At 42.6% G+C, this 122,055-nt stretch overlaps 2 protein-coding genes across 8 annotated transcripts; one reads left to right on the top strand and one right to left on the bottom strand.

Annotated features, from left to right (window-relative positions):
* Positions 1 to 21,727: 21,727 nt before the first annotated feature.
* Positions 21,728 to 81,057, bottom strand: dyrk1aa (dual-specificity tyrosine-(Y)-phosphorylation regulated kinase 1A, a). 6 transcript variants are annotated; one of them, XM_014137264.2, is made up of 12 exons: positions 80,332 to 81,057; positions 52,354 to 52,423; positions 36,906 to 37,102; positions 36,040 to 36,159; positions 35,498 to 35,686; positions 34,887 to 35,034; positions 32,476 to 32,762; positions 28,127 to 28,273; positions 27,595 to 27,735; positions 26,014 to 26,317; positions 25,584 to 25,708; positions 21,728 to 25,360 (listed from the first exon to the last, which is right to left on the bottom strand). In XM_014137264.2, exons 2-12 carry the CDS (start codon positions 52,361 to 52,363, stop codon positions 24,758 to 24,760), a joined length of 2,271 nt encoding a protein of 756 aa, XP_013992739.1. In that variant the 5' UTR covers positions 52,364 to 52,423; positions 80,332 to 81,057; the 3' UTR covers positions 21,728 to 24,757. The 6 variants fall into 6 exon arrangements, 5 of the variants coding, with proteins under 5 accessions (XP_013992739.1, XP_013992742.1, XP_013992741.1 ...); XM_014137267.2 differs by having other exon boundaries at positions 36,040 to 36,132; XM_014137266.2 differs by lacking the exon at positions 80,332 to 81,057 and adding an exon at positions 52,652 to 52,764.
* A 25,035-nt stretch (positions 81,058 to 106,092) lies between these two features.
* vps26c (VPS26 endosomal protein sorting factor C) lies at positions 106,093 to 116,755 on the top strand. Of its 2 annotated transcripts, none has more exons than XM_014137204.2 (8): positions 106,093 to 106,237; positions 109,083 to 109,226; positions 109,412 to 109,561; positions 110,656 to 110,736; positions 111,039 to 111,113; positions 114,123 to 114,273; positions 115,902 to 116,054; positions 116,146 to 116,755. In XM_014137204.2, exons 2-8 carry the CDS (start codon positions 109,152 to 109,154, stop codon positions 116,226 to 116,228), a joined length of 768 nt encoding a protein of 255 aa, XP_013992679.1. In that variant the 5' UTR covers positions 106,093 to 106,237; positions 109,083 to 109,151; the 3' UTR covers positions 116,229 to 116,755.
* Positions 116,756 to 122,055: the final 5,300 nt, after the last annotated feature.

The following is a 122,055-nucleotide window of genomic DNA, read 5'->3' as shown; positions in this document are numbered from 1 at the left end:
AGAAATTAAAGCTGAAATAAATCATTCTCTCTACTATTATTCTGACATTTCACATTCTTATAATAAAGTGGTGATCCTAACTGATCTAAAACAGGGAATTTTTACTGGATTAAATGTCAGGAATTGTGAAAACTGAGTTTAAATGTATTTGGCTAAGGTGTATGTAAACTTCCGACTTCAGCTGTATATACTGTATTCTAGTCAAGGCTCATCTTATATAACTACTGCTGTACACACCTTTTCTATTAATATACAGTGCATTTGGAAGGTATTTAGACCCTTCCCTTTTTCCACATTTTGTTACATTACAGCCTTATTTTAAAATTGATTAAATAAAATGTTTTCCTCATCAATCTACACACAATACCCAATCATGACAGAGTGAAAACAGGTTTTTAGAATTTGTTGCAAATGTATTAAAAATAATAAACTGAAATTACCTTATTTACATAAGTATTCAGACCCTTTGGTATGAGACTCGAGGTGCATCCTGTTTCCATTGATCATCCTTGAGATGTTTCTTCAACTTGACTGGAGTCCACTTCAATTGATTGGACATTATTTGGAAAGGCACATGCCTGTCTAGTTGTATTTCTTATGGATCCCCATTAACTGCTGCCAAGGTAGAAGCTAATCTTCCAGGGGTCCAGAAAAATCAAGGCCGTTATACAATTTTAAAAACATTACAATACATCCATAACAGATTTCACAACACACTGTGTGCCCTCAAGCCCCTACTCCACTACCACATATCTACAACACAAAATCCATGTGTTCGTGTGTGTATAGTGCATTTGTTATCGTGTGTGTATGCATGTGTCTGCACCTATGTTTGTGTTGCTTCACAGTCTCCGCTGTTCCATAAGGTGTATTTTTATCTGTTTTTTAAATCTGATTCTACTGCTTGCATCAGTTACCTGATGTGGAATAAAGTGAAATGTAGTCATGGCTCTATGTAGTACTGTGCGCCTCCCATAGTCTGTTCTGGACTTAGGAACTGTGAAGAGACCTCTGATGGCATGTCTTGTGGGGTATGCATGGGTGTCCGAGCTGTATGCTAGTCGTTTAAACAGACAGCTCGGTGCTTTAAACATGCCAATACCTCTCACAAATCCTACTAGTGATGAAGTCAATCTCTCCTCCACTTTGAGCCAGGAAAGATTGACATGCATATTATTAATGTTTGCTCTCTGTGCACATCCAAGGGCCAGCCGTGCTGCCCTGTTCTGAGCCAATTGCAGTTTTCCTAAGTCCCTCTTTGTGGCACCTGACCACATGACTGAACAGTAGTCAAGGTGCGACAAAACTAGAGCCTCTAGGACCTGCCTTGTTGATAGTGCTGTTAAGAAGGTAGAGCATTGATTTATAATGGACAGACTTCTCCCCATCTTAGCTACTATCAATATGACAGTTTACAATCCAGGGTTACTCCAATTAGTTTAGTCACCTCAACTTGCTCAATTTCCAAATTATTTATTACAAGATTTTGTTGAGGTTTAGGGTTTAGTGAATGATTTGTCCAAACTACAATGCTTTTAGTTTTTTGAAATATTTAGGACTAATGTATTCCTTGCCTGCAGCTCTTTCTTAAGTGTTGCAATCATTTCAGTCGCTGTCGTAGCTGACGTGTATAGTGTTGAGTCATCTGCATACATAGACACACTGGTTTTACTCAAAGCCAGTGGCATGTCATTAGGAAAGATTGAAAAAAGTAAGGGGCCTAGACAGCTGCCCTGGGGAATTCCTGATTCTACCTGGATTATGTTGGAAAGGCTTCCATTAAATAACACCCTCTGTGTTCTGTTAGACAGGTAACTCTTTATCCACAGTAAAGCCATAACACATACATTTTTCCAGCAGCAGACTATAATTGATAATGTCAAACGACACACTGAAGTCTAACAAAACAGCCCCCACAATATTTTTGTCATCACTTTCTCTCAGCCAATCATCAGTCATTTGTGTAATTGCTGTCCTTGTTGAATGTCCTTTCCTATAATCGTGCTGAAAGTCTGTTGTCAATTTGTTTACTTTAAAATAACAATGTTATCCAAAACTTTACTAAGGGTTAGTAACAGGCTGATTGGTCGGCTATTTGAGCCAGTAAAGGAGGCTTTACTATTCTTAGGTAGCGGAGTGACTGTTGCTTCCCTCCAGGCCTGAGGGCACACACTTTCTAGTAGACTTAAATTGAAGATATGGCAAAATAGGAGTGGCAATATTGTCAGATATTATCGTCAGTAATTTTCAATCCAAGTTGTCAGACCCCAGTGGCTTGTCATTGTTGATAGACAACAATACTTTTTCCACCTCTTCCACACTCACTTTACATCATTCAAAAGTACAATTCCTGTCTTTCATAATTTGGTCAGATATACTTGGATGTGTAGTGTCAGCATTTCTTGCTGGCATGTCATGCCTAAATTTGCTAATCTTGCCAATGAAAAAATCATTAAATTGAAATAGCAGTCAGTTTTCTGATGAATGATGGAGCTGAGTTTGCCTTTTTCTTTATGTCATTTATCTTTGTTTCATAGTGTAGTTTCTTGCAGTATTTGCAGTACGTTTGCCAATCAGCTGTGCAGCCAGACTTATTTGCCATTCCTTTTGCCTCATCCTTCTCAACCATACAATTTTTCAAATCCTCATCAATCCACTGGGATTTAACAGTTTTACATTAATGGGTGCATGCTTATTAGTAACTGGGATAAGCAATTTCATAAATGTGTTTAGTGCAACGTCTGTTTGCTCCTCATTACACACCATGGACCAACAAATATTATTTACATCAACAACATAGGAATCAAAAAACTTTGTGTATGACTTCTTGTACACCATATTAGGCCCTTCAGAACTTTGGTTTTCCTAGATATGGCTACTATATTATCACTACAGCCAATGGATCTGGATACTGCTTTCAATAACATTTCTGCTGCATTAGTAAAGATGTGATTAATACATATTGATTATTTCATTCCTGTGCCGTTTGTAACTACCATGGTAGGTTGACTGACAACCAGGTTGCAGGCACTGGATACAGTTTGAAGCTTTTTCTTGAGTGTGCAGCTTGATGAAAGCCAGTCAATATTTAAATCACCCAGAAAATATACCTCTGTTGATATCACATACCTTATCAAGCTTTTCACACATGTTATCCAGATACTGAGTGTTAGCACTTTGTGGTCTATAGCAGCTTCCCACTAGAATGGGCTTTAGGTGAGGCAGATAACCTTGTATTGCTACAACTGTATCATCAAAGGTATTGTCTAAGTGAGTTTCAGAGATAGTCAGAATATGAATGTCATCTGTTACTAGCAAGTTATTCATTTCATGAACCCTGTTTCTTAAGTTACATATGTTAACGTGGTCTATTTTGATCACTTTTCTGGGATGCTTGCTTGTTTTCCTTGCTTTACTGGGAAGCTTATCAGAGGTAGATATTCTCAGGTTATTTATGTAAGTGCAGGGTGAGCTGCACACAATGGACTTCCTACTAGGGCACCGCCTCAGTGCTAACAGCATAAATCTGGTTCATAGGAACATGATTGCTGCATACAATAGCTGTAGGATCAGCAGAGGCATTCAGGGCAGTTAGAGGGACATAAATTAGGTTACTTACTGTACATTGTGTCTACCAATGCCCCTGGTATAATGTACATTTGCTAAAGCATTATTATGACTCAGCGACACAATGGTAGGGATTAACTGAGCTTGGCTTGGGTCATTGATAACTCATTATCTCAACGCAGCGTTATAATGCTGTGAAAGGATCCAGGAACCCAAATGATTTGGGTGGATCCCATCCTCCTTATAAAATGTGTTTTGTTTCCAAAGGGTATCGAAATTGTCAACAAAAGTTACACCCAATGAGCTGTAATAATCACATAGCCAGTAGTGAAGAGAAAAAATCCTGCTAAAGCGTATAATGCCTCGATTCAGAGAGGGTACAGGGCCAGATATGATGGGTCTTTTATTAGTTTCTACAAAAGAGTCAGTCAGTTCTTAGAAATCCAGATTCTGTCTATTTAAGGTTCCACAGTTGACAATGCATGTCAGAGCAAAAACCAAGCCATGAGGTCGCAGGAATTGTCTGTAAAGCTCAGAGACAGAATTGTGTCGAGGCACAGATCTGGGGAAGGATACCAAAAAATGTCTGCAGTATTGAAGGCACATGACAGCCCGCTTGGAGTTTGCCAAAAGGCACCTAAAGGACTCTCAGACCATAAGAAACAAGATTCTCTGGTCTGATGAAACCAAGACTGAACTCTTTGGCCTGAATACCAAGTGTCACGTCTTGAGGAAATCTGGCACCATCCCTATGGTGAAGCATGGTGATGGCATCATGCTGTGGGGATGTTTTTCAGTGGCAGGGACTGGGAGACCAGTCAGGATCGAGGGAAAGATGAACGGAGCAAAGTATAGAGAGATCCTCAATGAAAACCATCTCAGGACCTCAGACTGGGACGAAGGTTTCTAAAAACCTGTTTTTGCTTTGTCATTATGGATTATTGTGTATAGATTGACGAGGGGGAAAATAATGTAATTTAATTTTAGAATAAGGCTGTAACGTAACAAAATGTGGAAATAGTCAAGGGGTCTAAATACTTTCCGAATGCACTGTATTGTCCATAATGTCTGCACACACCATCATATACATATACAGTGCCTTCAGAAAGTATTAACACCCCTTGCATGCAATAATAGTGTTTAATATGATTTTGAATTACTACCTCATCAATTTAACCCACACATTCAACTATCTGTAAGGCCCCTCAGTCAAGCAGTGAATTTCAAACACAGATTCAACCACAAAGACTTGCTTCGCAAAGAAGGGCACCTATTGGTAGATGGGTAAAGTAAAATAAAAAAGCAGACATGGAATATCCCCTTGAGCATTTTCCATGTATTAATTACACTTTGGATGGTGTATCAATACACCCAGTCACTACAAAGATAAAGGCATCCTTCCTAAGTTGCCGGAGAAGAAGGAAACCACTCAGGAATTTCACCATGGGGCCAATGGTGACTTTAAAACAGTTACAGATGTTAATGTCTGTGATAGGAGAAAACTGAGGATGGATCAACAGCATTGTAGTTACTCCACAATACTAACCTAAATGAAAGAGTTAAAAGAAGGAAGCCTGTACAGAATAAAAACGTTACAAAACAATCATCCTGTTTGCAATAAGGCACTAAAGTAAAACTGCTAAAATGTGGCAAAGAAATTAACTTTATATTCTGAATTCAAAGTGTTATGTTTGGGGCAAATCCAACACAACACATCACTGAGTCCCATTCTTCAAAATGTTAAGCATGGTGGTGGCTGCATCATGTTATGAGTATGCTTGTCATCGGCAAGGACTAGGGAGTTTTTTGGGATAAAAAGAAACGCAATCGATCTAAACAGAGGCAATATCCTGGAGGAAAAATGTACATTCTTTAACCCTTGCCTTGTACCTATGTTTGTCCTCTGTAGCTGCTTGCCTTTCTTTAGTTTTTTTAAATACATACTTTTTAATAAAACTTGTCAATTACCTACCACCGACCGTTTCCTCGTATCGACTGACAGTAACTCAATGTAGTCTGAGGTGTATTACGCCCACAGTTGTCGTAACCCAACTCCACCAAGATGTACATATCGTGGAGTTGAGGAACCCAGATAAGAGTCCAGTTCAGATCTGAGAGTAGAAAGAGAGAAAGAAAGAAACCTCCAACTGGGCGCAGCCAGTGCCATCAATAAACGAGTGATATTGGTCAAATGATCCACAGTTACTTGTGCTTAAAAACTGACTATAACAAATTACAAAATAAATACTAATTGTGTTTCGATGTGTAGCATATTCAAAACTTTATAGCCTATTCTGCCCTACCAAGCAAAAAGGCAGTAACTGCTCATAACTTGGTTTCACAGTAACATGGTAACACACAATACAATAGAGGCAGGATACTTGTCCACATGATTAAGCATGTGTGTAATGTAGAAAAAATGACATTAACTCATTTTCAACCAAATTAGCAGTTTCTGCCTTTTTGCTTGGTAGGGCAGCTGTCGGAGATTTGAGCGCAAAATGCATCAGAGCATTGCACGCATATAGGTCTATGCGTTCACTGTATATTAATATATAAAATAGATATATAAAGGAAGAGAAGCTTAAGCGCCATCTTCCCGGCAGCAACATGCATTCCTATCCTTGTCGGATAGGCTACTACAGTCGTGGCCAAAAGTTTTGAGAATGACACAAATATTAATTTTCACAAAGTTTGCTGCCTCAGTTTGTATGATGGCAATGTGCATATACTCCAGAATGTTATGAAGAGTGATCAGATGAATTGCAATTAATTGCAAAGTCCCTCTTTGCCATACAAATGAACTGAATCCCCCAAAAAACATTTCCACTGCATTTCAGCCCTGCCACAAAAAGACCAGCTGATATCATGTCATTGATTCTCTCGTTAACACAGGTGTGAGTGTTGACGAGGACAAGGCTGGATGTCAAGGCTGTGGGTAACTGGTGAAAGGAGTCTGGTACAGGAGAGCTGAGATACGTGGACAAGGTATTTAATTCAAGAAAACACCAGTATAAACACAATACTATGGTGCTGGAAAAAATACAGGTACCACGAAATAAACGGGCGTAATAACAAAACCCGGTAACAAAACACCAATATATCAGATACAGCCTTACAATAAACCAAACGCACACAAACATTAGGGAAACCAGAGGGTTAAATAATGAACATGTAATGGGGGAATTGAAACGAGGTGTGTGAAAACCAAAGACAAAACAAATGGAAAATGAAAAGTGGATCGGCGATGGCTAGAAGGCCGGTGACGTCGACCGCCGAAAGCCGCTCGAACAAGGAGAGGGACCGACTCCGGCAGAAGTCGTGACAGCTACCCCCCTTGACGCGCAGCTCCAGCAGTGCGCCGACACCGGCCTCGGGGACAACCCGGAGGGCGAGGCGCAGTGCGATCCGGATGGAGACGGTTGAACTCCAGAAGTATCGAAGGGTCCAATACGTCCTCCACCGGCACCTCTCCTCCGGACCGTACCCCTCCCACTCCACAAGGTAGTGAAGGCCCTTGCCCGACGCATCGAGTCCAGTATGGATCGGACTGCATACGCCGGGGCCCCCTCGATGTCCAGAGGGGGCGGAGGAACCTCCCGCACCTCAGACTCCTGGAGTGGACCAGCTACCACCGGCCTGAGGAGAGACACATGGAACAAGGAGTTAATACAGTAATCTGGGGGAAGCTGTAAACTGTAACAAACCTCGTTCACTCTCCTCAGGACTTTGAATGGCCCCACAAACCGCGTACCCAGCTTCCGGCAGGGCAGTCGGAGGGGCAGGTTTCGGGTCGAGAGCCAGACCCGGTCCCTCGATGCAAACACCGGGGCCTCACTGCAGTGTGAACGCCGCCCACTCCCCAGGACGGTCCTGGCAATAAGACCGCAGAAACCTACCCACATCCTGGTTTACTCTCTCAACCTGCCCGTTACTCTCGGGGTGAAAACCTGAGGTAAGGCTGACCGAGACCCCCAGACGTTCCATGAACGCCCTCCAGACCCTTTACGTGAACTGGGGACCTCGATCAGATACTATGTCCTCAGGCACCCCGTAGTCCCGGAAGACGTGTGTGAACAGGGCCTCCGCAGTCTGTAGAGCCGTAGGGAGACCAGGCAAAGGGAGGAGACGGCAGGACTTAGAAAACCGATCCACAACAACCAGGATTGTGGTGTTACCCTATGAGGGAGGCAGATCCGTCAGGAAGTCCACCGACAGGTGCGACCACGGCTGTTGTGGAACGGGTAAGGTGTGTAACTTCCCTCTAGGCAGGTGCCTAGGGGCCTTGCACTGGGCGCACACCGAGCAGGAGGAAACATAAACCCTCACGTCCTTAGCTAAGGTGGACCACCAGTACTTCCCACTAAGACAGAGCACTGTCCGACCGATGCTCGGATGACCAGAGGAGGGTGACGTGTGGGCCCAATAGATGAAACGGTCGCGGACAGCAAACGGAACGTACAGACGCCCAGCTGGACACTGGGGGGGAGTGGGCTCTGTACGTAACGCCCGCTCGATGTCCGCGTCCAGCTCCCACACTACCGGTGCCACCAGGCAAGAGGCCGGGAGTATGGGAGTGGGATCCATGGACCGCTCCTCTGTGTCATACATCCGGGACAGTGTGTCTGCCTTCGCATTCTGGGAACCTGGTCTGTAGGACAGGGTGAAAACAAAACGGGGTAAAGAACATGGCCCACCTTGCCTGGCGAGGGTTCAGTCTCCTCGCCGCCCGGATGTACTCCAGATTGCGGTGGTCCATCCAGATGAGGAAAGGGTGCTTAGCCCCCTCATGCCTTCAAAGCCTTGACGACAGCCAACAACTCCCGGTCCCCCACGCCATAGTTTCGCTCCGCCGGGCTGAGCTTCTTCGAAAAGAAGGCACAGGGGCGGAGCTTTGGTGGCGTACCCGAGCGCTGAGAGAGCACGGCTCCTATCCCAGCCTCGGACGCGTCCACCTCCACTATGAACGCCAAAGAGGGATCCAGATGAGCCAGCATGGGAGCCGAGGTAAACAGAGCCCTCAGCTGACCAAAAGCCCTGTCCGCCTCAGCTGACCACTGCAAACACACCGGGCCCCCCTTCAGCAGTGAGGTAATGGGAGCCGCTACCTGACCAAAGCCCTGGATAAACCTCCGATAGTAGTTGGCAAACCCTAGAAACCGCTGCACTTCCTTTACCGTGGTGGGAGTTGGCCAATTACGCACGGCTGTAATGCGGTCACTCTCCATCTCCAACCCTGAGGTGGAAATGCGGTACCCTAGGAAGGATACGGATTGTTGGAAAAACAGGCATTTCTCAGCCTTGACGTACAGGTCATGCTCCAACAGTCGACCAAGCACCCTGCGCACCAGGGACACATGCTCGGTGCACGTAGCGGAGTATATCAGAATGTCGTCGATATACACCACTACACCCTGCCCGTGCAGGTCCCGGAAAATTTTGTCAACAAAGGCCTGGAAGACTGATGGAGCATTCATCAACCCGTACGGCATGACGAGGTACTCATAGTGTCCTGAGGTGGTACTAAATGCCGTCTTCCACTCATCCCACTCCCGGATACGCAGCAGGTTGTAAGCGCTCCTGAGATCAAATTTTGTGAAGAAGCGTGCCCTGTGCATTGACTCAATCGCACTGGCTATGAGAGGCAGCGGGTAACTGTACCTCACAATGATTTGGTTGATGCCTCGATAGTCAATACACGGGTGCAAACCTCCACCTCTTCTTCTTCACAAAAAAGAAACTCGAGGAGGCAGGTGAAGTGGAGGGCCGAATGTACCCCTGCCCCAGAGATTCGGAGACATATGTTTCCATAGCCGCCGTCTCCTCTTGCAACAGGGGATACATGTGATTCCTGGGAGGTGCTGCATCTACCCGGAGATTTATCGCACAATCCCCCCGTCGATGGGGTGGTAATTGAGTCGCCTTCTTTTTACAGAAGGCGAGAGCCAAATCGTCATATTCAGAGGGGATGCACACTGTGAAGACCTGGTCTGGACTTTCCACCGTAGTAGCACCGACAGAAACCCCTAAACACCTCCCGGAGCACTTTCGTGACCACCCTGTGAGAACCCTCTGTTGCCACGAAATAGTGGGGTCATGACAGGCCAACCAGGGTAGGCCCAGCACCACGGGAAATGCAGGAGAATCAATAAGGAATAGACTGATTCTCTCCTTGTGACCCTTTTGCGTAACCATGCCCAGTGGAGCGGTGGACTCCCTAATTAGCCCTGACCCTAATGGTTGACTATCTAGGGCGTGCACAGGGAAGGGCATATCCACAGGAACAATGGGGATCCCTAAACTATGGGCAAATGATCTGTCAATAAAATTCACAGCTGCGCCTGAATTTACGAGCGCCTTATGCTGGGAATGCAACAAAAACATGTGAGCAACAGGGGGCTCTGGGTGAGCCTGGTGCCGACTCACCTGGGGTGACATGAGAGTGCCCTGCCTGCTGCCTCGACTCCCAGAGGAACCTCCCCAGCACCGACCGGCAGTGTGCCCTCTGCGGCCACAGATGGTGCATGGAACGGCCCCTCCTCCAGTTGCCCTAAGTGCAGCACCTCCCAGCTCCATGGGCGTCGGAGCGGTGGTGCTGGGGGATGGAACCGACAGACCCCGATCTGGACGTCTGCGGGTAGCCAGCAGGTTATCCAGCCGGATGGACAGGTCCACCAGCTGGTCGAATGTGAGAGTGATGTCCCTGCAGGCCAACTCCCGACGGACGTCCTCGCGCAGACTGCACCAGTTGTGATTGATCAGGGCCCTGTTGTTCCATCCCACGCCGGCGGCCAGGGTCCGGAATTTCAACGCAAACTCCTGTGCGCTCCTCGTCCCCTGCCTCAGGTGGACGAGACGTTCATCCACCGCTCTACCCTCAGGCGGATGGTCAAAGACTGCCCGGAAGCGGCGGGCGAAATCCTCAAAGTGGTCCAACACCGCTTCTTCTTCCCTCCATACGGCGTTGGCCCACTCCTGGGCTTTCCCTGAGAGGCAGGAGAAGAGGGCGGCGACGCTCTCTCGGCCCGAAGGAGCCGGGTGGACGGTTGCCAGGTAGAGCTCTAGCCGGAGCAAGAACCCCTGACAACCCGCCGCCATTCCATCATACTCCTTCGGGAGGGTGAGCCGTATCCCACTGGGCCCGGGTGAAGGAGGGGTGAGTGATGGTGAGACTGGTGGTGCTGGTGGAGCTGGTGGAGACACTGGAGGGACTCCTCTTCTCTCCCAGTGCTCCATGGTTTGTAGCACGCGATCCATGGTGCTGCCGAGATGCTGCAGCATGGCAGCTTGCTGCTGGACTCGCTCATCAACCCCTACTGCTGGGGCACCTGCTCCTGCTGACTCCATTCCTTTTGGGGTGCGTGTTTCTGTCAAGGCTGTGGGTAACTGGTGAAAGGAGTCAGGTGCAGGAGAGCTGAGATGCGTGGACAAGGTATTTAATTCAAGAAAACACCAGCATAAACACAATACTATGGTGCTGGAAAAAATACCGGTACCACGAAATAAACGGGCGTAATAACAAAACCCGGGAACAATATATCAGCCGTCAGATACAGCCTTACAATAAAACAAACACACACACAAACATGGGGGAAAACAGAGGGTTAAATAATGAATATGTAATGGGGGAATTGAAAACAGGTGTGTAAAAACCAAAGACAAAACAAATGGAAAATTAAAAGCGGATCGGTGATGGCTAGAAGGCCGGTGACGTCGACCACCGAACGCCACTCGAACAGGGAGAGGGACCGACTCCGGCGGAAGTCGTGACACTGGAGATCACTCTGTCATGCTGATTGAGTTTGAATAACAGACTGGAAGCTTCAAAAGGAGGGTGGTGCTTGGAATCATTGTTCTTCCTCTGTCAATCATGGTTACCTGCAAGGAAACACGTGCCGTCATCATTGCTTTGCACAAAAAAGGCTTCACAGGCAAGGATATTGGTGCCAGTAAGATCGCACCTAAATCAACCATTTATCGCATCATCAAGAACATCAAAGAGAGCGGTTCAATTGTTGTGAAGAAGGCTTCAGGGTGCCGAAGAAAGTCCAGCAAGCACCAGGACCGTCTCCTAAAGTTGATTCAGCTGCGGGATCGGGGCACCACCAGTATAGAGCTTGCTCAGGAATGGCAGCAGGCAGGTGTGAGTGCATCTGCACGCACAGTGAGGCGAAGACTTTTGGAGGATGGCCTGGTGTCAAGAAGGGCAGCAAAGAAGCCACTTCTCTCCAGAAAAAAGATCAGGGACAGACTGATATTCTGCAAAAGGTACAGGGATTGGACTGCTGAGGACTAGGGTAAAGTCATTGTCTATGATGAATCCCCTTTCCGTTTGTTTGGGGCATCCGGAAAATAGCTTGTCCTGAGAAGACAAGGTGAGCGCTACCATCAGTCCTGTGTCATGCCAACAGTAAAGCATCCTGAGACCATTCATGTGTGGGGTTGCTTCTCAGCCAAGGGAGTGGGCTCACTCACAATTTTGCCTAAGAACACAGCCATGAATAAAGAATGGTACCAACACATCCTCCGAGAACAACTTCTCCCAACCATCCAGGAACAGTTTGGTGACGTATTTTGTGTCCATGGCCAGTATACTCCCCAGACCTTAATCCCATTGAGAACTTGTGGTCAATCCTCAAGAGGCAGGTGGAGAAACAAAAACCCACAAATTCTGACAAACTCCAAGCATTGATTATGCAAGAATGGACTGCCATCAGTCAGGATGTGGCCCAGAAGTTAATTGACAGCATGCCAGGGCAGATTGCAGAGGTCTTGAAAAAGAAGGGTCAACACTGCAAATATTGACTCTTTGCATCAACTTCATGTAATTGTCAATAAAAGCCTTTGACACTTATGAAATTCTTGTAATTATACTTCAGTATTCCATAGTAAGATCTGACAAAAATATCTTAAGACACTGAAGCAGCAAACTTTGTGGAAATTCATATTTGTGTCATTCTCAAAACTTTTGGCAACGACTGTACTGCTATGCAGATGTAGATGTACAGAAAGAGGATAATTAGTAAATTTTTTACCTGAATGTTTTTTATAAAGATAACCATTATATTGTTAGATTAAAAGAGTAAGAAGTTCAACTGTCGGTGTCAATTGGACCTCCGGTGTGAACTGCCTTCATAGGCATGCAGTAGCTAAGCCAAATAATAGCCATACCACACCAAACCTTCACAACGGTTTCTTAACTTTATTAGGGTAATATAAACATTAAGTCCAGTCATTGTTTATGGGGAAAATACAAACAGGTTATTATTATTATTATATATTGCGGCATTAAATTAAGATTAGCATCTCTTTGGTTTTTCCTTTCCATGGTTTGAGTGCAAGTAGCCCTATAGTAGGCCTACCGGTAATTCTATTATATTGCAGCAAACACAACATTACAGTTGTAAGTTAATTTGTCCGGAGATAATGGCTCAACAGAATGAAACAAACACTTGTTGCATATTTAATGATGCACTATGCAGAAATCACTCTGCCGTTTCCTGGTTTCTAAAATTCTAATAGTTCTAATAATTTCAGTTTATGAGACAAAACAAGCAAGTATAGTGTAGAGAATCATGGTACCATCTAACCTGCTGTGAAATATATTTTCCATGACCAAAAATATTGTATTTTCATCTATTTGAAGCTGTTGTACAAAACCAAAATTAAAAGTCGCAAAAAATAAACTTAAGAACGAGAAGCATAGAAATAGCGCACATACTATAGAACAGATTGTCCTTCTTAGACTTGCTTTCAATGAGAATGACAGATCTATAACATATATTTCTATGTGTATTTGGTCAGTCACCCAAAAAGTTACATATTGCAGCTTTAAAGAATCATTTTGTATTTCTCTCATTGACTTCTCAAAACGTTCCCGGAAGTCTCGTGATGTTGCGCCTTTGGGTTTAGAAACACTGTGATACTGGTCCTGTCAAGAATAAGAAAAAACTATCGTGGGAGGTTTCTCTTCTGCACTGTTCAACAAATCCAGGAAATGGAGATCTGTATATAATGAGGATATGATCATGTCTCTGCCCTAAAAATGGGTTGTCCCAAAGGCAGGAAGGCAGGCAACATGCTTAGGTCCAAAATAATCCTATAGAAACGTATTGGGTTTATTTTGCACATATTTTGGAGGACGTGAAACCTCTCTCTTCACCTCTTCCTCTCTGGTGTCACCTTATTAATTGGAAATTGTGTCACAGGCTCTCTTTCCATTTCACCTGAAAAGTGGAACATCTGGTTGGTGGGGACTCTGCAGATAGCATTCTTTACATTTAGCAGAAGCTCTTATCCAGAGCGACTTACAGTAGTGAATGGAAACATTTCATACATTTTTTTCCCCATACTGGTCCCCCATGGGAATCGAACCCACAACCCTGGCGTTGCAAACACCATGCTCTACCAACTGAGCCACACGGGACCTTTCCCAACACCTCCATGTAAAGATTTATGTTGCCTCACAATATGACTTCAATAGCTAGGTTTTCCATCCAATTGGCAACAGATTTTCATGCAAATATTCTAAAATCTGCATTAAAACAATGTGTGCCTTTTCCCATCCAATTGACTTGTTGCAGATAAAAGGCTGTGCATGATGACGTAGTGCACATAAAAATACCTTGTGCAGTTAAATTCCCATATACCGAATAAAGATACAAGCATTTTAAGGTCCACTAATGGTTTTCTCACAAAAAAAAGTGTTATATAACATGTGTGCCCACTGTGGTATTGGCACATGCGCTCTAGCCTACAGCATGCATATACCGTGCTGTAGGCTAGAGAGCATCAAATCATTTACATGATGAGATTATTATGGACAAAAGAGCAAGATTTTTTATTTGTCAAACGGCAGCCAAGCATCGATGATCATGTCAACAGAATAAGACCCTCAATGTTTATTGGAAAGGAATATCAAGCTCATTACTTTGCACTTTCACTACCCTGTAAAGTTCATTATACACTGAACAAAAATATAAACGCAACATGTAAAGTGTTGGTACCATGTTTCATAAGATGACATAAAAGATCCCAGAAATGTTCCATATGCGCAAAAAGCTTATTTATCTCAAATTCTGTGCACAAATTTGTTTACTTCCCTGTTAGTGAGCATTTCTACTGTGCCAAGACAATCCATCCACCTGACAGGTGTGTCCTATCAAGAATCTGATTTTGATCATTACACAGGTGCACCTTGTGCTGGGGACAATAAAAGGCCACTCTAAAATGTGCAGTTTTGTCACACAACACAATGCCACACGTCTCAAGTTTTGAGGGAGTGTGCAATTGGCATGCTGACTGCATGAATGTCCACCAGAGCTGTGGCCAGAAAATTCTATGTTAATTTCTCTACCAACGTAGTTTTAGAGAATTTGTCAGTACGTCCAACCAGCCTCACAACTACAGACCACGTGATTGGCATTGTGGGAGTGAGCGGTTTGCTGATGTCAACGTTGTGAACAGAGTGCCCCATGGAGGCGGTGGGGTTATGGTATGGGCAGTCATAAGCTACGGACAATAAACACAATTGCATTTTATCAATGGCAATTTCATTGCACAGAGCTCCCGTGACGAGATCCTGAGGCCCATTGTCGTGCAATTCATCTGCCACCATCACCTCATGTTTCAGCATGATAATGTATGGCCCCATGTCACAAGGATCTGTACACAATTCCTGGAAGCTGTCCCAGTTCTTCCATGGCCTGCATACACACTAGACATTTCACCTATTGAGCGTGTTTGGGCGTACGACAGCATGTTCTAGTTTCTGACAATATCCAGCAACTTTGCACAGCCATTGAAGAGGAGGGACAACATTCCACAGGCCACAATCCACAGCCACATGTGAAGGAGATGTGTCGTGCTGCATGAGGCAAATGGTGGTCACACCAGATACTGACTGGTTTTCTGATCCACGCCCCTACCTTTTTTGAAGTTATCTGTATTCGCAGTCATGTGAAATCCATAGATTAAGGCCTAATTAATTTATTTCAGTTGACTAATTTCCTTACATGAACTCAGTAAAATCTTTGAAATTGTTGCATGATGAGTTTATATTTTTGTTCAGTTTAACTTATTTCAACTGTAGCCTAAACGGAATGCTTTCCAGAGACGTAGTAGGAGGACCATACCTTACTTGGAGATGATGGTTATTATATCAGTATTTGATTTTCCAGCAACATTTATCGCATAATAAATTTTACCGACATGAAAAGATCCCCCCTTGTCGACCGTATTTTGTTTCATCGATATTTGGAAGGTTTACTGAAACATTTTCTGTTTCAGGCCTGTGATGAAATTTTTTTACCCGACGTACTTTACTCACATTAAAAAGTTGGATGGAAACCTGGTTTGAGCCTCAAGAATCACCACTGTAGAACCTCCCCCCTCAACCTTACATCAATATATGTAACTGTTTACTGGTGACTTTGGCACCAATGTCTTTTCAAAGAGTACCATTTCTCTCTCATTGTGAAATTCCTTCCACTGAATTATAAAGTCTCCATGTTGGTCTTTTCTTTGGTTTCACCCTACTTGTCTCTGTCACTGACCACTCCAATCTCTGCCGCCCACCCCAGGCCCATGCAGTTGTTCTTTTAGTGTGATAGTGCAGAGATAATTGATGGATGATAAGCATGGTGTCACGTCCTGACCAGCAGAGGGAATAGTTGTTTAGTATTTTGGTCAGGACGTGGCAGAGGGATGTTTGTTTTGTATGGTGTTTTTTTTGTGTGTGTTAGAGAGGGGTGTTTGATTTATGTGTTCCTGGGTTTTGGGTGTATGTTCTAGGTTAGTTGTTCTAGGTTGTATTTCTGCATGTTGTCTAGTTTAGGTTTTCTATGTTTAGGTTTGGGTGCTGGACTCTCAATTGGAGGCAGGTGTTTCTCGTTGCCTCTGATTGAGAGTCCTATATATGGGTAATTGTTTGGTTTAGTGTTTGTGGGAGATTGTTTCTTGTTTTGCCTGTGTGAGCCTTACAAGACTTTTGTTGTTCGTGCGTTCTTTGTTTTGTTGTTTTTGGTGTTCTCTTCATTTAAAATAACTAAGATGAGCATCCACATTCCTGCTGCGTTTTGGTCCTCCATTCCAGACGACATCTGTGACATGTTTTATATGAAAGCACAATAATTGTACAAAAACCTAAATGACGACATTACAATTTTTTTTTAATGAATTGATAAAGTATGTTTGAAATAAATATGTTTGCATTACCCCCAAAACAAGATTAAAGATAAAGTGAGTCAGAAATTATTCAGACCCTCCACTTTTTCCATATTTTGTTATGTTACAGCCATATTATAAAATGAATAAAATAGTTTTTTTCCCTCATCAATATACACACAACCCCATAATGACAAAGTAAAAAAAAGGTTCTTAGAAATTTTTGCAAATGTATTACAAATAAAAAACTGAAATATCACATTTACATAAGTATCCATACCCTTTACACAGTACTCTGCTGAAGCACCTTTGGCAGCGATTACAGCCTCGAGTCTTCTTGGGTATGAAGCTACAAGCTTGGCACACCTGTATTTGGGGAGTTTCTCCCATTCTTCTCTGCAGATCCTCTCAAGCTCTGTCAGGTTGGATGGGGAGCGTCGCTGCACTGGAGGTGTCTCTCCAGAGATGTTCGATTGGGTTCAAGTCCGGGCTCTGGCTGGCCCACACAAGGACATTCAGAGACTTGTCCCAAAGCCACTCCTGCGCTGTCTTGGCTGTGTGCTCTAAGTCGTTGTCCTGTTGGAAGGTCAACCTTCGCCCCCAGTCTGAGGTCCATAGCGCTGTGGAGCAGGTTTTCATCAAGGATCTCTCTGTACTTTGCTCTGTTCATCTTTCCCTCGATCCTGACTAGTCTCCCTGTCCCTGCTGCTGAAAAACATCTCCACAGCATCCTACAGACGTGATGCTTAGCATTCAGGCCAAAAAGTTCAATCAGTTTCATCAGACCAGAGAATGTGCCTTTTGACAAACTCCAAGTGAGCTGTCATGTGCCTTTTACTGAGGAGTGGCTTCCGTCTGGCCACTCTACGATAAAGGCCTGATTGGTGGACTGCTGCAGAGATAATTGTCCTTCTGGAAGGTTCTCCATCTCCACAGAGGAACTCTGCAGCTATGTCAGAGTGACCATCGGGATCTTGGTCACCTCCCTGACCAAGGCCCTTCTCCCCCGATTGCGCAGTTTGGCCGGGCGGCCAGCTCTAGGCAGACTTGGTGGTTCCAAACTTCTTCCATTTAAGAATGATAGAAGCCACTGTGTTTTGGGGGACCTTCAATGCTGCAGACATTTTTTGTACCCTTCCACAGATCTGTGCCTCGACACAATTCTGTCTCAGAGCTCTATGGACAATTCCTTAGACCTCATGGCTTGGTTTTTGCTCTGACATGCAGTGTCAACTGTTGGACCTTTTATAGACAGGTGTGTGCCTTTCCAAATCATGTACAATCAATTGAATTTACCACAGCTGGACTCCAAACAAGTTGTAGAAACATCTCAAGGATGATCAATGGATCAATTTCGAGCCTCATAGAATAAGGCTGTAATGTAACAAAATGTGAAAAAAGTTAAGGGATCTGAATACTTTCCGAAAGCACTGTATGTGATATGGATCAGCATACTTGTCATGGGGCTGTGGGTTAGATGTTGTTAGGGATTGAGAAGCCATGAGACATTTACAAGGAACATAAACATAGTTAATATCCATTAAACAAAAAACAAGCAAGGAAATATAATTGCTCAACTGCATATCCATTTTACTGGTGGTATGTTCTCCACATTTGTGTTAGAATACCCTCTTGTGACTAAAATATGTACTGCACTTTAAGGAATGGTTACAATACTACAGTCGATTGCAAATACTTTCAGGAGCATGATATAGTAGTGATCAATGTCATTAAGTTGAGAGGGAAGACTTTTAAATACATAGGCACAAGAGAACGTTGACAGTAACAGTTAAAGCTATGCAATTGGTGACAAAGTACATAGTTTAGCTACTGTAAATCAAATCAAATAAAATTTTATTGATCACATACACATATTTAGCAGATGTTATTGCGGATGTAGCGAAATGCTTGTGTTCCTAGCTCCGATAGTGCAGTAGTATCTAACAGTGCAGTGTTATCTAAAACAATACATACAAATCTAAAAGTAAAAGAATGGAATTAAGAAATATATAAATATTAGATCGAGCAATGTCGGAGTGGCATTCACTAAAATACAGTAGAATAGAATACAGTATGTACATATGATATGAGTAAAGCAGTATGTAAACATTATTTAAACATAATTAAAGTGACTAATGTTCCATTATTAAAGTGGCCAGTGATTCCAAGTCATGTATATAGGGCAGCAGCCTCTAACGTACATGCTTGCGTAACCGGGTGGAAGCCGGCTAGTGATGGCTATTTAACAGTCTGATGGCTTTGAAATAGAAGCTGTTTTTCAGTCTCTAAGTCCCAGCTTTGATGCACCTGATCTCGCCTTCTGGATGATAGTGGGGTGAACAGGCCGTGGCTCGGTGGTTGATGTCCTTGATGATCTTTTTGGCTTTCCTGTGACATCGGGTGTTGTAGATGTCCTGGAGGGCAGGTAGTTTGCCCCCAGTGATGCGTTGGGCAGACCACACCACCCTCTGGAGAGCCCTGCAGTTGCGGGTGGTGCAGTTGCCATACCAGGCGGTGATACAGCCCGACAGGATGCTCTCAATTGTGCATTTGTTAAAGTTTGTGAGGATCTTAGGGGCCAATCCAAATTTCTTCAGCCTCCTGAGGTTGATGAGGCACTGTTGCGCCTTCTTCACCACACTCTGTGTGGGTGACTATTTCAGATTGTCAGTGATGTATATGCCGAGGAACTTGAAGCTTTTCACCTTCGGTCCCGTCGATGTGGATGAGGGGGTGCTCCCTCTGCTGTTTCCTGAAGTCAACAATCAGCTCCTTTGTTTTGTTGAGTGAGAGGTTATTTTCCTGACACCACTCTCCCAGGGCCCTCACCTCCTCCCTGTAGCTTGTCTCGTCATTGTTGGTAATCAGGCCTACTACTGTTGTGTCGTCTGCAAACTTTATGATTGAGTTGGAGGCGTGCATGGTCACGCCATCATGGGTGAACAGGGAGTACAGGAGGGGGCTGAGCACGCACCCTTTTTATTTATTAAAGTCAGTTAAGAACAAATTCTTATTTACAATGATGGCCTACCCCGGCCAAACCCTCCCCTAACCCAGACGACGCTGGGTCCAATTGTGCGCCGCCCTATGGGACTCTTGATCACGGCCGGTTGTGATACAGCCCGGGATTGAACCAGGGTCTGTAGTGATGCATCTAACACTGAGATGCAGTGCCTTAGACCGCTGCGCCACTCGGGGGCTCGTGTTGGGGATCAGCGAAGTGGAGGTGTTGTTTCCTACCTTCACCACCTGAGGGCAGCCAGTCAGGAAGTCCAGGACCCAGTTGCACAGGGCGGGGTTCAGACCCAGGGCCCCGACCTTAATGACGAGCTTGGAGGGTACTATGGTGTTGAATTCTGAGCTATAGTCAATGAACAGCATTCTTACATAGGTATTCCTCTTATCCAGATTGTATAGGGCAGTGTGCAGTGTGATGGCGATTTTATTGTCTGTGGATCTATTGGGGCGGTAAGTAAATTGAAGAGGGTATAGGGTGTCAGGTAAGGTAGAGGTGAGATGATCCTTACTAGCCTCTCAAAGCACTTTATGATGACAGAAGTGGGTGCTACGGGGCGGTAGTAATTTAGTTCAGTTACCTTTGCTTTGTTGGGTACAGGAACAATGCTGGACATCTTGAAGCAAGTGGGGACAGCAGACTGGGATAGGGAGAGATTGAATATGTCCGTAAACTGTCCAGCCAGCTGGTCTGCACATGCTCTGAGGACGCGGCTAGGGTTGCTGTCTGGGCCGGCAGCCTTGCAAGGGTTAACACGCTTAAACGTTTTACGTCAGCCACGGAGAAGGAAAGCCCACAGTCCTTGGTAGCGGGCCACGTCAGTGGTAGTGTGTTATCCTAAAAGCGGGCTAAGAAGGGGTTTATCTTGTCTGGAACAGAGTTCAGGGGGTAGACCAAACAAGTCCCTCAGTCCAACACCTTGACCATTAGGCCAACACCAAGGTCTGAACCGGTTGATGAGATTTTTGGTGTTGATGAGATTTCTGATGCTACACAATCCCTTTCCTTCCCACACGTAACTATCTCAAGTCAATAACACCTGGGCACACCTCCGATGGCCTTACAGTAGCGCTATCCCACTTCTAACACCAGTACAATCCTGCTGTCTGCCACACCTTAATCATTACACCAAATACATTCATTCACAGGTGTCACACAAAAGAGGATGCCGCTCTACAGTATATCAAGCAGGAAGAAAACAGCAGCTGCAAAATGTATCAAATGTTCATTTCACCAGACATCATACAATAGTTTACCTGGCATGAAAGTCACACCAAGGAAGTATTAAAATGATTGCAAAGGTAAGGGGCTTGGGTCTTTCTGTCATTTTGTCCCACTTTCTGCAGTGTCTAAACATTCTGTTTTACTTGGTTCTTCAGTGCCATTGTGACTTTTCTACATTTTTAAGGATGGAAATCCCTTCATAACAATCAAAGGACCAAGTGGGGTGAAGGGTTAACACCAATGCTTTATATACACATCATTGGTTAACACGGTTAACACACGTTCAACGTGATTGTGTCAAAAGGGATAGCAATCCATGCTTTGGTTTAGTTTCTGTATTGTGGTATGTGTGGCAATGGCGGAATAACATTAAAAACTTGTTAACTATGATTGATAGTGATGGTCGTATTTGCTCGCTGTAACCAACTAAGTAATAGTTTTCCTGGCGCAGTTTCCACATGCTAATGTTTTAGCATTTGTGGCACATATCCCATGCAAGTCATGGGCCTGATATTAGCATCTTTCGCATATGTTCAAAATCATCTAAGTGAGCTTACATTTTTGATACTTTCAAATTTGGACATACCATACTTGGATTTGGGTCTTTTTAATATTGCATTCATTACTGAAGCATAAAATTGTCATGATGGGAACTAGACTAGTTAGAATGCTTGGGTTGGCATTCCAGACAGGTCTACTGTGATTGAATGTTAGTCCTGTTACCCAGTGAAAAGGAAACAAAAAGAACAGACTCAGTACAAGTTAATGAACTTTTTTATATCATACATAAGACCGCTTGAATATAATACAAAGGGCTTGTCCATTTTGTATCTTTTTGTAACATCATATACACAGCAAGTATTGACTAGATCTTACAATCTGTGGACACAGGTACTTTCCCCATGCCGTTTAATCTTAACAGTGCATGTCAGATGTCCTGTAACCAAACTATGTTGTCAATCACTCAAAACCAGACTGGGGGACAGAAAATAAAGGGTGGCAAGTAGGACAAAGCTTTTATTTGAATGAAACAGGGAGCAGAGCAGAAATTATACTGAACACTTGGGAGTAAACGTTGGATGTTTGTTGACTGGTTATATGGTGACGATCATAGCTTTCACACACGTGTCAGTAGCCTGACTTCAAATGGACCCACGGTTGAAGCTTATGCCAATTTTAATGCAACTTAAATTAGTTCCTGTAATACGTACATCATTTCTTATGTATTTGTTATATATTAAAACACAGCTGTCATTCAGGTTCGTAGACATACACCCACACACTATACCCTGTCTATAATATTTAAGGTATGCATATCTATTGTCCTGTTAAAATTTAAACCCTACAAGTTTTGCATTTGTACTGGCATTGTCAACTACTTTGGCCTGGAAGCACTGTTACCCATTGACTAATATCACAGAATAACTTCCACTGCATGGTCTCCACATTGACTTAAATGTACTCAAAATACCATTAGGAAAAAAGTAGTGAGTTCTAAACTTCCTTTATTAAAAAAATATAAATATATACATAAATTCTATTTCAACTATTAAAATGGGGTTGAAAAGTAAACACCTGAAGCCTGTGTTGTCATGGACACCTTTCCTCTAGCTGTTGCCGCCCCTTTCCATTTGCAACTGGTACAAAACGTTGGCCAGTTCTCTCGTATCCTCTGGCATCACACGAGGAGACTGGAGTATGACGCTCCAGCAGACAGGGCTCACTTCTCACTCCATCCATCCCTACTAGTTTCCTTTTGGATTTAACACCCATGGTGAGAGCTTCAGTCAAACACGTGAATTTGAGCTAATTTAGAGCAGTACCCCATCTCCAAAACCATCTAAACATGTGGATGTGTACAGTGCCTCTGCTAGCTAGGTCAAATAGGGTTGCTTCAAAATTGGGGGGGGGGGGGGGTACCATTTTAGCCACTGCCGTGAAGACTGCCAAAAGTCATTTTAAGGCAGCTTTACCCAGATAGATAGGCATGTTTGAAACAGCCTCTGAAACCCAGGTCACAAATTGAAGGATTAATGCACTGTTATTAACATTTTTTCCTCTCGACTCATGAATACGAGGACTTGCCCCGACTCATAGCCACCATACTGATACTCCGGAACCCGCAGAGTAGCAACCAGCGTTGGCATCTATTGTCCCTCAAGTCCTTGATAACGGGAAAAAAAGTTATACCAATGAGAGATTTGTTTTTGTGTTTTTGTCTTTTTTGAGAACCTTTACAACCAATTCTGTCGAGGATACAGCTAACAGTAAATGTATTGAGTTCAACAACAGTTCCAGTTTTGCTAAAGCAATAGATACAGCCATTTTTACTGACATTTAAAAAAGGTCTTGATACACCTTGTGTCAAAGTGCAGAACTGCTACATTATTTGTTACAGACATCTATGTGCTATAAAAAACAGCTTTGGTACAATAAATTATCAAAAGGGAAAATAAATCTTTGTAAAATTCACAGCATAATTGTGAGACAAAAAAAATCAGTCACATAAAATTCTGCATGTTTTCATTTTCAAGAAGAACCGAAGACATTTGTGCAGAAGCTCTGTTGGAGGAACCACATGCTGAAGAAACAAAGCAAAGAAAAGCAAGTAAAAAGCAGGAAGGGACACAGTCGTAGCTAATTCCATCCATCTTGCAAAAACACTACTGTGAACTTGCAAGGCCCTGCAATCACTGGGCCTCGCAAGTCATACATTTTAGTTAAAGGCCTCTTAAATTAGCATTCTCAAAAACACCTTTTCTTCCTATTTAAATTTTTTTGAGATTTTTTTTGTTTTTATCCATACTTCAAAAATACAGGAAAGCTATTTTCTCATTTAAACGATAATGTCCAGCTTCTTTCCCCCACCCTCACTTCAGAGTCAAAAAAAATCATAAGGCCAAAGGGTTATCTCAAAAAACTGCTACTGCCCAGACATCTGTACTTTAGTTTTGGGCAGGACCGGCCCTGGCTGCTGCTCCTCAGTAGATCTCTTCAGTGTGGACCTGGTCAGGGCCCACCTTCACTGCTCTGGGGCCTCCCAGCTCTCTGCTGCCCACGTGCTGACCTCGGCAAGAGCGCCGGCCCACAGTTCGCATCGGCACCAATCTCAAACAGAGAAAGAGTGACACAGACAAACCCAGCGAGACGGAACCTCCCTGCATAATGCTTCATTCCTCTGCAACTCTACAGGTCTCACAACTCACAGGTGGAATTGCACAACAGAACAGAGAAATTCAAATGAGAACAAAAAGTACAAAAGCGAAAATAATTCTTGCCGAAGACAGGGGAAAAAAGGCAAATGTGTGGATAGAAGTTGCTGGAAGTGTTATGGTACTGTAGCAATTTCTTTACTAAATAGCCGTTGGCAAAAGAGGGCCACGTAATTTTCTAACCACATACTTCTAAGCTCTCAGCTGACAATAACAAGGAATAATGCAAACCATGCAGTCAAGTGAGAGGTGAATGTGAAATGTATGGGTGTTTCAGTACTGTTGTGAAGTATGCTATGCGAGACAGTTTGTAGTAAAAATCTGTAATTCCCTGTGAACACTGAAAATGGTAGATCCAAAAATCCCATTTGAAAACCAAAGTGAATAGAGAAACCCAAGGGTGGCATGGGGAAGAGTAGCTGGAGAGATGGTGGGCTCTGCACTGTGGTAGCGGGTCAGTGATAATCGCCCCTCTAATTTTAAGCAGCTTTTTGATCTCTATGCACTTTTTTGTTGAAAAAACCACCACCTAAAAAAATACAAATAGAAAGAAAAAAAAACATTCTCAGTTTAGTCATGAACTGGCGACAGAACTCTGCTGTACACAGACTCCCGCCATGGGCGACTCCTCCCTGTCTATGCCCTGTCTCATGCCCATGGGGTAGGTGGGGTGGCCCGCCATTCCAGTCTCTTGTCTGGGGTTGGAGAAGGCACCCAGTCCCATGGTCATGCTCCCATTCCTACCAAAGTCCAAGGCTGCGTTGGTGGGGAGCGGGCGCAACTGGTAGGCCTGGTTGCCCTGGGCCCCGGTGGAGGAGGAAGATGTGGAGGAGGAGGAGGCGGAGGAAGACAGGGAGGTCATGGACAGGTGGCCGTGCACCACCTCCATGGAGTTCTCCGTGGAGGCGCTGTTGGTGGGGGAGCGGTAGAGGCGGGGCCGGGGCCGTGCTGGCAGGCCCTGCTGTCCATGAGGGTGATGGTGTCCATGGTGATGGTGTCCGTGGTGATGGTGGTGGTGGGTGGAGGAGATGTTGCCGGGGGCCAAAGGGTGGATGGCTTTGGGCGCCTGGGGAGGCACGTGGAAGGTGGTCTCCTGGACGGGATGGGTCTCCACCGTCACAGTCTGCACCCCTTCGCCACCAGCCCAGCCCACGGGGGGAGGGAACGGCTGCCTCGCCTAACGCACAACAGCAACACAGTCAGTTAGTTATTTAAACAACTGATAAGAGGTCATTTAACTCTGTCTGAATAAACACACATATATGTTTAGAGAACCCAAGACTTCCCCTGTGGCTATGGGGCTCATCTAGCTCAAATGGGAGTTGATGTAAAGGTTGTCAACCTGGGTTATAGACTAAGTTGGCCAGGAGCAATAGTGTGTGTGTGTTTGTGTGACTTGCCTGTGGGCAGAGATTTTCGCAGTCCATGACCTGCACGGAGGCGCTGAAGTGACCTCCGCTGTGCCGAAGCTGATGCGTGGGGTCCGAGCGCGCCCGCCCACTGGTGCTTGTGCCAGATGACCCTCCTGCAGGAAAGAGACAAACAGAAGCTGGTTGACATTCAATTTTAATGTTGAACTTTTGAGACAGTTCCATTCTGCCTGATGGCGTTGCACTACTGTACCTGAGCTGTTAGTTCATTGCTATCATTTCATCATGTCTGATCCAGGGTTTGAAATCCATTCCTGAGGGATTCCCAGTGTGCTGGGCTAGAACAAACAAAGTGAACACCCTGGGGTTCCCCCAGGATTGGACAGACACACAGGTCTAACATCATGCTAAAGCTTCAAAGTGAACACCCACAGCATCGCGGCTGCAGTGCTCTCCCTACCTGAGCTGGAGGAGGTGCTGGAGGTGGTTCCCGAGGACTGGGACTGCTCCAGCGCTGGGCTGGTGGACACACTGCTGCTCGTATTGGTCCCCTCATCCGCCGTCTTCTTGAAGAAGCTGTGCTGCAAAGCGTAGTAGGGCTGGATGCGGCTCTTGGGGTCGTAGTCCAGCATCCGCAGGATTAGGTCCTTGAACTTCAAGTAGTCGGCTACAGCGTGGCCAGACTCGCCTGCCCGCCGCCCCCCAGGACCCCCCGCCTCCACACCCAGGATGCTGTGCAGCTTCCGCGTACCCGGCGGCTTATACTGCGCACACACACACACACACACACACACACACACACACACACACACACACACACACACACACACACACACACACACACACACACACACACACACACACACACACACACACACACACACACACACACACACACACAGAGCAGAAACTTTAGGAGGATACATACTATTGCAAAGGAGAGTTATGACGTCACAACATCATTTGAGTTTATTTTTATTTTTACAGGGACAGTGCACATTAATCAACGTTTCAGTAAAAGTGCCGGTTTTAGCCAGCCGGCTAATTTTCATCCGCAGTCCCTGGGCAGGTTATTAAAAACAATTACAATATAGACAATCATTGAACAGTGAGCACACGCAGAGTAACATAGGACAAGCAAGACATAGCATACAGACAGAGCAACATAGAACAAGCAAGATGTAGCATACAGACAGAGCAACATAGAACAAGCAAGATGTAGCATACAGACAGAGCAACATAGAACAAGCAAGATGTAGCATACAGACAGAGCAACATAGAACAAGCAAGATGTAGCATACAGACAGAGCAACATAGAACAAGCAAGACATAGCATACAGACAGAGCAACATAGAACAAGCAAGATGTAGCATACAGACAGAGCAACATAGAACAAGCAAGACATAGCATACAGACAGAGCAACATAGAACAAGCAAGATGTAGCATACAGACAGAGTAACATAGAACAAGCAAGACATAGCATACAGACAGAGCAACATAGAACAAGCAAGATGTAGCATACAGACAGAGTAACATAGAACAAGCAAGACATAGCATACAGACAGAGTAACATAGGACAAGCAAGATGTAGCATACAGACAGAGTAACATAGAACAAGCAAGACATAGCATACAGACAGAGCAACATAGGACAAGCAAGACATAGCATACAGACAGAGCAACATAGAACAAGCAAGACATAGCATACAGACAGAGCAACATAGAACAAGCAAGACATAGCATACAGACAGAGCAACATAGAACAAGCAAGATGTAGCATACAGACAGAGCAACATAGAACAAGCAAGACATAGCATACAGACAGAGCAACATAGAACAAGCAAGACATAGCATACAGACAGAACAACATAGAACAAGCAAGACATAGCATACAGACAGAGCAACATAGAACAAGCAAGACATAGCATACAGACAGAGCAACATAGGACAAGCAAGACATAGCATACAGACAGAGTAACATAGAACAAAAAGAAACAAGACAAAATCCATAAAAATTGACAGAGTGATTTGTTGAACTCACCCTTTTGCCATCTTTGGTCTTCTTTGCACCCCACGTACTGTCAGACATCTTCTCGAAGAACTTCCTGGCCTTGGGGGCCTGGTCCAATATGTAATTGGGAGGGACGCCCAGCACTTCCACTATTTTGTTCATTTGATCAATCTGAAAAATCAGGAAGACATAATTGAGAACATCTTACCCTCTTTGGCACTGTAACGGAGTTTTAAATTGCCTGTTCCTCAGAGTTTAAAAACATGGATATTTTTTTAAATATACAAATATTGATAAAACATCGAAATAACATAACATTCATATAAAAAATAAAACAACTCAAATAGGTGAAAAGTTGAGTCATGTCTACTACTAAAAAGTTTAAAAGCACCACAGCTCCCTCTGTTGGTCATTATAAGGTTCTCACTCCCTATGCCTGCCATCTTCATGAAGGCAAAAACTGAAAATCTCGCATGAGCACAATAATGTTGTAGGACAGCATAATCTGACAAATTATATCATCCCAAATTATGACTGCATCATTTCATTCCATAAGTCCTACCTCATTGGCCCCACTAAAGAGGGGCTCTCCGGTGTGCATCTCCACCAGGATGCAGCCCAGGGACCACATGTCAATGGCCAGGTCGTAAGGCATGCCCAACAACACCTCTGGGGATCGGTAGAACCGACTCTGGATGTACTGGTAGATCTGAGTGGAAAGAAAGGGGTCACGGCTGTTAGGACATGGCATTTATGTCCTCCTTCTGTAGGTCAAGTAAAAAGAAGAAAGACGGCAGGTTTTCAGCAGAAATAAAGTTTGTTAGCTACAGTGGTTGTTCCCTCAAGGTTAGAAGAGGATAACGGGTTGCTACAATTTGGTACTTATGTCATCATTAGTGTAGGGTAGGCCATGTAATGTGCAACCTTTTCCACACAAATATGAATGAAAAAAATGTGTTTATTTTCTTTCCACACCATACTCTACCAATCCATCTATCCAATAATAAATGAATCCATTAAATACAGAATCCATAGTGGGTCACAACTAGTGATGCACCGATATTTTCCTTGACAAAAACCCCGATACGGATAGTAAAACATTTAGCGGCCTTTTAAGCATTCTAGTACAGTTCAATAGTTATCACACACACATGGACGCTGCGGTCTAAAGCACTTTTAAGCATTCTAGTACAGTTCAATAGTTATCACACACATGGACGCTGCGGTCTAAAGCACTTTTAAGCATTCTAGTACAGTTCAATAGTCATCACACACACATGGACGCTGCGGTCTAAAGCACTTTTAAGCATTCTAGTACAGTTCAATAGTTATCACACACACATGGACGCTGCGGTCTAAAGCACTTTTAAGCATGCTAGTACAGTTCAATAGTTATCACACACACATGGACGCTGCGGTCTAAAGCACTTTTAAGCATTCTAGTACAGTTCAATAGTTATCACACACACATGGACGCTGCGGTCTAAAGCACTTTTAAGCATTCTAGTACAGTTCAATAGTTATCACACACACATGGACGCTGCGGTCTAAAGCACTTTTAAGCATTCTAGTACAGTTCAATAGTTATCACACACACGGACGCTGCGGTCTAAAGCACTTTTAAGCATGCTAGTACAGTTCAATAGTTATCACACACACATGGACGCTGCGGTCTAAAGCACTTTTAAGCATGCTAGTACAGTTCAATAGTTATCACACACACATGGACGCTGCGGTCTAAAGCACTTTTAAGCATGCTAGTACAGTTCAATAGTTATCACACACACATGGACGCTGCGGTCTAAAGCACTTTTAAGCATTCTAGTACAGTTCAATAGTTATCACACACACATGGACGCTGCGGTCTAAAGCACTTTTAAGCATGCTAGTACAGTTCAATAGTTATCACACACACATGGACGCTGCGGTCTAAAGCACTTTTAAGCATTCTAGTACAGTTCAATAGTTAACACACACATGGACGCTGCGGTCTAAAGCACTTTTAAGCATGCTAGTACAGTTCAATAGTTATCACACACACATGGACGCTGCGGTCTAAAGCACTTTTAAGCATTCTAGTACAGTTCAATAGTTATCACACACATGGACGCTGCGGTCTAAAGCACTTTTAAGCATTCTAGTACAGTTCAATAGTTATCACACACACATGGACGCTGCGGTCTAAAGCACTTTTAAGCATTCTAGTACAGTTCAATAGTTATCACACACACATGGACGCTGCGGTCTAAAGCACTTTTAAGCATGCTAGTACAGTTCAATAGTTATCACACACACATGGACGCTGCGGTCTAAAGCACTTTTAAGCATGCTAGTACAGTTCAATAGTTATCACACACACATGGACGCTGCGGTCTAAAGCACTTTTAAGCATTCTAGTACAGTTCAATAGTTATCACACACACATGGACGCTGCGGTCTAAAGCACTTTTAAGCATTCTAGTACAGTTCAATAGTTATCACACACACATGGACGCTGCGGTCTAAAGCACTTTTAAGCATGCTAGTACAGTTCAATAGTTATCACACACACATGGACGCTGCGGTCTAAAGCACTTTTAAGCATGCTAGTACAGTTCAATAGTTAACACACACATGGACGCTGCGGTCTAAAGCACTTTTAAGCATTCTAGTACAGTTCAATAGTTATCACACACACATGGACGCTGCGGTCTAAAGCACTTTTAAGCATTCTAGTACAGTTCAATAGTTATCACACACACATGGACGCTGCGGTCTAAAGCACTGCATCTCAGTGCAAGAGGCGTCACTACAGGCCCTGGTTCGAATCCAGGCTGTATCACATCCGGCCGTGATTGGGAGTCCCATAGGGCGGCGCACAATTTGCCCCGCGTCGTCCGGGGTAGGCCGTCATTGTAAATAAGAATTTGTTCTTAGCTGACTTTCCTAGTTAAGTAAAGGTTACTCACACACACACACACACACACACACACACACACACACACACACACACACACACACACACACACACACACACACACACACACACACACACACACACACTAATCACTCATATTTCATATGTCACAACGATTCATCGATACGTATGCTATGATGCTGGTAAAGTTGTCTCGTGCACCTACAGTGCTGGTCATAAAAATAAGCTAGCTAGCTCATGGATGCAAACAATATTCTTCCCCAAAAACATAGCAAAACAACAACCTGTTTCAGTAGCTATAGTTAGCTAGCTAACTATATATCTAGGTTAGCCTTTTATTAAAATAAAAGTATGTCATTGACAGTAATGCAAATTAATACAAATAGTAGAATTATGCAATAATTGAATAGATCATGCTAAACGAGGTTGGAATGTTGTTATAAAAATAAAAAATAAATCAACAAAAGACAATAATTTGTTAATTTGACAAACATCTGTTGAAATCACACTGGATGTAATATACTTTAGAATTGCATTGGGGGCATTCTTATTTCACTGTACAGCCTTACCTATGGTTTGTGGATCAATGACATGGGGTATCAGTCTACTCAGTGACACCCAGAGAACATTAGCATCGTAGCTCTTATTGAGGGACTATGAAACAGCTGTGAATTGAGCCACTTTTATTGTCAACCTATGTGTATTGAACACTATTCCCGAGGAAAAACAATACTGAGTGGATGTTTTGGAGTCTGATAACTCTGAGGAGGATATTGGGAAAAAACATCTTGGGTATTGAGTAGACTGATACCCCATTTCATTGGTCCCCAATCCTTAGGTAAAGCTGTACAGTGCAATATGAATGTCAATACACACAATAGGCTGACTGGGGAGATGATTTCAGTCACGCGATAACATTTGCGTAAACTCTTCACAGTTGTGTTCTGTGGGTGTCACAGAGTAGACTGATACCCCATTTCATTGCTTCACATTCCAACCTTGTTTAACATTATCTAGACTAAATATGGCATGATTCCACCAATTGTAACCTTCTGCATCACTTTCAAAGAGGTAGTTTTATTTTGAAGGCAAACCACAAATTCCACTATTGTGCCTAATCCTTATTGTAGCTAGCTTCACAACACATAACCCAGTCCGGTAGAGACTCACTAGCCAGATGAAGCTAGCTGGCTGCTTATAACGTTAGCTTTGGGCAAAAGCTCCAGAAGTTGCGGTCGAACAAATAATGCTTTATTACCAACGCGGTATTGTAAACACATCATTCGTGGACGGTGTTTGCTTGTTTACAGACTTTTTTGACTTTACAGACTTTGACAGGGCTACTGATAGTAGTGGTGGCACTTGGCTTGCATCTGCAAATTCAGAACACACAACATTCTATAATAGAGCTGTTATTTGACTCGTCAAATAGTGTTATTTGACTCGTGGTCAAGTGTATCTTTTTTGGCACGCAAAGACACAAACGGTGTTCCATAGTATGCGTACTCCGGTAGGGCAACATGTGTACCGGTGCTCGACCAGTCGGCGAAAGCCAACATCACCCATGACAGAGAACGGTTGAATTCCATTATCTTGCCGTTAATGGATTTCGTCTGAGTTGTCTCGCTGAAATGTTCTTACTCTTTCAAATGACTTGTTGACTGCTCGATCTACCCAGCATACATTGTGGGCTAGGTTTGGAATGCTGTGTTGCACGTGTAGCGCAACATTTTACGTGGCGTCATTACATCATGTACCTACGTTATACAGGTATGCACGTCAGCTTTGACATCGTTTTTGCACATCAGGGTTAAACTAGACATCGGGCCGATACCCGATGTTGCCATTTTTAGCTAATATCAGACAATTCCGATATGTTCACCGATATATCGTGCATCCCTATTCACAACAGTTCGATGCAATACTTTTTCGGGCCTGTCAGATCTAAAATTCACCACATAAACCAAGAAAAAACAACATCCTCATTTACCCACCCTCTGTCCCAGCTGGCAGGAGCTGCCAAAGTCCACGATCTTGATGGCGCTCCTCTTGGGGTTGCACAATAGGATGTTCTCGGGCTTCAAGTCACAGTGGATGATGCTGAGCTCGGGGGTGGCCAGGAACAATAGAGCCGTGCACATCTGCTGGGCAAACTTGCGTGTGAGGTTGAGCGAGACGCCGCGGAAGTTGGTGTTCCGCAGCAGGTCGTACAGGTTGTAGGAGAGCATCTCAAACACCAAGCACAGGTGGCTCCGAAACATGAAGTGGCGCTTAAGGTGAACTGGAGGGAGAGGGGGAGAGAGAGAGGGAGAAGAGAGAGAGGAGATATGAGAAAGGAGAGAAAAAGAGAAAGAAAGAGAGAGCGAGAGAAGAGGAAAAAAATACTAATGTGCATGTGTTGGTGAGGTGGATTTGCACAAAATACTAGTGATGTTAAACATACACATGGCAATTGGATACTCTTGTCATTGACTAGCTAATGTGAATGGGCCTGTTTCCCAGACACAGATTAAGCCTCATCCTGGAGCAAAACACATTTTCAAATGGGGTTTCACCCCCGAAAAATGCCCCAATGTGTCTATCAAGTAGATGGCGCACTGACATCGAGATGCTTTGGGGTCTTTCTGGTATTTCTATGGTAAATACTCCATCACAAAGTTGAACAGAGGTCAAGTGTATGTACAGTGCATTCGTAAATTATTCAGACCCCTTGAGTTTTTCCATGTTTTATGTAATTCTTATTCTAAAATAGATTTAAGGATTTTTCCCCCTCGTCAATCTACACACAAACTCCATAATGAAAAAGCAAAAACAGGTTTAAAACATTTTCTAGCAAATTTATTACAAATAAAAAACAGAAATACCTAATTTACATAATTATTCAGACCCTTTGCTATTAGACTCTAAACTAATCTCAGGTGCATCCAGTTTCCATTGATCATCTTCGAGATGTTTCTACAACTTGGAGTCCACCTGTGGTAAATTCAATTGATGGGGACATGATTTGGAAAGGCACACACCTGTCTATATAAGGTCCCACAGTTGACAGTGCATGTCAGAGCAAAAACCAAGCCATGAGGTCTAGGGAATTGTCCGCAGAGCTCCGAGACAGGATTGTGTCAAGGCACAGATCTGGGGAAGGGTACCAAAACATTTCTGCAGCATTGAAGGTCCCTAAGAACACAGTGGCCTCTATCATTCGCAAATGGAAAAAGTTTGGAACCACTAAGACTCTTCCTAGAGCTGGCCACCCGGCCAAACTGAGCAATTGGGCCTCGGCAGGGAGGTGACCAAGAACCGGATGGTCATGCTGACAGAGCTCCAGAGTTCCACTGTGAAGATAGGAAAAACCTCCAGAAGGACAACCATCTCTGCAGCACTCCACCAAATCAGGCCTTTATGGTAGAGTGGCCAGACGGAAGCCGCTCCTCCGTAAAAGGCACATGGCAGCTCGCTTGGAGTTTGCCAAAGGCACCTAAAAGACTCTCAGACCATGAGAAACAAGATTCTCTGGACTGATGAAACCAAGATTGAACTCTTTGGCCTGAATGCCAAGCATCACGTCTGGAGGAAACCTGGCACCATCCCTACGGTGAAGCATGGTGGTGGCAGCATCATGCTGTCGGAATGTTTTTCAGCGCCAAGGACTGGGAGACTAGTCAAGCTCGAGGGAAAGATGAATGGAGCAAAGTACAGAGAGATCCTTGACGAAAACCTGCTCCAGAGCACTCAGGACCTCAGACTGGGGTGAAGGTTCACCTTCCAACAGGACAACGACCCTAAGCACACAGCCAAGACAACGCAGGAGTGGCTTCGGGACAAGTCTCTGAATGTCCTTGTGGCCCAGCCAGAGCCCTGACTTGAACCCGATCTAACATCTCTAGAGACCTGAAAATAGCTGTGCAGCGACGCTCCCCATCCAACCTGACAGAGCTTGAGAGGATCTGCAGGGAAGAATGTGAGAAACTCCCCAAATACAGGTGTGCCAAGCTTGTAGCATCATACCCAAGAAGACTCGACGCTGTAATCGCTGCCAAAGGTGTTTGAACTAAGTACTGAGTAAAGGGTCTGAATACTTAAGTAATGTGATATCAGGTTTTTTTAATCAATTTGCAAAAATGTATAAAAACCTGTTTTTGCTTTGCCTTCATTGATATTGTGTGTAGATTGATGAGGGGTAAAAAACATTCATCAATTTTAGAATAAGGCTGTTTACGTAACAAATGTGGAAAAAGTCAAGGGGTCTGAATACTTTGGTAGCATCAGTGGTACCAATGATTTTTATTTTTTATTTAGAGCCCTGACCACCTAATGAATATGATCTCTTAGCTGGAGGTAAATAATGCCTGAACGAGAGAAGAGGGAGAGAGAAAGGTGTATAGAAAGAAGGGGAATCCGGTCTCACCTATGTAGTACTTCATCTCCGTGTCATGTTTGTTCATGAGCTCGAGGAGCCGCACTTCAATCTGGGCTTGATTTAGAAAAGCCTTCTTGTTCTTGATGATCTTAATTGCCACCCACTCCTGCTCAACACGGTCATATGCTTTTACAACCTGGAGAGAGGGGGAAGCCAAACACAAATCATCGTAAACACAATGAGCCGGGCAGAAATGCGTGCACTGAACAAGGGGGGTGGGGTTCTGATTTATCAAAGCCTCTTCAGTCTCTCTCACACACAACACACACACACACACACACACACACACACACACACACACACACACACACACACACACATTTCTGCTGACTCAGCAGATAGGTTCACACAGTGTGGAGGTATGGTTAAACACTCATGTATCTTTTTTTAAATCAAACATACGATTAAGCATTTCACTGTTAGTCTACACCGGTTGTTTACAAAGCATGTGACAAATAAAATGTCATGTCAATCTTAATGACCATGTCTAGCCCATTAAAGACCTGGTGTGGTGGTGGGTGAAACAATACCAGGTGAGCTTCTGCAAAATGGAAACTGCTCCACTGGTGGTTGACAATACATTTCATCATGAGACTCACCTGTCCAAACGAGCCTTTGCCTATCAAGGAGTCGATCTCGTAGCGGTCCATCCATTTCTCCCCGTTCTTGACGATGTAGTCGTAGTTGTCGTCATCGTAGCCGTCATTGAAGACCTTCCTCTCCTTTTTGTGACTGGAGTCGTCGCCCTGGCCCTGTTGGTGTCTCCGCTTCTTTTTTGCATAGTATACCTGCCGACAAAAAAGTGTTCCTACTAGATTACCCATCAGGTAGGTGGCACACTGAGCCTGGGAGGTGGTTGCTAAAAAAGGTAGGCCCTAACCAACACTGTGCAGTATAAGTTGGAGATTGCATTGGATCTTGTAACTATTTCATTCAAATATTTAAGTGGCTCAGTGCAGGCCTGATTCTACCTTCTTCAGGCCTGCCAGTTGTGTTGTCTACGAAAATGTTATGAAATCACAACAATTCTGAGTAGTGATCCATCCTTTTGTGTGCCCCCACCCCCACCCCCCCGGCCTTGAGCGACCAGAGTTCCAGGTACAGGTGTAGTGTGTGGCGGAGGGAGAGTGGTGGAACTTACCTCATTGATGCATTTGTAGGTTTTGATCAGGTCAATAGAGAGCTTCCTCAGGGGAGCCGAGGACGGGTCGCGAAAGCACTGGGGCATGCGCCTCTGTAACATGACAACATCAGGGGTCACCTTAAAACACAGACGCACCAAACACAGAGAACATCACCTTTTCAGAAACACAGACACACTCACCTTGTCTATCTCATCAAAACGATTCATTAGATCACCCGTCTTCAGCTACCATCAAGTGCATCTGTTTTTATGTGGCAAATGTTCCTATTCATGATGTCATTTGTTCACCATACTGAAGAGGGAGGATTGACACACATGGGGGCAATATACAGTAAGACTACGTAGGGAACTCAGTGGTGTGGACCTACATTTGAGCTTTGATGAGGGACTGATAGAGACCCACACACGTGGGCAGCAGCCACTGTACACCGAGGTCATGGGCGTGCTTGACAGCCCCCCCGCAGCTTATTTTGGTAACTGTCGTCAGTAATAAAATCAAGTGGAAAATCACACTGTTTATTATTAGTCCACTGTCCTGGACACGCAGGCCGTGATGTTCCCTGTACAGTAAGAATAACCCCTCACGCAGGGTCGGAATACATTTTGAGAAGTGCCCTTTGCTAGGAACAGAAAGGCCGACCGCAAGCGGTGTTGTGTAAGGCAGGCACAGGCCACAGGGCTTGGGGTTAGCACCACTTTGTGGGCGAGAGGATGTTTTTGGTTTGTGTGTGTGTATTTATGTCAATGTGTGTGAGTATGAGTGCATGCTTATGTGTGTGTGTCAGTATAATTGTGTGCATCAGTGTGCGTGTAATTGTACGTGTGAATGACCGTGTGTTTGTGTCTAGTTGTAGCTAGTGTACCTGGCTGGCGATAGACTGCTGCGCCTGCTCGCTGTAGGGCAGAGCCGGCACAGACGGGTCAGTTGTCTGCTGGTGCCGCTCACTGTACTGCTGGTGCGAATGGGGCATGGGAGCAGCCATCTGAAGCCCAGCAGCGTGGAACGAAAACGAGGGGGCAAGCCGGACAGATGAAGGTTTGCATGCTGAAGTCTCTCCTCCTGAAAGAGAGGGACACCTTCTGATTGACACACATTTAATAGGTTCTCACAAGGCCCCATTCTCAGTAATCTCAGTGTGAACCCTTGCAACGGTGTTCCTTTAAATAAATAATGCAACTTAAGAAATTATGTAATTGTGTTTGGAATAATCAGTGTTTGTATACTAGAGCAAGTATTTTTCCATCATTCTTTTACCAGTGATTATTCCATTCACTACCATCAACAGACTTCCCATTTCTCAGAAAGTTGTAGCCATTTCGGAAGACAGCATCCTACACGACCCAAAATGTATACATGAAAACAAGCATCACCATAAACCTACCGACAAGAAGAAAAAAAACTACAAAAAGGACCATGGCAGGGAGATGATGTAATACCTGCACACTACTTCATCACATCCCTGCATGATGGCCAGAAAAAAGAAGGAAAAAAAAGCATGCTTTGTTCACCAGATATTAAGTGAATAATTGATTGGGGAAACTATTACAAAAGCCCCAAAGCTGATTAAAGAAATTCTGAAGCAAAATGCTCCAGGGCAAAAAAGTACAAAGTCCCAAATAGCTAGCTGACCATTGCCATTGCATTTAAAATGTCAATGAACTGTGAATGAATAATGGCACAGTTTAAGTTTTCTACGGCATCTTAAGTCTCATCTGGACTCATGGCATATGAGACCTTTGAAGGAAACTATATATTCCAGGAAATATTCTAAAGATAGCTTTTGAAATTAAATCCTAACATACCCAGACACCACACAAACTTCAAATCACAGTAAAGGGACCCGAGTTGCTTTGTAAAGATAAACTGTGACATTCTCTGTCCTGTTGCACAGAGAGTTGCTCCTTGGCCAGTGGCATGCAGGATGAAATCAGATCACAAAAAAGCAGCAGCACATGACGATGACGAGAGTCTAATGTGTCCTACAGCACTGCGCGACTCGCTGGAGTCTTTTCTCCATCGCCCTCAGATCAGGTTCCATCCCAAACAGGAGGGACCCAGAGGACACAGCCCACACAGCCATGCTTTTGTCACAAGGTTGCTCTCACTAACACTCCAGATGGTCTCTCAAATAGCTGGAGAGATTTGCCAGCAAAAAGTCAATGGAATGATTAGCAGTCAGTTACACAGCGAAATTAAACATAGCTAGGGCTCATGTGGAAAGGTTTGTATATTAAGCTTTTTTAGTCAGTTTTACCAGAGGAGGAGGGGGTAACCTTTGATCATGCTTGGTTAAATCAAAGAAGAGGGATGGGGGGGCTGTGGAGGCTCTCAGTGAGTGGACCCTCTCAGTCTGAGTCGTCTGCTGGCTAGTGACTCAGCATCAAGATGGGAGCATCAGCCGAACTCAGACCTGCCTGCCTTTTACCTACTCTTCCCCTCCACCACCTCATCACACTGAGGGCTGGGAAACCGCTGCGTCACCACACACAACTCATTCCCAAAAGCTGCTCTGGCAGCGTAGCCGAGAGAGAGAGAGAGAGAGAGAGAGAGAGAAGCAAAAAGCGAGCACAACGAGCTGCTGTCTGATGCTATAAACAGCAATCGGACATCACCTTTCCCCTTAAATCCCTGGGTAACGTCATCTTTCAACGCATCACTCTGGATTATATTTTTCTAATCCCTGCTGCTGCAATTACTGTTCAGTTTCCCTGTTGCTGTAGTCAAGGAATTTAAAAGAACTGCCAAAACACTCAAAATGAAAGATCGAGGCAGCGTTTCAAAAAGTGAAAGTAGATTTAAAAAAGGTCATGCTTTTATCAAGTAGGCAATATGCTTTGACTAATGACTACAAAATCAAATCACATCTCACGCAATTAAGTAGCTTTCCAACAGAATAGTGCTTGGTGTGAACATTGCTTCATATTACCCCAACCACATTAACTTTTTTGTGTGTAGAGGGACCTTAAAAATTATATAATTGAAGAGTACAATCAATGACTGTGTTAGGCGTGGCCTAAAAATGGCCAGCTAGCGTCCATGCTAATTGTTAGCATTACCGCTAGTTAGCATTTTTCTATTTGCTTACACACAAAAAAGTTAATGTGGTTGGGGTAATATGAAGCGATGTTCACACCAAGCACTATTCTGTTGGAAAGCTACTTGATTGCGTGAGGTGTAGTCATTACTCAGAAAGCATATTGCACAAATATTCATGATAAGGTTAAAATCATTATCAAACCATAGATCCATCACTGTAATATCCAGAAAATATTTCACTTTGATTGACATGAACGGGCACTAAACTGCTGTAACACTAAACCATTGTCTGCAAATCTACCATGAGAAGGTGGCGAGTCATGCAGATATTATGTAGCCAATGGTAGTGCGTACGGCCCAATACATCACTGGGCTAAGCTTCCTTCCATCCAGTACCTATTTTCTAGGCGGTGTTAGAGGAAGGCCCCCAAAAAATTGTCAAAAGACTCCAGTCACCCAAGCAATAGTTCTCTCTGCTACCGCACGGCAAGCGGTACCGGAGAGCCAAGTCTAGGTCCAAAAGGCTCCTTAACAGCTTCCACCCCCAAGCCATAAGACTCCTGAACAATTAATCAAACGGCCACCTGGACTATTTACATTGTCCCCCCCTTTGTTTTTACACTGCTGCTACTCTTTGTTTATTATTTATGCACAGTCACTTTACCCTTACCTTCATGTACAAATTACCTTGACTAACCTGTAACCGCGCACATTGACTCGGTACCAGTACCCCCTGTATATAGCCTCATTATTGTTAAGTAATTTTGTGTTCATTTTTAAAGTAGCTTATTTAGTAAATATTTTCTTAGATCTATTTCTTGAACTGCATTTTTGGTTAAGGGCTTGTAAGTAAGTATTTCACGGTTAGGTGTTGTATTCGGCGCATGTCACAAATAACATTTGATTTGAAGTGAGCTAAAATAAATCGATCTCTGCTTTTTTCGTTGAGAGCTCCAACTACTTTCTGCCTCAAATTTGTCCTTTTGGAAGTTTTTCTTGGTAAACCCGTCTCACGTTACAATTAATGCGTACTTCACATACAGGAAATGTGTGATTTTTCCAAGTAGTGTTATTTAGCAGTCATTGAAGGCACAATCTGGGATACTTTATTTTGTGTAATGGTCATTTAAATTAACAATACACCTATAGATTTCAAAAATGCTTACAACAATTGTGTCGATCTCTGGGACAGCGGGGCTCTGCTGCTGGGTTGACTAAGAAATATAGCTTTAAATACAGGCTTGAGTTACGAGTAGAATTACATTACACATATACACTGAGTATACAAAACATTAAGAACACAAGGTGTCAAAAGTGTTCCACAGGAATGGTGGCCCATGTTGACGCCAATGCTTCTCAAGTTAGCTGGATGTCCTTTGGGTGGTGGACCATTCTTGATAGACACGGGAAACTGTTGAGCGTGAAAAACCCCTTAGCGTTGCGGTTCTTGACACAAACCAGTGCGCCTGGCACCTACTACCATACCCCATTCAAAGGCACTTCAATCTTTTGTCTTGCCCATTCACCCTCTGAATGGCACACATACACCATCCATGTCTCAAGGCTTAAAAATCCTTCTTTAACCCATCTCCTCCCCTTCATCAACACTGATTAAAGTGGATTTAAGAAATTACATCAATAAGGGATCATAGCTTTCACCTGGGCAATCTCATGGAAAGAGCAGGCGTTCATAATGTTTTGTACACTCAGTGTATATCACAAGATTACATTTTTAATATGATCAAAGCCAGCTAAAAAGATGTAGCCTATTTTGTCATTAATTCACAGATTACTTTTAAGGACTTCTGAGGTTCGGCAAGTTCTCCCCAAAAATATTGGTGCTTTGACATTTTCCAAATGATGTCTACTGAAAGCATTCACACACAGTAAGATCTCATGTCTGATCACATGTAAAATATAATTATATGGCATGTACACATGTATTTGGCAATCAAAAATGTAATAGGAATAAGGTGAAAAATAAGTAGTTAAGACAGATATTAGCAGACATTCCAGTTGCATCAGTTGTTTTACTTGACTGATTCAACTCAGCAGTGAAAGCAAGCCTATAGCCCTGTAATCGAATCTTCTCAGTTCTATTTTGAAATCTCAGTCTGTCTGCAGTGAGTGGGTATTCTGCAGATCATTAAGTACTCATTTATCAACGTCTCTCACCAGGCAACACAATGCAGCAGAATCACAGAGAGTAACCAGCCTTCTGAACCCCAGCAACAGTACCTAATTAGCATAGCCTACCACCAAGAAGAAACTGTGTGATTGGCTTGTGCTTTCTCCGGCTTGCCCAATCAGAAGACAGTATGCAAATACCCTACTTTTGTTGCTAGGGCAGAGCTCCGATCTATTGTCCAATAGGAAAACAAGTAATAAACAAGAAATGGAAAAATCACTGTCAAATTTCCAAGCTTTTTTTTTAACACATTATTTGCTGGATGAAATTAATGTAGCAGTTTAGAACCTGGAGCCAGTGTCTCCAAGAACAGAGCTCTAGCAAACGTCCAACCTAAGATAAGGGAGTAGAGCCGAGTACCACAACCGTGATGGGAAAGAGTGACATATTCTGAATCTTTTTTGCCTGATATTATGAATTTGGTATTCAGAATGAAATTATATTTAGAAAACAAAATCTTGAGTTAAGTTTATAATCCCAGAACACAATGTATTTCCTTCTGACAACACATCATGAATAACAGCATTAAAACATTTAATAATAAAAAGAGACAGTCATGGTGAATACAGTTGAAATACTTTCCTATTAACTTTTAGTCTAGGCTATTGTTCCTTTTAATAGAGAATCAATATACACTACTGTATTTCTAGGGGAGCATTTTGGACAGCTTCAATACAATCTCAGCAAAATACATTAATGCACAATTTAAAGCTCGCTTGGTTGATTCTACTAGACAGCATGAGTATGCTGTTGGGAAATCCAACCGGGCTGAGGCAGCACATTTACGATTGCTTTTACAGTAAACTGGCATTCCAATTTTTTCTTGACAGGCAGGTGTAATCTAGCAAAAAAACACTCTGAAAAGCGGAAAAGGTGAGGCCATGTCTTCTTCTCCCTCAAAACTGGGCCGAAGTTCAGTGGCAACTAAAGTGGAGTTGAGCTATAGTCCACCAGAGGTCAATTGAAACTACAGCTACAGCAGTTTTAATTGATTCATCAATCACGGGAGGAGTTTCATAATTACACAAACTTAGCCTAAGAGTCAAACCTGGTGTCTGTTCATCAACGAATTTATGTATTTATTTATTTGTACATTATTTACGCATTTTTGCCTTCAATATGATAATACATTTTTATCCTTTTTTGTAGATACTTTTGTCCTTTAAGTGCCAGATCAATTCCCACTTTTTTACACCAGGCCTGATGTCATGGCTGGGATGATTGTGGAATTTTGGACAACGATGAATTGTTATGCAAATTGCACAGTTGTCATAATTGTAATTTTTACAAAAAAATAAAATAAAGTGTAATGCATCTTTGAAAATTTGCTACGACATACATAATGAATACAACACCGCTTTGGTGACACCCACGTCGCAAAAACGAATGGTTTTGACCGCTTGGAACTTTTGGAAATTAAGCTTTTCCTCCAAACTGTGCCGTTCTGCTCGTAAAATGATTACCAATTTTACCTACTTCATTTAAAACTAACTGCTATTGGGTAAACTGCTTGAATAAAAAGTTGAATTCTCCCTTCTCCTAAAATTAAGGTATTAAAGCGATGACAAATATTTTTGGGTTCACAATTATTGTGCATAATTCTTAGTTGCACGATTATCCAATAATTGTGCCAGCTCTACCCGGGGTTTGAAACAGCAACTTTTCCACTACTGGTCCACCTCTAACCTCTAGGCTACCTGCAGCCACCAAAATAATGATGAGCAGTGCTGTTCTGTCACACCATTAGCTAATCAATGTCAAGGAGTAGTAAGCCTACTCAAATATGTTTCATTTACTCTGGCAAGCCGGCTTTGCAGAGATCCTTATGTCGCTACAACTAACTAAAACAGTTAGACTTGAGGGCTCTATTTTTGGCTAACGTTAAGCCAGCGCTATTGTGAAACACACATTAGTTGGCAATTTCGGATTGTAATATCTGGCGCTTTGGCATTTTCCAACCATTGCAGCATGGTTGGCATTTACCTGTAACATCAGCTCAGTTGCGGTGAGGTGGGAATAGTGCCAATATCTAAGGTGTGTCCTTAAAAACAAAGACATTTCTAAGTGACCTCAAATATTAGTGTGAACTAAGCTAGAAGAGGAAATCAATCTCCTAAAAAAGAAAACATGAATGTCCTTGAGTGGCCCAGTCCTTCAGACAAGGAGGTGACTGAAAATGTTTGATGCAAGAAACCACTTTACAAAATAAAATGCTTTATTGTTCCCATACCATTATTACAGAGAATCAGACAAATTATGCTACCCTCTGCCTATTGGCTACTTAGTCTATTCAAGCATGTCTCAAAATACAACATTGCCCCTTTAAGAAAGAAAGAAAAAAAGCTCTTTGCCGGACTGGCTTTTCAAAGGTGTCTATAAAAGTAAACATTTTGTGGTCTTGTAGGAAGCAATCACTCCCATATGGCTGACTACAAATTATCTATAACTGGGCTAATAACTCATTAACTAGCAAAGGATATGAACACAATGTGCACACGTGGCTACATGCAGCTCTTTCTGTTGATCTCAAGACAAGCGTATCTACTTACGACCACAGCTGTAAACACAGTCCAGTTCATCCATATATGGCAATGGTCTATTGGAATATAGGCCTACTGCAGCTCTGATTGGTTATGCCCCACGGGTCTGTGTAGAGTACGGGCTGAGTCATGCACAATAGAATCTTACTCTGATACGTTCTGCCTACAACAATCTCTTGCATAGTTCATTTTGTTTCTGTATGTTGCATTGAAAGTGGCTAATATTGCATTGATTCGATCACAATTTCCACAGTAAAGGGAAATGTTGATAGTGTTAACTAACAGGGAAAACTGTAGAAAGTTGAGTGAAGTTCAATCTCATCCTTCTCTTTGTGGGCTGATATTTCTTCTGCGCTCTGCACGGCAGTCCCGTCTCTGGGCTACTGCACGCCCACGTGCAGCTTAGAGGGAACATTGGTCCTCTCCGCATACCCATAACATGATGCAGCCACCACTATGCTTGAAAATATGGAGAGTGATACTCAGAATACACTTTGTATTCAGGACAAAAAGTTAATTGCTTTGCCACATTTGTTTCTATATGACTTGACTGTGATTTTTGAAAGACTACCTCATCTCTGTACCCCACACATACAGATAGATATTTGTAAGGTCCCTCAGTTGAGCAGTGAATTTCAAATATATATTAAACTACAAAGACCAGCCAATGCCTCACAAAGAAGGGCACCTATTGGTAGATGGGTAAAAAAGGCAGACACTGAATTTCCCTTTGAGCATGGTGAAGTTATTAATAACACTTTAGATTGTGTACCAATACACCCAGTCACTACAAAGATACAGGTGTCCTTCCTAGGAAGGAAACCTGCTCAGGGATTTCTATATGAGGCAAATGGTGACTTTAAAACAGTTCGAGTTTAATGGCTGTGATAAGACAAAACTGAGGATGAAGCCTGTACAGAATAACAATACTCGAAAACATGCATCCTGTTTGCAATAAGGAACTAAAATAAATTTACTTTATCCTGAAAACAAAGCGGTATGTTTGAGGCAAATCAAACAACATCACCGAGTACCACAATTCATATTTTCAAGCATGGTGGTGGCTCCATCACGTATCATAGGCAAGGACTAAGGAGTTTTGGGGGGGTTTTTTATAAAAAGAAACTGAATAGAGTGAAGCACAGGTAAAATCTGGTTCAGTCTCCTTTCCAACAGACACAGGGATCCAAATTCATCTTTCAGCAGGACAATAACATAAAACACAAGGCTAAAAATACATTTTGTTCATTTACAACCTTATTCTAAAATTAATTAAATAGTTTTTCCCCCTCATCGATCTACACACAATAGCTAATAATGACAAAGCAAAAACAGGTTTTAAGAAATGTTTGCAAATGTATTTAAAAAAAAAAACTGAAATATTACATTTACATAAGTATTCAAACTAGAGGTCGATTATGATTTTTCAATGCCGATACCAAATCAAAATGAAATCAAATTTATTTATATAGCCCTTCTTACATCAGCTGATACCTCGAAGTGCTGTACAGAAACCCAGCCTAAAACCCCAAACAGCAAGCAATGCAGGTGTAGAAGCACGATTGTCCCCAATAATACCGATTATTGGAGGACCCCGAAAAGCCGATACCGATTAATGAGCCGATTTTTTTTGTGTGTGTGTGTGTGTGTGTGTGTGTGTGTGTGTGTGTGTGTGTGTGTGTGTGTGTGTGTGTGTGTATGTATATATATATATATATATATATATATATATATATATATATATATATATATATATATATATATATATATACACTGCTCAAAAAAATAAAAGGGAACACTTAAACAACACAATGTAACTCCAAGTCAATCACACTTCTGTGAAATCAAACTGTCCACTTAGGAAGCAACACTGATTGACAATACATTTCACATGCTGTTGTGCAAATGGAATAAACAACAGGTTGAAATTATAGGCAATAAGCAAGACACCCCCAATAAAGGAGTGGTTCTGCAGGTGGAGACCACAGACCACTTTTCAGTTCCTATGCTTCCTGGCTGATGTTTTGGTCACTTTTGAATGCTGGCGGTGCTTTCACTCTAGTGGTAGCATGACAACCCACACAAGTGGCTCAGGTAGTGCAGCTCATCCAGGATGGCACATCACTGCGAGCTGTGGCAAGAAGGTTTGCTGTGTCTGTCAGCGTAGTGTCCAGAGCATGGAGGCGCTACCAGGAGACAGGCCAGTACATCAGGAGATGTGGAGGAGGCCGTAGGAGGGCAACAACCCAGCAGCAGGACCGCTACCTCCCCCTTTGTGCAAGGAGGAGCAGGAGGAGCATAGCCAGAGCCCTGCAAAATGATCTCCAGCAGGCCACAAATGTGCATGTGTCTACTCAAACGGTCAGAAACAGACTCCATGAGGGTGGTATGAGGGCCCGACGTCCACAGGTGGGGGTTGTGCTTACAGCCCAACACCGTGCAGGACGTTTGGCATTTGCCAGAGAACACCAAGATTGGCAACTGGCGCCATGTGCTCTTCACAGATGAAAGCAGGTTCACACTGAGCACATGTGACAGACGTGACAGAGTCTGGAGACGCCGTGGAGAACGTTCTGCTGCCTGCAACATCCTCCAGCATGACCGGTTTGGCGGTGGGTGAGTCATGGTGTGGGGTAGCATTTCTTTGGGGTGCCGCACAGCCCTCCATGTGCTCGCCAGAGGTAGCCTGACTGCCATTAGGTACCGAGATGAGACCCTCAGACCCCTTGTGAGACCATATGCTGGTGCGGTTGGCCCTGGGTTCCTCCTAATGCAAGACAATGCTAGACCTCATGTGGCTGGAGTGTGTCAGCAGTTCCTGCAAGAGGAAGGCATTGATGCTATGGACTGGCCCGCCCGTTCCCCAGACCTGAATCCAATTGAGCACATCTGGGACATCATGTCTCGCTCCATCCACCAACGCCACGTTGCACCACAGACTGTCCAGGAGTTGGCGGATGCTTTAGTCCAGGTCTGGGAGGAGATCCCTCAGGAGACCATCCGCCACCTCATCAGGAGCATGCCCAGGTGTTGTAGGGAGGTCATACAGGCACGTGGAGGCAACACACATTACTGAGCCTCATTTTGACTTGTTTTAAGGACATTACATCAAAGTTGGATCAGCCTGTAGTGTGGTTTTCCACTTTAATTTTGAGTGTGACTCCAAATCCAGACCTCCATGGGTTGATAAATTGGATTTCCATTGATTATTTTTGTGTGATTTTGTTGTTAGCACATTCAACTATGTAAAGAAAAAAGTATTTAATAAGATTATTTCATTCATTCAGATTTAGGATGTGTTATTTTAGTGTTCCCTTTATTTTTTTGAGCAGTATATATTGTATAACGTTAGCCATGGAAAGGGCGGATACCTAGTCAGTTGCACAACTGAATGCCATCAACTGAAATGTGTCTTCCGCATTTAACCCAACCCCTCTGAATCAGAGAAGTGAGGGGGCTGCCTTAATCAACATCCACGTCTTCGGCGCCCGGGGAACAGTGGGTTAACTGCCTTGCTCAGGGGCAGAACAACAGATTTTTACCTTGTCAGCTCGGGGATTCGATCCAGCAACCTTTCGGTTACTAGCCCAACGCTCTAGAACATTGCTGCCCTGAATTTAGCAGGCGCTATCGACAAAGATCAGTGGGAAAAAGTTTTTGCACATGGTCAGTGTGAACCGGAGTATGTTGACACAACTCTGGCCAAACAAGCTGTAGCTAGAAACAAAACAGAGTTAAAGGCATCCAGACTGCCATGAAGCGTTCATCCATGTACTGTATATGGGTAAGAGTCTAGCTACATTATCAGATATTATACGTTTTAAATTGTGTTAGAAAGTAGTTTAATTGCAAGTTAAAGCGGATTGTTAGCTGCTTATGAATGTTAGCTTTATGGCTCGCTAGCTAACATTACGTGTATGATCTGTGTTGTAATATTATTTGTATCTCAGAAAGCTAGCTAACATTGAACCTAGTTGGTTAGCTTTAGATACCTGCAGATTCTTACTATAACATTTCATGCATGGTTGCTAGATATGACAATTTGTTTGTATTGCTAGTAGGGTTGGGATTATGGTTCATTGTTTAGCATTGTTTAGCTACATGTATAAACAAAAGACTTGATTACATGACCCATCAAATTAGCCAGGTGTGTCTGGGGGTAATTACGGCCATCCATTATATTTTATGAACGTGTGTAAATGTCTAGACAATAGTGACCCATCTACTTATCTCAGGGATCATCAACTAGATTCAGCCTAGGGCCAATTTTTTTATTTTCTTGAGTGGATGGTCAGGTGGCTGAAAATAATTACAAATAATTTTTAGTCTGCAAATTGACTGCAATAAGCCCAAACATATATAATATTTGACTAAAGTATAATCATTTGAAATCTTGCTTACATTTATATAAGATCATATATACAGTGGGGGGGGAAAAGTATTTGATCCCCTGCTGATTTTGTATGTTTGCCCACTGACAAAGAAATTATCAGTCTATAATTTTAATGGTAGGTTTATTTGAACAGTGAAAAACAGAATAACAACAAAAATATAGAGAAAAACGCATGTCAAAAATGTTATAAATTGATTTGCATTTTAATGAGGGAAATAAGTATTTGACCCCCTCTCAATCAGAAAGATTTCTGGCTCCCAGGTGTCTTTTATACAGGTAACGAGCTGAGATTAGGAGCACACACTTAAAGGGAGTGCTCCTAACCACAGCTTGTTACCTGTATAAAAGACACCTGTCCACAGAAGCAATCAATCAATCAGATTCCAAACTCTCCACCATGGCCAAGACCAAAGAGCTCTCCAAGGATGTCAGTGACAAGATTGTAGACCTACACAAGGCTGGAATGGGCTACAAGACCATCGCCAAGCAGCTTGGTGAGAAGGTGACAACATTTGGTGCAATTATTCGCAAATGGAGGAGATCCCCCAGGAGACCATCCGCCACCTCATCAGGAGCATGCCCAGGTGTTGTAGGGAGGTCATACAGGCACGTGGAGGCCACACACATTACTGAGCCTCATTTTGACTTGTTTTAAGGACATTACATCAAAGTTGGATCAGCCTGTAGTGTGGTTTTCCACTTTAATTTTGAGTGTGACTCCAAATCCAGACCTCCATGGGTTGATAAATTGGATTTCCATTGATTATTTTTGTGTGATTTTGTTGTCAGCACATTCAACTATGTAAAGAAAAAAGTATTTAATAAGATTATTTCTTTCATTCAGATCTAGGATATGTTGTTTAAGTGTTCCCTTTATTTTTTTGAGCAGTATATATATATATATATATTTGTAATAATGACAATAATACTGAATGAACACTTATTTTAACTTAATACATCAATAAAATCTATTTAGTCTCAAATAAATAATGAAACATGATCAATTTGGTTTAAATAATGCAAAAGCAAAGTGTTGGAGAAGAAAGTAAAAGTGCAATATTTGCCATGTAAAAAAGCTAACGTTTAAGTTCCTTGCTTAGAACATGAGAACATATGAAAGCTGGTGGTTCCTTTTAACATGAGTCTTCAATATTCCCAGGTAAGAAGTTTTAGGTTGTAGTTATTATAGGAATTATAGGACTATTTCTCTCTATACCATTTGAATTTCATATACCTTTGACTATGGGATGTTCTTATAGGCACTATAGTATTGCCAGCCTAATCTCGGGAGTTGATAGACAGTGCAATGCTTGAAGCACAGCGAAGAGCTGCTGGCAAATGCAGGAAAGTGCTGTTTGAATGAATGCTTACGAGCCTGCTGCTGCCTACCATCGCTCAGTCAGACTGCTCTATCAAATCATAGACTTAATTATAATATAACACACAGAAATACGAGCCTTAGGTCATTAATATGGTAAAATCCGTAAAAACGATCATTTCGAAAACAAAACGTTTATTCTTTCAGTGAAATACGGAACCGTTCCATATTTTATCTAACGGGTGGCATCCCTAAGTCTATATATTGCTGTTACATTGCACAACCTTCATCGTTATGTCATAATTATGTACAATTCCGGCAAATTAATTACAGTCTTTGTTAGGAAGAAATGGTCTTCACACAGTTCGCTACGAGCCAGGCAGCCTAAACTGCTGCATATACTCTGACTCTGCTTGCACAGAACGCAAGAGAAGTGACACAATTTCCCTAGTTAAAAGAAATTCATCTTAGCACGCAATATTAACTAAATATACAGGTTTAAAAAAAATATATAATAATAATAATAATAATAATAATAATAATAATAATAATAAATATATATATATATATATATATATATATATATATATATATATATTGCTTTTAAGAAAGGCATTGATGTTTATGGTTAGGTACACAAACCCGTTTGCCGAAGTAGGCTGTGATTCGATGATAAATTAACAGGTACCGCATCGATTATATGCAACGCAGGACAAGCTAGATAAACTAGTTATATCATCAACCATGATAGTTAACTAGTGATTATGTTAAGATTGATTGTTTTTTTTATACGATAAGTTTAATGCTAGCTAGCAACTTACCTTGGCTCATTGCTGCACTCGCATAAAAGCTAGTCAGCCTGCCACGCAGTCTCCTCGTGGAGTGCAATGTAAAAATTTGAAAATCGGCCATAATTAAATCAGCCATTCCGATTTAATCGGTCGACCTCTAATTCAGACCCTTAACTCAGTACTTTTTTTTTTTTTATCACCTTTGGCAGCGATTACAGCCTCAAGTCTTCTTGGGTATGACGCTACAAGTTTGGAACACCTGTATTTGGGGAGTTTCTCACATTCTTCTCTGCAGATCCGCTCAAGCTTTGTTAGGTTGGATGAGAAGCGTCACTGCACAGCAATTTTCAGTTCTCTCCAGAAATGTTCGATCGGGTTCAAGTCAGGGCTCTGGCTGGGCCACTCAAGGACATTCAGAGACTTGCCCCGAAGCCACTCCTGCTTTGTCTTGGCTGTGTGCTTCGGGTCATTGTCCTGTTGGAAGGTAAACCTTCGCCCTAGTCTGAGGTCCAGAGCGGTCAGGAGCAGGTTTTCATCAAGGATCTCTCTGTACTTTCCTCCATTTATCTTTCCCTCGATCCTAACTAGTCTCCCAGTCCCTGTCGCTGAAAAACAAACCCACAGCATGATGCTGATACCACCATGTTTCACCGTAGGGATGGTACCAGGTTTCCTTGTTTCTCATGGTCTGAGAGTCCTTTAGGTGCCTTTTGGCAAAATCCACTCCTAAAAATCCAAGCGAGCTGTCACGCGCCTTTTACAGAGGAGTGACTTCCGTCTGTCCACTCTACCATAAAGGCCGGATTGGTGGAGTGCTGCAGAGATGGTTGTCTTTCTGGATGATTCTCCCATCTCCACAGAGGAACTCTGGAGCTCTGTCAGTGTGATCATCGGGTTCTGGTGGTTCCAAACTTCTTCCATTTAATAATGATGGAGGCCACTGTGTTCTTGGAGACCTTCAATGATGCAGACATTTTTTGGTACACTTCCCCAGATCTGTGCCTTGACACAATCCTGTCGCGGAGCTCTACGGACAATTCCCTAGACTTCATGGCTTGGTTTTTGCTCTGACATGCATTGTCAACTGTGGGACCTTATATAGACAGCCTTTCCAAATTTACATTTACATTTTAGTCATTTAGCAGACGCTCTTATCCAGAGCGACTTACAGTGGTGAATGCATACATTTAAAAAAAATAAAAAATTGTACTGGCCCCCCGTGGGAATCGAACCCACAACCCTGGCGTTGCACACACCATGCTGGCGTTGCAAACACCATGCCCTACCATGCTCTACCACTGAGCCACAGGGAAGACCAAATCATGTCCAATCAATTGAATTTACCACAGGTGGACTCCAATCAAGTTGTAGAAACATCTCAAGGATGATCAATGGAAACAGGATGTACTGGAGCTCAATTTCAACTCTCATAGCAAAGGGTCTAAATACTTACGTAAATACAGTATTTTGGTTTTATGTTTTATTATAAATTTGCAAAAATGTTACTAACTCTGTTTTCGCTTTGTCATTATAGGGTATTGTGTATATGATGAGGAATTTTTATTTATTTAATCAATTTTAGAATAAGGCTGCAACGTTACAAAATGTGGAAAAAGGAAGGGGTCTGAATACTTTCTAATGCACTGTACGTTGGAGTTGCTTACCAAGACGACATTGAATGTTCCTGAGTGGCCTAGTTACAGTTGACTTAAATTGGCTTGAAAACCTATGGCAAGATTTTCACTCCCGCCAGATTGTTCCCGTCAGTCCTGGGATTCAAACCGGCAACCCTCTAATTACTGGCCTGCCTCTCTAACCCCGTGGCTACCGCCACCCCCATATGCAGCCTAGGTAAGGATTTATCTGAGGCATGTAAGCCTATTCATGAAATCAGTATTAGGCTACTATGACATTTTTAAGGTACTGCACACCAATGATGTAAAGAAGGCATGAAACATATGTCCTTAAGTCACGGACAGTATTTCCCTACATTTAACAAAAAAAGTGAGAGAAAGGAAGAGAAAGCGAGCGATCAGCAGCTAACCTGTATGCATTGTCTCCTGGTAACTCTCATATCATCCTGGCAGGAGAGTCCAGCAGCACACCACAGCTCACTGGAGAAAGACAAAACAATTAACTATATTAGCCTTAGTGTATTTGAGCTTGCGAGGCTATTTCCTGTTAGGCTATGTCGTAACCTTGATTATTACCTATATCTAAATTATTTTCTGGTGCTGCACCTTCCAAACATTAAAGCCCACACACTTGGGAGCCAGGCCCAGCCAATCAGAATTATTTTTTCCCCACAAAAAGGGCTTTATTGCAGACAGAAACACTCCTACATTTCAGCTGCTGTCTGGGTGGCTTGTCTCAGACGATTCTGCAGGTGAAGATGCCGGATGTGGAAGTCCTGGGCTGGTGTGTTTGCACATAGTCTGCGGTTGTGAGGCCGGTTGAACGTACTGCCAAATTCTCTGAAACAATGTTGGAGGCGGCTTATGGTAGAGAAATTAACATTAAATTCTCTGGCATCAGCTCTGGTAGACATTGCTGCAGTCAGCATGCCATTGTACGATACCTCAAAACTTGACATCTGTGGCATTGTGTTGTGTGACAGAATTGCACATTTTAGAGTGGCCTTGTATTGTCACCTGCACAAGGTGCACCTGTGTAATGATCATGCTGTTCAAACTTCTTGATATGCAACACTTGTCAGGTGGATAATTATCTCGGCAAATGATAAACGCTCACTAACAGGGATGTAAACAAATTTGTGCACACATTTGAGGGAAAAAAAGAAGCTTTTTGTGCATGACATTTGTCCTGATCATACAGGCCTGATAATTGTTCTGCCTAATTCAGTAGTTTTTCCCAAATTAAGTTCTGTTTGTTTTTCCAGGTTTCAGATTTTTTTCCTGTTGTTCATGTTTTCGTTCTGAAAAACACACTTTTTTTTAAAAAGGAAAAATCAACAAATATGGATGTTCTAAGTCCACAATGTTTAAACCACATCAGCAGACCACTTGAGTTCAGGGAAAAAGCTAATACATGTTAATTTTTGGGTGTAGATACCCTTTAAATTCAAGTGTGCAGTCTGCTCACCAGCAAAATACTTGCTTGGTTAGCACATTTCTGTAGCACCTTTTATTTTAATATATTTAACATTTATTTAATGAGGCAAGTCAGTTAACTTAGGGATCAGCGTCCCGTCAACAGGACAGTTGTAAATCATGCAGCGCCTTGTGTCACGATCGCAGATTTTTAGAAAAATAACAAATGTCGTTACATATAAGTGTTTGATATCGGCTGAAAGCTTAAATTCTTGTTAATATAACTGCACTGTCCAATTTACAGTAGCTATTACTGCGAAAAAATGCCATGCTATTGTTTGAGGAGAGGTCCTAACAAAAAAAAGGTTTGATAAATTCACCTCTGAAGGTGAAATGTGTACTTACATTCTGAAATCTTGCTCTGATTTATCATCCAATGGGTCCCAGAGATAACATGAAGTGTCGTTTTGTTAGATAAAATCCTTGTTCATATCCTAAAAAGGTCCATATAGCATGCACGAACGATCTTGTATTTCCACTCGTTGAATTTGCAAAGAAAGGAATCTGTGAAAATCTAACCCTAAACGTTGTTTCAACCAGTGAAATGGCATTCGTATTTATTCTTCAGAGATCCTAGAACGTAACCAGACTTCCCTATATCATTAGGGGTGTAGTATATCCTACAGGACACCAATTTAGTCAGAGAGAGACGCCTTCATGGCACACTGATAACGCGGGCGGTCTTCACTTGATCGACTCTAACTTTGTCAAATAAGCACCAATCGGAGTCAAACAAAGCTAGCTAGATAGATAGCCAATGAGCTGGGCTTTACGGGAGTATCCCGTAAAGTAAACCCTGTATCTGTCACTAAATGTAGCTGCTTTTTCCTTTTGGACAAAAATTATCAGAATATTCAAAGTTATGAAGTTATGAAAACTGGTTGTTTTGAAAATGTTGAACTTATAATATGGCTACTAATACTGGAAAAGATAAATCAAAGTTCAAGGATACAGATATGACGATATTCTTGCCGAAAAATGTAATATGAGTGCAAATGTCTCCTTCACGATTTGCCCAAATGTACTTGGGTGACATCACACTAAATGTCATGTAGTTCACTCATACTTCAAGTGAAACGTTGCACATACACTGCTGCCATCTTGAGGACACCATCAGAATTACAACCAGAGTGATGGCTGGAAGTGGGACCTTTCTTTTGCATTTCAAAGATGGTGGTAGGTAAAATTAATAAAAAATATTTTTTTTTCCCTTTGTATTTTCTTCTATCAGATCTATTCTGTTATATTCTCCTACATTCAATTCACATTTTCACAAACTTCAAAGTGTTCTCTTTTCAAATGGTACCAAGAATATGCATATCCATGCTTCAGGGCCTGAGCTGCAGGCAGTTAGATTTGGGTATGTCATTTTAGACGAAAATGTAAAAAAGGGGGGCTATCCCTAAGAAGTTCTAAGAACAAATTCTTATTTACAATGACGGCCTACCCCGGCCAAACCCTAACCCGGAAGACGCTGGGGCGGACTTCCAATCACGGCTGTTTGTGATACAGCCTGGAATGGAACCACGGTCTGTAGTGATGCCTCTAGCACTGAGATGCAGTGCCTTAGACCGCTGCGCCACTCGGCAGCCCGAGTTTGTTAAACAAATCACCACTGGATTGATGCAAATAATCATGATATCATTCTTCCAGGTAGGCATAGACTTGAGTTTTTTGGGAAATGCCTTTCCACCTACCAGAAGACTGTTGTCATTAGCACCATCACTAACGGCTACACGTAGTACTAGACTAACACACACATACAGACGGGCATTCCTGGGCCGTTGCCTCTTCAGAAAGTTGGTAGGAAAATACAAATCGCTTATGCATTTCTAAATGTCTTTTCGTAATCTTGGGCAAATTAATTAATGTTCTAATAAATTCAATACATTTAGTAGATTTCCTACTATTCAATACATTTTTGAATGTTGTTGAATTCCGTTTTAATGTCTTGATTCCGTGATTCCAGATTTTATAGGGCCCTAGGCATTGGTCTTTAAACCACCAATGTCATTTTCATGAGATAAAAAAATCTCATGCTAATTGGCCAGCAAATAATATTCTGATGAATATCAGTATCCTCTTCATATATCGCATTAGCTGTGCATGGAGGTTGGTTCACGTTGTTTCTCAATCGTATTATCTTTCTACTCTGACGGTCTGTTTTGGGCTCGGTCTCGCTACCAAACATGTAATCTTTTGTGAACAGAACTGGAATATGTTCAAAATCCCCACATGCACCTCCATTATCGGTAATAATGGGCATACCACATAAAGCATTCGTCGGTCATTGCTCTGGGTATACCTCAAACCGCAAAGTGCACAAACCTGGCCATGCTTGATATATCAAACTTTTGCCTTTGCCAGTTGACAGGCATGCTATAACATCTCTTTTGCCAGTCAACATTTTTAAACAACTGTTGCAGTGGCTTAAACGAAGGGATGGAATAGAAATAGCTAAGTTACGAAATAGCAGCGTCGCTAACATGCCACATCCTCATGAGCATTAAAACAGAATTCAACAATATTCAAAAATGTATTGACCTTAGTAGGAAATCAACAAAATGTATTGAACATTTATTAATTTGCCCAAGTTTATCATAATACATGAACAGAATGAATCAGTGATTCGTATTTCCTTCAACTTTCTGAAGAGGCAACGAGAATGCCCGTGTGTGTGCAGAGCGCGCGTCTACCACTGTGTGTCTACCACTGTGTGTCTACCACTGTGTGTCTACCACTGTGTGTCTACCACCGTGTGTCTACCACTGTGTGTCTACCACCGTGTGTCTACCACTGTGTGTCTACCACCGTGTGTCTACCACCGTGTAGCCATTCGCGATGATTTTAACTACTTATTGTTATGGACTAAGAACATCAAATGGGAAAATTGAAAACAAAAACAGAATTTGGCAAAAAAATCTAACAGATTTTATAGGACCCTACCTAATAATTTTAAATACATAAGGCCATGTAAAATCACAAATACATTATACTTAACACTTCTTTTCTTTCTTTTTTACCTATCATTTATTTTTCAAGATGTGTGCTATTTACTTACTTTTCTGTGGTAATAAAAGACATCATTTGAAAAAAACATCAGTTGCAATAAGTAAGACTTTAATCTCAGGAGAAAAAAAAAAGGATCAATGTTCTTTTACTTAGAAAATAGAGGTAAGCACAGGCAAAATCCTAGCGGAAGACCTGGTTGTCTGCTTTCCAACAGACAGACAGTGGGAGATGAATTCCCCTTTCAGCAAGACAATAACCTAAAAACAAGGCCAAATCTACACTGGAGTTGCTTACCAAGAAGACAGTGAATGTTCCTGAGTGGCCAAGTTACAGTTTTGACTTAAATATCTATGGCAAGATATGAAAATGGTTGTCTAGAAATGATCAACAACCAATTTGACAGAGCTTGAAGAATTTTGAAAAGAATAATGGGCAAATGTTGCACAATCCCGGTGTGGAAAGCTCTTAGGGACTTACCCAGAAAGACTCACAGCTGTAATGGTGTAACTGACATATTTCTGTATTTCATTTTCAATAAATTAGCAAAGATTTCTAAAAACATGTTTTCACTTTCATTATGGGGTATTTTGTGTAAATTGATTTTTTTTGTAATTTAATCTATTTTGAATCCAGGCTGTAACAAAAGAAATGTGGAATAAGTCAGAGGGTATTAATACTTTCTGAAGGAGCTGTAAATCTTATGGAAAATACATTTGTTTCTGAGCAATCCATGCTGCTGCCATGTTGACAATGATGACCCAGTAGAGCATATTACTTACTGTTCGATTTCAGCAGGTCGCCCCACCCTTGCCCGGTCACACGAAATGCCACAACCCGGTACACCTTGGTTCAGTTTAATCAAACTCTTCTATTATAAACAAAAACACCTACAAACCCCATGTAGCAAACAAGGAACACAAGGAAGAAAATATTGTTGGTATGTCAGATTGTTCTGGCAATTCTCACTGAAACGTTATTGAGAGCAGAGGATGTGAGCGGAGAGGAGCTGTAGTGGCGCGAGGAGCCGAGCTTGCGTAATTTGGCTGGAGTGTGGAGCGTTTCACTTTCACTCTGGTACGGCTCTGCCACTAGCTCGTCATGCTCTGCCCAGCATTTTTCATTTCCTTCATCACTGTTCTTTTAATTAAGCCTATTCTGTTGTATTTATTTAGCCTATCCCACCACTAATGCGCAGAGAAATAGGTCACACAGCCTGTTTAATTGATAGCAAGGCAATGAATGCGCCCATGCAGCAGCACCGGATACTTAAAAAAAAATTCAATATAGGCTATTGTTAACAAAAGAGGAGTCCAAGTTTGTAACAGTGCTAAAGTTATCTATTAGCTGTAAAGCGTGAGCGCAACAGAGCTAGTTAAAACTGAAGTTTCTGATCATCAATAGAAAAGGCTACTTGTTTTTTTAAACAGCAGCAGCAAATCATCAGGTAGGTCCTTGTTTAATAGCCTACAACAGGTTGAAATGTTGAAGCTTCTTAGGATAGCCTACTTTAAAAAAACAAATGGTATAGAGTCACAAAAGTAGATGGGGTGTTGGTTAAATTATCTTTTTAAACAAAAAATGAACGGAGCAGCAGTTTTTTTCCTGTGATCGCCAGAGTGGGGAAAGTTCATTGAGACACGGAGTGTGCGCAAAGACCACTCCATGTGGGATGAGTGTGATTTCCAACTGCTCAACCGCTCACATATTCTGACTGGTAGGAAGGATGTATGACATGCTTTTCACATTTGTATCACAAACCATTATTTTTTATCATGCATAAAAGTTAGCCTGGCTGATGCAACCCACGTGACTCTCAGCGCGAATCCGGAAATTAGGCTGCTCAGAAATTGTGTGACAGGTTTGATTGGTTTTCTTTTTATATATATATATATATATATATAAAAAATCTGAGACGTAGATCTCAGCTTGCTTTTTGACTGCTAAAGTGATTGTGACTCAGAAAAGGTTGGTGACCACTGTCAAACTATTCATGGCACCGGTATCGCCAGGATATAGAGGTATCTTTGGGCCAGTCTTGCGAGCACTCTTCGTCTTCGTGGGTGGGGGGTGTTTTTGTTTTATAATATGAAATTACAGTAGGCTACCGGTAGCCTGTATGGATTACCCTTTTCAGACATAATGGAATGTGGCCCCTTGAAAGCGCCTCGGCTACGTCATGTTTGTCTGTTAGGGTTGGCTACACTACAGCTTTCTAAATGCCGACACAAAACCTTCTCTGGAGATATGAACGGGCATTTTACTTGTCTGTAAAGGAACGCAGCTTCTGAAGCAGGACTAACGTCCATCACTAGGCGACCAGAACTGTTAATCAAATAATCTCAAACTGCTGCGCGCAGCTTGCCTGCAGACCACCCTTTCCTAAAAAAGTTGGTTAAATACCGTGATTTACCAAGACATTTACTAGAAAGAAAACATCTAGCTACCCAACCATAAAAAACAAACAGCAGCACATCAATCAGGAATGTTTGTTGTTGTTAGGGAAACAATACAGAACATTCTACGCCGGAGCAGAATTCTAGTGTCTGAAAAGGTACAGACGCGTCAAATTTGTATTTATTATTATTGTCTAAAAAGTTGTAAATTGTTGCTATCGACATGTTACTATAGCTGCATTTTATGTCTGTAAACGGTCGCGGTGGATATAACTTCATTGCCCGAACCTAAAAGGTCATTCATATGTTATAGAACCATTATTCTGCATTGTAAATTGACGTGGAATTGTATGAAACAGATTTTTAAAAATGGCAGTTTAAATGTTAAGCTAAATTATCCATTTGTCACATCCGTAATATCTAGTAGAGATGGGCATTTGAAATCTATTTCACTATTCAAATCATATGACATGTTTACAGATATTCGGATAGTCTAAATAAAAAAAATTGCTCTTGGGTCTCTTGATCAATCAGAATGACGCAAATACCGGAACTGCTATTCTCCAGTAGTTTTTGGCTAACAGTTAGCAACAGTGAAAGAGAAGTCTGATATTCACCATGATAGAAATTATTCTTTTTCAAAAACGTTTTCTGGTGAGTGTTTTGCATTGATCTGTGTTATCACTAGGCTATTTGAAGTGGACAAAATACCATAGGCTACCATTGTCAGGACTGACTGAAGAGCTACATGTACTATGAAAATAAAATGTCTTTGTTTAAAACACAACCTGAATGAGAGAAGAAAATGTTTGCCATAACTACACCAAAAACGGATGAGCATGCTTTGTAATGTTGATAAAACTAGAAATGTATTACTAGTAAGAAGTAATGTGGTATTTTGCTCAAGCCTTTTAACCAAGAGCCATAAAGTATTCACAACCCTAGACTTTCCACATTCTGTTTTGTTACAAAGTAAGATTCAAATGGATTTAATTGCCATTTTTGGTCAACGATCTACACAAAATACTCTAATGTCAAAGTGGAAGAAAACTTCTAAAAACACAGATGACTTCTACAACTGAACTTCAAGGAGCAACAAAGTTTGAATTTGCTTTATGAGAATTGAGTGAGCCTAGGGTGCCAACACATACATTCTAAGTGATTTCAAAATGGGGCTTTCTCCATTCTGATTGTTTTTAAATGCAGATGACAAATTTCAGTTGAATGCATTCAGGTGTACAACTGACTAGGTATCCCCCTTTCCCTTCACACTGTTCAATTAAACTTCAATCAAACATATTTTTTATGCATTTTCAACCATTTCTGCACGCATTTGAGATCAATTCCACATAGGGCTGTATGATAAAAGAAATGGAGGCCATATTTTTAACCAAATGTTGGAATTGTGATTTGATTCGCAATTTAGATATAAACACTTGGGTGAACTGTTGGAATCATGGAGTCGGGGCGCATAAGCTATTTACTCCGCTTTGATTGAGGACCGAACAGCAAGCAGGGGTAATGGCAGGATTCCGCATTTTTCACGCAGAAAAGGAAAGATAACGCAGAAAAATATCTTGCTGTGTTTTGTAAACGCAGATCTAAAATACTTATTATTGGAAATTCTGCTAAGCTTCAGTCAGGGTTCGCTCCAAATCATGAATGTAAATGTAGTAATTTCGTGCTTCAGTTGCACTTCTCCACCCAGATGTTCCTGACTGGCATAGTTACAGTTTTGACTTAAATCTGCTTGAAAATCTACAGCAAGACTTGAAAATGGCTGTCACGCAATGATTAACATCCAACTAGACAGAGCTTGAAGAATTTTTTTAATAATAATGTGCAAATATTGTACAATACAGGTCTGCCAAGCTCTTAGGGATTTACCCAGAAAGACTCACAGCTGTAATCGGTGCCAAAGGTGATTTCTAACATGTATTGACTTTTTTCCCCACATGGACATTAAAGTAGTTTGTGTAGATCTGTGATGAAAAAATTACAATTAGATCTATTTTAATCCCACCTTGTAAGACAACAAAATGTGGAAAAAGTCAAGGGGTGTGAAAACTTTATGAAGGCAGTGTAATTAGCTCACAGACTTCGATAGCTAGCAATCTAGCTAAAATTATCTGAGAAGACACTATAGTGGTCTGGATATATGATGACATTCCTGAAGTAGAAAAGTAAATAGTAGGAAACAACTTTGTCATTTTGACAAATTTACTTTAGAGAGATGGCAATTGCCATAGCTAGAAGAAAAGTAATTTTAAAATACCTAGCTATCTTCGTTAGTTAAAACCAGGCCCCTCAATCTTAGCTAGCTAAAGTTATACTCCATCTCCAAAAGGTTTTCATACTAATGATTTGCCACCTTTAGAAATGTAATCGTTTTCCCAAGTCACTATAATCCTCTTTAGACTAAATCGTCATCAGCACATGGAGAATGCATGAAAGGCATGAGCTCCGCGTTGTTTTTTCCACATGCCTCAAATTTCAAGGTGGCAACCCCTTTGTGGCCGTAATGCACCGTAAAGAAATACAGCTGAAGTTTACATAAACCTTAGCCAAATACATTTAAACTCAGTTTTTCACAATTCCTGACATTTAATCCTAGTAAAAATTCCGTTTTAGGACAGTTAGGATCACCACTTTATTTAAAGAATGTGAAATGTCAGAATAATAGTACAGAGAATGATTTATTTCAGCTTTTATTTCTTTCATCACATTCCCAGTGGGTCAGAAGTTTACATACACTCAAATAGTATTTGGTAGCATTGCCTTTAAATTGTTCAACTTGGGTCAAACGTTTCAGGTAGCCTTCCACAAGCTTCCCACAATAACTTGGGTGAATTTTGGCCCATTCCTCCTGACAGAGCTGGTGTAACTGAGTAAGGTTTGAAGGCTTCCTTGCTCGCACACGCTTTCTCTATAGGCTTGAGGTCAGGGCTTTGTGACAAGACATTTCTGGAGTGGTTGAAAAACGAGTTTTAATGACTCCAACATAAGTGTATGTAAACTTCCGAATTCAAATGTATATGCCTTTTTGCGTCCGGATTGCTGCGTTGTGCCCTCACATGGATTTCCGTCACGCGATCGGATCTTACTCACATGCTACAAATGAAGACAGACACATCTGGGACACAACAGTGAGTGTCCTTATCCAAATCCGAGGTGCATATTGGAAGAACTGTGCACATTTACTTTTCGTCAGCCAACAAGATGTGTAGGCCTAACGAACAGCAAACAATCTACTATCCCCACAGTACAAAAGTCGACCTATTCTGTAAAATAAATAAATATTCCAAACATAGTCTGGGACAGTTGTGGGATACAATAGATCACAAATTAATACAACCACAAGCAACAAAAAACCTTTTTTATGCAATGTATCTGACACAACAGATCAGAATGTTTAGCTTAAAATGTTCATAAACTATTAGGCTATTTCTTTATTATAAGCGCAGCAATGCGCACATGGTAGTAGGCTATAAGCGCCAATGTTCCATTAGTGGAAAACACCATTATCAAAAGTGAACACAAAAGCAATTATGCATGTAATGCTTTTATTATAAATTAGCATTTTTATGGTGAAAATGATCTTCCCCAAATTTGAATCTCAGTCACTGCTTATATATGCCAGATAGGCACCGCACCCCTTGTAAAGCAGATTAATGTACTTTATTTTAAGAAGTTATTTGGCCACTAGTTGTGATACAAACCTTATTAAAACACATAGGCCTATGGGCTAGGGTACATGAGGTGTGTGACTATGATTAAAAAAAGTTGCACAAAAAAAGGCATTGTTTCTAATGCTGGGCATCATTCACAAGTGATAATATATAATTCACAAGTGATAGGCTAATATTGTCACCCATCAGACTATTATTGACTTAATCTTGTCTTTACATATACAGAATAATATATGTGTGACATTTGTTCGGATTTAGAATGGACCTGTATCGAAACAGGGGCAGCGGGAAAAATACATGTTATCTATGCACTTACATGGCAAACGGAGGATGCTTTCACCATGGTTTTGTTCTCGCCAGCCAGGTAGGCTATACTTCTGTTGTAAATATAAGCAATGTGCTAAATATTAGGAAAGTTGAGAAATAAATATAGTAGGCCTAGCCTATAGAAAGCTGATCGGGTCCTCATCTTTTTATTAGTGGCCATTGGGGTTGCACATTTTGGGGAATATTCAGAGGTGGAAACTTTCCGTGGGAAATATTGGGAATATATGGGAATTAACGGAAATATATGCAAATTAATATTAATACCATTTAAATGTAATGTTTTTTGCATTGGATATATTTACCATATCATATGGAGACAGAAACATAAACCTATTGCAATTATGTCTACTTATTATAAGGTAAATGATTAAATCTTTCCAATAGAAAAAACAAAGCAACAATTTAATAATGAATTGAACTTTAATTAAATGAGTTGACACGTGGGATGATTTCACTGAACAACAAAAGAAAGGGAATACTGAATGATCCATCGCATCTCCCAAAAGTATTTAACATACATCTGTAAAATGATAGTCTAGAAACTAAAGCTTTGGCTGTCTTCCTCTCAGGGTTCCATGTCTTCTTCCTGGACCACCTCAATGTCCACCTCTTGAACATCAGACTCTGAGGCCTCATCTTCACTGTCACTTTCCAACCTTGTTGAGGATAGCAAATTGTCAGGCTCAAAAAGCCTCAAATCTGCCAAGATGACCACCAATTTTTCAACCCTTGTAATGGTCAGCCTGTTGCGTGCTTTGGTATGTGTGTTCGCAAACAAGGACCAGTTGCGCTCTGAGGCGGCTGATGTTGGTGGGATTTGGAGGATGATGGAGGCAACAGCGGAAAGAGCCTCAGATCCACAAAGTCCCTTCCACCAGGTGGCTGACGAGATATGTTGGCACGACTGCCATATTGCATTTCCATCCCAAATCCCTTGCTTGGAAGTGTACTTTGCCAGACTGCCAATAACCTTGCCCTCATCCAGGCCACAGTGGTGAGACACGGTAGTGATGACACCATAGGCCTTGTTGATCTCTGCACCAGACAGGATGCTCTTAACAGCATATTTGGGGGTCAAACATGTATGCTGCAGCGTGTATGGGTTTCAGGCAGAAGTCTTCACGCTTTTTGATGCATTTCAGAACTGCAGTTTCCTCTGCTTGGAGCAACAGTGAAGTGGGCAGGGCAGTACGGATTTCTTCTCTTACATCTGCAAGCAGAGTCTGAACATCAGACAGGAAGACATGGTCTCCCTCAATCCATGCAATGGCTACTGCTATAGGTTTCAGGAGTTTCAGGCTGCTTACCACTCTCTCTCAAAATACATAATCTAGGAGGATCCTCTTGATGGGGCTGTCCATATCGGCAGACTGTGATATGGACATTTCTTGGAGAGACTCCATCCCCTCCAGGAGACTATCAAACATGATGACTACACCACCCCATACGGGTGTTGCTGGGCAGCTTCAATGTGGTCCTCTTATTCTTCTCACTTCGCTTGGTGAGGTAGATTGCTGCTATAACTTGATGACCCTTCACATACCTAACCATTTCCTTGGCTCTCTTGTAGTGTGTATCCATTGTTTTCTGTGCCATGATGTCCTTGAGGAGCAGATTCAATGCATGAGCAGCACAGCAAATGGGTGTGATGTGAGGGTAGGACTCCTCCACTTTAGACCAAGCAGCCTTCATGTTCGCAGCATTAACGGTCACCAGTGCAAATACCTTCTGTGGTCCAAGGTCATTGATGACTGCCTTCAGCTCATCTGCAATGTAGAGACCGGTGTGTCTGTTGTCCCTTCTGTCTGTGCTCTTGTAGAATACTGGTTGAGGGGTGGAGATGATGTAGTTAATTATTCCTTGCCCACAAACATTCGACCACCCATCAGAGATGATTGCAATACAGTCTGCTTTCTCTATGATTTGCTTGACCTTCACTTGAACTCTGTTGAACTCTGCATCCAGCAAATTAGTAGATAAAGCATGTCTGGTTGGAGGGGTGTATGCTGGGTGAAGAACTTTCAGAAATCTCTTCCAATACACATTGCCTGTGAGCATCAGAGGTGAACCAGTTGCATACACAGCTTGAGCATGACATTCATCTGCATCTCTGACTACGTTCCTCCATTGAGTAAAAAAATTAAAATCTGATTCCAGGAGGACCATGAGCTGTTGCTATCGATAAAGTGTCTGATTCATAATTTTCACCTCGAATAGAAGTAGAGGGACTTTTGTCAGAGGTTGCTTGTTGTGAGCGCTGAGGAAACTTTATGCACTTGGTCAGATCATTCTGCATCTTTGTTGCATTCTTCACATATAATTTGGCACAGTATTTGCAAACGTACACAGCTTTTCCATCTAGATTAGCTGCGGTGAAATGTCTCCACACATCAGATAGTACCGTGGAATTTTCCTGTAAAGATTAGAAAAAAAAGGAGTAAAAAAAACAAATACAATTCCATGTACAAATAAATAGTTAAGCAGTTAGATTAAACAACTCCTTTGTAAGATAAATGTTTTAAAATAAAACATGTATGGTAACAGGTGAATTAACACTCCTCAGTTAGCAGGCTCAGGTAAGCTAAAACCCACATGGTAGCAAAAACTAACTAGCAAAAATTTTTAACAAGTTAGAAATTATTTAAATACACTTTGCTGTAGGCTACTATTTACTAGTTAACAAAAAATAATGTATGTCTTATAAAATACACCCCACCCAGTATTATAATCAAAACTTACCAGAAAGCATGTAGTCCTTGGCTCAGACAGAGTAGTAGTGTGGGCTCAATAGCATCTCATTAGTGTGCAAGATCTTGAGAATCAGTTGTACATGTGATGGAAGAATGCACTGGGCATGCAGAGGGTTGCAATTCCATTGAATTGGGGATAGTTTAACCAAAATATGCCACAAAACCTATAATTTCCTTATGTGTATCCCACAAGAAAAGGTTCCCTGTTATAAGCTAACTTTTTTGATGAATTTAAGCAAAATTCCCAAAATTCCCAGGTTTAACTTCCCATTAAAAATGTCCAGAAAAATTCTGGAAATTTACCGGAAAGTTTCCGACCCTTTGCAACCCTAGTGGCCATCGCACCGTTTTCTCACGCAATTACATAGCCTATAGAAATGTTGCACAACATGAGCTCATGGGCTCTCATGAAGTGTTTGATTAGATTATCGAATACATTTGCATTGATGTCAGAGTGATTAGAGGGACAACAGAGTTCTGAGTACCAGGCAGTTAGCAAGTTTGGTAGGCTACTAATGACCAGCAGCAGCATCAGAGCTTGCAGAAGCCTAATTACCGTGACTAAACGGTCATGTGGAATTTGACTGCCTTCATGACTCGTCGGTGTGGAGGTAATACAGTCACCGCAACAGCCCTAGGCATGACCAGCATCAAAACTAGGAAGTAATATGTAAATAAAGGATTACTGTTAATTGGTCTATTATAAATCAGATCGCCGGGTGACATTATGCGGCGGGCCAGAATTACATCCCACCCGAACCGGCAAACATTCCAGACATTTTTTTCTCTCCAAACAGCTCTTACACAAAATGGGCATTATCATAATTTTCACAATTTCAATGTTATTATTTCGACCTCAGTGTGGAATTATTAGGGCTGTCTCCAACAAAAATGTTCAGTGTATTTTTCCATATAGAGACACCCCATATGTGTTTAAATAAAATCAACTATATGCACTGAGCTTGTCTGATGCTTTAAGCGCACTGTTTGATCAAACAAGACAAAAATGACTCAAGGGGTAGCCAGAGATCAAGATAACCAGAATAAAAAAACCTGTACCCAACCCGACCATCCAGCTGGCCTTCGCAGATTCTGCCGATACGCTCCCAAAGTTGCCGGTAATGGGCTACAACCTTTATGTAGAATGCCAATTTATCTTACAATGTTTACCAATCTGCGTGTCAGTTATGGTTTCCATATGCACATTCTTGTGGAACAGTTTAATTTATAATAATGTCTTCGAACCTCAAAATCTTTATCATGTGGTTAATCAAAATTCGATCTAAATGGAAATTATACAAATTTTAATACAAAACTTCAATTGCCATTGCCAACTATGTAAAAATAGCCTACATAAAGCCAACAAATATGAACATTGCAGCCTTCAGGTAGAAAATATCCTGATAAAAATATCCTATGAATCACATTGGCAACACATGGTCGGTCCGCAACGAACTTGAAACATTGTATAAACTATCAACTGGGTCCAGCCCTAAATTTGCGCTAGCAAACTTGCAACATTGCATAAAATATTCTTGGCCCTCAAGAGTTTCCTGCACCAGTGGGCTCCAGAGTGGGCTCCAGAAGTTATGGGAATTCATTAAATGTATTACTGGTGATACATTATATATACAAAAGTATGTGGACACCCCTTCAAATTAGTGAATTCGGCTACTTCAGCCAAACCTGTTGTGGCTAAATCTAGCAGGTGTATGAAATTGAGCACACAGGCATGCAATCTCCATAGACAAACATTGGCAGTAGAATTGCCTTACCGTAGAGCTCAGTCATAGGATGCCACCTTTCCAACAAGTTGGTTCGTCAAATATCTGCCCTGCTAGGGCTGCCCCGGTCAACTGTATGTATTGTTATTGTGAAGTGGACATGTCTAGGAGCAACAACGACTCAGCCGCGAAGTGCTAGGCCACACAAGCTAGCAGAACGAAACCGCCGAGTGCTGATCCTTATCCCAGTCTGCTGTCCCCACGTTTCAAGAGGGCCACCATTGTTCCTGTTCCCAAGAAAGCTAAGGTAACTGAGCTAAATGACTACCGCCCTGTTGCACTCACTTCCGTCATCATGAAGTGCTTTGAGAGACTAGTCAAGGACCATATCACCTCCACCCTACCTGACACCCTAGACCCACTCCAATTTGCTTACCGACCCAATAGGTCCACAGACAACGCAATCGCCATCACACTGCACACTGCCCTAACCCATCTGGACAAGAGGAATACCTATGTAAGAATGCTGTTCATCGATTACAGCTCAGCATTTAACACCATAGTATCCTCCAAACTCGTCATTAAGCTCGAGACCCTGGGTCTCGACCCCACCCTGTGGAACTGGGTCCTGGACTTCCTGACGGGACGCCCCCAGGTGGTGAGGGTAGGTAACAACATCTCCACCCCGCTGATCCTCAACACTGGGTCCCCACAAGGGTGCGTTCTCAGCCCTCTCCTGTACTCCCTGTTCACCCACGACTGCGTGGCCATGCACGCCTCCAACTCAATCATCAAGTTTGCAGACGACACTACAGTGGTAGGCTTGATTACCAACAACGACGAGACGGCCTACAGGGAGGAGGTGAGGGCCCTCGGAGTGTGGTGTCAGGAAAATAACCTCGCATTCAATGTCAACAAAACAAAAGAGATGATCGTGGACTTCAGGAAACAGCAGAGGGAGCAGCCCCCTATCTACATTGACGGGACAGTAGTGGAGAGGGTGGAGAGTTTTAACCTATCTGGGCTAGGGGGCAGTATTTTCACGGCCGGATGAAAAACGTACCCAATTTAAACAGGTTACTACTCTGGCCCAGAAACTAGAATATGCATATTATTAGTATATTTGGAGAGAAAACACTCTGAAGTTTCTAAAACTGTTTGAATGGTGTCTGTGAGTATAACAGAACTCATATGGCAGGCAAAAACCTGAGAAAAATCCAACCAGGAAGTGGAGGATCTGAGAATTGTAGTTCTTCTTTCTAGTCCCTTTCGAAACTACAGTATCCGTGGGGTTACATTGCACTTCCTAAGGCTTCCATTGGCTGTCTAAAGCCTTCAGAAAGTGGTTTGAGACTTCTCCTGTCACTGGGCAGAGTATAGGAGCTCAGTTTCTGAGTGGACTGCCTGGCAACAAAGGGATTGGATATGTGCGGTCATGCGAGCACGCTGTTCCTTCTTTTTCTCCTTGAATGAATACGCTATTGTCCAATTGAAATATTATCGCAACTTTACGTTAAAAATACCATAAAGACTGATTTTAAACAGCGTTTGACATGCATGCTTTGACAAGTACGGTAATGGAACATTTTGACTTTTCGTCTCTGGTTCCACGCCCACGCGTTATGCCTTTGGATAAGTGATCTGTACGCATGAACAAAACGGAGGTATTTGGACATAAATATGGATTATTTGGAACAAAAACAACATTTCTTGTGGAAGTAGCAGTCCTGGGAGTGCATTCTGATGAAGATCAGCAAAGGTAAGAGAATATTTCTAATACTAATTCTGAGTTTAGGTTGACACGAACTTGGCGGGTGTCTGTATAGCTCACCGTGATGACTGAGCTATGTACTCAGAATATTGAAAAATGTGCTTTCTCCATAAAGCTATTTTAAAATCTGACACAGCGGTTGCATCCAGGGGTAGTCTATCTATAATTCTTTAAATAATTGTTTTACATTTTGTCAACGTTTATGATGAGTATTTTTGTAAATTGATGTGCACATTCACCGGTCGTTTTGGTGGGAATACATTTTCTGAACATCACACGCCAATGTAAAATGCTGTTTTTGGATATAAATATGAACTTTATCGAACAAAACATACATGTATTGTGTAACATAATGTCCTAGGAGTGTCTTCTGATGAAGATCGTCAAAGGTTAGTGCTTCATTTAGCTGTGTTTTGGGTTTTATTGACACATGTCCTTGCTTGGAAAATGGCTGTGTGATTATTTTTGTCTATGTACTCTCCTAACATAATCTAATGTTTTGCTTTCGCTGTAAAGCATTTTTGAAATCGGACAATGTGGTTACATCAAGGAGAAGTGTATCTTTAAAATGGTGTAAAATAGTTGTATGTTTGAGAAAGTTGAATTATGACATTTTGTTGTTTTTGAATTTGCTGCCCTGATATTTCATTGGCTGTGTCCCGCTAGCGTCCCACCTAGCCCATAGAAGTTAAGTTCCTCAGCGTACACATCACGGACAAACTGAAATGGTCCACCCACACAGACAGCGTGGTGAAGAAGGCGCAGCAGCGCCTCTTCAACCTCAGGAGGCTGAAGAAATTCGGCTTGTCACCAAAAACACTCACAAACTTTTACAGATGCACAATCGAGAGCATCCTGTCGGGCTGTATCACCGCCTGGTACGGCAGCTGCTCCGCCCATAACCGGAAGGCTCTCCAGAGGGTAGTGAGGTCTGCACAACGCATCACCGGGTGCAAACTACCTGCCCTCCAGGACACCTACACCACCCGATGTCACAGGAAGGCCAAAAAGATCATCAAGGACAGCAACCACCTGAGCCACTGCCTGTTCACCCCGCTAACATCCAGAAGGCGAGGTCAGTACAGGTGCATCAAAGCTGGAACCGAGAGACTGAAAAACAGCTTCTATCTCAAGGCCATCAGACTGTTAAACAGACATCACTAACACTGAGTGGCTGCTGCCAACATACTGACTCAACTCAAGCCACTTTAATAATGGGAAAATTGATGTAATCAATTTATCACTAGCCACTTTATATTATATGTTTACATAACCTACATTATTCATCTCATATGTATATACTGTACGCTATACCATCTACTGCATCTTGCCATCTTGATGTAATTAGATGCATCACTAGCCACTTTAAACAATGCCACTTTATATAATGTTTTCATAACCTACATTACTCATCTCATATGTATATACTGTACTCTATACCATCTACTGCATCTTGCCATCCTGATGTAATGTATCACTAGCCACCTTAAACAATGCCGCTTTATATGTTTTCATACCCTACATAACTCATCTCATACAGTGCCTTGCGAAAGTATTCGGCCCCCTTGAACTTTGACCTTTTGCCACATTTCAGGCTTCAAACATAAAGATATAAAACTGTATTTTTTTGTGAAGAATCAACAAGTGGGACACAATCATGAAGTGGAACGAAATTTATTGGATATTTCAAACTTTTTTAACAAATAAAAAACTGAAAAATTGGCCGTGCAAAATTATTCAGCCCCTTTACTTTCAGTGCAGCAAACTCTCTCCAGAAGTTCAGTGAGGATCTCTGAATGATCCAATGTTGACCTAAATGACTAATGATGATAAATAGAATCCACCTGTGTGTAATCAAGTCTCCGTATAAATGCACCTGCTCTGTGATAGTCTCAGAGGTCCGTTTAAAGCGCAGAGAGCATCATGAAGAACAAGGAACACACCAGGCAGGTCCGAGATACTGTTGTGGAGAAGTTTAAAGCCGGATTTGGATACAAAAAGATTTCCCAAGCTTTAAACATCCCAAGGAGCACTGTGCAAGCGATAATATTGAAATGGAAGGAGTATCAGACCACTGCAAATCTACGAAGACCCGGCCGTCCCTCTAAACTTTCAGCTCATACAAGGAGAAGACTGATCAGAGATGCAGCCAAGAGGCCCATGATCACTCTGGATGAACTGCAGAGATCTACAGCTGAGGTGGGAGACTCTGTCCATAGGACAACAATCAGTCGTATACTGCACAAATCTGGCCTTTATGGAAGAGTGGCAAGAAGAAAGCCATTTCTTAAAGATATCCATAAAAAGTGTTGTTTAAAGTTTGCCACTAGCCACCTGGGAGACACACCAAACATGTGGAAGAAGGTGCTCTGGTCAGATGAAACCAAAATCGAACTTTTTGGCAACAATGCAAAACGTTATGTTTGGCGTAAAAGCAACACAGCTCATCACCCTGAACACACCATCCCCACTGTCAAACATGGTGGTGGCAGCATCATGGTTTGGGCCTGCTTTTCTTCAGCAGGGGCAGGGAAGATGGTTAAAATTGATGGGAAGATGGATGGAGCCAAATACAGGACCATTCTGGAAGAAAACCTGATGGAGTCTGCAAAAGACCTGAGACTGGGATGGAGATTTGTCTTCCAACAAGACAATGATCCAAAACATAAAGCAAAATCTACAATGGAATGGTTCACAAATAAACATATCCAGGTGTTAGAATGGCCAAGTCAAAGTCCAGACCTGAATCCAATCGAGAATCTGTGGAAAGAACTGAAAACTGCTGTTCACAAACGCTCTCCATCCAACCTCACTGAGCTCGAGCTGTTTTGCAAGGAGGAATGGGCAAAAATTTCAGTCTCTCGATGTGCAAAACTGATAGAGACATACCCCAAGCGACTTACAGCTGTAATCGCAGCAAAAGGTGGCGCTACAAAGTATTAACTTAAGGGGGCTGAATAATTTTGCACGGCCAAATTTTCAGTTTTTTATTTGTTAAAAAAGTTTGAAATATCCAATAAATTTCGTTCCACTTCATAATTGTATCCCACTTGTTGTTGATTCTTCACAAAAAAATTACAGTTTTATATCTTTATGTTTGAAGCCTGAAATGTGGCAAAAGGTCGAAAAGTTCAAGGGGGCCGAATACTTTCGCAAGGCACTGTATATATATACTGTACTCCATACCATCTACTGCATCTTGCCTATGCCGTTTGGCCATCACTCATTTATATATTTTTATGTACATATTCGTATTCATTCCTTTACACTTGTGTGTACAAGGTAGTTGTTGTGGAATTGTTAGGTTATATTACTTGTTAGATATTACTGCATGGTCGGAACTAGAAGCACAAGCATTTCGCTACACTTGCATTAACACCTGCTAACCATGTGTATGTGACAAATACATTTGATTTGAAGCACATAAAAATAATTTGTCCTTGGTTGCAATACTCACTACCGAGTTCCAAAACTGCCTCTGGAACCAACGTCAGCACAATAACTGTTCGTCGGGAGCTTCATGAAATGGGTTTCCAAGGCCCGAGCAGCTGCACAAAGCTAGGTCAATACAGAAATGGTTAGTTGAGATCGGTGTGGAAGAACTTGACTGGCCTGCACAGAGCCCTGACCTCAACACCATCAAACACCTTTGGGATGAATTGGAACGCCAGCAGCGAGGCAGGCCTAATCGCCAAACATCCGTGCCCAACCTCACTAATGTTCTTGTGGCTGAATGGAAGCAAGTCCCCGCAGCAATGTTCAACATCTAGTGGAAATCTGTCCCAGAAGAGTGGAGGCTGTTATATCAGCAAAAGGGGGCACCAACTCCATATTAATACCCATGATTTTGGAATGAGATGTTCGACGAGCAGGTGTCCACATACTTTTGGTCACGTAGTGTATATGTAATGGGCAATTGATAGACATTAACAATCGAAGGCAAACAATTCAGACAATGAAATTATGAAACAATGATTGCACACAAATTGGCGGGAGAGGGCATTCTGGAGAGAGACGTGCATTGTGCATGTTAGCCACACTCCCCTTCTTCTTCTTGGACTGTGCCATCCCTGCGGCCTCCGCAATGGATAAGTTCACTGACACAGGTGCAAATTAGACAGGTGTCTCGTGTGGCATAAAAAAATATATATTTGCTACTGCTCGACAAAAGAAATCACTCGACCAACAGCCGACCAACCAAACAATCAACCAGTCGACTAAATTGGGTCAGCCCTAGGAAATATCTTTTTTTTTTTTTTTTTTTATGGAAAAACAAGTTAACGGCACTGCCCCTTTAACCAGGCAAACCTAAATAGTAGGCTGGTGACTGGTGGTTACGGGGAAGCAAGAGTGTCGCTTGCGCCATGTATAACCTATGTTTGGAACTGGAGCGGATCCTGCCTGTCCACACTCATTGTTTGCTTCGCCGCTGCGCACCAGCTGATGTAGACTGTGGAAGGCTGGGCAATATGACCTAAATATCATATCTTAATTTCTTTCAAACTGATGGGCAATTCACAATTTTATATATATATATATATATATATATATATATATACTGCTCAAAAAAATAAAGGGAACACTTAAACAACACAATGTAACTCCAAGTCAATCACACTTCTGTGAAATCAAACTGTCCACTTAGGAAGCAACACTGATTGACAATAAATTTCACATGCTGTTGTGCAAATGGAATAGACAACAGGTGGAAATTATAGGCAATTAGCAAGACACCCCCAATAAAGGAGTGGTTCTGCAGGTGGTGACCACAGACCACTTCTCAGTTCCTATGCTTCCTGGCTGATGTTTTGGTCACTTTTGAATGGTGGCGGTGCTTTCACTCTAGTGGTAGCATGAGACGGAGTCTACAACCCACACAATTGGCTCAGGTAGTGCAGCTCATCCAGGATGGCACATGAATGCGAGCTGTGGCAAAAAGGTTTGCTGTGTCTGTCAGCGTAGTGTCCAGAGCATGAAGGCGCTACCAGGAGACAGGTCAGTACATCAGGAGACGTGGAGGAGGCCGTAGGAGGGCAACAATCCAGCAGCAGGACCGCTACCTCCGCCTTTGTGCAAGGAGGAGCAGCAGGAGCACTGCCAGAGCCCTGCAAAATGACCTCCAGCAGACCACAAATACGCATGTGTCTGGTCAAACGGTCAGAAACAGACTCCATGAGGGTGGTATGAGGGCCCAACGTCCACAGGTGGGGGTTGTGCTTACAGCCCAACACCGTGCAGGACGTTTGGCATTTGCCAGAGAACACAAAGATTTACAAATTCGCAACTGGCGCCCTGTGCTCTTCACAGATGAAAGCAGGTTCACACTGAGCACATGTGACAGACGTGACAGAGTCTGGAGACGCCGTGGAGAACGTTCTGCTGCCTGCAACATCCTCCAGCATGACCGGTTTGGCGGTGGGTCAGTCATGGTGTGGGGTGGCATTTCTTTGGGGGGGCCGCACAGCCCTCCATGTGCTCGCTAGAGGTAGCCTGACTGCCATTAGGTACCGAGATGAGATCCTCAGACCCCTTGTGAGACCATATGCTGGTGCGGTTGGCCCTGGGTTCCTCCTAATGCAAGACAATGCTAGACCTCATGTGGCTGGAGTGTGTCAGCAGTTCCTGCAAGAGGAAGGCATTGATGCTATGGACTGGCCCGCCCGTTCCCCAGACCTGAATCCAATTGAGCACATCTGGGACATCATGTCTCGCTCCATCCACCAACGCCACGTTGCACCACAGACTGTCCAGGAGTTGGCGGATGCTTTAGTCCAGGTCTGGGAGGAGATCCCTCAGGAGACCATCCGTCACCTCATCAGGAGCATGCCCAGGCGTTGTAGGGAGGTCATACAGGCACGTGGAGGCCACACACACTACTGAGCCTCATTTTGACTTGTTTTAAGGACATTACATCAAAGTTGGATCAGCCTGTAGTGTGGTTTTCCACTTTAAATTTTGAGTGTGACTCCAAATCCAGACCTCCATGGGTTGATAAATTGGATTTCCATTGATTATTTTTTGCGTGATTTTGTTGTCAGCACATTCAACTATGTAAAGAAAAAAGTATTTAATAAGATGATTTCATTCATTCAGATCTAGGATGTGTTATTTTAGTTTTCCCTTTATTTTTTTGAGCAGTATATATATGCTTTGTAAGTAGGAAAACCTGCAAAATCGGCAGTGTATCAAATACTTGTTCTCCCCACTGTATATATTTTATATTTGGTTATATATTTTATATTTGGTTATATATATATTTTATATTTGGTTATATATATCCAAAAGGCTCCTTAACAGCTTCTACCCCCAAGCCATAAGACTGCTGAACAATTAATCAAATGGCCACCCGGACTATTTGCTTTGACACAGCCCCCCCCCCTTTGTTTTTACATTGCTGCTGCTACTCACCGTTTATTATCTATGCATAGTCATTTACCTCAACTAATGTGTACCCCCGCACATTGACTTGGTACCGGTAACCCCTGTATATAGCCTCGTTATTTTATACTTTAGTTTATTTAGTAAATATTTCCTTAAGGGGTTGGGGTTGTAAGTAAGCATTTCACGGTAAGGTCTACACCTGTTGTATTTGTAGCATGTGACAAATAACATTTGATCACTACATACGATAGGTGGATTTTCTTGCTGTTCAATTGCCGTTTACCGCGGCCTGTCTGTAAGCCCCTAATCCACTTCCCCAGAGTCAGATGAACTCGTAAATATCCTTTTTTTATGTCCCTGCGTGCAGTTTGAAGGAAGTTGCTAACCAGCGCAATTGCTAACTAGCATAAGAACGACTAGAAGTCTAGCATGCTAGTAGATACCCACAGACTTCCAGTCATTGCCCTAACGCTAATTAGCATTGGCTCACTAAACTTTCTCTAACTTCCTTCATACTGTACAGAGACATAAAAATGGTATCCACAAGTTCATCTGACATTGAGGAAGTAGATAAAGGGTATTGGCAAAATCCCGAAGTATCCCTTTAATTGTAAGGTACTTCATTGTGACCCAGAAATGATTTTATAGAGATAAAACGGCTGCATTGGACCTTTTAAATTTTTTCGCTGACAACCATTGTGCTACGTTTTTGCCCATTGAAGACCATTCAAGAAGTTCAAAAACTACAAGGCTACTTTCCACACTACTTTCAGTGCGTATTCTACAGTAAAAATAGACATTTCATCACAGAGATAGACAATGAATCTCAACCGATTATGATATGGGGAAAATACAGTTTAGGCCTACGTTTGAAAATCCTTCCAAAGTTGGTGCAGCAACATTTCCATCAACATCCGTGTAGGTGCACACACGGTTCTCATTCATGTTGAATATAGGCCTAATGTTCATTAGACACATTTGTGTTGAAAATAACTGAATGTAAAAACAGCTTTCTTTTTCCTTGGCTATTACCCATACACAGCCAAAAACAGTCAAATATGAACCGGCATAGAAATTACTGGCAGGAATCTTAAAATACAGATGACCGTGTAATCACTTGTTGAGGAGTTTGCTGCTGTGATTAAAGTCAAGTCAAAGGCAGAGAGAACACAAATGCTTATTGTAAAGTACACTCAGCATGGAAGTTTTCTATAAGTAGCCTAAATAAAGAATGTGTCCATGAGGTAATTCTGTTTCCAAGGAATCAACCATGAAGCAGAAGCCCCTGAAGCAGAAGCCCCTTTCAATTAGGGATGCACGATATATCGGTGAGCATATCAGAATCAGACGATATTAGCCTAAAATGCAAACATCGGCCCGATGTCTAGTTTAACGCCATGGTGCAAAACCGATGTCAAAGCTGACGTGCATACCTATATAACTTAAGTAGATGGCGTAATGACGCCACGAAAAATACAGTGCTTCACAGAACAAAATCCGAAAAATACTAAGCGCACATTTCCAACAACAACAAGTTCAAGTCGAGCAGTCATTTGAAGAGTAAGAAAATTTCAGCGAGACAACTGAAAGGCAAAATCCATTAACGCCAAGATAATGGAATCCATTGCCCTTGACAATCAACCGTCCTCTGTCGTGGATGATGTTGGCTTTCGCCAACTGGTCGAGCCCCAGTACACACTATTTTTCAGATTTGCCCTACCAGTTACACAGTATTGTTGAAACGTACATCTGAGCTACTTGCTATGGAGCGTCACTGCTATTAGCTTCACGACAGACATTTGGACCAGCGATGTCAGCCTCATGAGCATGCGGAGTCTGACAGCACAGTGGGTCGACAAGGATTTCGTACTGATGAAAGCCGTATTACATGCTCAGGAATGTGCTGGTTCTCATACTGCTGCTGCCATTTCAATGGCATTTGAGAACATGTTTGAAACATGGTCACACTCCTAGCACCATTTGAACAACTGACTCGAGAAATAAGCTAATCAACTGCGTCTGCAGCAGACGTGATACCCTCTGTCATGGCATTGAAACACCTGCTCAACAAAACTGCCGACATAGACCATGGGGTTAAAACTTACAAAAGTACTCAAGGCTGTGAACAAGCGAGTCGGTGGCATTCTCTCTGAGCCTCTTTACTGTGTCACCACCATGCTCGATAGAAGGACCACTACTTCGAGTAGACAAGAAACAGGGTTTACGTGAAATGTTACATACACATCTGGACATACAGCTGGACATACACAGATGAATACGGACACAGTGACAGTACGCACCGAGGAAGAGAGGCCACGGACAGACAGAGCTGAAACTTCACTGCTTGACATGTATGATGAAATCGTGGTTGAGAATAAAGCGACTGAACAAATGAACAACGAAACAGCACAGCAAGTGAAAGAAATAGGTTGTGAATATGTTTTACTGGTAATGGGGACATACGTAAATGCCAACAAAATAACTTTTTGGTCAGTGTGGTGTGGAACCTTTATTTAACTAGGCAAGTCAGTTAAGAAAAAAATTATTGTTACAATGACGGACTACCCTGGGCCAAACCCGGACGACGCTGGGCCAATTGTGCGCTGCCCTATAGGACTCACAATCACGGCCGGATGTGGTACAGACTGGATTCGAACCAGGGACTGTAGTGACACCTCTTGCACTGAGATGCAGTGCCTTAGACCGCTGTGTCCATGTGTGTTGGTTAACTATTTAACTGTACTAGAATGCTTAAAAGGGCGCTAAAATGTTGGTTATCGGTATTGTTTGTTTTTTTGGCAAGGAAAATATCAGATATCGGTATCGCCCCAAAAAATTGTATTGGTGCATCCCAACTTTCAAAACAATTAGGCTGAGCCTATAGCGTCACAAGATAACACTGATTGACCAACCAGACAGACTTCAAACTAAGGCCAACTTGAGATCTACCCATACCATTCGCAAACTTTACTATAGAAAAGGTGCTTTGCTATTGCTGTCCATGACTCTTGTAGCTGTTATAGTAGGCCGAAGTTAGCAACTCGCTGATTCAACCATGAGGTTGATATGATATTATGTACTAAAAGAGACCAAGAGAGTGACTATGAACTGAAAACATCTCCTGGTGAGCAGGTGCTACTACATAACAATGATCAGTTGACTGTAAATGTAAACTATGGGCCTTATCCAATACTTATGAAGAGGAGGAATTTATTCAAGAAGTTACATTGTCCTAAATAGCGCGCCATCAAAAACATACTAGTGCCTGCTGCGGTCTACCTCTCATGTGAGTTCTCAAATTAATAAGTTTAGTTTCCCCCACTGAACTTGATGCTTCAGTCAGTGAATACTTTTGTCAACAAGTGTATCATGTACTGTGATCTGGAACTTAAATTCAACTGTTCGTGTCAGCTACAAAATTCCTCATTCAATTTCAATTTGTAAATAACCAAGTCAGTGGCTACCATCAGCCCAACTGAACCATGACCACGATTACACTAGGGTCAACATGTTTGCTAGCGAACTTCATCACCAAACACACTAGGTCAACGTGAGCATATTAGCATTCGATAGCTCGTTGATAACACAGTATCAAGAATGAATGTGTTGAAGTGGATAAGCTCCCCATCCTTATGACTAGCTATTAGCTGACTATCAATCAATGCTCGCATCTCTTTGGAAACTGATGACTTGCCAAGGTAGCAGGTGTTTGCTAGCTGGAAGGCAACATATGATTGGTATCCCCTCTATTGAACCCAGCTGCCTGAGGTGGAGTTACTCTTTGTAGCCAGCTTATTCTATCAATCATGTTACTAAAGCTACAAGATCATCAACACAACGTGGACCTGCTAATGTTAGCTAGCTAACGTTAACCAATATGGAATGATGCACTAACAAACAGTAGCGAAGCAGTAGGTAGCTAGTAGCCTCTGCCAAGTCCCCAACAACCGGATGTTCCGGTTTTCAGGGGAAATTAAAAGAGAGCCTGTGACGTGAGTTCCGCTTTTTGAAGTTTTGAAGGCAACACTCCATCCTAACTCCTCCACATTTACTGGATTGGTTGAACAGTACAGAAGAGAACCTCCCCCGACAGTTTTTTTTCTTCTTGTCAAGACCAGTATTTAGAGGGATCTAGTTTCAGGCGTGTATTTTACGCCTGCTACGTTAGCCAGCTATGTTTTCTAACGCTACTACTAGCAACGTGACTATGTTTTTACACGCTACTATCTATGTAGCTAACGTTAGCTAGGTAACTAGCAAACTAACGTTAGTTACCCAACTAACGTTATGACCTAACTAGTTAATCTAATCTAGCTTGCTGAAATAGCAAAGGTCCAGTTAGCAAGCAACACTGCCTTCTACTGAATTACATTAAAGGCAAGATGTTACTGTAGGTAGTTAGCTAAGTTTCATATCTATCCATGTTAGCCAGCTGCATTGAATAAACGTTAGCTAGATTGCTAGTTAACCTAACGTTACTGGAATGGAGTAAGGCTAGGGTTCTAGCTAGCTAACGTTAAGTTAACTGTGGCAAGGGAAAGTTAGCTAACAACTACACCAACATGGCCTAAGCAGTTACAGTAGCGAGTTAACGTTGAACTTAGTAATGTTATTAACGATTCATATTGTTAACTAGGCCTGATGTTACTCGTTACTGCTTGTCATCGTACTGTCAATATGTGGGTGCACGTTTTCCCACCAAAAAGAGGAAACATTATAGAACGTTGAATGGTCAGGTCATTACCAGCTAACGTTAGCTAGCTAGTTTGTGTGTGTGTGAGCCCATTAGACCATTACAATGGTAACGTTAGCACTGTGACTGGCTAGTATGGCTAGCTACAGTTAGAACGACAGTACAAACTTACCTTTGTCGCTGCCTGTCAGTCTCCCTATTCCAGAAAAATATCCTCATTTACAATCCCCAATGCCTTACGGCGAATTATTGAATACAGTCTCTTCTCCATGGAGCCCCCCCAGATTTCCCAACGTACAACCCTCACTCCTCTGAGTAGATGTCAATTCTGTTTCCAAATCAACAGCGCCTCTCCGTCAACTCGCCACCACCGTCAACAGCAGAAACTTATTCGATCTGACCATAGAGAAACCAACATTTCGATGTAGGCCATTAGCTGGTCGATACTTCCATTTCAGGGAGAGTATCGGTTTTTTTTAAACACGGAAAAAACTTGAAGACCCTGTTTTCTTGAAGAAAGCTTTTTTTGTAAATGTCACAAAATGGCGCGCGTTCCAAACCTGCGCAGCGTACCGGCCCGGCGGAAGACCATAGAAACTACAGTAAACCAATGTACTCAGTAAGCGCCGTTGTAGCACATCTACCAACCCCTTTCATTATAATAACCAATTTCTGTCTGGGCATAAGTGTCAATGTACATGTCATTACTCTGATCAGTGGATTTACTATTCCGGCAGGAAGGTACATACTTTGGGGAAAAACGAAAGTGTCTAACAAAATGGAGGCTGAAAAAGAACGTTACCATGACGACTGTCTATCAAACGAAGAAGTTCCCGTATGGACCAATGACGCAGAAAAAGACCGTGCAGTTGTCATAGAAACTGCCAATCAAAATGTTTGAAAGTGGGCGGGTCATAGGAGTGATTGTGGGAGCTAAACCAGATATACTCTTTTAGCTATTCTCTCTGGCTAAACTCCTTGACACGAGAAAGTGTTCGGTTGGGTCACCACCGAACGGGTGAAACAACACCTGGGACATTCATTACCTTACCACCAATGCTGAGTGTACATAAACTAGATTGGATGTCTGACCCTTCTTTTTACAGTCTATGGGGAGTCAGTCAACCGCTGCAGCCTGGTCTCATAGCATTTTGTATTATTCTGTACGTAAAGCCAAACACTATAAAGTATGATACAGTAAATGTATGTTTCGTCAGTAGCGGTGCGTGGTCAAAATCACCGGGAAAGCCAAGCCAGGAAAAAAAAGAAACCATATTACAACCTGTGTTGTGATAATTGCATTGTTTGCTCTATAATCCAGTTAGTTCATGTGCCTTGACATCGTGATATATAGGCCTAAAGCCGAGACAATAAGAAGAATAAAGAATAAATTCAACCACACATTTGTTTCATTACAAAACCGGAGATCAACATCTGTCCTGTGAAGTCCACAAAACATATTGCATGTAACAAACAGTTACAGTTGAAGTCGGAAGTTTACAAACACCGTAGAAAAATACATTTAAACTCAGTTTTTCACAATTCCTGACATTCAATCCTAGTAAAAATTCCCTGTCTTAGGTCAGTTAGGATCACCACTTTATTTTAAGAATGTGAAATTTCAGAATAATAGTACAGAGAATGATTTCTTTCAGCTTTTAATTTTTTCATCACATTCCCAGTGGGTCAGAAGTTTACATACACTAAATTAGTATTTGGTAGCATTGCCTTTAAATTGTTTAACTTGGGTCAAACGTTTTGTGTAGCCTTCCACAAGCTTCCCACAATAAGTTGGGTGAATTTTGGCCCATTCCTCCTGACAGAGCTGGTGTAACTGAGTCAGGTTTGTAGGCCTCCTTGCTCGCACATGCATTTTCAGTTCTGCCCACACATTTTCTATAGGTTTGAGGTCAGGGCTTTGTGATGGCCACTCCAATACCTTGACTTTGTTGTCCTTACGCCATTTTGCCACAACTTTGGAACTATGCTTGGGGTCATTGTCCATTTGGAACTCATTTGCGACCAAGCTTTAACTTCCTGACTGATGTCTTGAGATGTTGCTTCAATATATCCACAACATTTTCTTTCCTCATGATGCCATCTATTTTGTGAAGTGCACCAGTCCCTCCTGCAGCAAAGCACCCCCACCCCCGTGCTTCACGGTTGGGATGGTGTTCTTCGGCTTGCAAGCCTCCCCCTTTTTCCTCCAAACATAACGATGGTCATTATGGCCAAACAGTTCTATTTTTGTTTCATCAGACCAGAGGGCATTTCTCCAAAAAGTATGATCTTTGTCCCCATATGCAGTTGCAAACCGTAGTCTGGCTTTTTTTATGGCGGTTTTTGAGCAGTGGCTTCTTCCTTGCTGGGCGGCCTTTCAGGTTATGTCGATATAGGACTCGTTTTACTGTTGATATAGATACTTTTGTACCTGTTTCCTCCAGCATCTTCACAAGGTCCTTTGCTGTTGTTCTGGGATTGATTTGCACTTTTCGCACCAAAGTACGTTCATCTCTTGGAGACAGAATGTGGCTCCTTCCTCAGCGGTATGACGGCTGCGTGGTCCCATGGTGTTTATACTTGCGTACTATTGTTTGTACAGATGAATGTGGTACCTTCAGGTGTTTGGAAATGACTTGTGTCATGCACAACTAGATATCCTAACCGACTTGCCAAAACTATAGTTTGTTAACAAGAAATTTGTGGAGTGGTTGAAAAACGAGTTTCAATGACTCCAACCTAAGTGTATGTAAACTTCCGACCTCAACTGTACATGACCTACAGTATGCTCAAGCAAGGTAATGTTTCTGTCATTTTCAGACTACTACAACTATTGATTTAGAACCTTGGAGAATTACCACAAGTCGCAAAGAAAACAGGAGCTGCCTCCACTATTCCAGCACCATTTCAACTTCAACATCATCAAATCACCTATGCTTAGTCTAATACAATGACAACTAAAAGATACCAAAAACTATTTAGTCCAATCAACGTAAGTTAAATATTATGTGGCTGTCCATGTTACTGATTTCTGTGTGTGGTGTGTGTGCGTGCGTGCAATTAGAAAAAACATGTTGACTCACCCTACTTGTAGACAAACGCCAATGCCATCCTCTTTCATGTTGCCTAAACGGTCTATGACTCTATGTCATACAGTACACACTTTTCATTTTTGTTGTCCTAGGCTACCTGGTTAAAATGCTATTATTATTTATTTATTTTATCAGGGGAGGCCAAATGCTCGCTGGCTTCCCTTGCATTCAATGCTACAGGCGGCAACAATGTCATTTTTTTGGGCCAGACAGCATCAGATACCTACGCTACACATACTGAGACAGTGGGGCGCTGTTTCGTTCAATCGGATGCTTTCTCCAGAGAGATACAGTGCATTCGGAAGGTACTCAGACCTTTTGACTTTTTCCACATTTTGTTATGTTACAGCCTTATTCTAAAATGTAGAAAATTGTTTTTTCCCCCTCATCCATCTATACACAATTCCCCATAATGACAATGCAAAAACAGGTTTTAGATTTTTTGGTAAATAATAACAATAAAGAAAAATAGAAATCACATTTATATAACTATTCAGACCCTTTACTCAGTACTTTGTTGAAGCCCCTTTGCCAGCGATTACAGCTTCGATTCATCGTGGGTATGACGCTACAAGCTTGGCACACCTGTTTTTGGGGAGTTTCTCCCATTCTTCTCTGCAGATCCTCTAAAGCTCTGTCAGGTTGGATGGGGAGCGTCGCTGAACAGCTTTTTCAGGTCTCGATCGGGTTCAAGTCCGGGCTCTGGCTGGGCCACTCAAGGACATTCAGAGACTTGTCCCAAAGCCACTCCTGCGTTGTCTTGGCAATGTGCTTAGGGTCATTGACCTGTTGGAAGGAGAACCTTCATCTAAGTCTAAGGTCCTGAGCACTGCAGAGATGGTTGTCCTTCTGGAAGGTTCTCCCATCTCCACAGAGGAACTCTGTCAGAGTGACCATCGGGTTCTTGGTCACCACCCTGACCAAGGCCCTTCCCATCCGATTGCTCAGTTTGGCCCGGGCGGCCAGCTGTAGTAAGAGTCATGGTGGTTCCAAACTTATTACATTTAAGAATGATGGAGGCCCCTGTGTTCTTGGGGACCTTCAATGCTGCAGACATTTTTCGGTACCCTTCGCCAGATCTGTGCCTTGACACAATTCTGTTTCGGAGCTCTTGATAATTCCTTCGACCTCATGGCTTGGTTTTTGCTCTGACATGCACTGTCAACTGTGGGACCTTAGATAGACAGGTGTGTGCCTTTCCAAATCATGTCCAGTCAATTGAATTTACCACAGGTGGACTCCAATCAATGAATACTGAATACTTATGTAAATAAGGTATTTCTGTTTTTAATTTTTAATACATTTCCAAAAATGTCTAAAAGCCTGTTTTCGCTTTGTCTTTATGGGGTATTGTGTATAGATTGAGGAACATTTTTATTGAATCAAGTTTAGAATAAGGCTGTAATGTAACAAAATGTGGAAAAAGGGAAGGGGTCTGAATACTTTCCGAATGCACTGTTCATTCAGCCTTTTGTGAATATAAGGAAATTTACAATAGAGAAATGCAAGATAAATGATTTAGTATGTTTTTTCCCTTTTTTCTAGTTTTTTTTGTGGAAGCCTGCTTCCCTTGGCATCAATGAATATATGCCACTGCTATTCGTATGGTATGTTTTAATTTGTGGATGTTCATCACCCATTTTGTATGATATGTTACAAATTTGCAAATGTACAATATGTTACGAATTTGCAAAACGTAGCTTATGATATGTTACGAATTCCAGTTAGGTGGCTAACGTTAGCTAATGTTAGTTAGGCTAGGGGTTAGGGTTAAGGTTAGAGTTAAGTTTAGGAGTTAGGTTAAAGGGTTTAGGTTCGGGGAAGGGTTAGCTAACATGCTAAATAGTTGCAAAGTAGCTAAAAAGTGGTTTAAAAGTTGCTAATTAACTAAAATGCTGAAGTTGTCTGTGATGAGATTTGAACTTGCAACCTTTGGGTTGCTACATATCCATGTTATATTCCCGACCAAATACCTTACATTTTCATTTTTGTCTTCAGTAACCATCCCAAACTTAACGTACACTATATTTACAAAAGTATTGTGACGACCCTGGGTTTATAAGCGCGGAAATCGACTCTGCCGCTTGAGCATGCTTTTGCGGCACAGTCGATAGCGCGCCGGACTTCAGGCTTGAAGGTCGAGTGTTCGAGACCTGCTCCCTGCTGTTTCATTACAGTATGTAGATACCCCTTCAAAATAGTGGATTCAGCTATTTCAGCCACACCCGTTGCAGACAGTTGTATAAAATCAAGCACACAGCCATGCAATCTCCATTGACAAATATTGGCAGTAGAATGGCCTTACTGAAGAGCTCAGTGACTTTCAATGTGGCACTGTCATAGGATGCCACCTTTCCAACAAGTCAGTTTGTCAAATTTTTGCCCTGCTAGAGCTGCCCCGGTCAACTATAAGTGCTGTTATTGTGAAGTGGAAACGTCTATGAGCAACAACGGCTCAGCCTTGGAGTGGTAGGCCACACAAGCTCCCAGAACGGGACCGCGGAGTGCTGAAACGCGTAGCACGTAAAAACGTCTGTCCTCGATTGCAACACTCACTATCAAGGTCCAAACTGCCTCTGGAACCAACGTCAGCACAATAACTGTTCGTCTGGAGCTTCATGAAATGGGTTTCCATGGCTGAGCAGCCGCACACAAGCCTATGATCACCATGTGCAATGCCAAGCATCGACTAGAGTGGTGTAAAGCTCGCCGCCATTGGACTCTGGAACAGTGGAAACGCGTTCTCTGGAGTGATGAATTACGCTTCACCATCTGGCAGTCCGACGGACAAATCTGAGTTTGGCGGATGCCAGGAGAACGCTACCTGCCCGAATGCAGAGTGCCAATTGTAAAGTTTGGTGGAGAAGGAATAATGATCTGGGGCAGGCAAATATAGGTCACCTTGGCCTAGAGATTTACACTTTTATCAGAATGTCATGCCAGGGTAAGCCTACACGAAACACAGCCCTTATTTTAAGTGTTTCAAAAATCCCTTATGGGAAAAATGAATGGTGGAAAAACAATTGGAACCATTTCCCTGTTTGACCGCTAGGTTTTATGGGTATTATGACTCATACTGTGGTCATTCACGATTGGCAGTGACGATGGCCTATTTTGAAATTAGGTATGCCTCATTTGGTGTTTGAGGGTATAAAAAATAGAAAAATTTCTTAGACAATACGTGTGGGCATAGGCAGACATTGCAGTTGGGGGATGCATTTTACGCATATTTTATAATAATATTGATTAGGCTAAACTGTCAGTAGAAAACTTTGATTGAGAAATAAAGTAATAAATAAATAGTGTTCCTGCACCTAAATAAAAATGTGCACTACACTACTGGATAAGATTGTTGCTCATGAGCTTATAATTGATATGCTTATAATTTAGCCCAAACAACTACCTCTCCCCCTACTGTATTTATTTATTATGCTCCTTTGCACCCCATTATTTCTATTTCTACTTTGCACTTTCTTCCACTGCAAATCTACAATTCCAGTGTTTTACTTGCTATATTATATTTACTTCGCCACCATGGCCTTTTTTTGCCTTTACCTCCCTTATCTCACCTCATTTGCTCACATTGTATATAGACTTATTATTCTACTGTATTATTGACTGTATGTTTGTTTTTACTCTATGTGTAACTCTGTGTTGTTGTATATGTCAAACTGCTTTGCTTTATCTTGGCCAGGTCGCAATTGTAAATGAGAACTTGTTCTCAACTTACCTACCTGGTTAAATAAAGGTCAAATTTAAAAAATGAGGCATTTCTCAGTTACATTCTTAAAGTATCAATGGATAAAAATTTTAAAGTAAAAAAAGGGTGTACCCTCTCCCCCTCTTCTGTCCCTCTCTTTCTCTCTCCTCTCTCTCTCTTGCTCTCTCTCTCTCTCTCTTTATTCTCTAATCCCCTTTCCATCACTCTCTTCTCTCTCCCTCTTTCTCTCTCCCCTCTCTCTTTCTTACTCTCTCTCTCTCCCTCTATTCTCTAATCCCCTCTCTCAATCACTCTCTCCTTCCTCTCTCTCACACACACACTCACTCTCTCCTCTTTATATTACAGAGGATGGAACACAGTGTTTTTGTGTAACTGCAGGGAGAAAATTACGGACCATGTTGAGGATGAATTAAGTCACTTCCTGTTTCCAAAAGAAGGTGAACCTCAACACAGGGCATCCCTATAAGGTCACGGTGGGTTGTGTGCAAGGACGGTTAGCTAGCTCAATCGCAGTCCACAGGGGCGTCATGGTTATGTAAGGTTCGTAGGTAATGCTTTTCTATGGAAGAAAGGCCTTGTTCTCTGTGGGACAAAGTTTTTACTGTGATAAGTTCATTTCAGGTGTAGGCGCGCGTTCATCGGGAGCCTCTGCTGAATGATCCCATATGTGAATTGTGTTTCTAGCCTCAACCATTTTACCAATGTCACTCAAAAGCACATTAAGGCCTACCTTTCTGCCATGTAGTGGGGGAGGGGCAAATTCATTCAATGTTAATTGGATTATGGTTATGTCTATTGTTGAGGCCCTAACCCTATCTTCAACTCCACTCCCAGCTCAACTCTAACCCTAACCTGACAGACAAACAGACAGGCAGGCAGACATTCAGACTCTAACCTCAACCCTAAACCTAAGCCTAGCTAACCCTAGCTTCATGTCCACATCCTGGCTCAAACCTTGCTCTAACCTCGACCCTAAACGTAACCCTAGCTTCATGTCCCACATCCCGACTCAACCCTAGCCATAGGGTTATGGTTGGAGTTAGGTTTGAGAAGGGATGTGGGCAAGAAGTTAAGGTTAGGCTTATGGCTAAGGTTAGGGTTGAGCCGAGATGAAGCTTGAGTTAAGGTTAGTGTTAGGGTTGAGTCTTAGGTGAGGGTTGAGCCGAAATATGGACTTGAAGCTAGAGTTAGGGTTAGGGACTCAATCCTAGACCAGTGGCCGTTGGTGCCATTCAAGATTAGGGAGGACAAATTTTTTTAATGAGCATGGCCTTATTTCTATTACAGCATATTGGTTGACTGTCATTCATATTCCATCTACCCAGCTCAAAGAAACATCAATAGATTTAAGCTACTACGTGATACTCAAATTTGCCCTATACCCATCATAAGGTTGCTACAACCTAGTCTACAAATGAAAGTTGATAACATAGGTGCACAGGTCGAGAGACAAATTGGAGTAATCAAGGTGACAGACAGTGACACATTCAATACAGCCTTGCACACTTTTGTCTGCATCTAGCTGATCTGTGGTGTAATCATTAGTCCAAAAAGTAGCAAAATTTCCATTTTGTAACTACAACGACAGTTTACTGGACAAATTCAGGTAGGTCCCTCCCCATTTCATTCTGTTTGCTACAGTTTAAGAAATGTTTTGCTACATAATCAGTGGAATGAATACACCCCTGATCACCCGCACACACAGTTCACTTTCATAGTAACCACATACTGCACAATACAATCACTTTTCTCGTTGTATAATTCCTTCTCGCATCGAGGCGACTCCTCGTCTCACCTTTTTCCCTTCGCTTGTGGACTTCAGTGCTATTGCTATTACAGTGGATGAAGGAGCAGAAAGAGCGTGGAGATGTGGAAATGGACAGTGAGGAAGAAGGAAAGAAGATGTGTGTAGATGGAAGGGGTGTGGTGAGGAAGATTGGCGTGAAGTACAAAATGAAAACAAAACGGACTCCGGTAGCTCCAAAATGTAACCTGATGAGAGTGAGGATGAATGTCTTGCTGTGGCAGGTGCAGTGAAGACTGCAGTGTTCGGGCCTCGTCCCAATGATGACAAGTGGGCGTGAGATTTTTGGAGAGTGGATCCTTGCCTTTTGGATGATCCATATGTGGATAAAAGGTTGGGGGCAGTTGAATCAGTGAAAGTAACTTGAAGTGGACTCCTGATGATTTTTTTGTGTGTCTTCTGTCCAGATGGAGCGGGCTCTCCACACCACGTGCCTCGGGACAAGACTTGTGACTTGCTTTGCTCTCCGGAGCAGGACGCTGTTGAAAGGAGTGATAACTGGAGTGGCGATAAGTGTTAAGGACCAACTAAAATTGAAGATTCTCGGTGACTGTGACACCCGCTGTTTGGTGCGACACAGACCTGGTAGAGAGCGTGATGAAACAGAAAACACTGTCTGTTTTGATATGACAAAATCAAGATAGGATGTGTCAGTTATCCCGTGAGAGCTTTTGTCCCAAACCCATTAAGGTGTTTTAGCTGCCAAGCTTATGGTCATGTTGCAGCAGTGTGTTGAAGGGAGTTTCCTAGCTGTGAGAAGTGTGCAGGAGAGCATGAGACAAAGGAATGTGTAGTATCAATGGAAAAAAATCAGTGTGTTAACTGAAGGCATACCCATGGTGCTGAAGATCAGAAGTGTCCGGTGAGAGAAAGGCAGGTTGAGATTGTCAGGATCAGAGTAGTAAGGTGTTGTATGCTGAGGCAGTGAAAAGAATAGTAGAGGATGATGGGTCCAGGGATCCTGTGATTAGGCAGAGGCCAATAGAGAGTGATAAGAATAACATGTGTTTCAGTAAGGTTGGCTTCATAGCGTTCAAAGCCATGGTTATCAGCTGTACCACAGAAATGGAACGTAAATCACAGAAAATAAATGTTTTGGTGGCAGCTACAGAGAAGTACTTGGGTGTACAAGAGTTTACTGCAGAGGATTTACAAGGTGTGTTGAACGATATAGTCCTGTCCTCTCAGGCTGCTGGCCTGATGTTGGATCAGATAGGGCCAAGTAGTGGAATAGTGGTGAGGTTTGAATGGGTGTTAGGTTTTTCTTCCCTATTCTCCCATCCTTTTTCCCTTACCCTTTGTGTCACAAGGTGTAATGAATTCACACTCCAGAACAGTAGGCAGAAACACAGGGCTAGATAAGAGAAATAGATTAATAGGGAGGCTGTGACCGGCTTCACACTCCGGTACAGTAGGTGGCGGTGTATGCACCTTTCAGTTGGTTGCAATCCACCAATATAAATTTGAAGAAGACGAGACCAGAGGGGGCGGAGGAAATGGCGACTGTGCTTGAATCCGAAAGTGCGGCAAGTGAAGTGTGTGACAATGAATGGAAAATAGTGAAATCAAAGAATGGAACAAAATGAGCAAAATTGTAGTAGAAGACAAGGATCGGTCTAATAATGCATTACTCATTGGACTGCGTTTTTTGGACAAGGAGATTAATTTGGGAAATCCATGTGCAATATTGAGGACTGTGAAGAAAGCAGTGAGGAAGGTGGATTCAATCAAGGCGACTAGAAGCAGCCTTGTTTTGGTTAATTGTGTTGATAAAGAACAGAAGAAGCATGCACTAGATCTGTCAAAATTGTCCACTTCAGAATTAGCACAAATTCATCTTCGGAGCAGGGCGCCTACCAAAGGAGTTATAGCTGGAGTCTTGTTGAATATAAATGTTGCAGCAGTTTGTAGGAAGGAGATTCCAATATGTGGGAAGTGTGCAGGAGAGCATAGGATAGAGGATTGTGTAGTTTCGGTGGATAAAGGTGTGCGTCAACTGTTGGGGTGCACATGTTGCTGGGTATCAGAAGTGTCTGGTGCGAGAGAGGCAGGTTGAAGTGGTTAAAGTCATAGTGCAGAAGGTGTTGTATGCTGAGGCAGTGAAGAAAGGAGAGGAGAATGGGTCAAGGGTGAGGGGTCCTGAGAGGATCCCTGTGAGTAGTAGATTCGTGCCAGCACAGAGGGTTCGGCCGAAGAGTGATAAATGCTTCAGTAAGGTTGACTTCTTAGCGTTCATAGCAATGGTTATCAACTGTACCGCAGAAATGGAACGTAAATCACAAAAATATTGATATTGTGGTGGCAGCTGCAGAGAAGTATTTGGGTATACGAGATTTGACTTCAGAAGAGTTACAGGGTGTGTTGAGTGGTGGTGCCCCGTCATCCCAGGCTGCTGGCATGGTTAAGGAGCAGATAGGGTCAAAGTAGTGGAATGTGGTAGTGGGTTTTGAATGTGTGCAGGGTTAGTTGGAAGGGTGTTTTTTTTGTATGATTTGCAACACTCCATCACTCTCCTTCTTGGTCAAATAGCCCTTACACAGCCTCTGTGAAGCATTTATTTGGGCTGCAATTTCTGAGGCTGGTAACTCTAATGAACATATCCTCTACAGCAGAGGTAACTCTGGGTCTTCATTTCCTGTGGCGGTCCTCATGAGAGCCAGTTTATTCATATCGCTTGATGGTTTTTGCGACTGCACTTGAAGAAACTTTCAAAGTTCTTGAAATGTTCCAGATTGACTGACCTTCATGTCTTAAAGTAATGATGGACTGTCATTTCTCTTTGCTTATTTGAGCTGTTCTTGCCATAATATGGACTTGGTCTTTTACCAAATAGGGCTATCTTCTGTATACCACCCCTACCTTGTTACAACACAACTGACAAGTTTTTGAGATCAGAGACAAAATCCCCATGTTGTTGCCTACTCGGGGAGCACAACCACCACCGCCACTCATTTAATATGAGTGGGTCAGAGACGCAATCTAAGGGCTACCGATCCCATTTTTTAGCAGTCCCAGACGTCCTGATATTTTCAAACATGTTTGATTTTATCGGCACAAAATGTGCAACGCTCTTGTAGTGTGAGATGTGCAACGACAAGTTTTGAGAACGGTGAGAAGAAGCCAGTGAGATGTTGTTTCCCATCACCCAGAATTTGTAGACTCGAGCAGGAGCGATGACTACTACTAGTATGCATTGGTACTTGCCTTTAACCAAAGCCAAAGTGTGAAATTATTACAGCTCTGAAGTTCACATGCAATGTTATTCAATTTAAAATGTTGGCTAGATATTTCATCTCTATATAGCAAGCATGAATTGCTGATTGAAAGCGTTTATAAGGCTGCTTTGAGCCACAGCTCATTCTAGCTACGTTAACAATCTAATCACATCATTGTTTTCTCGAGACAGCGTGGTATCAACAATCCTCACGACCAAGTGAAGAATCTTGTAGTGTGTGACTCCCCCCCGTCTGTGCCAGATCATTTAATGTGTGCACCACTAAGTTGGCAAGACCAAAAAAATACAGGAAAGATGGTTGTTTTATGTGAGAGGCTCAGCGACCCGGGATAACAAAAAGAAATGCAATAAAATATACTGTAACTCTCCCTCTCTCTGCTGCTCCTCAATTTTTTATGAAAATAATTTGTTCAAAACCCATTCGACTATTATATTTTTGTCTCTTTGAGTCAACTACTCACCACACTTTATGCACTGCGGTGCTAGCTAGCTGTAGTTTGTTTTCAGTACTAGATTAATTCTCTGATACCTTGATTGGATGGACAACTGAGAGAGGTCAAGGTGGGAGAGAGGGGAGGGAGAGAGAAAGAGAGAGATGAGAGGAAGGGAAAGGGAGGTAAAGAAGGAGGGAGAGAGAGAATGGAGAGGGAAGAGGGAGAGAAGGGGGAGTGTGAGGGAGGGGGAGAGAGAGGGTGAAGGAGGGAGGGGAGAGAGATGAGAGACATGGGGATAAGGAAACAGAGGGGAGAGATTGAGGAAAATAATAGAAGGGAGAGTGAGAGAAAAGAGAAGAGAGAGGGGGAGGGTGTAGTGGGTGAAAGAAGGGGGAGGGAGAGAGAAAAGAAGGAGGGGATAAAGGGGGTAGAGAGGCAACGAGAGAGAAGAGAGTGATTTGGAGAGGGGGGATTAAAGAATAGAGAGAGAGAGAGAAGGAGGAGGGAGAAAGAGAGATAGAATAGGGTATAATACAAATGTGTCATGAAAGGATGTGTGTGGATGTCTGGCCTGGCAAAGTGGTTTTATGCGCTGACTGAACAAGGGCTGATAATTGAGTTTTTTACTCCACTGGGCTCTCATTTATAAACCTTGCGTATGTGCAAAATATGCCCCAAAACATGCTGTGCGCCAGCGTCTTCGACCATCCTCCAGAGGGGGAGGTGAGCGAATTTTTCAGCTCCGGCATGGTGCCCAGACCGCTGCGGAGTACACCCTCACCTTTTGGACTGTGGCAGCTTCCAGCAGATGGAATGAGCCGGTGCTCCGCACTCTATACCGTAGTGGACTTCGCGACGAAGAGGTCCAGATGGAGTTGGCATGTCGGGATGACAATATTTCCTTGGACGCTCTCACTCATCTCGATGGCCATCCGTCGGATAACCTTCTGCGGGAGTGCCGGTGTCCACTTCGCCACTCGCCTCCCTCCTTTGGCTGTCCTGAGCCAGAGCCTGAACCCATGGAGGTAGGGGCCACACACCTCTCTGCAGCAGAGCAGCGTCGCCGGAGTCAGCTGGGGCTCTGTCCCTATTGCGGCCAGGAGGGGCACCAGTTTCAGTGGTGTCCAGTGTGCCCTCATGACCTTCCATCTCCCAGGGTAGGCGTGAGTATCAAACCCTTTAAGGTGCCTAATTCACTGGCTGGCTGTCCCTCAAGTGTTGTCTCTACAGCTCTAGTGGATTCTGGTGCCGTTGGGAACTTCATCGACCAGGCCCTCGCCTCCTCGAACTTAATCTCATACCCACTCTCCTCTCCTCTCCTTTTCAAGCTCTGGACACACAACCATTGGGATCCAGCACAGTTACACACATCACCGCACCTCTCACCCTCATCGTGGGACACATGCACCAGGAAAGCCTTTCCTTCTTTATCGTTTCCGCACCTGTACCCAAGGTAATCCTCGGCCTCATGTGGCTCCAACGTCACAATCCCACCTTCACATGGTCAAGTATGAAAATTACCGCCTGGGGACTAGGATGCCAGAGGACCTGCTTTCCCGTATCCTGTGGTTCCACGCCGGTTGAGGGCCCTGTGAATTCCCACCAGCCTATCAATCGGTCCTGGCGTATCGTTGGGACGTAGATGAGTACATCCGCCATGCTCTGGAGCGGAAACCCGCTCCTGCCACCTGTCCTCCGGAGCGCATCTAAGTTCCCACAGGGATGAAAGATCAGCTGTTAACCTGGGCACACACATCCCTCGCCGCTGGACACCCAGGTATCACCCGCACCATCCAATCCCTGTCCAAAAAGTACTGGTGGCCCACCTTGGCGCAGGACGTCACCCACTATGTCAGTCTCAAACTCCCCACCAACTACCGGATCTCACTTTCCTTTCATGTTTCCCTCCTCAGGCCGGTGGTTCCAGGTCCCCTGGCTGATGCCATCCCCCACGACACCCCACCACCTCCACTGGTCATCCAGGGGACCCCTGCCTATGTTGTTAGGTCCCTCCTGGACTCTCAACATTGAGGGGATCGGCTCCAGTACCTAGTGGATTGGGAGGGATACGGTCTTTAGTGCTCTTGGGTCCCAGTGGCGGACATCCTGGACCCCAACATCATCTAGTATTTCTTTCTCCGCAGACCGGAACGCAAAGTGTTTGATGCAGAGATAAAGTGCATGGGGAACGTATGGTGGGTAACAGTTCTGATGATATGGAGCGGGAGGATGAGGGTCAACGATCTGAATGGTCTGTAGTGGAAAGACATAGGACGAAGAGAGATCATGATACTGAAAGGAGTCTAGTCTAGTATAGAAAGCATAAAGAGGGCCAAGGTCAGAAGCAAGAGTAATAATGTGTCAGAGTGGAAAGTTGTGATGGTGTTTTTGATAATTTGAGAACCTTTTTAAGGCTAATTTTACCCCTCCTTACTCTGGTGGAGAAAGAGTTTAGCTGGTTGAATTAATTAATTAATTAATTAATGTATGCCTATTTTTATTCCCACATTTCTTTTCTGCAAACTTGATGGGATTATCTCAGACTTCATCTGGAATTTTAAAAAAATCCTAGAATCCGCAAGGTTTTCCTGCAAAGGCCTAAACCTTTTGGGGGCATGGCCCTACCTAATTTCCAGTTCTATTAATGGGCTGCCAACTTCCGTGTAATTCCGTACTGGATCCCTGCAGATACACCACATATCATTCCAGCATGGTTGAAGATATAATCTGCCTAATGTATGCCATCCTCACTGGCTGCTTTGGCACATTCCCCTATTCATTCTGCTACTTCAAATTATACCAAAAACATTTTTTGTAAAAACCACTCTCAAAATCTGGAACCAGCTTAGACTTCACTTTGGTTAGCAAACCTATTCATTAATGGCCCCTCTACTCAGAAATCAAGTTTTCCATTCATTCCTAGTTTGCATCGTTCCAACAACTCTCAGATAAATTCCACCTTCCGAATAGTCGTTTCCTTAGATATCTACAAGTGCGCAGCTTTGTCCGTGACATGACCTCAATTCCCCACTCTTCCTGTGGCCCCTCCTACTGATTCATTTCCCACACCATCCCCAACAGTAAAATGTATTATTTCTTATAGCTATGATAAAATTTACTCTCTTCACAATCCTTCATTCACAGCTATTAAAACTTTATGGGAACAGGATCTAGGTGATGAGTTTACTGATGACAAATGGGAAGATATTCTGTACCATGTCCACTCCTCTTCTATTTGTGCTAAACATTGTTTGATCCAATGCAAAATCCTCCATCGCACTCACTGGACTAAACTCAGGCTCTCCAAGATCTATCCTGATGTCGACCCTGATTGCGACAGGTGTCGGTAAGCTCCTGCTTCATTAATACATATATTTTGGTCCTGCTCTTCTCTACATAACTATTGGTCTGCCATCTTTGATACCATATCTAAAGTATTACAAGTGCCTTTTGCGCCTACTGCCAAAACATAATTATTTGGGGTAATACCTGATACTATTACACTACCAAAATACACATATTTGTAGCCTTTGAGTTTGTTGGCAAGAATGTTGATTTTACTTCTGTGGAATTCGCCCTCTCCTCCCCCTCTCATTTTGTGTGGATTAAAAATGTCTTACACTTTAGTAAATTGGAGAAGATAAAATTTACCCTTCTTCTGACAAATTCTACCGAATGTGGCAACCTTTCTTTACCAATGTAGAGACACTGAAATTTCCCTCCACTCTACAGTAAACTGCCGACCTAAACTGTGTATTTAATTTATCTACCTTTGTGAGTGTTTATTATTATCCTGTCTTATTATAATTTTCTATTCGTTTTGAAGACTAGCCATGTTTTTTTGTGCACTTTGTTGTTTCTAATGTATGTTTTGAAAGTATTAAGTATTTTACATTTTCGAATGGGCATATACATTCCTACCTTGTTAAAAAAGCATGTTCCCATGGTATATCGAATGTATAAAAATCACATGTGCAATGTACTGTATTTCAAGCATTGTTTACTGTAACTGAAAAAAATACCAATAAAAAGAGTAAAAACAAAAAAACAGTTTCTTGAGGAGTTACCAGCCAATCCTGATGTGATATGTCTCCAGGAGGCATGGCTTAAACCTATTCTAGATTTTGTATTACACATTTATGTTGAAGTCTTTCGAGATAGGGTGGCAGGGGGAGGAAGAGGGTGTGCTACATTTATAAAGCGGCCGATCCCATATAGGTGTGTAGGAGAGGGAGTTGAACAGTATGTAGAGGTGTGTTGGGAGGAGGGAATATAGTGAACTTTTACAACCTGTGTAAGAGACTAGAGTTGATGGCCCTTGAGAATGTAGAAGGTCAACATAAGATATGGGTAATGTGGTGTGGGGATTTTAATGCTCATAGTACGCTCTGGGGAGGGTTACGGACTGATGTAAATGGTCGGGAGGAGCTACTGGATGGCCAGGAATGACCCAGTAACTGGAAATGAATCTGCTCTGGATCTAACTTTGATATCAAGTTCAATGGCAGGCAGATGTAGTTGGGAGGTTTTGGAGGAATCTACAAGGGGGTAGTGATCACTATCATGTGTACTGTAGGATTGAGGGTTTAAGAATCAGTTGGAAATTGATTGAGGAGATGGATATTTGAGTCGGGTAGAGTAGGTTCAGTTTCAGGAGTTGAGTGAACAGGAACTGCCTAAGGCTGATATCAATTCAGTTATAGAAACAGTGAATGATGGAGTAAGAGAAGCAATATTAGGGGTCACAAGGCAGTTGATTCCTAAGGGCACAGGGAGGAGAAAGCGTGGACTGAGGAGTGTAGAGAAGCTGTGATGTGTAGGAACAGGGCTTTCAGAATGTTGATAAGGTCCCATAATCACCAGCACCTGATTCAGAATAAACAAGCACAAGCAGTATTAAGGAGGATCATTAGGACAGCTAAGAGGGAGTATTGGCGCCGGTTCTGTGGAAACATAGGCAGGATCACTCCTGTGGGAGAAGTACAGGGGATTATTAAGAGGATGAGTGGGGTCAGATGAGATTGGGATCTCCCTGTGCTGAAAAGTTGGGAGATGGTTGCAGTGAGAGATACTGAGAAGGCAGAGATGTTAGCCCAGGCATTCGTGAAGGTGCACAGCTCAAATAATCTGACAGAAGAGGGCCAGCGTGGGAGAGATGGGGTCAGAGGAGAACATCCAGGGTTCCTGGATCAGAGAGATGGTGGGGGATGCATTAGCTAAAGCTGGGATAACATCTCCTGGGAAGGATCAGATGTGTTACATCACGATGGCTCATCTCAGTGACACTGCAATGGGGCCTTTACAATAAAGTGTGGAAGGAAGGGAAACTGCCTGGAAGTTGGAAGCAGGCTGTAGTGGTGCCGATATGGAAACTAGGGGAAAACCCTACTAGTGCTTCAAGCTATAGGCCGATAGCGTTGACATCTCATGTATGTAAACTTATGGAAAGGATGACAACGGAAAGGCTGATGTATTTTCTGGAGTAGAGGACTTATGTCACCTGATCAAAGTGGGTTCAGGAAAGGCAGGGGAATGATCCTGTACTGTCCCATGAGTAGTCATACAGAAGGCACAGGCAAATAAGGAGGTGGTGGTAGCCGTTTTCTTTGATGTAGAGGTTTATGATATGATGGGGAAGGAAGGCAGGGTTTTTAACTGGAAAAAGGATTTTATTTTTGGGTGATCAATACAAGTAAGGGTGGGGAGCTATATCAGAAAGCGATGAGGTAGATAATGGTACCCCCCAGGGAAGTGTCATTAGTCCTTTGTTGTTCTCCGTTATGATTGATGATGTATTCTCCTAGGTGAGACCTGATATTGGGAGGTCATTGTTTGCGGGTGATGAAGAACTGTGGAAGAGGGTGAAATATTACCCATACAGCCAGAAGAGTTCAAGAAGTGATTAGTGAAGTTGAGCAGTGGTGGGGTTTCAAGTTTTCAGTTAAGAAAACACAGACAGTTTTTTTTTCTAGAAGGAAGGTTTGGGGGGAAATCTACTTGAAGTTGTATGGAAGGAATATGGAGAGGGTAATACATGAAGGTTACGTATGTAACCACGGTTATGTGAGCTATTGGATCACTCCAATCCTCGTCAGCGATTACTCACCTCGAACTGGACGATGTATCCTGCCGAGCGGAAGGATACCATTTTGGAGTGATCCAATATAGTGCTACATAACGAAGGTTACCTATGTAACCACGGTTATTTGAGCTATTGGATCACTCCAATCATCTTGTTGGAGATCTACCATATTGGAGTGATCCAATAGCTCACATAACCGTGGTTACATACGTAACCTTCGTTCATTCACTCCCTAGAGCTAGATCGAGGGCTGAGGGGACAATTGTTGTGATTGGACCGCCACTTAAGATGGCAATCAAGCTGCATCCGGTCTCGACAGGGATTCACCTGAGGGAGGCTAGCACCAGCAAGTGTAGGTAGCTGCATCACTGGAATGACTCTTTTAATGGACGTGTCGAGGGAAGTGGGAGGATAGGGAGCAATGATGGGAGGATCAGGCGATGGATGATTTCTCTGTGATTGGTTACGGTTTTGATTGAGTGGTGTTCCCGACCGTGTGTCACTTCAGGCCAGCCTGGGGACGAAGTTATCGTGTGAAACAAGATCGGGAGAGCTAAAAAGGTGCGATCTAATCTTGATAGAATCATACTTTGTCAGTTGAATGTTAACGAAACACAAATAACAAACATCTTAAACTAAAATTCTAATAAAAGTTGTCACTTTTTACCGATACATATTAGGTCTATAACTCATAACGCCTGTTTGGCTATCATATGATGACAATAAAATTGTGTTTTGTTAATAACGCTTATTATAATTACCTTTGTAGGCTTATTATTAGGCACCAAACAGACTAAACAGTTTTTTCATTTACCAGTAAATCTATATCTCCTTATTATAACTCACGGCTATCGTCAATGGATGACAAAGTTTTTGGCTCAATAATCTACTCTTGTAGAATCTGGTAGCAAACCACCTTGAATGGGAACTTCTGGGCTCTGTATTGTATTGACATCCTATTCAATGACAAGGTCAAAAATAAAATCTATCAATATGACTCCTACCAGAAATCCACTGTAGGCAACGTAACATACATAATATGTCATGTTTCTATTATGAAAATACTGTCAAATTAACCTAATGACTTCTACATAAAGTTAGACTGAAACCTTAAAGTGTGTTAACATGCTCAAAATCAAACGCTCAGTCATCTCTGAGAGTTTGAACATCTTGAAGAAAAATGTGGCCTTAATTGGCCACGTGTACTCTTAAATCTCAACCAGGTACAGCCAAAAGAGGAATGGCCACTCCTCTCTAGATTTTCCCCTAGGGCCTAGGGTCCTGCCTTTCTATTAAGTTTTTCCTAGCCACTATGCTTTGCTTGCTCTTGGGGGGGGTTTAGGCCCACAAGAGCACACTCATCTGCACTTAATGACAACTCCTGATGTAAAAAGGGCTTTATAAATAACATACGACTGATTAAGAGGTTTGTGCAGTGGTGTGATTACAACCACCTCATACGTGTCAAGAAAATGTTTCTTGATTAAAAATCCATTGTTGACTACTCACCTGTGGTGTGGTGCTACATAATGTGGACTTCACTCAGGGTAGTTTCAGGAATTTTGGCATCAAACAAAAGGTCATGCTCCTATTCTACCAGACTGTTAGAGAGCTTTCTATTATATGGCATTTTATCCTGGTTTGTGAAATTTTGCCAGTTCTTGCTGTGAGATGTTACCCCACTCTTCCACCAAGGCACCTGCAAGTTCCCGGACATTTCTGGGGGGGGAATGGCCCTAGCCCTCACCCTCCGATCCAACAGGTCCCAGACGTGCTCAATGGGATTGAGATCCGGGCTCTTTTCTGGCCATGGCAGAACACTGACATTCCTGTCTTGCAGGAAATCACTCATACTGCTCGTTCTGTGCGTGGTGGCATTGTCATGCTGGAGGGTCATGTCAGGATGAGCCTGCAGGAAGGGTACCACATGAGGGAGGAGGATGTCTTCCCTGTAACACACAGCATTGAGATTGCCTGCAATGACAACAAGCTCAGTCCGATGATGCTGTGACACACCGCCCCAGACCATGACGGACCCTCCACCTCCAAATTGATCCTGCTCCAGAGTACAGGCCTCGGTGTAACGCTCATTCCTTCGACGATAAATGCGAATCCGACCATCACCTTTGGTGAGACAAAACCGCGACTCGTCAGTGAAGAGCACTTTTTGCCAGTCCTGTCTGGTCCAGCGATGGTGGGTTTGTGCCCATAGGCAACGTTGTTGCCGGTGATGTCTGGTAAGGACCTGCCTTACAACAACAGGCCTACAAGCCCTCAGTCCAGCCTCTCTCAGCCTATTGCGGACAGTCTGAGCACTGATGGAGGGATTGTTGTAACTCGGGCTGTTGTTGTTGCCATCCTGTACCTGTCCCGCAGGTGTGATGTTCGGATGTACTGATCCTGTGCAGGTGTTGTTACACGTGGTCCGCCACTGCGAGGACGATCAGCTGTCCGTCCTGTCTCCCTGTAGCACTGTCTTAGGCGTCTCACAGTACAGACATTGCAATTTATTGCCCTGGCCACATCTGCAGTCCTCATACCTCCTTGCAGCATGCCTAAGGCACGTTCACGCAGATGAGCAGGGACCCTGGGCATCTTTCTTTTGGTGTTTTTCAGAGTCAATAGAAAGGCCTCTTTACTGTCCTAAGTTTTCATAACTGTGACCTTAATTGCCTACCGTCTGTAAGCTGCTAGTGTCTTAACGACCGTTCCACAGGTGCATGTTCATCAATTGTTTATGGTTCATTGAACAAGCATGGGAAACAGTGTTTAACCCCTTTACAATGAAGATCTGTGAAGTTATTAGAATTTTTACAAATTATCTTTGAAAGACAGGGTCCTGAAAAAGGGAAGTTTCTTTTTTTGCTGATTTAAAAAAAATATACATACATACATACATACATACATACATACATACATACATACATACATACATACATACATACATAGTACCAGTCAAAATTTCGGACACACCTACTCATTCCAGGGTTTTTATTTAGTTTTCTATAGAATAATAGTGAAGACATCAGAACTATGAAATAACACATATGGAATCATGTAGAAACCAAAAAAAAGTGTTAAACAAATGAAAATATATTTTATATTTGAGATTCTTCAAAGTAGCCACCCTTTGCCTCAATGACAGCTTTGCACACTTGGCATTCTCTCAACCAGCTTCATGAGGTAGTCACCTGGAATGCATTTCAATTAACAGGTGTGCCTGGTTAAAAGTTCATTTGTGGAATTTCTTTCCTTCTTAATGCTTTTGAGCCAATCAGTTGTGTTGTGACAAGGTAGGGGTGGTATACAGAAGATGGTATTTTACCAAATAAGGCTAAGTCCATATTATGGCAAGAACAGCTCAAATAAGCAAAGAGAAACGACAGTCCATCCTTACTTTAAGACATGAAGGCCAGTCATTCTGGAAAATTTCAAGAACTTTGAACGTTTCTTCAAGTGCAGTCGCAAGAACCATCAAGCGCTATGATGAAACTGCCACTCATGAGGACCGCCACAGGAAAGGAAGACCCAGAGTTACCTCTGCTGCAGAGGATAAGTTCACGAGCAATGGACATTAGACCAGTGGAAATCTTTCCTTTGGTCTGATGAGTCCAAATTTTAGATTTTTGATTCCAACCGCCGTGTCTTTGTGAGATGCAGAGCAGGTGAATGGATGATCTCTGCATGTGTGGTTCCCACCGTGAAACATGGAGGGGTGTAATGGTTTGGGGATGCTTTGCTGGTGACACTGTGACTTATTTATACTTCAAAGCACACTTAACCAGCATGGCTACAACAGCATTCTGCAGCGATACTAAGCACAAACCAGACGAAAAGGCATGGAACTATCATTTGTTTTTCAACAGGACAATGACCCAACACACCTCCAGGCTGTGTAAGGGCTATTTGACCAAGAAGGAGAGTGATGGAGTGCTGCATCAGATGACCTCGCCTCCACAAAAAACCCGACCTCAACCCAATTGAGATGGTTTGGGATGAGTTGGACCGCAGAGTGAAAGAAAAGCAGCCAACAAGTGCTCAGCATATGTGGGAACTCCTTCAAGACTGTTGGAAAAGCATTCCAGGTGAAGCTGGTTGAGAAAATGCCAAGAGTGTGCAAAGCTGTCATCAATGCAAAGGCTGGCTACTTTGAAAAATCTAAAATATTTTACATTTGTTTAACACTTTTTTGTTACTAAATGATTCCATACGTGTTTTTTCATAGTTTTGATGTCTTCACTATTATTCTACAATGTAGAAAATAATCCAAATAAAGAAAAACCCTGGAATAAGTAGGTGTGTCCAAACCTTTGACTGATACTGGAGATTGTGTCCAACAAAGCGAAGATAACCTGCCTAAATGACTACCGCCCCATAGCTCTCACGTCGGTAGCCATGAAGTGCTTTGAAAGGCTGGTCATGGCTCACATCAACACCATCATCAACGTAACCCTAGACCCACTCCAATTCGTATATCGCCCAAAAAGATCCACAGATGACGCAATCTCAATCGCACTCCACACTGCTCTTTCCCACCTGGACAAAAGGAACACCTATGTGAGAATGCTGTTCATTGACTACAGCTCAGCGTTCAACACCATAGTGCCCACAAAGCTCATCACTAAGCTAAGGACCCTGGGACTAAACACCTCCCTCTGCAACTGGATCCTGGACTTCCTGACAGGCCTCCCCCAGGTGGTAAGGGTAGGCAACAACACATCTGCCACGCTGATCCTCAACACGGGGGCCCCTCAGGGGTGCGTGCTTAGTCCCCTCCTGTACTCCCACAACTGCGTGGTCAAGCAGGACTCCAACACCATCATTAAGTTTGCTGACGACACAACAGTGGTAGGCCTGATCACCGACAACGATGAGACAGTCTATAGGGGAGGAGGTCAGAGACCTGGCAGTCCGGTGCCAAGACAACAACCTCTCCCTCAACATGTGCAAGACAAAGGAGCTGATCATGGACTACAGGAAAATGAGGGCCGAACACGCCCCCATTCACATCAACAGGGCTATAGTGGAGCGGGTCGAGAGTTTCAAGTTCCTTGGTGTCTACCTGAACAACAAACTATCATGGTCCAAACACATCAAGACACTTGTGAAGAGGGCACGACAACACCTTTTACTCCTCTTGAGACTCCTCATGAGACTGAAAAGATTTGGCAGGTGCTCAAACAGTTCTACAGCTGCACCATCGAGAGCATCCTGACCAGTTGCATCACTGCCTGGTATGGCAACTGCTCAGCATCCGACCGGAAGGTGCCGCAGATGATAGTGTGTACGGCCCAGTACATCTCTGGGGCCAAGCTTCCTGCCATCCAGGACCTATATACTAGGCGGTGTCAGAGGAAGGCTCAAAAAAGTGTCAAAGACTTCAGTCACCCAAGTCATAGACTGTTCTCTCTGCTACTGCATGGCCAGCAGTACCAAGTCTAGGTCAAAAAGGCCCCCTTAACAACTTCTACCCCCAAGCCATAAGACTGCTGAACAATTTATAAAATGGCCACCCGGACTATTTACATTGACACCCCTCTCCTCTTTGTGTTTACACTGCTGGTACTCGCTGTTTATCTATGCATAGTCACTTTACCCCTACCTACATATACAAATGACCTCGCCTGACCTGTACCCCTGCACATTGACTCGGTACCGGTACACCCGGTATGTAAACTCGTTATTGTTATTTTATTGTGTTACTTATTTTTTACTTCAGTTTATTTTGTAAATATTTTCTTTACTTTATTTATTGAACAGCATTGTTGGTTAAGGGCTTGTAAGTAAGCATTTCACAGTACAGTCTACACCTGTTGTATTTGGTGCATGTGACAAATAAAATGTGATTTTGTTTAGATACTGGTAGCTAGCTAACGTTACACCAAATACAGAGCTCTAAGTGAACAGCAAAATGTTACGTTAGCTAAAATACCTACCGTCATCTCTGCCAAAGAACACGCACTGAAAGTTTGAAACACAATGGCCAAAGCAGCCCCAAAAACGGTATTGATTGGCAACAAGTCATCCCAATTGTCAATGCTTCTTCTTCTATGGTATAATGGAGTTCGCAACAATTTGATGTGCATTTCACCACCAACTGTGCGGGTGAATAACAAGAATCCCAAAAAAGGAAATAATGTGGGACAAATAAATCAAATATCATACAAACTATAAAAAAAAAATATTAACTAAACAAAATCAACCTGCTTTTCTGTAAAAATTAATTCATACATTCTAATCAGGTCCATTCATAGGCTCAAAAGACTCCTGTGAGGGTGGGACATTTCCTAGCGACAATAGTCCTTGCAGTGCTTCTACCGTGAAGTCATGGAGCCCCAAAGAAATTCTCGGCTGCAAATATAGTGATCTCCAGCTTCTTAGACCCTTGTGCTGTACAATTAATCACTGTGGCTATAAATGCCACAAAATCCACTTTCTTCACAATGAGTGTATCCAGATCACTCGATTGACTTAAAACACTAGGAACTGGTTGCAATGCATCCACTGCCATATCTTCAACACTATTGCCTCTTGCCACTTCAACTCTCTTCACTGCCTCCACATAGGTGATCTGCTGCACAGCCCTGAACCTTGACACCTCTACCTCCTTCACCCTAATAGGGCACTCAAGGAAGTCCGGACAAAATGACAGATTCTTCAATACTATACTTCTCCCGTCTGAAATTTTTTTGACACGTGACCATATCCTTTACAATTCCCACACTGTAATGGTTAGGACACAAATGCTCTCACCACATACCTCACATATCCAAGCTTCACATAATTAAGGTAGAGTCTCCTCAAACAACAATATCGATAGGCTTTTCTCCTTCCTTCCATTTACCATACGGTTCAGGCAACGGGCACTGACCAGTCCTGTGATTTTGTGACTATGGTACTTGTCATCTATATCCAACGAGACTCCAGCTATAACTCCTTTGGCAGGTGCCCTGCTCCGAAAAGCAATAAGTTACTTCTGACGTGGACAATTTTGCCAGATCTAGTGCATGCTTCTTCTGTTCTTCATTAACACAATTAACCAAAACAAGGCTGCTTCTAGTCACTTTGATTTAATCCATTGCTTTCTTCACAGTCCTCAATATTACAAATGGATTTTCCAAATGAATCTCCTTGTCCAAAAAACACAGTCCAATAAGAAAAGCATTATCGGACAGGTCCTTGTCTTCTACTGCAACTTTTGCTCGTTTTGTTCCATTCTTTGATTTCACTATTTTCCATTAATTGTCACACACTTTACTTGCCGCACTTTCAGATTCAAGCACAGTAGCCATTTCCTCTCTTTCCACCCAATTGTCACTGATCTTGATTGTCCCACTTCTCCCCATCCTCCCACTTCTCTCGACACGCCCATTATGAGTCACTCCAGCGAGGCAGCAACCTAAGATTCAGCGCGAGGGCTGATAGGGTAAAAATAACGCGATTGGACTGCTGGCTCTGACTCTTGCCGCGTTGACGTACTAGTCGGAAGGAGGAAACTCGGATATTTCCGACTTGCTAACTGGTTATAGTTATACACGTGACGCCCACGTGACGCGTTCAACGAATCAGCAAGTCAGACATTGCCGAGTTTCCCAGTTCCGACTAGCATATAAACTCGCCAAATTCTCTTAATTTGGGGGCGGACATAGCGGGTTGGCGTATCGGTCACATGACGTGTATGAGGAAATATCGCAGCTGAAGAGGAGAAAGGTGGATTGTTTTTACTTTACTGTGGATGTGCTACACATTTTGATCGATATCCGCCAAATCGTCGAAAATGAGTGCTAGTTTGGACATCAGACTGAAAAGAGCAAATAAAGTATATCATGAGGGGGTAAGGGTCAATTTGCCTGAAATTTACATAGTAAGATATACAGTATAACTATCGATGCCACCAAACTGTAAGACGCGATGACATTGTGTCATTGGGTATAAAGCAACTCACGTACTCAGCAGAAGTCATTCCAAATGGTATAGCTTGAACAAGTGCATCAGTGACAGGTGATACAGTGAAGTGTCAAATAAGTACTTAACCACCCGTATTTTATCTCTTCTACCCTCGACATGTTCTGTTACTAGCTCGTGTTGATCATTGTTTTACTCCAATTTTATCAGTAACTTCACAATACAGTGGCTATATTAACCCTGAGATAAATTGCTGTGTTTCGTAGCTCTGGCAACTTGGCAAGTCGTGTGCATGACAATTGTTTTGCTTACTACAGAGCAACCTTTTATGTGTTTGTGGTGAAGAGATGATAATGATTATTTTTCCTGATCAGCAGTTATCAATTTCTTCAATGTGTAAGGTTTCTACTGCCCTCTAGTGGATGTCCTGCGTTGTCTAACATTTTATTTTTTTATTTTATTTTTATTTAACCTTTATTTAACCAGGTAGGCTAGTTGAGAACAGGTTCTCATTTACAGCTGCAACCTGGCCAAGATAAAACACAGCAGATTGACACACAACAACACAGAGTTACACATGGAATAAACAAACAGTCAATAATACAGTAGAAAAAAAGTATATATACAGTGTGTGCAAATGAGGTAAGAAGGGAGGTAAGGCAATAAATATCCCATGGTGGCGAAGTAATTACAATATAGCAATTAAACACTGGAATGGTAGATCTGCAGAAGATGACTGTGCAAGTAGAGATACTGGGGTGCAAAGGAGCAAGATAAATAAATACGGTATGGGGATGAGGTAGTTGGATGGGCTGTTTACAGATGGGCTATGTACAGGTGCAGTGATCTGTGAGCTGCTCTGACATTTGGTGCTTAAAGCTAGTGAGGAACCAGTCTAACCAGACACCTAGGTATTTGTAGTTGTCCACGTATTCTAAGTCAGAACCATCCCGAGGAGTGATGCTAGGCGGACGGGCAGGTGCGGGCAACGATTGGTTGAAGATCATGCATTTAGTTTTACTTGCATTTAAGAGCAGTTGGAGGCCATGGAAGGAGAGTTGTATGGCATTGAAGTTCATCTGGAGGTTAGTTAACAGTGTCCAAAGAAGGGCCAGAAGTATACAGAATGGTGTTGTCTGCATAGAGGTGGATCAGAGAATCACCAGCAGCAAGAGCGACTTCATTGATGTATACAGAGAATAGAGTGGGCCCGAGAATTGAACCCTGTGGCACCCCCATAGAGACTGCCAGAGGTCCGGACAACAGGCCCTCCGATTTGACACACTGAACTCTGTCTGAGAAGTAGTTGGTGAACCAGGCTAGGCAGTCATTTGGGAATCCAAGGCTGTTGAGTCAGCCGATAAGAATGCGGTGATTGACAGAGTCGAAAGCCTTGGCCAGGTCGATGAGTACGGCTGCACAGTATTGTCTTTTATTGATGGCAGTTATGATATCGTTTAGGACCTTGAGCGTGGCTGAGCTGCACCCATGACCAGCTCGGAAACCAGATTGCATAGCGAAGAAGTTACGGTGGGATTCGAAATGGTCGGTGATCTGTTTGTTGACTTGGCTTTCGAAGACCTTAGAAAGGCAGGGTAGGATAGATATAGGTCTGTAACAGTTTGGGTCTAGAGTGTCTCCCCCTTTAAAGAGGGGGATGACCGTGGCAGCTTTCCGATCTTTGGGAATCTCAGACGATACGAAGGAGAGGTTGAACAGGCTAGTAATAGGGGTTGCAACAATTGTGCCGGATCATTTTAGAAAGAGAGGTTCCAGATTGTCTAGCCCAGCTGATTTGTAAGGGTCCAGATTTTGCAGCGCTTTCAGAAACATCAGCTCTGGATTTGGGTGGAGGAGAAATGGGGAGGCTTGGGCAAGTTGCTGTGGGGGGTGCAGAGCTGTTGACCAGGGTAGGGATAGCCAGGTGGAAAGCATGGCCAGCTGTAGAAAAATGCTTATTGAAAATCTCAATTATCGTAGATTTATTGTTGGTGACAGTGTTTCCTAGCCTCGGTGCAATGGACTTTAGTGTCCCAGAACTTTTTGGAGTTTGTGCTACAGGATGCAACTTTCTGTTTGAAAAAGCTAGCCTTTGCTTTCCTAACTGCCTGTGTATATTGGTTCCTAACTTCCCTGAAACGTTGCATATCGCAGATGATGACATACAAGTAACTGCCAAAATAAAGGAAACACTTGAGTAAAAGGGGGAAAGAAAGTACATTGAAAGCAGGTATTTCCATACAGTTGTGGTACCTAAGTTAATTATGCAATTAACATCCCATCATCGTGTGTGTGTCAGTCATCAGATCTCAACCCAATTGAACACTTATGGGAGATTCTGGAGCAGAGACAGAGACAGCGTTTTCCACCACCATCAACAAAACACCAATTGATGGAATGTCTTGTGGAAGAACGGTATCGCATCCCTCCAATAGAGTTCCAGACACTTGTAGAATATATGCCAACTTGCACTGAAGCTGTTCTGGCGGCTTAAGACACTTTGCTGGTGTTTCCTTTATTTTGTCAGTTATGTGTATCTCTTCACCAAACCCTCTGGTCATAGTAAAGCTTTATGAACACCCTAAACACCAAGAGTGTGATACTTTTTGCATTTCATATTTGTAATATAATTTCTGGTTTATTATGTCAGGAGGTCCTTGCCGGTGTTGTGGCGATAGTTAGTAAGGAGGCGGTCCAGCACCAGGGCATCACTCTCACCATGGAGGGAATTGTCAACCTACAGCTTAGCTCCAAGAGTGTGGGAGTCTTTGAGGCCTTCTACAACTCTGTTAAGGTGAGAGTCCAACGGTATTTCCAAGCCCAAGGATCACCACACATTGAACTGCCTTTTTCACATGATTAGATGTTGTTGTTGTCATGGACTGTTTAGTGCCAACATGGAGCATAGATACCTTACCTCAGTCTGTATATCAATGACTCTGATGTCACAGATTGATCTCTCCCCTCTTTCTGTAACAGCCCATTCAACTTATCACAAGCAACATTGAAGTGGTAAAGCAAGGCAAGGTGCCTGGAGGCAAGACAGAGATTCCCTTTGAGTTCCCCCTGCACACAAAGGGCAACAAAGTGCTGTATGAGACCTACCATGGTGTTTTCGTCAACATTCAGGTAATGACCACAGAGCTGGGGCCTGCCCTGCACTTTGCAAATGGCTGTCTTCTGTATTTTCAGACTATGACCTAGATTCTTCTCCATGTCAGACAAGGACCAGCCAGAGAACCATACTATACCTCCCAAAGCAGATATTTCAGTGTCCAAAATTGATTGTGTATGCATTTTGTCTGCCATCTTTGGGTCAGACCTGCTTCAGCTGACGCAGTGCCCATGCTATTTCTAATGACAATTTAAAAGATCCCTTTTATTGTCATGTCATCTGGAGAAATACAAAAACAACTGATTGTAAACCTCTGATGCTAATGAGGTGTAATTATAGAGACAGAGAGGCACAGATTGACATTTCCTGTGTTCCAGTCGTTTGTTGTCTCAAGGAAACTGCAACAAAAAAAATACAAGGAAGACTAAATGTTTGCTTAAAAAAAGCATGTTTTCATCACTGCAGATGTATAGGCCTAAGCAATGAAATAATGTTATTAGCAGATGCTGAAAGGTCATTTTCCAGCAATCTTACATTTTGCTGGAGTAAAAATAACAAGGCATTCTGTAGTTGCCGAGGCATTTTTACTCTCAAACTGGAGCTCTTTTTTGTCCCCTGAATCAGTCAAGCTTCAGAATGTATCTAGATGTGTTCTGTTGTCTGCAAAATCAATGAGGTGTAGACCAACATTTCAATAGTGTAACGCTTGAGCATTAAACCTTTGAAAAAAAATTATCTAATAGGCTTTGTTTTTGTCCAATAAGAATGTTTACCCTTGAAAAGCTATGTCTTCTGAAACAGTACGATCTAGTAGATTAGGTATTTATATTGCATTCCAGAATAAGTGAGGCATTCGAAGGACAGAGGGGAGGCTCTGTACTGCATCTAATATTAGACCTAAAATTCAGATAGTACTGATGAGGAACCTCATGGGGGGGTGACTTATCAGTCTCAATTCTACCACTGGAAATGGTATCCAGCTTTATTTTAAGGCAGGCTTTTAACAATCATATGCCTGTTTCTCCTGACAATATGTGAGGAAAAAGTATTTGTATCCAAAAAAGCCTTGTTACTAATGTTAATAATTGTATGGTGTTTATTTTCTCAGTACACCCTCCGTTGTGACATGAAGCGCTCCTTGTTGGCCAAAGACCTGAGCAAGACCTGTGAATTCATGGTGCACAGTCTGGTGAGATCAACCATCATCCTGACTCAGACCAATATCTCATCTCATCTCTGAGAATACCATACAAAAACACCACCGTAACATGATCTGACGTTGCTTGATTTTAAGTTTCATGTAGCTACAGTAAGAAACAGGCCTGTAGTTTCTTATACTTTTCTTTAATATAGATGAAGTTACAAGTGAAGTGATGTTGTAATCTATAGTTGCACAATGATATCATACATGATTACTAGGGGACTGTGCCATCTCTGGGGCCATGCAGACCATTTGCTCATGGTTAGACTGTCCCCTTTCTCTTCTCTCAGCCACAGAAAGCCAAGCTGCAACCCACCCCGGTAGACTTCACCATCACGCCAGAGACCCTGCAGAATGTCCGCGAGGTACAGCAGGCCTGTCGGGAATATGACCAAACACCTACAAAATGTTCAATTACATTTAATCTACACTACATGACCAAAAGTATGTGGACACCTACTTGTCGACCATTTCATTCCAAAATCATGGGCATTAATATGGATTTGGTCCCCCTTTGCTGCCATAACAGCCTTCACCCTTCTGGGAAGGCTTTCCACTCGATGTTGGAACATTGCTGCAGGGACTTGCTTCCATTCAGCCACAAAGCATTGGTGAGGCCGGCACTGATGTTGGCCGATTAGGCCTGGTTCACAATTCCAGTTCATCCCAAAGGTGTTCGATGGGGTTGAGTTCAGGGCTCTGTGCAGGCCAGTCAAGTTCTTCCACACCGATCTCGACAAACCATTTCTGTATGAACCTTGCTTTGTGCATGGGGCATTGTCATGCTGAAACAGGAAAGGGCCTTCCCCAAACTGTTGCCAGAAAGTGGGAAGCACAGAATCCTCTAGAATGTCATTGTTTGCTGTTGCGTTAAGATTTCCCTTCACTGGAACTAAGGGGCCAAGCCCAAACCATGAAAAACAGCCCCAGACCATTATTATTCCTCCACCAAACTTTATGGATTCGGGCAGGTAGCGTTCTCGTGGCATCCGCCAAACCCAGATTTTTCTGTCGGACTGCCAGATTGGAATGTGTAGTGATTCACTCCAGAAAATGCGCTTCTACTGCCAATGGAAGAGAGCTTTACATCACTCCAGCTGAGACTTGGCATTGTGCATGGTGATCTTAGGCTTGTGTGCGGCTGCTCGGCCATGGAATCCCATTTCATGAAGCTGCCTACAAACAGTTATTGTACTGACGTTGCTTCCAGAGGCAGTTTGGAACATGCTAGTGAGTGTTGCAACCAAGGACATATTATTTTTACGCGCTACAAGCTTCAGTACTCAGCAGTCCCGTTCTTTGAGCTTGTGGCCTACCATTTCGCGGCTGAGCCATTGTTGCTGCTAGACGTTTCCACTTCACAATAACAACACTTACAGTGGACCAGGGCAGCTCTAGCTTGGCCGAATATTGACGAACTGACTTGTTGGAAAGGTGGCATCCTATGAAGTGCCATGTGGAAAGTCACTGAGCTCTTCAGTAAGGCCATTCTACTGCCAATGTTTGTCTATGGAGATTGCATGGCTGTGTGCTCGATTTTATACACCTGTCAGCAACAGGTATGGCTGAAATAGCCGAATCCACTAATTTGAAGGGGTGTCCACATACTTTTGTGTATATACAGTTGAAGTCAGAAGTTTACATACACCTTAGCCAAATACATTTAAACTCAGTTTTTTCACAATTCCTGACATTTAATCCTAGCATAAATGCCCTGTCTTAGGTCAGTTGATCACCACTTTATTTTAAGAATGTGAAATGTCAGAATAATAGAAGAGAAAATGATTTATTTCATCTTTTATTTCTTTCTTCACATTCTCAGTGGGTCAGAAGTTTACATACACTCAATAAGTATTTGGTAGCATTGCCTTTAAATTGTTTAACTTGGGTCAAATGTTTTGTGTTGCCTTCCACAAGCTTCCCACAATAAGTTGGGTGAATTTCTGCCCATTCCTCCTGACAGAGCTGGTGTAACTGCCACAACTTTGGAAGTACGCTTGGGTTCATTGTCCATTTGGAAGACTCATTTGCGACCAAGCTTTAACTTCCTGACAGGGGGAAAAAAATGAATGAAATGTATGCATTCACTACTGTAAGTCGCTCTGGATAAGAGCGTCTGCTAAATGACTAAAATGTAAAAATGTAAATGTAGATGTCTTGAGATGTTGCTTCAATATATCAACATAATTTTCCTTTCTCATGATGCCATCTATTTAGTGAAGTGCACCAGTCCCTCCTGCAGCAAAGCACCACCACAACATGATGCTGCCACCCCCGTGCTTCACGGTTGGGATGGTGTTCTTCAGCTTGCAAGCCTCCCCCTTTTTCCTCCAAACATAACGTTGGTCATTATGGCCAAACAGTTCTATTCTTGTTTCATCAGACCAGAGGACATTTCTCCACAAAGTACGATCTTTGTCCCCATGTGCAGTTGGCTTTTTTATGGCGGTTTTGGAGCAGTGGCTTCTTCCTTGCTGAGCGGCCTTTCAGGTTATGTTGATACAGGACTTGTTTTACTGTGGATATAGATACTTTTGTACCTGTTTCCTCCAGCATCTTCACAAGGTCCTTTGCTGTTGTTCTGGGATTGATTTGCACTTTTCGCACCAAAGTACGTTCATCTCTAGGAGACAGAACGCGTCTCCTTCCTGAGCGGTAGGACAGCTGCGTGGTCCCATGGTGTTTATACTTGCGTAATATTGTTTGTACAGATGAATGTGGTACCTTCAGGCATTTGGAAATTGCTCCCAATGATGAACCAGACTTGTGGAGGTCAACAATTTTTTTCTGAGGTCTTGGCTGATTTCTTTAGATTTTCCCATGATGTCAAGCAGAGGCACTGAGTTTGAAGGTAGGCTTTGAAATACATCCACAGGTACACCTTCAATTGACTCAAATGATGTCAATTAGCCTATCAAAAGCTTCTAAAGCCATGACATCATTTTCTGGAGTTTTCCAAGCTGTTTAAAGGCACAGTCAAATTAGTGTATGTAAACTTCTGACCCACTGGAGTTGTGATACAGTGAATTATAAGTGAAATAATATGTCTGTAAACAATTGTTGGAAAAATGATTTGTGTCCATGCACAAAGTAGATGTCCTGACTGACTTGTCAAAACTATAGTTTGTTAACAAGAAATTTGTGGAGTGGTTGGAAAAATAGTTTTAATGACTCCAACCTAAGTGTATGTAAACCTACGACTTCAACTATATAGTGTACCTTTTGGCATTCTAGATGTTGGTTTCCTGGGTCTTAATCGGTCTACTCCGTCATTGATCAAAATTATTTGAGGAAAACCAGCAGACACCGTAGCAGGAGTGTTCAGACCGTTAATATCATCCCATCTTTGTATTACTCACCATCGTCTCCCTCAGAGGAGTTTGCTGCCCAAGTTCCTGATCCGGGGCCACCTGGATGCCACCAACTGTGTGATCACTAAGCCCCTGACTGGAGAACTGGTGGTGGAGAGTTCTGATGTGGCCATCAAGAGCATCGAGCTGCAGCTGGTCCGCGTAGAGACCTGCGGTGAGTCTGACGCTACTTATTGGTGCCCATCTACACTGAACAAAAATATAAACGCAACATGCAGCAATTAAATATTTTACTGAGTTGCAGTTCATATAAGGATATCATACAATTGAAATAAATGTATTAGGCTCTAATCTATGGATTTCACATGACTGGGAATACAGATATACATCTATTGGTCACATATACCTTTAAAAAAAAGGTAGGGGCGTGGATCAGAAAACAATCAGTATCTGGTGTGACCACCATTTGCCTCATGCAGCGCGACACAGCTCCTTCGCATAGAGATGATCAGGCTGTTAATTGTGGCCTGTGGAATGTTGTCCCACTCCTCTTCGATGGCTGTGTGAAGTTGCTGGATAATGGCGGGAACTGGAACATGCACGTCGATCCAGAGCATCCCAAACGTGCTCAATGGGTGACATGTCTGAGTATGCAGGCCATGGAAGAACAGGGACATTTTCTGCTTCCAGGAATTGTGTACAGATCCTTGCAACATGGGGCCTTGCATTACTATGCTGAAACATGAGGTGGTGGTGGATGAATGGCACAACAATGGGCCTAAGAATCTCGTCATGGTATCTCTGTGCATTTAAATTGCTGTTGATAAAATACAGTTGTGTTTGTCCGTAGCTTATGCCTGCCCATACCATAAACCCCCCCTCCACCATGGGGCACTGTGTTCACAATGTTGACATCAGCAAACCGCTCGCCCACACGACGCCATACACTCTGTCTGCCATTTTCCCGGTACAGCTGAAACCGGGATTCATCTGTGAAGAGCACACTTCTCCAGCATGCCAGGGGCCAATGAAGGTGAGCATTTGCCCACTGCAGTCAGGTCAAGACCATGGTAAGGGTGACAAGTACGCAGATGAGCTTCCCTGAAACGTTTTCAGACAGTTTGTGCAGAAATTACTTGGTTGTGCAAACCCACAGTTTCATCAGCTGTCCAGGTGGCTGGTCTCAGACGATCCTGCAGGTGAAGACGCTGGATATGGAGGTCCTTGACTGGCGTGATTACACATGGTCTTTGGTTGTGAGGCCAGTTGGATGTATTGCCAAATAATCTAAAATGATGTTGGAGGTGTCTCATGTTAAAGAAATTAACATTAAATTCTCTGGCAACAGCTCTGGTGGACATTCCTGCAGTCAGCATGCCAATTGCACACTCCCTCAACTTGAGACATCTGTGACACAACTGAACATTTTAGTGGCCTTTTATTGTCCCCAGCACAAGGTGCACCTGTGTAATGATCATGCTGTTTAATCAGCTTCTTGATATGCCACCTCTGTCAGGTGGATGGATTATCTTTGCTAAGGAGAAATGCACACTAACAGGGATGTATACACAATTTGAGAAGCTTTTTGTGTGTATGGATTTTTTTTATTTCAGCTCATGAAACATGAAACCTAGACTTTACATGTTGCGTTATATTTTGAGGGCAGGCCCTGGTAGAATACTGTAACAATGCTTCCTTCGAGGGTATCATTCATCTGAACTGTACGTGATTGAATGAAAGTAAGATTCCCATTACTTTGCTTTCACCAATCCAGATTAGTGTCTAAACAGGGCCCTACCCACTCCAATAGAAGTGAATAGTGTGTTTTTCCATCTGCGCCAGGTTGTGCTGAGGGCTATGCCAGAGATGCCACAGAGATCCAGAACATCCAGATAGCAGAGGGAGACGTTTGCCACAGCCTCCCCATCCCCATCTACATGGTCTTCCCCAGGCTCTTTACCTGCCCTACCCTTGAGACCATCAACTTTAAAGTCGGTGAGTTAACCTGTAATAAATACAAGTCAAATAGTGCAACAGTTTGTGGTTTACCGATGACTGACAGATTTGATTCTTTGTTCCTCTGTAGAGTTTGAGGTGAATGTGGTGATTGTCCTCCATGACGAACATCTGATCACTGAGAACTTTCCTCTGAAGCTGTGCCGAGCGTGAGAGCCCAGAGCTCCACTACAATGGAGGATGGTCAGAGGATAGTGCCGTTGACATGCCTGGGCAAGAACGACCTGAAGTGACCAAGGACTCATAGTCCAGAGATAGCCAAGCCTACAAGTCCTGGCAGACAGCCATATCTGTTGGCTGGGCCTCCCTGCTCTGAATCAATGACACGGTCTATAAGTGCATAATGTTATATGGACGTATGTCTACAGTTCAGGGAAAAAAAGACTGAAAAAGCAGAGGATGTTCAAGGTCGTGGGCTACCTTTCAATATAATAGTGCAAATGTCAAAATGGATAAAGTAACTTAATTGTGTATCAATTCATGATATCTTTGAAGCCGCGTTGTTGCATTTCAGAAGTTTTTTGGAGAGACATTGTCCATCATTAGCAGTAATATGGTCAATTTCTAACTGAATATCGGCACTGTCAAAATGTAGCCCAAAGAACATTCTAAATGGAGGAATTTCAAACTAACAAGGTATTCAAAATCAACCAAGTTATTAAATGCATTTTAACATTCCAGTTATGTTATCATTGTAAATTGTGTGTGTTGGCTTAACCCCAAAGAGCTGGCTCAAGGAGGTAAGCAGCTTTAGTACATTTTCTTCAGTAAGGATTGACACATTTTAGACTGAATCCATATTCCCAAACCATAAGATCAGAGATGGCTGACTAAAAGTAATGATCCGGCTTTCTGGGGCATGCATTGGTGTCCGAGCTGTGTGCCAGTAGTTTAGGCAGACAGATCATGCATGCAACATGTCAATACCTCTCATAAATAGGAGAGATTGACATGCATATTAGGAAAATTGCAATTGGCTCATCTAAGTCCTTTTTTGTGGCACCTGACCACACGACTGAACAGTAGTCAAGGTGTGACAAAACTAGGGCCGTGTCATACCTGCCTTGTTGATTGTGTTGTTAAGGTAGAGCATCGCTTTATTATAGATGGACTTCTCCCCATCTTAGCTACGACTGCATCAATATGTTTTGACTGACAGTTTACAATCTAGTGTTACTCCAAGCAGTTTAGTCATCTCAACTTGCTCAATTTCCACATTATTTATTACAAGATTTAGTTGAGGTTTAGTGAGTGTTTTGTTCCAAATACAATGTTTTTCGTTTCAGAAATATTTAGGGCTAGCTTATTCCTTGCCACCCACTCTGAAACTAACTGCAGCTCTTTGTTGAGTGTTGCAGTCATTTCAGTCGCTGTAGTAGCTGACGTGTATAGTGTTGAGTCATCCACATACATAGACAGTCTGTCTTTACTCAGTCAGTGGCATGTCGTTAGTAAAAATCGAAAAAAGCAAGGGGCCTAAACGGGTACCCTGGGGAATTCTTTGTGTAAGTGCTTGTTGAGTGTCCTTCCCGATAAGCATGCTGAAATTCTGTTGTCAATTTGTTTACTGTAAAATAGCATTGTATCTAGTCAAACACAATTTTTTCCAGAAGTTTACTAAGGGTTGGTAACAGGCTGATTGGTCGGCTATTTGAGCCAGTAAAGGAGGCTTTACTATTCTTAGGTAGTGGAATGACTTTAGCTTCCCTCCAGGCCTGAGGGCACACACTTTCTAGTAGGCTTAAATTGAAAATGTGACAAATAGGAGTGGCAATATCGTCTGCTATTATCCTCAGTAATTTTCCATCCAGATTGTCCTACCCTGGTGGCTTATCATTGTTGATAGACAATTTTTTCACCTCTTCCACACTGACTTTTACAGAATTCAAAAGTTCAATTCTTGTCTTTCATAATTTGATCCAATGTACTTGGATGTGTAGTGTCAGTGTTTGTTCCTGGCATGTCATCCCTAACTTTGCTTATCTTGCCAATGAAAGTCCTTAAAGTAGTTTGCAATATCAGTGGGCTTTGTGATGAATGAGCCATCTGATTCAATGAAAGAAGGAGCAGCCGAGTTGGCTTTTTTCCCAACATTTTATTTAAGGTGCCCCAAAGCTTTTTACTATCATTCTTTATATAATTGATCTTTCTTTCATAGTGTAGTTTCTTCTTTTTATTTAGTTTAGTCACATGATTTCTTAATTTGCAGTACATTTGCCAATCAGTTGGGCTGCCAGACTTAATTGCCATACCTTTTTCCTCATCTCTCTCAACCATACAGTTTTTCAATTCCTCATCAATCCAAGGGGATTTAACCGTTTTTACAGTCATTTTCTTAATGGGTGCATGCTTATTAGTAACTGAAATAAGTAGTTTCATAAATGTGTCAAGTACAGCGTCTGGTTGCTCATTACACACCACAGACCAGTAAATATTCTTTACATCCTCAACATGAATCACTACAAAACTTCTTGTATGACCTCTTATACACTATATTAGGCCCAGCCTTTGGAACTTTGGTTTTCCTAGATATGGCTATTATATTGTGATCACTACATCCTATGGATTTGGATACTGATTTAAAGCAAATATCTGCAGTGCTAGTAAAGATGTGGTCAATACATGTTGATGATTTAATTCCTGTGCTGTTTGTAAATACCATGGTAGGTTGACTGACAACCTGATCCAGGTTGCAGGCACTGGTTACAGTTTGAAGTTTTTTCCTGAGTGGGCAGCTTGATGATAGCCAGTCAATATTTAAATCACCCAGAAAATATACTTCTCTGTTGATATCACATACATTATCAAGTATTTCACACACATTATCCAGATATTGACTGTTAGCACTTGGTGGCCTATAGCAGCTTCCCACAAGAATGGGCTTTAGGTGAGGCAGATAAACCTGTAGCCATATTTCTTCAACAGTATTTAACATTAGATCATCTCTAAGCTTTACAGGTATGTGGTTCTGAATATAGCCCTGTGTGGTTCTGAACACCTCCTGCATTGGCATTTCTGTATTTTCTGTAGACGTAATAACCATGAATTGCTACCACTATCATCAAAGGTATTATCTAAGTGAGTTTCAGAGATAGTCAGAATATGAATGTCCTGTGTTACAAGCAAGTTACTGACTTCATGGACCTCGTTTCTTAGGCTACATATATTAATATGGGCTATTTTTAGTACTTTTCTGGGTTGCTTGATTGTTTTTAATGCTTTACTGGGAAGCTTATCAGAGGTAGACTTACTCATATTATTTACATGGAGCTGATAGTGCAGGGTGAGCTGCATAAAGTGATCTTCCTACTATTTCACACCGCCTCAGTGGTAACAGTAACTGGTTTATGATTACTGCTTGCAACAGCTGTAAGATAAACAGATGTATTCGGTGCAATTAGGGGTACAGAAATTAAATTACTTGCATTGTGTTTGCCAGTGGCCCTATGTACATTTGATGCAGCATTATGACGACTCATTGTCACAATAGTAGGGATTAACTTAGCTGGTCTTGGATCATTATTCCCCCTCCAAACTTCAGTTGGCATTGCATTAGGGCAGGTAGTGTTCTCCTGGCATCTACAAACCCACATTCATCCGTCAGACTACCAGCACTCCTTAATGTCAATATGCCTTGTCCATTGCTGTTCTGGTTAGTGTTTATTGGCTTATTTCACTGTAGAACCTCTAGCCATGCTCATTATACCTTATCCAACCTTTCAGTTCCACCACCCACACATGCTATGACATCTTCTGGTTTCAATGATGTTTCTAGAGACAATATTTCTCTCATCACTAAATGCCTAGGTTTACCTCCTCTGTATTCACATCCCACCATACCTTTGTCTGTACATTATACCTTGAAGCTATTTTATCGCCCCCAGAAACCTGTTCCTTTTACTCTCTATTCTGGACGTCATAGACGACCAATTCTCATAGCTTTTAGCCGTACCCTTATCCTACTCGTCTGTTCTTCTGGTGATGTAGAGGTGAATCCAGGCCCTGCACTGCCTAGCTCCACTCCTATTCCGCAGGTGCTCTCTTTTGATTATTTCTGTAACCGTAATAGCCTTGGTTTCATGCATGTTAACATTAGAAGCCTTCTCCCTAAGTTTGTTTTATTCACTGCTTTAGCACACGCTGCCAACCCGGATGTCCTAGCTGTGTCTGAATCCTGGCTTAGAGTTTTTGGTAGACTTCCTGAAATCTTCATCCCTAACTACAACATTTTCAGACAAGATAGAACGTCCAAAGGGGGCGGTGTTGCAATCTACTGCAGAGATCTGTCCTACTATCCAGGTCTGTACCCAAACAATTTTAACTTCTACTTTTAAAAATCAATCTCTCTAAAAACAAGTCTCTCACTGTTGCCGCCTGCTATAGACTACCATCTGCCCCCAGCTGTGCTCTGGACACCATATGTGAACTGATTGCCCCCCATCTAGCTTCAGAGCTCGTGCTGCTAGGTGACCTAAACTGGGACATGCTTAACACCCCAGCCATCCTACAATCTAAGCTTGATGCCCTTAATCTCACACAAATTATCAATTAACCTACCAGGTACCACCCCAAAGCCGTAAACACGGGCACCCTCAAAGATATCCTAACCAACTTGCCCTCTAAATACACCTCTGCTGTTTTCAACCAAGATCTCAGCGATCACTGCCTCATTGCCTGCATCCGTAATGGGTCAGCGGTCAAACGACCCCCACTCATCACTGTCAAACGATCCCTGAAACATTTCAGCGAGCAAGCTTTTCTAATCGACCTGGCACGGGTATCCTGGAAGGATATTGACCTCATCCCTTTCCACCTGGCTACCCCTACCGCGGTCAACAGCACTGCACCCCCCACAGCTACTCACCCAAGCCTTCCCCATTTCTCCTTCTCCCAAATCCAGTCAGCTGATGTTCTGAAAGAGCTGCAAAATCTGGACCTCTACAAATCAGCAAGGCTAGACAATCTGCACCCTTTCTTTCTATTACTAGCCTGTTCAACCTCTTTCATGTCATCTGAGATTCCAAAAGATTGGAAAGCAGCTGCTGTCATCCCCCTCTTCAAAGGAGGGGACACTCTTGACCCAAACTGCTACTGACCTATATCTATCATACCCTGCCTTTCTAAGGTCTTCGAAAGCCAAGTCAAAAAACAGATTACCGACCATTTCGAATCCCACCGCACCTTCTCCGCTGTGCAATCTGGTTTCAGAGCTGGTTATGTGTGCACCTTAGCCACGCTCAAGGTCCTAAACGATATCGTAACCGCCATTGATAAGAAACAATACTGTGCTGCCATATTCATTGACCTGGCCAAGGCTTTCGACTCTGTCAATCACCACATCCTCATCGGCAGACTCAATAGCCTTGGTTTCTCAAATGATTGCCTCGACTGGTTCACCAACTACTTCTCTGATAGAGTTCAGTGTGTCAAATTGGATGGCCTGTTGTCCGGGCCTCTGGTAGTCTCTATGGGGGTGCCACAGGGTTCAATTCTTGGGCCAACTCTTCTCTGTATACATCAATGATGTCGCACTTGCTGCTGGTGATTCTCTGATCCCCCTCTATGCAGACAACACCATTCTGTATACTTCTGGCCCTTCTTTGGACACTGTGTTAACAACCCTCCAGACGAGCTTCAATGCCATACAACTCTCCTTCCGTGGCCTCCAACTGCTCTTAAATACAAGTAAAACTAAATGCATGCTCTTCAACCGATCGCTGCCCACACCTGCCTGCCCGTCCAGCATCACTACTCTGGACGGTTCTGACTTAGAATATGTGGACAACTACAAATACCTAGGTGTCTGGTTAGACTGTAAGCTCCCCTTCCAGACTCACATCAAACATCTCCAATCCGAAGTTAAATCGGCTTCCTATTTTGCAACGAAGCATCCTTCACTCATGTTGCTAAACATACCCTCGTAAAACTGACCATCCTACCGATCCTCGACTTCGGCGATGTCATTTACAAAATAGCCTCC

Source organism: Salmo salar, chromosome ssa13 (assembly GCF_905237065.1).
Source record: "Salmo salar chromosome ssa13, Ssal_v3.1, whole genome shotgun sequence".
Lineage (NCBI taxonomy): Eukaryota > Metazoa > Chordata > Actinopteri > Salmoniformes > Salmonidae > Salmo > Salmo salar.
Note: the sequence above shows the minus strand (reverse complement) of the source record. Positions and strands in the feature narration are given on the sequence as shown.

Bases quoted from the DNA above. Each gene is read 5' to 3' on its own strand.
- dyrk1aa (XM_014137264.2), bottom strand. The intron at 27,736-28,126 runs GTAGGACTTATG...CTGATTTTTCAG, and splicing joins TCTTTAGTGGGGCCAATGAG to ATTGATCAAATGAACAAAAT. The intron at 26,318-27,594 runs GTGAGTTCAACA...GTGTGTGCGCAG, and splicing joins AGACCAAAGATGGCAAAAGG to TATAAGCCGCCGGGTACGCG.
- vps26c (XM_014137204.2), top strand. From the start codon at position 109,152: ATGGAGGGAATTGTCAACCTACAGCTTAGCTCCAAGAGTGTGGGAGTC. The intron at 110,737-111,038 runs GTGAGATCAACC...CTCTTCTCTCAG, and splicing joins AATTCATGGTGCACAGTCTG to CCACAGAAAGCCAAGCTGCA. The intron at 116,055-116,145 runs GTGAGTTAACCT...GTTCCTCTGTAG, and splicing joins GACCATCAACTTTAAAGTCG to AGTTTGAGGTGAATGTGGTG.